This window comes from Carassius auratus, chromosome 36 (genome assembly GCF_003368295.1).
Source record: "Carassius auratus strain Wakin chromosome 36, ASM336829v1, whole genome shotgun sequence".
In the NCBI taxonomy this organism is placed as follows: Eukaryota; Metazoa; Chordata; class Actinopteri; order Cypriniformes; family Cyprinidae; genus Carassius; species Carassius auratus.
The window spans coordinates 4,163,354-4,281,278 of record NC_039278.1 but is presented as its reverse complement, the minus strand read 5'-3'; the positions used below and the strand labels follow the sequence as shown (position 1 = coordinate 4,281,278).

General features: G+C 37.1%; 8 protein-coding genes and 1 pseudogene across 16 annotated transcripts; 7 read left to right on the top strand and 2 right to left on the bottom strand.

Moving 5' to 3' along the window:
- Positions 1–3,963: 3,963 nt before the first annotated feature.
- LOC113055004 (mucin-2-like) lies at positions 3,964–5,921 on the bottom strand. Its single transcript, XM_026220914.1, has 6 exons — positions 5,604–5,921; positions 5,403–5,522; positions 5,217–5,335; positions 4,969–5,116; positions 4,779–4,900; positions 3,964–4,692 (listed from the first exon to the last, which is right to left on the bottom strand). Exons 1-6 carry the CDS (start codon positions 5,839–5,841, stop codon positions 4,063–4,065), a joined length of 1,377 nt encoding a protein of 458 aa, XP_026076699.1. The 5' UTR covers positions 5,842–5,921; the 3' UTR covers positions 3,964–4,062.
- A 12,037-nt stretch (positions 5,922–17,958) lies between these two features.
- LOC113055002 (glutamine-rich protein 1-like) lies at positions 17,959–26,040 on the top strand. 2 transcript variants are annotated; one of them, XM_026220912.1, is made up of 12 exons: positions 17,959–18,151; positions 19,676–19,952; positions 20,042–20,122; positions 20,842–20,979; positions 21,060–21,761; positions 22,429–22,588; positions 23,899–24,053; positions 24,150–24,264; positions 24,341–24,449; positions 24,528–24,679; positions 24,955–25,045; positions 25,145–26,040. In XM_026220912.1, exons 2-12 carry the CDS (start codon positions 19,704–19,706, stop codon positions 25,332–25,334), a joined length of 2,142 nt encoding a protein of 713 aa, XP_026076697.1. In that variant the 5' UTR covers positions 17,959–18,151; positions 19,676–19,703; the 3' UTR covers positions 25,335–26,040. The 2 variants fall into 2 exon arrangements, with proteins under 2 accessions (XP_026076697.1, XP_026076698.1); XM_026220913.1 differs by lacking the exon at positions 17,959–18,151 and adding an exon at positions 18,189–18,541.
- Positions 26,041–30,832: 4,792 nt separating this feature from the next.
- Positions 30,833–36,165, top strand: LOC113055623 (twinfilin-2-like). Its single transcript, XM_026222041.1, has 11 exons — positions 30,833–30,857; positions 31,718–31,786; positions 32,768–32,946; positions 33,101–33,196; positions 34,057–34,161; positions 34,277–34,291; positions 34,375–34,416; positions 34,529–34,648; positions 34,777–34,927; positions 35,032–35,153; positions 35,855–36,165. The coding sequence occupies exons 1-11, from the start codon at positions 30,833–30,835 to the stop codon at positions 36,020–36,022; spliced, it is 1,092 nt and encodes a 363-aa protein (XP_026077826.1). The 3' UTR covers positions 36,023–36,165.
- A 1,730-nt stretch (positions 36,166–37,895) lies between these two features.
- Positions 37,896–44,281, top strand: LOC113055001 (NEDD8-activating enzyme E1 catalytic subunit-like). 2 transcript variants are annotated; one of them, XM_026220910.1, is made up of 18 exons: positions 37,896–37,950; positions 38,084–38,122; positions 38,541–38,652; positions 39,526–39,606; positions 39,741–39,823; positions 39,904–39,984; positions 40,585–40,628; positions 40,802–40,866; positions 40,981–41,136; positions 41,222–41,324; positions 41,648–41,761; positions 42,139–42,192; positions 42,302–42,338; positions 42,420–42,501; positions 42,587–42,687; positions 43,316–43,379; positions 43,508–43,562; positions 43,675–44,281. In XM_026220910.1, exons 1-18 carry the CDS (start codon positions 37,931–37,933, stop codon positions 43,761–43,763), a joined length of 1,380 nt encoding a protein of 459 aa, XP_026076695.1. In that variant the 5' UTR covers positions 37,896–37,930; the 3' UTR covers positions 43,764–44,281. The 2 variants fall into 2 exon arrangements, with proteins under 2 accessions (XP_026076695.1, XP_026076696.1); XM_026220911.1 differs by lacking the exon at positions 38,084–38,122 and having other exon boundaries at positions 37,906–37,950.
- Positions 44,282–45,080: 799 nt separating this feature from the next.
- LOC113055000 (TATA element modulatory factor-like) lies at positions 45,081–54,665 on the top strand. 5 transcript variants are annotated; one of them, XM_026220906.1, is made up of 18 exons: positions 45,086–45,177; positions 45,420–45,598; positions 47,000–48,318; positions 48,474–48,577; positions 49,003–49,129; positions 49,219–49,324; positions 49,475–49,617; positions 50,318–50,484; positions 50,604–50,760; positions 51,024–51,116; positions 51,816–51,972; positions 52,094–52,286; positions 52,364–52,433; positions 52,515–52,607; positions 52,781–52,903; positions 53,005–53,160; positions 53,312–53,437; positions 53,818–54,665. In XM_026220906.1, exons 2-18 carry the CDS (start codon positions 45,463–45,465, stop codon positions 53,959–53,961), a joined length of 3,414 nt encoding a protein of 1,137 aa, XP_026076691.1. In that variant the 5' UTR covers positions 45,086–45,177; positions 45,420–45,462; the 3' UTR covers positions 53,962–54,665. The 5 variants fall into 5 exon arrangements, with proteins under 5 accessions (XP_026076692.1, XP_026076690.1, XP_026076691.1 ...); XM_026220908.1 differs by lacking the exon at positions 45,086–45,177 and adding an exon at positions 46,593–46,662 and having other exon boundaries at positions 45,466–45,598; XM_026220909.1 differs by lacking the exon at positions 45,086–45,177 and adding an exon at positions 46,598–46,662 and having other exon boundaries at positions 45,477–45,598.
- Positions 54,666–55,248: 583 nt separating this feature from the next.
- On the top strand, positions 55,249–66,139 carry LOC113054999 (EGF domain-specific O-linked N-acetylglucosamine transferase-like). 2 transcript variants are annotated; one of them, XM_026220902.1, is made up of 16 exons: positions 55,249–55,405; positions 57,092–57,333; positions 57,548–57,648; positions 58,336–58,444; positions 58,629–58,723; positions 58,848–58,952; positions 59,909–60,015; positions 60,127–60,230; positions 61,616–61,708; positions 61,781–61,852; positions 62,144–62,230; positions 63,158–63,226; positions 63,518–63,579; positions 63,678–63,797; positions 64,968–65,070; positions 65,222–66,139. In XM_026220902.1, the coding sequence occupies exons 2-16, from the start codon at positions 57,136–57,138 to the stop codon at positions 65,366–65,368; spliced, it is 1,572 nt and encodes a 523-aa protein (XP_026076687.1). In that variant the 5' UTR covers positions 55,249–55,405; positions 57,092–57,135; the 3' UTR covers positions 65,369–66,139. The 2 variants fall into 2 exon arrangements, with proteins under 2 accessions (XP_026076687.1, XP_026076688.1); XM_026220903.1 differs by lacking the exon at positions 61,781–61,852.
- A 3,021-nt stretch (positions 66,140–69,160) lies between these two features.
- Positions 69,161–71,028, top strand: LOC113054998 (uncharacterized). 2 transcript variants are annotated; one of them, XM_026220900.1, is made up of 8 exons: positions 69,161–69,542; positions 69,718–69,788; positions 69,859–70,038; positions 70,213–70,271; positions 70,356–70,430; positions 70,504–70,566; positions 70,649–70,801; positions 70,974–71,028. In XM_026220900.1, the coding sequence occupies exons 1-8, from the start codon at positions 69,325–69,327 to the stop codon at positions 70,986–70,988; spliced, it is 834 nt and encodes a 277-aa protein (XP_026076685.1). In that variant the 5' UTR covers positions 69,161–69,324; the 3' UTR covers positions 70,989–71,028. The 2 variants fall into 2 exon arrangements, with proteins under 2 accessions (XP_026076685.1, XP_026076686.1); XM_026220901.1 differs by lacking the exon at positions 70,649–70,801 and having other exon boundaries at positions 70,974–71,017.
- On the bottom strand, positions 71,017–73,858 carry LOC113055622 (putative nuclease HARBI1 pseudogene; annotated as a pseudogene).
- A 3,095-nt stretch (positions 73,859–76,953) lies between these two features.
- On the top strand, positions 76,954–113,681 carry LOC113055685 (protein FAM19A4-like). The gene is made up of 6 exons (XM_026222080.1): positions 76,954–77,397; positions 90,396–90,500; positions 90,612–90,726; positions 99,716–99,871; positions 109,443–109,567; positions 112,420–113,681. Exons 3-6 carry the CDS (start codon positions 90,612–90,614, stop codon positions 112,429–112,431), a joined length of 408 nt encoding a protein of 135 aa, XP_026077865.1. The 5' UTR covers positions 76,954–77,397; positions 90,396–90,500; the 3' UTR covers positions 112,432–113,681.
- The last annotated feature ends 4,244 nt before the right edge of the window (positions 113,682–117,925 follow it).

The following is a 117,925-nucleotide window of genomic DNA, read 5'->3' as shown; positions in this document are numbered from 1 at the left end:
GAATTAAGTCTGGGCCTACTGCCCTGTTGGACTCTCTCATTTGGATGGATCCTGTGGTTTACTCTGCTTATTGGGTTGCTAGTATTTGTTTCCTGAGATTGCTCTAGTGCAGGGGTTCCCAAACTTTTCAGACCGCGACCCCCAATATTAGATTGCTGACGACCCGCGGTTACATACTGACAGAGCTAAAACAAAAAAGAACACAATCTTTAAGCCAGGCTATTTTATTAACAAATTATGGACAAAAACAAATACATCCATAACTGTGAAATGCTTACAGACAGAATAGGAACAAGCTGCCTATAACAAGCATACAACAATAACTTACTTTGTATTCAGAAAAAACGCCTTACATACATGTATGGATTTCCCAATGAGGACCAAGATTTGGTCAATGGGTGGAGCAGATAATTTTATATTTTTATAATTTTAATTTCATTTTTAAGATTACAAGTAAACAGCATTCAATACTGCAAGAGTTCCAATCTATATGGGCCTTAGTACTCTTTTTGATGTTTTTTTTTTTGTTTGTTTGTTTGTTTTTGTGTGTGTGTGAGATTGCATTGTTTGTGTAATATGTGCTAAATTGTGAATAATAATAAAAAAAAAAAACGCCTAATTTGATGGATGGGCGCTGTGAGCGGAGCAAAGCAGGGCCGTTCTAGGTTTAACTTTGGAGATCGCCACCCGCAGATCATCTTCCACTTTAAGCCGTGACCTGTGTTTATTCTTAATGTAAGTCAGCGCGGAGACTGTCTTTTCACATAAATACGTTGAGCCAAATTGCATGAGGACAACCAACGCGGCTTTCGACAACTGTGGATATTCCAGCGCGACAGAAACCCAGAACTCAAACAGCATCTTGCCGTCAAATGCAGTCCTCAGGGTTCGATCGGTTGAAAGTTCTATCAGCGCATCTTCCATATCTGACGCCAGATGATTTGCCGTGGTTACATTAAATGGTGACCTTGTCCAGTAATATTGGTCGGGAGCGTCTCCTTCAGGGAAATACTTATGAAAGTGATCTGGATAAATCCAGATTAAAAATTATTTTTTCATTGTGCTCACATATTAGATGGGGAAAATTACAGAGGGATTTATGGATATCTACTTTTGTTATCCTGTAAATCAGAATATACTATCAATAGCCTTAAAAAATGATTTTCGCCATGTTTTTTGTAATAAAATGTTATATAAATCAGGCTAGGAATAATATATTTACAAATCCCTCTGTAAATGTCTCCATTATAACTACAAGACTGGACAGTTTGGTGTATATAGGTGCTACTAAAGTGGAGATTTCGTACTAGGAGTATGAGAGAAAGGTCATTTTGAGAAAACGGGCTTTAAAGATTTATCATCAGCCAATGAGATTGCGCATTCCGCCCTTTTACTTTGGCGATTTGTTGCTGATAAAAAGGAAATGACCATATTTGGATCTGACAGCATTGTACAGTGAAGAGAGAGCTTTCCAGCCGTGCCTGTGATGAAAGAGAGCAGACAGAGATCGCTGATCGGCAGGATGATTTACAACGCTAACTTTTGTTGAATTTATGCGAAATCTATAGACGCAAACAGACAAAGTGTAATAGAATAAAGACCTAAATGTGTATTTCGGACTTTTTTTTCACCATCTCGCATTAACATAAAAAAAAAAAAAAAAAAAAAAAGTTTCTGTAAATCATCTCGCGACCCCCCGCTCCCCACTCCCCCCACTTTGGGAACTACTGCTCTAGTGTATGGGGGGGGGGGGGGGGGGGGCAATTAGGCTACTACCTTTCTTTTCCATTTCAATTTCATTTCTGGACATCTTTTGCCTCTTTGTGCTTCTCACAACCTCCATAAGCTGCACTATGATTGCCACCACAATTACAACATTTGAATACAGCATCTTGTTCACATTTACCATATAAATGTTCTCCTCCACATTTTGCACATCTAGTTTTTCCTCGACATTGGCTAGCAGCGTGACCATACCGTTGACAATTAAAACATCTTAATGGCGGTGGGATATATTCTCTGGATATTGGTTTGTTTGAACTCAGAGGAAGTATCAGCCAAATTTAAAAAGTTAACAGCTTAAGTCATTTTTGGATTAATGCGTATTGGAGACGCAAACCATTTAAAACAATTCAGTTTGATTTGGTGAACTGGTTCAAAAAAATCTGGTTACATCGAATGATTCATTTGCGAACCGGATATCACAAACTGCTTTGTTTTGAATTCTCTCACAACAGACACGGAAGAGAAGACAATGCTGAATAAAGTTTTAGTTTTTGCTATTTTTGGACCAAAATGTATTTTCGATGCTTCAAAGAATTCGAACAGACCCTCTGATGTCACATGGACTACTTTGATTATGATTATTTCAATGGAGGGACTGAGAGCTCTCGGACTAAATCTAAAATATCTTAAACTGTGTTCCGAAGATAAACGGAGGTCTCACGGGTTTGGAACGACATGAGGGTGAGTTATTAATGACATAATTTATATTTTTGGGTGAACTATCCCTTTAAGATCTTTGAAGGTGATGTACGCAAAGTCTTCAGGAAACAGAAGATAAGGAAAGTCAAGGTCCCAGATGGTGTCTTTCCAGCCTGCCTCAAAACCTGTGCTGTCCAGCTGTCATCCATCTTCACATTGATTTTAAACAGATCACTGGAGCTGTGTGAAGTTCCTCAAATGCTCCACATTCATTCCTGTAAACAAGAAACCAAAAATAACAAGGATAAATTAGTAAAGACGTTTTGCTTAAACATATGTGGTCATGAAATCATTTGAGCGACTGGTGTTGGCCTACTTGAAGGACATGGCAAACAGTTCTGTGGATGATAGCATCAACATGGGTCTTCACTACATCTGATCCAATCTGTGGAGATGATAGTAGACTTCAGGAGAACCCCCCCCCCCCGACCGACCATGGAAAGCCCTGTGGATGCAGTGAAGTCATTCAGGTTCATGTGCATGTCATATTGATATACTGGTGCATCTCAATAAATTAGAATATTGGGGAAAAGTCCAACTGTACAGCAGATCATGTGCACCATTCTAGATTGTTAAGGTGTTAAATGTGAGCCAAAATTATCACAATTAAAAGAACCAAAGACTTAACCTATTTCAGTCTTTGTGCACATAATTGAATACAGAGTTTCACAATTTGAGTCGATTTACTGAAATTTTTCCACGTCATTCTAATTTGAGATGCACCTGTATAGCCTAGCACCAGTTCTGGCAGGAAGTGACCATTTTGTTCTTTGACTCATTGGATGGAAACTGTGCTCTTTTGCAAATGTTTGTGACTTCAAATTTGCACACAAGTTAAATTATCAACTTTGGATGGAAACCTGGCTAATGTATAGGTTAATCTGAAATTACTTGGGAAATTAAGTTATAGGAGAATCCTTTTTAAGCTAAGCAAATTGACCTCATACTGAAGGGGCCATACAATGGCAAATTAAAACACTGGCTCTGAAAGAGGTCAACTCACAAATCTATCTTTCTCAGGAAAGATGACGGTTCCCTTTAAGACTGTGCTAAGCAATTGTTGCTTTGAATGCCAAGTTACACATCTAATCTTGAAGTCACTACACCAGACATTGAGGGTTTCTTAAACACTGCCACAAAATGAGGGCAGCGCTTTTTAGTAATATTCCAATATACCGTTCTCCTTCAATTCCTCTATAGTCCTTCCCAGCATCATCAGTAGAGCCAAGACACAGAAGAGAGAATGCATTGAGTATAATGAAGCACACTACTGCTACAAAACACCACAGAAAATTGCTCAGGGGCTCACATCATTTCATGGCTTTGTTTGGAAGTATATTTAGTGGTGAATTAGACCTTTCCACAGTTGCAGGTTTAAGCAGAACTCAATGTTGAGTAAACTACTTCAGCAGCAATTAGGGAAAGTATTTTTGCTTTCCAGTTGCACAAACAGCAAAAAGTCCACACAGAAACATTAAAGAAGTCACAGCTTTATTAGCCATCTACCAAACTGACACCATTTGTTCTGGTGTCAAAAGCAATACAGCCTCAAGTCCACTCATCTGCTCAGTCAAGTGGTCATCTACGAGACCTGTATACGGAGGATAACAGTGCAGGGGAAGACAGTGCTCTAGGGCTGCGGGGACCAGAGATTGGACCCTTAGGATACTGGAGCATGTAAGGGTATTTTACAGTTGGAGCCACAAAAGGCTTAACAGGTTGACCATAGTACGGTGGGTACATTGGATAACCTGGATACTGGTGCTCAGGCTGGTATGGGGCAGGGGTGGGTACAGTCGTTGCAGGAGTGGTCACTTCAACTGGGCTGTGGAAGCCATTTTTATAAGGAGGGAACTTCGGGTACCAGGGATATGGTGGTTGCAGTGCTGGGGGAGCAACTGGGTCACCTTTAGAGTAAAAGGGATCAAATATTGGCATGGGATACTTGGGAGGGTACATGGGTGGCTGGAAAGGATATTGAAAATGTGGCATAGTGGCAGTCGTAGGTGGCACAGTGGGAGGCAGGGTAGCAGGTGCCACAGGATACCACCATGGCTTTCCAAAACGGTCAAACATCTGTTGCATGTCAGTTGGGTCACGGGCAGGTGTGGTTGGGTCCATGGTTGGGGCTACAGTTGGCTGTGTCAGAGGACAGGAAAGAGTCACTTCCCGGCCACCGTACAACAGAGGGAGTTGTTTTGCTGTATCCTGAGGAAGACAACAACAAAAAAAACCCATGAATAAGGAACTTCAAACATCCGGTAGACAAGTCAAGTGCATCCAGTTATGCTTACAGTGGTTTCCCAACAGCTCCCGGTGAATGGGGCTGTGACAACCAGTGAACCAGCAGCAGTAGTCTCAAATGCGAACGAGCATTGGGAGCATGTTAGGAGCAGAGGCTGCCATGATCCATCAACTAAAAAACAAAGGGTCAAGCTCATGGTTTTCAACTTATTGAAAAGAGTGAGGCATTAAGAAACTTGCCTTTAATTTTAATATAATCTGCTCTGATGCCAAGTGTCACAATCATGCCGAAGGAGAAGCAGGACACGGTAGGGAGAAGAGGACCCACAGGGCAAGACATTTGCACTGGAGCGCCCATTATAATGAGCGGCAGAACATAACTTCCTCCCTGTTAGATTGAGAAGTTAAGTTAAAGCCTTCAAAAACTCATGAGGCATCATACAGCCAGAACGAAGACAGCACTTGCTACCTTTATCATGCACACCAACCTGTTGTCTGACATGACAGCCCCGGTATGGAGCAACAAGAGAGACATCCCTGCGTGCACGCTTCAGTGAGAAGCCACAGCTAGCTGGCATCTCAGACAGAGGCACTGGTGACTCCTCTCCTGATGGATGAGGTGAAACTTGTGAGAAGAAAAAAAAAAAAACCCACAACCAAAAAGAGAAACCCACCTCGGTCAATCAGGAAGTGTGGCATTCTCTGTCCTCGAATGTGCAAAATCATGGAATCATTGCTACATTGCACAGAAGAACCCAGATGGCGCAGTTTAGTGCTGACAGAAGGAAGCCACACTTTAAAAAAAAAAAAAAAAAAAAAAAAGTTAAGTTTGAGATGCCACTCAAAAAAAAAAAACCCTTAGAATGTCAGATTACCTTCCTCATTTGACTGGTGCCCATCAGGTATCGGAGACCTCAACGCAGAGGTCTTCAAATTATTATAAGGTACTGTACCTTGGCCACCAATTAGAAGTCTACCAAAATTGACGGTGTTTTTAGAGTTTGCACTATAAGCAACACCTACTTCAGAAAGGACCTCAGGATCTGTCCTTAAAGAAGAACTCAGTGACACCACAGCCATTGTGAAAAATAAGACACCCTTTGCCCAAGACATGATAATTTCTCAAGCAAGAGCTAGAAACTTCAGAGTTATCAAAAACTAAATAAAATAATCCTACAGCTTGACAAGCTCACTTGGCCATACTGTGCTTTTTGTACTCACATTTCAATTACTCAGTGATATTGGATGACCAATCAAATCTGTTCATCAATCAGCTTGTTGTTTTCACCTGTGCCTCATTATGCTGAGAGTTACGCTGCCTTCGTGTGCTATCGGAAATATCCTATTTTCCACTTATGAATGCCTTGTCCAAATGCCTACACTTGTGGTCTTTGCACTTGACCCCTTGACTACTTAAATTATGCATTTCCTGCATTTGGCCCAAGTGTTCAAGTAAGCATTAAGACCACAAGTGCGTGTACAACTTTTCATTACCTGACCCCTTTACCATGAAGCTGGATTAGCTGGCTAGCCTATGTTCTGGGTTAGAGAGCTCAAACTGAACTTGGACCAATCAGTTGCGAGAAAAATGACACATGTCTGACACAAAGTCACTCCCCCAGTTTATCTTGCTCAAAAGTAAAGGTCACTAATGCTAAAAAGGAAAAAGTATTTTTATGATTTATATTATTATTATGATTCATATTATTATTATTATTATTTAGCTATTACACACCAGCAATTTTAGTTTAACAGTTATTATAAATTGTTTATTTTAAATAAATATTAATGTATACAGATCATGTAATATAAATAAGCTGTGGTAGCAATAGATCGCACTATTTAAAAAATAAAAAATCTGACCTTACATGTTCGAGTCTCTATCTCTATATATTTTCAAATGAATGAACTAACTTAACAAGTTTTACTTGTCACTGCACTGCGCTGATAGAGCAAGGCTTGTGAATGGCTGTTTGCCAGTGATGTCACACATTCATGTGCACGCGCTCCACAAAGGATCAAAGCCTGAGTTGACAAAGATAGTTGATGATCAGCATCATGGTACCAACAAAGCCGGATTGGAGAGGTTTTGTTTTGTCAACTCAAAACTAATCCTGTAACTTTGAATTTGTTCAGCTACCATCATGGTACGGCCCCCTGATGGAACACACTTGAAGTGTTTAAAAACGCAATTGCTTACAGGGTTTTCATTTTTATTTTCAATACTTTACATTTTAAAATAAACAGTTAAATGTCTGTTCAGTAGTCCCTATAACAGACTCTTGGCAAAAAGTCTTGCAATTTATTAAAACAACATGATGCATGATGGGATACACTAAGCCCTAAATACCATGCCGGAGCGGTATTCGAGATTGTGTGGATTTAGTGTGTGTTAAAGGCCATGCACTTTTTAAGATCTGGACAGTCTTGTGCACTTACTTCCTGTCGCATGCACATGCTCTCAAGTGGACAAGGCATAAGTGTACAACTTTTCATTACCTAATGGGACACACTTGTGCAAGTGTTTACATAGCTTTATTTTAAGTTTACTTTTTAAATACTTTGCATTTTAAAATCAACTTCTAAATGTATTTTCTTTATTTTTATTTGTGGTTCTTCTAATTAAAGGGGTCATATGATGCGATTTCAGATTTTCCTTTCTCTTTGGAGTATTACAAGCTCTTGGTGCATGAAGAAGATCTATAAAGTTGCAAAGACTATTCTTTATCAAAGTTAAGACTCTGCCATGCCCCCCTAAAATGGTTCATTCAAACAGGCCCACACATGACTATGTCACTATGTGGAAACATTTGCATATTTGCATAAGAAGGTGTGGTTTCAGGAACCGCAGTTAGTGTTGAAGCAGCCATGTCAGGGAGATGCTGTGTGTATCTAGGTGAAAGCAAAAGCACTTTATTTGGCCTTCCGAAAGTAGATGCATTTAGAAATCTTTAAGATTACAGGTGCATCTCAGTAAATTTGAATGTCAAAAGATCAAAAGTTCATTTATTTCAGTAATTCAACTCAAATTGTGAAACTCTTGCATTAAATAAATTATGCACACAGACTGAACTAGTCTTTGGTTCTTTTAATTGTGATGATTTTGGCTCACATTTAACAAAAACCCACCAATTCACTATAAATTAGAATACTTCATTAGACCAATAAAAATATATATTTTTAGTGAATTGTTGGCCTTCTGGAAAGTATGTTAATTTACTGCTTGGTAGGGGCTCCTTTTGCTTTAATTACTGCCTCAATTCAGCGTGGCATGGAGGTGATCAGTGTGTGGCACTGCTGAGGCGGTATGGAAGCCCAGATTTCTTTGACAGTGGCATTCAGCTCATCTGCATTGTTTGGTCTCTTTTTTCTCATTTTTCTTTTAACATTACACATTAGATTCTGGTGTGGTGAGTTTGTTGGCCAGTCAAGCACACCAGCACCATGGTCCTTTTACTCATTTTTGGTGCTTTTTGCAGTGTGGGCAGGTGCCAAATCCTGTTGTAAAAGCATTTTCAAAAGCCTGGTCAGCAGAAGGAAGCATAAAGTGATCGAAGACTTCTTGGAAAACGGGTGCAGTGACTTTGGTTTCAAAAAACACATGGACCAACACCAGAAAATGACATTGCACCCCAAATCATCACAGGCTGTGGAAACTTAACACTGGACTTCAAGCAACTTGGTCTATGAGCTTCTTCAGCCTTCCTCCAGACTCTAGGACCTTGGTTTCCAACTTAAAATACATACCTTGCTGTAGTGTATCAGACCCGAACCAGTCAAATTAAAGATTCGATCAGGACCATGGTTGAAACATGAGGAGCCGAATTCCTCTGAAAGGCAACAGCATGTTGTAAATCAATTCCTTGTGCAACAAGTTAGAAGCAAGTCCACTTACCAACCAACTCTTTCACAGAACAGCTTTCAACATTAACACCATTAGAACAATTATTGACAATTTAAATTCGGAAAAGAGATTGTAAAATTTAGGGCAAGTAATCAAGATTGATGGTCAAAGAGACCAGCCTGACCATCAAATGTAAACACATGAGAGTAAACAAGATCATTGGATTGACTTCCCACCACCTAGCAGAACCAGACTGAAATTCCTAAGGGACATTTTAACCTCTAGTCTCCACAGAACATCCTTGTCAAGGCATGGCAGATAGTATTTTACAAATGTAGATGCACCAAAATTAACTCAAAAGGACTTCTAAAGTAATAATAGTCCATTGCATACCTCCATATCATTTATGAAACCCACACATTTGACTATCATGTTTCTAATCAATTATTGAGTATGCCTTCTTAATAACTATTGAATAGTTTAAGGATTTATATTAATGCTTAGTATGTATGTGTTTCAATCTGCTTGCTTGAAATGTTTTTGACCATCAGTTATTTGTCAAATGTATCATATTCTTGTTATAAAAATCATGTCCAAAAGTGGGAAGAGTGGGAAAATTCGGACCACGTGCTTGATAAGATAACATATGATTTATGATACCCCGAGCAAAGACAATATCTTATTGGTCAAGACAACATTTGAGGTGTGGCCAAATGGCCAGTTTAAATACTCAGGACACCATCAAATTTGGCTTTTTAGCGTTTGCTTCTCAGCTTTTGCTACCAGTCATGACGGCTGTTAGCTTGCTTGTAGTTTTTGCTTTTAGCTTTTGCTCCTAGCCATGCCTTTAGTCATCAATTTTAGCATTCTTTGAGCGCTGTTCCAGCATGCTTCAACCTGCACGCCTGCTGCTACTTAGCCACGATGAGAAACAACACCACCTAGTCTTGTCAAACTTTACTTCTGTTCTTTTACTTTAGTTTCTTTTCTTTTCCGTTTGAGAGTTTCATGTCCTGAGTTAAGTTTTGTAATGTCATGTCTCCGAGTCTGACCTCGAGTGCCCGTTCATTGTCAGATGACGCCCAACCACGGGCTTCCCAAGACGTTACTTCAACGACTACTGAACATCCAGCCAATCAGCAACCTCTGGAAACCCCCTTTTCAATGACAACAAAGGGAACCCCTTTACACAGGCAACGCAAATAACTTACCTCCAGACTCTGATCTGTACTTGTGTATCTAATATGATTTTAACCTCATTGAGGAACTAAATGCGAGGGTTAATAAAGTGATTGATGGTTGTTCATGTCTATGCAGTTTCACGTATTGCTTTAACTTGGGATTTCACATTTTCATTCTCTTAAACTCATTCTTTCCTAACTTTCTATCTTCCTGCAACTTGTGTGAATGTGGGAGTGCGTGTGCTTGTGTTAGATTAGTTTATATGTCTTAGATTTATCTAATTAAGCCTTATTCATATTGAAAAGAGAAGTATCTTGTGTTTTCTGCTTACAAGTTAAGGTCTTCAACTGCCGATTTCACAAAGCCTTTATGTGCTAAAATTAGCTCCTAAATCTGTGGAATGTTAGTAGTGAAGAGGACTCTTTTCACTAAGATCAAATCTAAAATATCCTAAAATGGCTGTTGCCAGCAATCTACCTTGGAATATAAACATTTAAGATACATTTGACAATGATTTGATAATGAGCTTCTAAAAAGGTATCAGCTTTGGTTTGAAGGTTATCCAAACTCAAAATTTTTTATTATATCCTTAAAGGTTAAGTTTTTCGTGTTTTTTTTAAGCTTTGATTGTGCAAAACACAGTTTTTTTTCACACAATTCACTTATCTGTATTATCTGTTTTCACTGTCATAAAAACGGGCTGATGACTTCCCTGTTCTATGAAGTCCCTCCTTCAGAAATACGTAACAAGTTCTGATTGTGCCAGTGATTCCTGGGTTGTGGTTCGACACCAGCTTAGCGCACGCTGCCCTCCTGGAAATGTGATTGGGCTAGTTTTGGACTAGTTTTGAGAAGCAAGTGGGCAGGATTTGTTTTGAAAACCTGGCAATCCTGATCTGAACGCACGTGCTGGTGGAGATGTACTTCTAATCACAGAACGCCTTTACTGAAGAGATGCGCATGAAAATTGCATTCGATTTTTTTGCACAGCCCTACCATCTAGTTCACAAAGCTAAACAGCATTGTCCTTTGTGCAACAAGTTACAGAAACTGTTAAACGCACCAACTTAAATAATAAAATACACTTACCGGTTGTGATCCATAAACAATGCCTTCTCCAGACAAAGAGGGAACTGCTCCATCTTTCAAGAATAATCTTTGTGTGAATCCGGCATTAAACCGATTGAGATTGAGGAAGCTGTCCTCAGCAAAATGTGCTGCACATAGTTTTACATGTTGATTATAATTTTCAGGAACCGAGTTAAACATAAATTGTAACCATTAATCTCCAAGTACAGCATCCCTGGGAAGCCCAAACAAAGGTGATTGGACTCTGAGATTAAAATAACAGCGTTGTTGACGACATGGCGACAAACCCAAACGCAACTCTCCCTGTTCTCCGTCGGAGCGCAACAAGACCACGCCCCCCTTTTTTGTGTACTCCTGTGGGCGGAGGTCAGTAAAAAAACGGTTCTAGTTATGTCATTACTGCAGGAAGTGGAGGGATGTAGTCCAAACTGGTCGTTCGATGTAGGCGAATTCTGTTAAATAAAATATCTCGCTTGGTATTGAACTTTGAGCTTTACAGATATTATTTATACTCTAACAACAACATTACACACTAACTAAAGTTTAAAACATGGGATCACGAAGAACTGGACCTTTAATATATAGCTGTTCTCATGTCCAGTTTCTTTTATGTGCTCACAACAGACACGGAAGAGAAGACAATGCTGAATAAAGTCTTAGTTTTTGTTATTTTTGCACCAAAATCTATTTCCGATGCTTCAAGAAATTCTAACTGATCCTCTGATGTCACTACTTTGATGATGTTTTTATTACCTTTCTGGACATGGACAGTATACCGTACATACACTTTCAATGGAGGGACATAAAGCTCTCAGACTAAGTCTAAAATATCTTAAGCTGTGTTCCGAAGATAAACGGAGGTCATATGGTTTTGGAACGACATGAGGGTAAGTCATTAATGACATAATTTTCATTTTTGGGTGAACTAGCCCTTTAAGATTTCTGTCTATGCCTTAGTAAAAGTTTGTCTCAGCAACTTTGTGAATTGGTTTTAAGAGAAATCTCTTAGCTAAAACTTTAACTGCTATTTAGGAGAACTCTTTGTGGTAAGATAAAATGTTTTGTAAATACAGGCCCTGAGCAGTATTCTCGTATGTTGTTTGAAATTCATGAAAGATATAGAACATTCAGAATATCTGGATCTTTTATTAAAATAAGTAGGTAACAATAATTAATTAATTTATTTTTATGTAGTTTGTAAAAACAAGATTCAGAGGATTCAAATGTATACGTGCAGGGAGAGAGCTTTTAAAACTACTTAATTACTCATCTTTAATGTACTGTATTTATTACACTCCAGTCTATAAGAATGTACGAGTCAAATTATATGAATAGCAAGATTGTGTCCATGGTCTATTTAAAGCCTTTAAATCTTAAACATAGTAGAAAGTGCCAAAGTGCTTAACTTCTTATTAGTTCAAAGACTAGTGATGCCATCTCCGCTTGCTATGCTGGTGCAATCATCATACACAGTGACTCTTGGGATGGCCACATCTCTCTCCCACACTTTTCTAATGGTCTCTGGAGTTAATGAAGACAGAGGCTCAATCACAGACACTGACACTTGAGTTTGCTGTACTGCAGTCCCAAGATGCTGAGGGGAGTTAGGACTCAAGCTATTATCTAAAGCCCACCTATAGGCTTTGTTAGTTGGGGTGGCGGGTGATACAACATTATCGCAGAGTGGTCCAAGGGATCCTTCAGTTTGAGTCCAGGAGGGTGTTGAAGGGGTGAAAAGGGAACCTACACCAAGCAAGTTGGCATGATGGAGGGCATTGTCAATGCTGTGATGGAGGTTGACGGGTGAAGGGGGGTGAAAGTCAAACTCAATAAGTGAGAGAAAGCACTCATTTTCTTGCCATTCCACACCACTAGTCCACAGAGGAGAGGCATAGTGGTCATAACTGCTGCTGTATAGGTCACCTCCAACAATAACTCCAGCATTGTCATGCACAGTCATTATAGAGGTTGCTGGAGTTGCTTGGTTTCGGATGACTGACTGGCTGACATTTGTACAGGACTGCTTGTGATCTTTCCAGTTGTTGGGCAACAGTTTAGCCCAGTTCTTATCCGTTCTCCTCCAAGCCCCCACTGGTAACCTGTCAAACAGCTTGCTCCAATGTGACACTGTTTTTGTCTTCCCTGTCTGCTTCCTTCCTTGTGGTCTCCAGAACACCTGAGATCCCAGTAGTAGAAGAGAGAAAATCCAGGCCAGCTCTAGCAGTCGTGCAGAGAGCTGCACCAGCCACCAGCCCCACCCAAATCTGCGCCAGTCACCAAGTAACCCATACAGCCAGAGAAAACTATAGATTTGCAAAGCACAGGCGAGCACTCCAAGGAGGGCGCACATCAACAGCACACGCCTGACACTGTTTTCTAACCGCTTGGGGGCACTCCACCTTGGTAGTGGGGTCCTGTGGGAGGAGTTGAGTTGCTTTAGAGACTGGAAAAAGATTCCTAAACAAAGCGGTAACCCCCAACAAATAGTAAGTGTCTGTAGCATTAATGGCAGTGCTGGTGACAAGGTTTTGGTAAGCAGGTCGGCCAACATGAGAGAGGTACAGTGCAGTGCTGCCAGCACCCCGGTCAACGAGAGCCGCTGAGCTGATGTTTCTTCTCTCAGAGCAAAAACTGCCAATGTGGCTTGGGCCCAGAGCATTAAGGGAACAGGTAAGTTATACAGAGCAGTGAGGGCAGGGCGAGGAAGAATGTTTCTGGTACCATATGGGTCAGTTATGAGTTGTACAAATCGAAGAAGACCTGCTAGCAGAAGCAGGATGTTAGAAAGGACAAAGGCGTTGCAAAATGGTTGAATCAAATTAGCCCCACCAATCACTCCGAATGTTGCAGCTACTACCACCAATAGAAATAGTACAGCTGAGCTGTACACATGTAGCTCCCAAGCAAAGGTTAGTGTCCGTTTTAAGTCCTCCCACTGTAGCTGGGTCACATTGCCACCGGTGGAGATTATACATGGGCCTAGTATGCATGGACCTATGACATCAGATAGGTTCCTTTCAGTTAATAGTCCAAAAAAACTTGCAAACCATTTCGGCTTTTCGTCATCTATAGTGGAAATGGAGAACATGTTAGTTCAAACACTTAAGTTGTTTTCTTTTTGATAACAGATTGTAAAAGTCCACATTTTTTAATAAAAATTTAATTATTCATGATTACCTTTGTTCTTTGAGTAATCTCTATCTGTGACTTTGTTTTTTGCCTGCAAAACAGATGGATTTGTGGATGATGACCCCACAGGTAAATCAGATGTAGCCTTTTCACGTTTATCCTTACCTGAAATTCATAAGAAAAATCAGTGTTTATTTCCTTGATTTGCTATGATATTGCTACTTTCTTGCTCTGATCTTTTTTTTTCTGAACTAACATTGCAGTGGTTATTCAGAAAACATCACCACTGTTTAACAGAATAAATCTCTCAGATAAATACTAACCAGTCTGTAATGGAGGTGTGGCTGCAGGCGGGTGGTTGGTGACATAATGCTCTTCTCCCACCGTGAGATCAAAGAGCCCTTGAGTGGAGCCAGACTGCGTCACAAGAGTGCCATTGTGTCCCAACATTTCAGACTTTGTGATGGAGCTTAAATTCTGTGTGGATGCAACATACTTCATATCTTGAGATGCCTTCATGTAGTCTTTACTGTTCACATTTATATTTGTATTAAATGTCTCTAAATGCATATTAACTAGAGACTTTCCTGTAGTGTTTGTCTCTGTTATTGGTTCGACAGTTGTCAACAAAGGTTGGTCTTTGTTTACTCTCTCATTGTTGTTTATGTGGACAAGCTGAATAGCCATTGTGGAAGTAGCTTGATCAGAAGCACTGTTATTGTTTGCTAAAATTATAGCTTGATCATCTTCATCAAAATTCTGAGTTAGTTTTTTTGGAACTGGAGGGGCAGGGTGAGCATATATCTCTTGCATGTCAAAATCTTGTTTCTCTGCTCTGTCTGGAATTAACATGTCCATCTGCAGTGGACCAGTAGAGGGCATCATAACCTCAAGGCTCTGCTGAAGTCCACTTCCTTCCCTAGACCCTTCATTTATGCTAAAGTTAGGCAGGAGGGGTAAAAGCAAGTCTTTGGTAAATCTATTATCAACTCTTTCCTCAATCGAGCTTGCATTATGCGATACAGGGAGAGATTTTTTAAATCCATCAGTTGCCTGGATGCTCCGGTTGTTGTGGCTTGAGGGCTGTGATGAGTTGGAGTCAAGGGAAGTGACAGGTTGCTGGAGAAGAGGCAGTCCTAAAATCAGAGTGAGAAGCCAAACCATTCTGTCCCGTTTATTTCCAAAGGCTGTTGAGTAAAAATAGTGCCAGGAGCTAAATGGTGACAAAACAGGATATGCATGGATTATAAAGACTTTTAGAAAATACAGTTGTGAAAGTAAATAACATTTCCAAAATCAAAACCTGGATGAATGAACTGGATATATATGCATGATATGAAAATAGTGACAAGTATCGGAAAAGTTAAGAGGTACAAATTTCAGGTGACTAAAGTAGTTACACATTATCACTTTTTTCCTTTTTAATTTTTTTACATTTTCAACATGGGCTTCTTACAGATTCTACACTGTACAGTCTGTCAGTTTATCCAGTTTTACAATGTAATTAACTGAACTTTTGATTGTTATTTAAAAAATATATATATATTTTTATTGCTTGCTAAGAAGAGGTGATGAACCAGTCATTTAAACAATTTACATAGATTAAATAGGCTTAGGTGTGAAGGCTGTTATTGAATTTCACCTACAAAATATCTGTGAAAATTCTGATCACACAGGCATATTGCCTTTATAGTTCCGGTTACAGAAGTAAGTGTGTGTGTGTGTGTGTGTGTGTGTGTGTGTGTGTGTATAATATGTATGTATATTTATATATACTTATTTATATACTATACACACGTACACACACACACACACACACACAGGCCTATATATATATATATAGTTTTCAACTAGTTACATGCATTTATCTTTCGTTTCGTTTTCATTCACAAAATATTACATGTAAATGTCTACCTCACAACTTAATGTGAGTGAACTACCTTGTCTATTGACCTAACTGACTAACTGATTTGTTAGATTTGAAACAAACCCAAATACTCCTCATCCAAGCCTTTGAACACTTACCTGAAGTTCCTGAGTTCAGAAAATGATTGACTTAAACATCTGTTTTTCTGATTTGATATAGTAATTCTGTCTTTTTCAAAACCATGTAGGCTATAGGCCTACCACTTCCTTGGTTATTGGTACAAACCTGCCATGTGGGGCTTAACATAGTGACTCACAGCAAAGACAACATGATGGATTTGGATCTTATTTTAATGTATGTCAAACTCTCCCACACACAAAAACACACGAAAAGGGGGACATTACCTATTTCAGACATTAAAAAACATTATGTACAATTAAGTAATGATAGTTTTTTTAGTACATCATTTGTGTATATTATTTGATGTAATATTGTATTGAAAAAACATTCAGAAGAAAAATAATGCTGAGTATATTATTGTTTTATAGGTCTTCAAAGAGGTTCTTTGTAAATTATATTCATATATTTGGCCAGCTCTGTTGTTGGAGTAATGCTTTCAAAGATATTTATTAATCCTCATTGTTAGTCTGAAATTTCCCAAGCAGATTTTGGTTTAGTTTCGTTTATGTACTGTACTGTATGTTCGGGAGTTCTAAAAGGCTGATCTTAATTAAAATAAAAATGGTTTCTACAAAAAAATAAAATAAAAATAATACTAATAATTGCCATGTGTTTGAGAGAACATTAAATGTTAATTTAAAACATTTAGTTGGATGCTGTCATTAATAGTTTAATGTGCTGCTCTTTGCAATAAAGAGGACAGGAAATTGGATAGCTAGGCCTGCTTACAGTTCCACAAACTGATTTTCTGATATTTACAAATGTTCTCTGCTGAGATGATTGGACTCCTATATGTCAGTTATTAAATGGATTGTGAAGAGCTATATGTTTATCAAAATTATAGGGCAGGGTCATTTTGGGGTTAAGAGGGAGACCGTGGGAGTTAACTCTTTCTGAACTCATAACAGTCATAAGATTAAGCGATATACAGCATATCTCACTTGGTCCACCTTAAGAGCTCAGTCAGGCAGTCTTTTGCAGGGCGAACAGGGGGAGGCCCTCACAGACACATGCTTAGCGCTTTAAGGCGGACTGGAGTAAATAAAGCTCCGCTTAAAGGCACAAGCACGCTGAAATTACATTTATAGAATGGCTTCATCTAGCTCTGTTACGTACATAAAATCTAAAATACATTAAATGCGTTCAATGTATTTTGCTGTCATTCTTTTCTATATACTTTTTTAATAACTAACTCGTTAAAATGTTTTATAAAGAAATCACAAGCGGTTGTTTCACAGACAGCGTGGGAAATAAACACATGGGCAAATGTGTAAGTTATACCAACAACATATCAATGGACAGCGCAGTAGGTCTGTACTTTGTTACCGATAAACCATTTATTATAAAGTGCCATTAACAGCAAGTGCGCGCGCCCGTGCAAGCTGTTGACTGGCTACGCCAGTGTTGCCATGTCCGCTAATTATAAGCGGGGTTTGATAATAGTTCAGTACATGTGGCTGATTTTTACATTTATTTATTTATTATTATTATTATTATTGTTGTTGTTGTTGTTGTTGTTGTTGTTGTTGTATGATAAAGTGACCAACCAAATAAATGCCACAACTACAATAATAATAAATGAAATAAAAAGATAGAAATATATTTAGTGGAAAAATGGGCAAATCAATTAAGAACTGAGTTATGATGCTGTCGATAGATATTTAGCTATTTGATAATCTTAAGGTAATTTTTTTATTATTCAGTTCGGTATGAAATCAACATATGAAAAAATCCTTGTATTTACAATTTTCGAATCTTCATTTTTTTATTACAGTCTGATTATTATAATAATTATTATTTTATTGTTCCCTTTATCCTCGTTTTAATCATTAATAAGCAAACAACCAATGTTTTACGACATAAATTTTAAGGATTTTTTTCTTCGCAATATTGCGAAATCTGGCAACCCTACGCTCCGTGTTCATGGCACAGTGGATGTGCGCGCGGCAGCAGTGGAGCCGGCAGGGGGAGCTGCGAGTCCGTCCCCGCCTTCACGAGCAGGACAGTCCGGGGTCTAGCGCTGTCACAACAGGCCTACTTCCGTCAGCTCCATCGCAAACACTATTATTAAAAAATAACATTTACAGCCATCCAAGCCGTCCAAGCAGCGCGTTTGTGTATTTTTTAATACGGTAGGACATATTTGTACCCGGCCGCAGCGGGGTTTAAACCGTTTCATATATGTGTGTAGCAGAATAAGCACACGTCACGACATAAATCGCTCTTAAATATCGTCAGATGTGCTTGAGTGCAAAAATAACGGGATATAGCAAAGCAAACTGACTTTACATGTGCACGGCCAGCTTTAGTTTAGCTTTAGTGTGGTTTTTGTTTTTTGAACGGCGTGTTTTGGCGGAAATTGCTTTGGGTTTTATTTAAGGTAGCATGGGAAGATTAGCACGCGAGCTCACTTTAGCTAGACGGCTGCGCGCGCGTTGCCACATTTAACGTTACTGCGGGAATGATGGCTAATACCACATCGCGGCATACCATAGTGGCATGTGTTTAGCATCGTAATTCAGGTCATTGCACCTTTTTGTGTGGGTTTTGGAAGTTTCATTTGACAAATGTTGACGAGTTAGCATTGTTGCTAACGTGTTTTCGAGGCAAAAGCGTTGAGTGGTCTTGTGTGTTATTGACCAGAGCTAGTTTACAATCACATAAGGTCATAATTATTGTTTATGTCTGTTAATTAAAAGAAAAGAGCTGTGTTTGATTTTGAATGAGGTTGGCTTTGAGAACAAACTCAGTGCAACTCATTGATTTTGCTCGAGGGGTCCAAAGTACAGCAGTGGTTTGAGGCTGTTTCTGTCTGAAAAAGCGTGATACAGAGAGTTCTTCGTCATTTCTAAACCATGACACACCTTTTGCCTCCAGTTTATACAATGCTATCTAAACTGCACATAAATGCAAGAAGAATTTACATATTTATGGGTGGATTGGCTGCTGCTGTACTCTTCTAAAATGAAATCAGATCTCCATTGTGCAGAGATTGTATTGAATGCCTCATATGCCAATGTAGAGCTAGCAGTGATGCAAAATATCTTATTACTCTTGAGTGCACATAAGCTTACGTTTGTTCATGTAAATGGTTGTCAAGTGTTAGTCTAGATGAGTGTAATGTGATTTACATTGTGCATAAATAATTTATGTAAACAAATTACTTTTCAAAATGTTTTCATTATGACTAATAATCCATAGAATAATAGTGAAATATTTTGTTTATAAGGACCCTTTTCACAAACTGATGTTACATTTCCACAGTTATTAACATTGTAAATCTAGCCTTTTTCTTACTTTTAATAAAAAACAAAAAACTATGCCTTTAGTTATATTACTTCGGCATTACAGAAAACTAGTTAGTGAGCGATGAAGTGACATCAAATTTGTCATCTTTTCTCTTCTGACCGTAAAAATCAATCTCTCAATGTTTTTTTCTTTTGTAAAATCATAGAAATGCTATTGTAAACGGGAATGCAAAAAAATTATATTTGTTGTAGTTACTCTTCATCAGTTATGATGACTTTTGAGAGCTCCAGAAATGTGAAAAAGGTCCATAAGACAAATTTTAAGGATATTTCTTTAGTTTAAAGAGAAACAAATTCAGTTTGTGTCAAATTTTGACTGGTGGTGTGTTCATTTCATTTGTGATCCAGGCTCCTGTGCAGGGTGGATTGACCTGTCATGAATGAGTCCATTGAAGGCGGTGCGATCTCGTTCGACGAGTATGTGCGGCAGAAGGCACGCACTGTACCTCAGCACCGCATGAAAGAGTTCCTGGAGTCGCTGGCCTCTAAAGGCCCGGAGGTGCTGCAGGAGTTCAGTCAGCAGACCAGCGGCACCACCACCACTATGGTGTACCAGCAAGGTGCCAACTGCATCTACACGGACAGCACAGAGGTGGCAGGATCATTGTTGGAGCTGGCATGTCCGGTAGGAAAATAATCACTTTTCATTGTTGTTTTAGGTGTGATTTAAAAAGCAAAATTTAGTTGTCACATTTCTGCTTCAACTCTGCGCAGGTGCAGGTGACGTCTACACAGATCTCCCCCCAGCTGGCTGCAGCTGTGCATCAAGCATCTGAACAGCAGATCCAAGTACAGGTTTGACTCTGTCTTTTGATACTATTCTTGTGTGTCTTATCTACAGGGCAATTAAATACTGGGAATAATGGTAAAGCTCCACTCTGCCAGGGGCATTTCTTTTCCTCTGGAAGGAGTGTAAATGTAATCTTTCATATTTTGTTACTGTGTAGATATGAGTTTTAGACATGATGGGTGGTACTGCCAGTCATGTAGATTTTCTAGCCTGTTGGTAGAATGTCTGCTTTGTCTTTGTTTTGTCGTTTTAATATCTGTTCATCACAGAAAAAATGAGTCACTTGAAGATATTTCAAAATGTATCTGTCCTGGAACTAGTTTGACATATGATTTCTATGGAGCTGCTTACATTATAGAAATAATATTAGAATTTGTAGGAATTTGTAGAATTTGTAATCTCGAATGCAGTGTGAATACAGCCCTTTTGCTAGGAAGATGCTGGTTACGTTTTGCCATGTCTCATTTTAGAAGGAAACAAATAACATTTAGAAGTGTCTTTTCTCTTAAAAAAAAGTAAGATGTTTTTTTTTTTTTTCATCAAGGATGCGTTAAATTAACCAATCGTGTCAGCGATATGCACCAACCTGCAATTTTTACATATTCATGAAAACACTTTTGCTGGAATATGCTGGCATACATGGTAAAACATGATTGGGAATTTACCCCAGGCTAGCAGGACATCTTTTTGCTCTAAATATCTCTCTCAATCCCCTCATTGGCAGGTTCAGATCCAGGCGGAGCAGGGTCAGACAGTTGGCCAGGTACTTCAGGTGGCCTCTCCCACCCAACAGCAGCTACAGGGAGTTACCACTACACAGCTGGTACAACAGGGAGAACTCACAGAGGAACAACAACAACAGGTAATGCACGCCGATACATGAGCAGCTTTCCAGCTTATGCATGATAGATTTATAATGGAACTTGTGGGTATGTCTCTCAGATCCAAGCCCAGCTGGTTGCAGCAGTTGCCGGAGGTCAGCAGATTCAAATCCAGACTGTGGAGGCTCTGTCCCCTCCTCAGCAGCAGGGCTCCCCCAGGGAAGTGGAGAGACGACCAGGAGCCTCACCCACTGTCCTCCAACCTGCAAAGAAACGAAAGGTGGATGTCCCGACAGTTGTGTCCTACTCGCTTCCCCAAGGGCAGCAGCTGGCTACTGTATTGGCCATCCCACAGGGCCAACAGCAGGGCTACTTGTCACTTCGACCAGACCTGCTGACCGTTGATAGCACGCATCTCTACAGCACCACTGGTACCATCACAGGCCCAGCCGGTGAGACCTGGACCATACCGGTTTACTCTGCCCCACAGCAGCAAGGTGTGGCCCACATCGCCATCCCTCAGGAGGCCTACAGCACCGTGCAGGTACAGGCCTCGCCTAACGATAAAGACAAAGACAAGATGATAATCGGTGCATCTCAGGCTGTTCCGGTGTCTGGCTCAGGAGTGGCCACTCAGGAGGAAGTTGTACATTCACTGTTCCCAGCTCAGTTTATGAATGGAAACATTCACATCCCTGTAGCAGTGCAGACTGTTGGGGGTGCTTACTCTGGGACAACGCAGGCCCTGCACATATGGGATCCGCAGCAACAGCATCAACACATACAGGATGGAGAGGCTCAGGAACAACAGCTCCACCTGCAGGTGAACACATAATAGAAGAAATCCTGCATGCTTAAAGCGCTGGTTGATCAGCTTTTTTCTTGATTTTGTTTATGGGGTACAGTGTATGTGTTCATGCTTTGTTTAAAAAAAAAAAGCATTATGTTCACCTATTGTACCTTTATTCTACACCGCTCTTTCCATTCTTGTCAAACGGGTTCTATGAAACCCATCCCACAAAATTATGCAATCGGGCTCAGATTGGTTCGCTGACCGACTGTGTTGTGATTCTTGAACCCCCTAGTGCATGTTGTCAGGAAACATCACACCCCTTCCCATCACTGGTAATTGCTTGTTCCCGGGGACATGGTTTATGTAAACATCAGGGTTAGTGATGTCAAACACGGGAAGAAGCTTCTTGTAGTCTCTACAAGACTTTTTTTGTAGTCCTTAAACAGCGATTTCTTTCAAAGAAAATATCTCCCTTTGGGTTGAACTTTGAGTGACTTTGCAGACGTTGTTTATGCTCTAACAGCAACATTGCATACTAACTAAAGTAAAAAAAAAAAAAAAGTGAAATCCTAATTAAGCACCCCTTTAAGTATTTATCGCTCACAGGTTGTCTCAGGTAGTTTTGCATTTCTTCAGTAGGTGATGTACATTTAATTGTAATAAAAAACTGCACATCACTGGTGTTCTGTATTTTCAGGCACAGACTGAGGGGGAACCACAGTTGGATCCTCCTCCAGAGCTGGTCCTCCCCAACACACTGAAGCCTGAGGAAGGGTTGGAGGTGTGGAGGCTCTGGGTTCAGCGCAAAAATGCTGAGCTGGACAAGAATGAACAAAATAAGCTGGCACCTATTGGACGTGAGTTAAATTTTTCATCTTTACCTCTGTCTTTTAGTAGGCCATGGGAATATGAGTGAAGTGTTATGATTCTTACTTATGAACTAATAAAGTAAATAAGAAAGGGGAAAAACTAATAGCTTTGGTACACATTAAGTAATTGAATGTGTTAAATATTGATATAAACAAAGTACCGGTAATAGGCTTCATGCATTTCTCAATCATGTGTGCACTTGCACATGTAATTAATCAAAAGCAGGTACTCATCAGCACTTTGGTATGGAATTGAGTCAGTAGCTGGTACTGCTATATTGTTTTCTCGGCCCTAGTATCAAAGTGATACTCAGGTATTTCTATTAATAGTTCAATCATTCACAGGGCCTAAAACTAACTTTTTGCCACAACTGCCAGTGATGTGATAAAATCTACTGGCCAAAACAAATTTTTTTTTACTTGGCATGAAACATGCAGTTATTACTACTGTAATGAGTAAATATATTTACAAAAACAAAAAAACAACAATGTTGTCATCTGTCAATCAATTAAAATAAATCACATTTTTCTGTAGTTATTCATGACTAGTTGAATATTTATATTGCCATAATTTCACATTGAACCTCCAAATTAATGTTTTTAATGGTATCTTTTTACTAAGTAACCTATTATTAATGAAGTAGCAATTGATACAAATACTGCTACTGGTGTCTCTGTTAAATGCAATTTTCCTAAAATTTCCCTATTCTATTAATTATAGCCATGCAATATTACAGTATAATAGAAAGACATTATTTTTAACATTTAAAAGGTTACTCCACCCCAAAATGAAAATGTTGCAATTAATCAATTACCACCATTTCCACCAATTGACAACTTACACTGTTACATTTGGCGCTTGGTGAGTGTTAAATTTAAGCCCTGTTTTTTTTTTAAATACGCTGAATATTGTAAAACATGTTGTTCGCTTCACATAATAATGAATGATGCAGTTCTTTTCATGAATTCATTCAACTTAAAATCAAGTAGAAAACATTTCTTCATGTTTGTGTTCAGTTATTTTTTTTAAATGAAATAAGCAATCAAGAATAAATCACATTAAAACAAATTAAAGGATATTCAAAAATGTAATTATATTTCTCAATATTGTGGTTTTTACTGTATTTCTTTGATATTTGATTAAATAAAAATGTTTACCTTTTTTAAATTGCTTACATTTATTTTTTAATTGAGTTTTAAAAGGTCTTAAATTAAATTTCTTTAACCATGTAGAATCCATGATCAAAACTATGAACTGTGGTAATTATTGGCAGCAAAATGAATGTCCGTCTCTGCAGGTCGACAGCCGCTGCGCTTCCAGGATGATCTTGTGTCAAGTTCAGTGGGCGAGCTGAACTTGGCTCTGTCTCTGATGACCCAAGAGGCTCGTGGCCTGGAGGGGGAGCCATTTGAACCCGATTCACTATACTATGTATTTTTATGTGTACAAAAAGTATGTCCTATTTCTTAATGTTTTTGTTTCTGCTGATTATGCTGAATCATTAGCATGCATAAGCTGATTTCCTTCTCTTTTATTTATTTTGTGTAGTACATGTTTGAGAACGGCAGAGTAGACGACATCTTCTCTGATCAGTACTACAGCCGGTTCTGTCAGTGTTTACACAAAATTCTTGAAGAGTGGAGGCCCAGTGTTCACCATCTTGGTAAGTTTGTGTGTGTTTTTAAATGATCTGCCTTTGAGTTTTGTGAAGTTTATGTTGATTGTCTTTGTATTTCCAGGCTACATCATCCCAAGTCATGTGACAGAGGAGATGCTGTGGGAGTGTAAGCAGCTGGGAGCTCATTCTCCATCCACTCTTCTTACAACACTGATGTACTTCAACACCAAGTGAGTCTCCATCTCTTCTCGGTTCTTTAAGGATGATGGCAAAGAGTGCTCAGGGGTTATAATGTTGTTTATGCACAGGTACTTCCACTTGACCACAGTGGAGCAACATATGAAAGTGGCCTTTTCCAAAGTGCTCAGACACACCAAGAAGAACCCCACCAACCCTAAAGACAAGAGCACCAGCATCCGCTACCTGAAAGGAGTTGGGCCACACCATGTTGGACAGAAAGGTTAACAGTCAGCCACAAAATAATGTTGCAAGACAAATATAAACTTTATCCTTATTCATTGTGTACACTACCTTTCAAAAGTTTAAGCTCAGTAAGATTTTGGGTTTTAGTTTTGACAATTGTCTTTAAAAGAAATCCCTTGCACACCGATTCACTCCAATTGTGATTTTAACGTAAACAAATGAATGGGAGAGTTCTAGAAAGACACGTAAAAGTCATTAGTTCATTGGTCAAAAACTGTGGGAAGTCATAAATGACATCTTTTATTGTTGTAGTGACAGATGACATGTACGCAGAGCAGGCTGAGGACCCAGAGAACCCGCTGCGTTGTCCTATCAAGCTCTATGACTTTTACCTCTTCAAATGGTAAGCCACTGATTTGATCCATTGAGTTTTTAACAATTGTATTATACTTTTAAATGATTCCTTGTGTCTTTTCCTCATTTTTCTTTTGTCTGTCCTTAGCCCTCAGACTGCCAAGGGTCGTAACGACACGTATTACCTGACACCAGAGCCCGTTGTGGCACCGAACAGCCCTATTTGGTACTCCACTCAGCCAATCACGAGCGAGCAACTGGAGCACATGCTAACACGCATCATGATGGTGCGGGAAATCCAGGAGATTATCTCAATCACGCAGGCCAATGTACACTGAGAGGAGACGAGGGCAAGCGAAAGAAAGCACGATGGAATAAGAGAGAGTGGCTTTCTCCAGTGCTTCGTCATGCCATCATCCTCTCCTATCTCAAAGAGACTGAAATAAATAGCCTCTGCAGAGTCTTGCTCTATTTCATCCATGATTAAAAGGAGAGTGAAGAGGTTCAAGAGGTGTTTTCAGTGAACTGGACGCATATAAAAGCCTTGTTTTGTTTTAGAATCAGGAACTTTTTCTGTTTCTTTCTCTAATGACCATTGAGACGTATTTGCCCGGATCTCTTGATGTGTGCATTTTCTCTTTCTGCCATGTATGTTGTGCTCCATCTTTCTTCACTTTGTCCCAGCTGTATTTTCTTTAAGTAAGTGTTGAACTGAAAGGATCCTATGGTTTTTAAGACTGCATACTGAGCTTAAGTGATTATTGGCAGAGGACTGATCACCGTGCGATGGTTAGGTGTAAACACATTTGAAAACATGGATTCATCCATCTGTAACCCCTAACACACCCCCTCTCATCCCCAGGAGCTTGCATTAGCAGAGTTCACATACCTGAGGGAGTGTATTATACATGAAGACTTTTTGGTTCCATTTTTATTTTTATATATATATATATACATGCATCTATGATAACCCGATATGTATTGATATTATAGTGATGCTGGAGAATTGAAGCCCGATTTCAAACATGCCTTTTGTACAGTGAATTACCTGTGTGTGTCGTCTTTGACCCTTTTAGCAGTCTCTGGGCAGTTTTGTCACACAAACACACACACCACGGGCCTTATTGCATTATTGAATTGAGAATTTCAACAATGAGAATTTTCATCTTCATTTAAATACTACTAATGATATGTGTCTGTGTGTTTGTATATATATATATATACAGTATTGTTCAAAATAATAGCAGTACAATGTGACTAACCAGAATAATCAAGGTTTTTAGTATATTTTTTATTGCTACGTGGCAAACAAGTTACCAGTAGGTTCAGTAGATTGTCAGAAAACAAACAAGACCCAGCATTCATGATATGCACGCTCTTAAGGCTGTGCAATTGGGCAATTAGTTGAAAGGGGTGTGTTCAAAAAAATAGCAGTGTCTACCTTTGACTGTACAAACTCAAAACTATTTTGTACAAACATTTTTTTTTTCTGGGATTTAGCAATCCTGTGAATCACTAAACTAATATTTAGTTGTATGACCACAGTTTTTAAAACTGCTTGACATCTGTGTGGCATGGAGTCAACCAACTTGTGGCACCTCTCAGCTGTTATTCCACTCCATGATTCTTTAACAACATTCCACAATTCATTCACATTTCTTGGTTTTGCTTCAGAAACAGCATTTTTGATATCACCCCACAAGTTCTCAATTGGATTAAGGTCTGGAGATTGGGCTGGCCACTCCATAACATTAATTTTGTTGGTTTGGAACCAAGACTTTGCCCGTTTACTAGTGTGTTTTGGGTCATTGTCTTGTTGAAACAACCATTTCAAGGGCATGTCCTCTTCAGCATATGAGGGCAACATGACCTCTTCAAGTATTTTAACATATGCAAACTGATCCATGATCCCTGGTATGCGATAAATAGGCCCAACACCATAGTAGGAGAAACATGCCCATATCATGATGCTTGCACCTCCATGCTTCACTGTCTTCACTGTGTACTGTGGCTTGAATTCAGAGTTTGGGGGTCGTCTCACAAACTGCCTGTGGCCCTTGGACCCAAAAAGAACAATTTTACTCTCATCAGTCCACAAAATGTTCCTCCATTTCTCTTTAGGCCAGTTGATGTGTTCTTTGGCAAATTGTAACCTCTTCTGCACATGCCTTTTTTTTAACAGAGGGACTTTGCGGGGGATTCTTGAAAATAGATTAGCTTCACACAGACGTCTTCTAACTGTCACAGTACTTACAGGTAACTCCAGACTGTCTTTGATCATCCTGGAGGTGATCATTGGCTGAGCCTTTGCCATTCTGGTTATTCTTCTATCCATTTTGATGGTTGTCTTCCGTTTTCTTCCACGTCTCTCTGGTTTTGCTCTCCATTTTAAGGCATTGGAGATCATTTTAGCTGAACAGCCTATCATTTTTTGCACCTCTTTATAGGTTTTCCCCTCTCTAATCAACTTTTTAATCAAAGTACGCTGTTCTTCTGAACAATGTCTTGAACGACCCATTTTCCTCAGCTTTCAAATGCATGTTCAACAAGTGTTGGCTTCATCCTTAAATAGGGGCCACCTGATTCACACCTGTTTCTTCACAAAATTGATGACCTCAGTGATTGAATGCCACACTGCTATTTTTTTGAACACACCCCTTTCAACTAATTCAACTAATTGCCCAATTGCACAGCCTTAAGAGCGTGCATATCATGAATGCTGGGTCTCATTTGTTTTCTGAGAATCTACTGAACCTACTGGTAACTTGTTTGCCACGTAGCAATAAAAAAATATACGAAAAACCTTGATTATTCTGGTTAGTCACATTGTACTGCTATTATTTTGATCAATACTGTATATATATATATATATATATATATATATATATATATATATATATATATATATGCTATTACTAGACCTTAAAAAGTCAACTTAATAAAATATTACTCCATGGACTTTTTATTAATTACAACTCACATTTCATGTGAGTTTACCACACTAAATGTTGGTCAAAGATGTACTTTTCTCTGAAAATGTTTCAAAGACCATTTATTACAAAATCTGGAAACAAAACCCTACAGAACAGTGAAATGTCTGGTATGTACATCAGGTTTTCCCCACAGTCAAGTTAATGTCCAGTCCTTGTCGTCCTCTGAATAGACATGTAATACTTTCTCAAAAGGAGTTGCTAGCTGTAATCAATTTCATTCCTTTCCTTGTAGTGGGAATTGTAGTCTCTTCAAGGTGTTGAAGTATTAAGGAAGGGGACAAGACACTGTAATGTCACTGTGACCTTTGACTCCTGGCATGATTGTCCTTCGGGAGTGCAGGTGAAGAGGGAGGTTTTACTCTGCACCAGGCCCAGCGGACGCAGTGTGCCCTCTGGCAGTTTCTATAATCTGAAATGTGAGACCCACACGTGGTCAGTCTTCAAACGTTACAGAGTAATGTCTCAAGAAAACACTACACCACCTCTTGATTATTCATTATTAACACAACACTTACTATGTTCATAGACTAAATAAATATTCTATTAAATCAGGATTAAAAATCTAAATCTGTGGAAAAACAAGTGTTCATCAAAATATGTTTAGATTGTAAATAATATTATTGTTTTAATGTTTGGTGCTAGCAAGATTTTGTATTTGTTTGAAAAAATGCATTCAATTATCAACCCCCCCCCAAAAAGTACAGATTTTTATGTATAGATACATGCATGCATACAAATAATATATATAAATATATTTTTTTAAAGGTTTCTATTTTAAATAATTTCTGTTCTTTTGAACGTTCTATTCATCTAAGACTCAGAAACTCTAATGTTTTCAGCATTGCAAATACTAACAAATGTTTCTTGAGCAGCAAATGAGCATGTTAGAATGATTTCTGAAGGGTCATGTGACACTTAAGACTGGAGTAATCACAGGAATAAATTACATTTAAAAATACATTAAAACAGAGAAACGTTATTTTAAATTATAGTAATATTTCACAATATTCATATCATTAATGTATTTTTAAAGAAAATAACGAAGCCTCGGTAAGCAAAAGAGAGCTTTCTTTCAAAGCCATAAATCTTACCGAACAGTAATGTAGGTCCATATGTATCATACCTGTGGCGCTAATTTGTTCCACTGAGCACTTTTTATGGTCTCCAAGAATAGTGCATAATATATAGAGAGCAGTTGTTTTGGGATACAATCTAAACCGGCCGTAGTGAAGATAAGTCTTTGATAATGTCTCAATATACATTCAAATGTAAAACACATTAAAAGTAAGTAGTTACATTTGAAATCAATCTGAAATAATTTACTGTATAAATGTAAAAAACATTTTTTGCCTTTTCAGATGCCCCTGAAAACAGCTTTTGCGAGCACACTGGTATGAACCATAGACTCTATAAATGTATGACATTAGTGCAATTGAAAATAAAAGGCATAGTGATATGAAATATATTACATAAAAGCAAAACAAACAAAAACATGGTTATTTTACATATTTTATTCACAAAATGTTTTGACTCACCAAAATCAACTCAAAGGAGTAATTTGTTAAAAAATCGGACTATGGGGCGCGGTGTTCTGATTCACAAAAAATAACCATCTCATGATAGTCATAAAAACATTGAACCGGTTCTAAATAAGCTTTCATCTCTAGTAAAGACTTTAGATACAGCCTACTATGAATCAACAGGATATCGCCTATACAGTAACAACATGTCTCGTTTGTCATTATTCATGCTTTTTATAGTGGTTTGAGGTGAAAAACAAGGTGTATTTCTCCAAAATATAGTCTAGCAATGCATACGGACAAGTTTATAGTGCTATATGTTAAAATATGCTAAAATTGTGGTTCCAAGGAGTAAGAGAATCTTTGTGAGCAGATCATGTGTGTATCTTTGAAGGGAGGGCTGCGTGTGAATAATGAATAATGGCTGGGTTTGTGCTCACAGCTGAGTGAATAAATCATGAAGCCAGCACTAGAAATCTCACAGGTATGTTTTCTCTTTCTGTCTTCATACAAATGCATAATATCAGATTTTATACTTTTTGTCTGCTATATGCTCTGGTGAAAAAAGAAAGAAAAAAAAATCCTGAATGCTTTTTAGAAACACAATAAAATCCTTTTTCCCTTCAATCAAATCTCATAAACCTCATGCAGGATCTCAAAGAGTGGTCAAGAGAAAAATGTACAATCTGAACTGGCTTTTCGATAGCTGGTAAAGTTGTCTAAATGAACCAAGCGCCTGTCCTGCTGGTTGGGGGTCAGCAGCCACCTGCATGGTATCTCATGACAGCCTGGTGGAATCTGAGCTCCCACAGGCCTCCGGTTTATATGCTATCAGGTCATTGATGTTTGTGAGTGATAATGTGCCATTTCTTTTCACAAATGGACCGTGGCATAAGTGTTTGTAGAAGAGCGGAGACACACAGATAATGTCCAGAGTCCAGACTCTCAGTTTCAGTAGTGCACTTCGTTTTATTTTACACCAGAGGATCATCATGAAGCTCATCACAGTGATCAGATGTTGTCATCCACTTTATACCACATAAGGGCCACCAGTGATGGGTGAATAATACTAGATAGGTGGTGTGCTGGAACCCATCCCTTGACAGGTGTAATATTAGGCTACACATCTTCCTCGGTTCCGCGGATCGGGTTTCAAACAGGATTCCCCAGGTAAGATGCTCAGGGGGCGTTGATGTCATTGTACGGAAGTGAGTTGGACCACACTGCTGGGTACAGATAGCAGTGCCACCGAAGACAATAGGAGGACAACGTGGGAGTTTCGACAGGAATTCGGACTGAGCTGGAGCATCAACGGGACTTGGGATGTCGCACCAGACGGGTATCCATGGTAAGCAAACGGAGACATTTATTTCAGTACACTGCAGCCCATATAGATTTCACATTTAGAGTAAAATATTTTACATTTGTTATTTTTATCTTCTCCTTTTAGTGAAATGCATTTTGAGTTAGAAGAGTAATGTAAGCTATGAATATATGCTATAAAGTTAAAACAAGGGAAATTTGGAATAATCTTTAATTATTATTATTATTATTATTTTTTTTTTTACCAAAGTCTTGCAACTAAACTTTTTCAGATTTCCATGGAGTCTATGTGCAAATGTGTACATCTAAAGGCAAAGGAAGTTATCAGTAAATTAACATGTTTTGAGTACTTACTAACTAACACTACAGATTTACAGTGTATATATATATATATATATATATATATATATATATATATATATATATATATATATATATATATATATATATATATATATATATATATATATATATATATATAGTTATATAGTTATATAGGTTTAAAGCCGAGAGATAATATTAGGCTGTGTTTTATATGAATGGGAATGGGAGGTAATTTAAGCTTACGTACGGAAGCGCTGCTGCTTATCATCTCACCTGCACCTACATCATTTATGAGTCCTGGTGCCCTGTTACCATGGTGAGGCCAAGAATGAGGCACAGGCCACACAGTGTGGAAGCAGTGTAAAATTTCTATCAATTTTGTTGGTCTTTTTAAAAACTAAGTGATCTAATTTAATGATTTATAATGTTAAATACTACGCAATGGGATGGTATTTTCTTAGGGTGATTAAAATGTTTGTGGCATAAAATAATTTTGGGGTTTACTGTCTTTGTTGTATCGTCATCTGTTGTATACTTCACTGCTGAAACCAGCAACTCCAGACTTAAGAGAGTTCCTGGTGAAGGCGAGGAGGGGAGCTGTCAGACTGGTGAAGGTTGTTATAAGGAGCGGTGAGTACGAGCATTTGTTTGTGAGGCCATCTGTGTATGTAGTTTTATGTTAGTATTTCAATACCCACAAGACGGTTTTGTTTGAGCAAAAAGATTGATGGTGCTTTTGATTAGTTTACTGCTATTTACACTTTCTGATTCATGAATCAGGCCTCATATCAATGTGCAAAAAAATCCAAATTAAACATAGAGTAATGCAAGTTCTACAATTATACTTAGATCACAGGTGGCCATATAATTAAGAAAAATATTACGAGTCATTTTTGTTATTTATTTTACAGTCATTTTAGTGGATGTTGGAAGAACCATTTATCTTGCTTTAAATATGTACCCTTATTTTGAAGTGTTTTAATAATTAAAGTGAATATAATTTAAATGCACTAAATTGCACCTTCATCAAAAGTTCAGCTAATTGCATTTAATATAAATGTAAATTATCATATATTTTTATAAATGCAAGTGTCTGGAAACAATACATTCAGATCACACTGAAGAGTATTATTTTCTGTACGTAATCATTTTTTAAGTGTATTTAAGTTTACTTCTTTTTCACAGGTACCACTTGAGTTTACACTGGTGTTCTGTTCATAGATTTGTCATTAAAACCTTACGAACATTTATTTTTGGTAGATGTTTTGCTTGAAAAGTGTGCTTATGTTATCTTTCAGGTAAACTAAATTGCACTTGGTTTAATGTTTTGCTATATACTGCAAAGACTGCATTCATTTTTAAGTGTAAAAACTTATGCCTTAACAAATACATTTTAGCCACTTTTTAGTCACCCTAAAGAATGTTAAGTAAATGTGAAGATAAATTGGACTGTGGAATGTTATACATGCAGTGTATGATGACAGCTTCATGGCACCATGCTGTTTTTGGACTCTGAGTGATAGTCAGTGCATTTATCTGGGGCTACTGCAAGTAGTCAGGGAGTGTGTTATAAGGTGTGTATGTGTGTCTATCTGTCTGTGTGTGTTTCAGAGCAGCTGGTGTTGGGAGCTTACAAAGAGGTGTCTCAGAGCTGGGATCAGGACTATGATGTATATGTCCTGCCCATGCTGGACGGTCTAGAACCCTGTTATATCCTTTACCGCCTCGACACACAGAACCAACTGGGATATGAGTGGCTGTTTATCTCCTGGTCACCAGACCACTCACCAGTGAGTAGGAAACACATGATAAAGTGAAATGTGTAAACTCAGTACAAACTTTCACCCTCATACTCTATAAATAATGTTGCCTTTAGCCCCTTGGGTTAAAATACTAAGAATTACCCTTCTGAGTGACAATACCCATTCATTCTGCACTTCATAGGTGAGGTTAAAGATGGTGTACGCTGCTACCCGAGCCACACTGAAGAAAGAGTTTGGTGGAAGTCACCTCAGAGATGAACTGTTTGGAACAGTCCAAGTGTGTAGACGGGTTTATTCGAACATGAGATTTGAGTTGAAATTATTTTATAATTTTACCTGTATATATATATGTATATATATATATATATATATATATATATATATATATATATATATATATATATATTAAACTTCAATTATTAGTATTGAAAATTAAGAACATTTTTTGTATAAAAATGTTTTTGTTAAATGTGTGATGTGTATTCATAACATTATATTATCTGTTTTCTTGGCATTACTTATAAAATCCTAGTTAACTGCTGCAAGGGCGTTTCTAATATACCCAGTTGTCTTGCAAACTTTATATCATGGATTTTTTTCTTTTTCTTTTGGAGCAAATAGGAACACACACACAAACACAAAAAAAAATCATATACAGTATTTTTAGAATCTGATTGTAGAAATTCAATGACTGAGCAATCAGAATGAAATATTGTAATGTATTTGTATTGTAAAAAGCGCTATTACAAATAAACTTGAAATAAACCAGATAGCTCGTTATTCATAAATATATGATGCCTGACCAGTCAGAACAGGACAGAATAGAATGGTTTTAAAAAAAAAACAAACAAAAAAAACATTTAATAACCATGGAAGCTTTCTGTTGGACAAAAGGTTCTTTACAGGGGAGAAAGCTTCCTCAGAATTTTAAAATATTCTTTACATTAACAAAAAAAGAAAAAGAATGTGACTTTATATAGTGAAAACTATTTTTCACTTCTATGAATTTTTCATTTTATTTTTATAACTGGGTTTACAATAGTAAACCTACTGTTTGTTTCCTGTTCTTGTGTTCCTTGCACTCAGCTTTGCTTCTGGACATATGTTTAGAGGTATATTTTCTATTATGTCCTGCAGGAAGACATCTGTTTCCAAGGTTATCTGCGACACCTGTCTTCCTCTTCCACCCCGGCCCCTCTCACTACTGCTGAGCAACAGCTCCATCAGATTAAAATAACAGAGGTGAGGAAAGTCAAACATTTGTAAATACCTTCATATCAAAATTGAGTATCTGACAGCTTGTCTGCCATCATATTAATATCTGAACAAATGTATTTCTTAATAATGCACCTGACAGGACAAAGTGGCACGGGTGAGTGTCCTGTGATTGATTTTGTTTTCAAGTACATAAATATAAAATGGATTTTCACAAAACTCTTGTACTTTTCTATTCAGGATGAGCGAAGATGGATTCCCACTGTGAGCGGACAAGCAAAGGTAGCATCTGCTCTCTATTCACTAAATTATAAGAATTATTCATTTTAGAAATTTACATTATATGTAATATATAAATATCCTTTTGTGGGTATGTTATATATTTCTGATATAGACAGAGATCAGCGTGGAGAGTAAAAATCCAACTTTGCAGGGTTTGGCATTTCCATTGCAAGAAGAGGCTAAACATGCTTTACAGCAGCTTAAACACAAACGCATCAACTACATCCAACTAGTAAGTTCCACACACATACATATGCATATAAAAAAATAAATAAATAGAATATTACACCTGCACTTCTGCACTCCATATCATCTCCATTAGCCCAATAACAAAGCACTTTTTACTTTCCCATCTTTAAGAGGCTGGACACCGAGCGAGAGACAATTGAGCTGGTCCACACTAGTCCTACAGAGACCAAAGAGCTGCCAAGCAGAATCCCAACTGATGCCCCACGATACCACTTTTTCCTTTACAAACACACCCATCAAGGACAGGCACTGGAAGCTGTAGGTTAGTGTCACGATATGAACGATTTTCTACCAATGTCACAATATTCCAACTTGGCCTCTTAAGATTGATAATGGTGTTTTGTTTGCGTTTGAATATTGGACCAGTTTTCATCTACTCCATGCCTGGGTATAGTTGTAGCATCAAAGAAAGGATGCTTTACTCCAGCTGTAAGAATCGACTGCTGGATGAGGTAGAGAGAGACTATCACATAGAGATCGCCAAAAAGGTACACTAACAGCAACAGTTGGTCTTAATAAAGTTTGTTTTTCAAGATAGCTGTTGAACATCTAAGCTTTAACCCGAGTAAAAGAGTACAAGGATGTCAAGTACTTGAGTACATTAAAATAGATTATTTTAAATACTTTCTTTTTTTTGTGGAAAAATTATATTTTACACCTATTACAAATTAATTTAGACCTCCAAAATGCCATTAGCGTTTATTAAGAAATTGTAATTGACCCCAAAGCTGTGGTTATTAATTCTTGTCTCAGGAGTGAACATGGATAATATATCTTTAAACACATATATTAAGTCCACATCAACTAACAATAAAATGAGCCTTTGGCTACTTGAATATATATTTTAAAATATAATTTATTTTTGTGATGGCAAAGCTGAATGCATGTCACGTGTCACATGATCCTTCAGAAATGATCTGGTGCTCAAGAAACGTTTTCCAGACATTTTCAAAGGACAGCATTTATCTTTTGTAACATTACAATGTCACTTTTGATCAATTTAAAGCATCACTGCTTAAAAAAAATGTGATTTCGAAAATTTTGAAGTAGAAAAAAAAATTTCTTACTGAATCCAAAGTTTTGAACGGTATGTTAACTTTTTAGAGCATAACATTTTGACCTATGCTTCTAGCCAAATACTCATATTTACTCACTTTTGAGTTAATCTATTTATGTGTCATGTGTGTAGATGGAGATTGATAGTGGAGAGTGCCTGACAGAGGATTTCCTGTATGAAGAAGTTTACCCGAGGCAGCATGCTCTTAAACAAGCCTTCACCAAGCCAAAGGGCCCAACAGGGAAACGAGGGAACAAGCGTCTAATCCGAGGAGCTGGAGAGAATGGAGATGAGAGCTAGAATCATACAGTCAAAACATGTCAAATGGCATCTGATACAACGGTTTAATTTCTCCCCTCAATGGCCTGTAGCCTATTTCTTGCCTGAGCTATCCTTTTCATAGTTATGATTTTTTATGTTAGATTTTAACTAGTCTTTTTTCACTCTGAAACACATTCTCACAAGGTTTTCGAGGCCACATAAATATGTTGTTTAGGTGATGATTTTTATGTTATAGTTAAAATAAAATCCATTAATCTGTCTTGTCAAATCTCCTTTTTGTCTGTGGAGCAGCATTACGTTTAGGTGACACTTTAACAAACCTCTCTGCTTTTTGGTTGAGTACATATTGATGGTTTGCTGAGAAATCTATTAAGCAAGAAAGTATTGGTGAATTACTGACTAACTGAATAGATGAGTTGGAATCAATTCAAATAATAAATACATTAGTATAAATTAGTGAAAAATGGGTTCACTCTTGACATAAGTTAATGCAACCCGTTGAGAACTGCAGCGCTTATAGCCTGTATCATCCTTGTATGATTGATTGTAATTCACTTACGATTCCTGCTGCTGATATTTCGAAATTAAACATTTTTCTCAATTTTTCTGATCAAGTCAGGCTACTACTGCTAGCAAATATGAAAACTTAATATACATTGCCATAGTTTTAACATCAAAAGCATGCGTATTTCGCGCGACGTGTAGCTGTTGAGCACAGGCCCAGAATTCAGGCGTAATTGTAAATTTTATTTAATTTCAGTTTAAATAGCTACCGGCAATTGTGTTTCAGCATTTTTTTTATTCTCATTTTTTATTTTTATTTAATAGACTTAATAAGTTAATATTAGTAGTATTAGTAGTATTTGTATGTTATTAATAGACTTAATAACATGCCTGTGAGTAGGCTATAGCCTACTTTACAATTTGTGTGAATATCATTTGAATAAAATGTTTAAAAATGAAACCCAGTATGTAGTGTCTATAAAAGAAAGCAATTCAATATTTTGTGCAATATCAGTCATCAAAAGCTGCAGCTATCCCAATCCCAAAAGCTCAGTTTGTAAAGTCTTTTTTTTCCTCATTTAGAGTAAAAACCACATTAAACACACTTTCAAAATTTCACCTTTACTCATTTCAGAGTGAATACATATACCGACCATTGTGTTATGATATTTATGTTTCATAATTAGAGAAAAAACTTAAAGATTCTGACTTTTTGAGGCAGATGTTGAGACATTAATAAGTAGTGAGACTGATTCTCAGGCACGACAGCAGGATATTTCTCAGTGGTAAGTGTCAAGTGTTAACAAGTTTGTGGTAATTATGAGATGTGATCAAACTAATTTTCTCTCACAGCGTCTTCTCGACATTATGTTAACAGCATAGCAATTTTACTTTCAAATTTTATAAAAAATTAATAATAATAATATAAATAAATAAATAAAATAATAAAGTTTGTGTTTGGAACTGTAGGGCAATTTTTACTAGCAATAGTACACATAATATGACAATAAGCTAAAGAAAATAAAAATAAAAATAAATAAAAAAATAATAATAATAATTTGCACCACACTATCTTGTGTCCTTGTCTTCAGTCTGTATGTAGCCTATATAATTTTAAAAGTTATCTGGGGATGAATTGGGATATGATTTAACGGAACAAAACTCTGATCCTTTATTACACTGACAGTTGGTAATCCTTACACGGATATCACTAAAATAATAAAAACATGTAGTTCGGAGTGCAGTGCTGTGTATTTGGGCTGTAATTTTGTAATTTTTTTTTATATTTTTTTTTTTACCGAAATATGAAGAATTCGAAACTATTTCAGAACTTTTATTTTGAAAATGACGTTGTGCGTCAGGTGGTTGTCGCTTTTGTCTAATCATAAGGTTGCGCATTTCACTTTGAATGTTTATAACAATATGGCGGAAGGAGAGGAGCCGTAAGTGGATTTTTATAGAAAACTGAACATAAATCCCTCGTAACAGTGCTTGTAGTTCAATCAACAGGACGCAAGAACATTAACTTGCGGGTAGCAGACAATGAATGAACCTTCTTTTATTCTCTCTTTTTAGGGAGAAGAAAAGAAGGCGAATAGAGGAGCTGAATGAGAAGTTAGTGAAATGAAAGATAAGAATTTAGATGTGGCAGCCAGCAGGTTTGCTTTGGGAGGTGTTGATTATTGTAATTAGCTTAATCTGTATTATGCACATATTGTTTAGACATTATTTTGAACAGCTCTTCGCTTATACTGTACATACAATATTTTACAGTCTATCTTGCGAAACCTCCAAACACTGCTGATTGCACACAGGCCATAATGCTCTTTCATAACATTTAAATTTAATATAAAACACTTTCATTGTATTAATTATGAAATTTACATAAAATCCAGTGCCATTCAAGCCATAGCATAATTGTTTTTGTACATAAAGAAAAGTCTATTGTGTTATAAGTGAATGTGTTTTATAATAACTAAATAAGCTGAGTAGTGAGTGTGCCGTATATATAAATATCTATATTTCTTCACAGTATGGTTGTGGATGGAGATGGCAGTGACTGGCAGGGACAGTGGGACCATGTCAAAAAGTTCTTAGAGAGAGCAGGACCCTTCACTCATCCCGATTTTGAACCTAGCACTGAGGTATGAACCTACATTAATTTTAATGCACCAAATATAATATAATATACAATATAATGTAATAAACATTCCACACCCTATTTAAAAATGTTTATATTAGTCCTACTTTTATGGAGATAATCAGTCAATCATAAACTTCAGCTGTGGCATTTTATTTAAACAATTCATTCAAATCTTTAAATTGGCCTAGATTTCATAATGGCTGCTTTTTAATAACAAGACAGGCTGCTAATTTTATGGTGCATAATTACGACACAGATTGTGCTCTAGTTCTTACAAAAAAAAAAGCTAGATAATTTTTCCTATTAATATCCTTGACTGAGTTTATAATGGAGTTATTACATTATATTTTGTAATGGATAAAGATTTTTTTTTACTTCTGTTTGCCTCTTATATAAATAAATAAATATATATAATTATATATAATTATTATTTTTTCTTTTCTAGTTGTGTCAAGCTCTAAAATATTGTAAAAGGTAGAAATTTTGAATACAAATTTTTAAAACAACAACATGAAAAAAACCTTATCCTTCCAATAATTAATCAGCCAAAAATTAAGATTTGCTGACAATTTAATCACACTCAGGCCGTTTAAGCTCAGGCCAAAAATTTTGAGATATGTATCTTCACGTCACTGGCTCACCAGTAGATCAAAACATCACAATAATCTGCACGACTCCAGTCCATCATTTTAAGTCTTGTGAAGCAAAAAGCTGTGTTTGTAAGAAATAAATCCATCCAGCGGAGTCAAAAACTATAGTATCAGTGCTATTTTGGCTTTTTGAGCAATTTATCCAAGATCAGAGGGTTTGTTGTGAAACTGGAATGTTACTTTACTCTGTTCTCTCTTTATAAACTTTGCACATCTTCTTCCAGTCTCTCCAGTTTTTACTGGACACATGCAAAATTCTGGTAATTGGAGCTGGTGGACTTGGTTGTGAGCTGCTCAAAGATCTGGTACAGTCCTTGTTGTGACTCCTGTTTGCTTCTTTTTTTTTTCTTTCTACTCTATACCTTGTAATTACAAAGACATTAATTGTTAATGTGTTTGGGCCTATCATGCTCATATATGGTGCAATTTTATCACCCAGGCCTTGTCAGGTTTTCGGCATATTCATGTGGTGGACATGGACACCATTGATATCTCTAACCTCAACAGACAGTTCCTCTTCAGGTTAGTCTTTATCAGATGATTTTGAGCTAGTTATTATTCTTTTTTATATAAATGCAAACTATTCGAGGTTGTATCTACAGACCAAAAGATGTGGGCCGACCAAAGGCGGAGGTTGCAGCAGACTTTGTAAATGACAGAGTCCTAGGCTGCAATGTTGTCCCGTATCCTTCAAAGAGTTTTATTAAACAGCCTGGATGTTCAAATCATTCTCTTAGGACATTTTTATTTGTGGGCATGTCGAAATGCTGCTTCATGCAGTACCGTTCAAAAGTTTGGGGTCAGTAAGATTATAGTTATTTTTGAAGTAAATGAATACTTTTTTTTCAGAATGAATACATTTAATTGATCAAACGTGACATAACATTAAAGACTTTTATAATATTACCAAATATTTCCTGCTTTTTTTTTTTTACTTGAACTTTTTGAAACCTGAAAAAAAAATGTATCATGGTTTCCCCAAAATTATTAAGCAGCACAACTATTTTTAACATTGATAATAATAATAAGAAAAGAAAATTAAGCTTTGACATCAAAGGAATATATTGCATTTTAATATAGACAAATAAACAACAGGTCTTTTAAACTGTAAAAATGTTTCACAATATTATAATTTTTACTATAGTTTTCAACAAATAAATGCAGCATTGGTGACTATTTGAAATGTCTTTCAAATAAATCTTACCAACCCCAAACTTTTAAACAGTGGTATGTCATATTCATGTGCATCAAAATATTTGTATTTCCCTTTATAAAAAATGCAGACATTACAAGAAGATCCAGGACTTGGATGAGACATTTTACAGGCGTAAATACCATATAACTCTTTTTCTTTTGTCTAAAATGTTTAATGTTTAAGTTATTTTAACACAGTATTACATGGGACACTTCTGCAGTGAGAGACAGATTAATATGATACTTTTTAGGCAGTTTCTACTTGGAAATCGGAGTAAAAGTCTGTTTTTTTTTTTTACTGCATAGAATTTCACATAGTGGTCTGTGGTCTGGACTCTGTTGTTGCCAGAAGATGGATGAACGGCATGCTGGTATGTGTTTATTGTCTTAAACATCCAACATCTCTATATCATTTCAATAAAGTGTTTCCGTTCTGTGAGAAGTGCTTATATTCTAGTTTATGCATTTTGTTTTGTGTTCCTCAGTTATCCCTGCTGATTTATGAAGATGGTGTCCTAGATCCCAGTTCCATTGTTCCTTTAATAGACGGAGGCACAGAGGGCTTCAAGGGCAATGCCCGAGTGATTCTTCCAGGCATGACAGCTTGCATCGATTGCACCCTGGAGCTCTACCCTCCACAGGTGCACACTGGGATTTTGGGTTATGTTGAATTAGGTTGTATTTCAAAAACCTTTTTTGTCACACTCATTTTTGTCCCTTACACAGATTAACTTTCCGATGTGCACTATAGCATCTATGCCGCGGTTACCAGAACATTGTGTTGAATATGTCCGCATGCTGCTTTGGCCCAAAGAGAAGCCTTTTGGAGGTACATGAATTCACAATATGTGACCCTGGAGCACAAAATCAGTCTGAAGTCGCTGGGGTATATTTTTAGAAATAGAACACAAAACACAAAACATGGCCAAATATTGTCCAATCCTAATAAACCATACATCAATGGAAAGCTTATTTATTCAACTTCCGGATGATATATAAATCTTAATTAAAAAAAATGTACACTTAAGACCGGTTTTGTGGTCCAGGGTCACATATTTCCATAAGAACTGGATTTGAAACAACCAATTGATATTTGGTTACACTGCTGTGAATAATCTGCTATTACGTCCTGTTTGAATGTGCTTTCCTCAGATAGTGTAGCCCTAGATGGAGACGACCCAAAGCATGTCCAGTGGGTGTACCAGAAATCTCGGGATAGAGCAGCAGAGTTCAGCATCACTGGGGTGACTTACAGACTCACCCACGGTGAGTGACAGGTGCCTGTCATGGGACTTTTTTGGGGCATTTTGTAAATTCCTCTCATATGCAGACAGAGTTTTGATGGAGACAATCTCCAGAGACACTCTAATGTTCTTTCAAATTGTAGTAATATTTCGCAATATTCCAGTTTTTAGTATTTGTCAGTATATATTTATTTATATTTGCAACAAACTCAAAACATTCTGTATGCAACAGCATACTGTGCCAGTGCCCTGCAACCACCCATAACACACTTGCATCATGGTGCATGATTTTGCACAGGCAAGCACTACTGAAATGTACTTATAATCCTACGTTTTGCTGATGGTAAGCTCCTATTGTTATACAGTAGGTGTTGATGTTCTACCTTACCTGTGTTTCAGGGGTCGTGAAGAGAATAATTCCTGCTGTGGCTTCTACAAATGCTGTTATTGCTGGTATGCTGACATTGCAAATGTTCTCTGGTTTAAGGACGCTTGAAAGCCTGATCGTTTTTAATAAGTTGAGTTGGAAATACAAAGTTTCTTTCTTTCTTGCAAATTTCAGCTGCTTGTGCCACCGAAGTTTTTAAAATTGCCACAAGGTGAGTTATAACCACAGGAGAGAGCGTTGAATTCATTGTTCATTCACCCGTCTGATTTGTTCTTTTACTTTTGCCAAACAGCGCATACGTTCCCTTGAACAACTACCTGGTGTTCAATGATGTGGATGGGCTGTACACGTACACCTTTGAGGCTGAGAGAAAGGTTAATGACTTGAGCATCATTTAAAGGACATCACATAACTAAAAAAAGACGACATTAATGCTAAACGCTTCTGTTTCATGTGTAGGAGAACTGTTCCGCCTGCAGTCAGGTGCCACAGGACCTACAGTTCCTGCCTTCAGCTACACTCCAGGAGGTTCTGGACTACTTGACTGAGAGCGCCTCTCTGTGAGTCACAGTGTTCCTCACATCTTACCATTCACATTATGTTATCTGCCCTTTTATCATATATATATATATATATATATATATATATATATATATATATATATATATATATATATATATATATATTTATTTTTTTTAAATAATTTAAATGTTACTATAAGAAAACAAACATCAACAAAATATATTCATTATACACACACACACACACATGAGTAATCCACACACATGCTGTGCAGTCATATACATACATTCTTAGAATATTTACTGTATAAAAGTAATTTTTTATATATTCCAAAAATGTATGTTAATTAATACATACATTTAATACAGCTTTTTTCTGATTACTCAAAATTATATTAATTGAATAGTTAGATATACTTGCCATTAAATTATAATTCTATTGTATTAGACCAACACATAATAACGAAATGGCAATACCAAAATAAATGCGTAATGTCTTCTGTTTTAAACAAAGCCTACAGAAAGAATCTGATTAATTTTCCCTCTTACATTTTATCATATTCCTTCTTGTTAAAAAACATTGAATGTGTCAATGATAAGTATGATGAAATCTGGTTTAAAGCATGCAGAAAAATTTTATGGTAACACTGAATCTTTTGTCTTCTAGCCAAATGAAGTCTCCTGCCATCACCACAACTCTGGATGGAAAAAACAAAACTCTTTATTTACAGGTTAAAAGTTTTCTAACGTGTACCAGACTTGTCATATTTAATTCAGTTAAATTAGAATTTTCTGAACATAGATGCTATGCATTAGCTGTTTATTTAATACATTTGAATCTTTTTGGTTTTATTTTCAGACTGTAGCATCTATTAAAGAGAGAACGCGACCAAATCTAAGCAGAACACTGAAAGGTGATTGAAAGTGTTCTGTGATATCATGTAGTAAAAGTTACCCATTTAGTAAGTGTATTTCAAAACTGTATTGATGTTGTTTAATGTATTAAATGCTTCGTTGTGCGTACAGAGCTTGGACTAGAGGATGGACAGGAGCTGGCTGTGGCTGACATCACGACTCCTCAGACCTTACTCTTCAAGCTCAACTTCATCTCATAGGATTAGTGCTTCATTCTAATGCACAGTTACACGTGGTTATTGCAATCATCATCAAAAAGAAGCAGTCTTGGAGTTGCACATACATATTTATATCAGCAGAGGCATCACATGCACTTACTGCGCTGGAATATCTGCAGTTTATGTTTAGCTTTTTGGTCAGCTCCGTCCATCAAAGACACTTACAGGAGACTTTTTTTTGTCTTGCACTGCTATAGTCACAGGAGTCATTTTGGTGGATCTCTTTTTTATGAACATTGTTTATCTATTTATTAAGTTGTTGTGCATTCAAACACAGCATCTTGTTCAATGTCTTGTAGAATTTTTTTTTCATGTTTTGAATTAAATTTGAAAATCTTATTTTAAACAAATACTGAAGTCCTAGTCCAGTAATGTTTTCCTAACTATAAATTTACTTTTATTCAATTTGTGAATTAAAATATTTGGTTAAATATTTAAAGGCACTCTATATTAAAATGTTGTAAGTTCTCTAGAATTAAAATGAATATTTTGTAAGTAAATACATAATGTTGTGTTGTCAATGTTAAGCTAAGAAAGAGGTGTTCGGTATATTGTACTGTTTTGCAGAAACTCAATAGACACACTTAGAGTGTCTGTTGGTTTTTGTGACTTTATTTTAAAGGCATTTTTAAAGTCACAGCCAAAGCACCACATCCTACACTGGATCAAACTACAAACTACTGCTATAGTTAGTGTCCCATTACATTTTTTTTAAATACTATAATAATAATAAAAAATATATTTAATCTCATGTTCATAGTAATTTCAGTATAATATAAATGCAATAATTTTGATTCATATTCATTTTAGTAAAACAATTATTAATGCAAGAATTTTAATTCATATTCACTTCATTTTACTATAACATTTTATTAACTTGAAGTTTATTTTCAAAAGTGGTTATTTACTCATTGTTAATTAAAAATGTGTATTTGTTAAAAGTTATTAAAACCCCACATTTGTGCACTGGATCGTGAGACCGCATGGTGTCCCCCTTTCAAAAGCAATAAACACCTGACCAAATTCGGACAAAAGATTTAGGACGGAATGCCTTTGAGTTTACGTTTATTCAGTCAATTGACTTTTTGGTTTTTAATATTTTAGTGATATGAGAATGTCTCAGATGTTTCAACAGAAAAGAGATACTTTGATCGTTTACTTTTTTTATTCGATAGCAATAAACACAAACCACAGACATCAATAGTACGCAACTTCACATGACTTATAATGTAATTAATATAATAAACAATACTTGTCCTGTAGACATTGGTGACGTGTTCTGACGTCACGTCGACGCGCCTCTGTTGGTGCTACGTGGACGGGAAGTAGTTCTCGAGCCACCAGAGGAAACCCAAACAAAACAATGCGTGAAAGTCCAGTTTAAAGTCAAGTAATGGTATAGCAAATCAAAATGTCGCGCAGTCCATCGTGTATTTATTTAAATTATCGAATTTCATTTTAGCATTGGGTTATGTCAACTGTCAGCGAATTGTCAGATGTTTTGCGAGAAGAATTAGCCGCCAAGCTAACTTGGACAGCGGCCTAACAGATAAACACACAAAAACTCGCGCCGGCTCTTAGCGTGGAATAAACCTGCTCTTATTTGGAATGCTTTTAATAATGCTGTGTTTTATGTAGATGTTCACTGAGCTGTCACGCAACCAGGTTGAAGTCAGGCAATATGAGTTGGTTCAACGCGTCACAGCTGTCGAGTTTTGCTAAACAAGCTCTAACAAGCGCTCAGAAATCTATCGACAGAGTCCTGGACATCAAAGAAGAGGAGCAGTGGGGTGACTCGATCGAGCCGACCCGTACTGGTAAGTGTAACTTGACGTGGAAAGAGGACAGACAGCTGATTAACAGTGCAGAGTGACATCATCAGTCATAACATAAACATTCGTGATATAATGATGCAAGCATACTTTCACACACTTGCAAACTTTCAGCTGACTAACTTGCATTAATTTTTCATGATTCATATCCCATCAGATAGCTCAGAAAACTCTTAAACTCACGTAGAAACCCTACCACATAAAAAATAAGGTCATTACAGCCTAATCCTTCAGACAGAATCACGAATCAAAACTAGCATGAAATTTCTTCAAAGAAAATATTTCCCTTGCAAATCTTGGATCAATGTACAAACTGTCAAATATTATCTTAATATTGTAATCATTACAGTCACAAGCTGTAATCATTGCCTAGCATGTTAATTGTGTTCGCCTAACAGAATACACACACATACCAAATAAACTGTGTTATAGTTATATATTACTGCCATATGTACATAATAATTACAGAATACTTCCTGATTTTAACAGGTGCATTTCATGTGATGCTACTTTGAAACAGTATGTAGTGTGAAAAGCACTATATAAATGAACTTAAATGAACTGAATTTCCAAGAAGAAACCTGATACCACCAAAAGCCACTGATGAATACAAAAGAGTTTGTAATTTTGATGTATTGTATTTCCAAAGGCTGGACATGTTTTCATCTTTAAGCTTATGCTTCTAGTTATAAAATAGAGATGATTGGTTCAGTAGCTTTATGCTTGATCTATTTGTTTGGTTATGGAGCTGCTTTTAAAGGGATAGGTCACCCAAAAATGAAAATGTTCATCATTTGTTCACCGACATGTCCTTTAAAAACCGACAAGACTCTTCAAAACACAGATATATAACTATATTTTCAGAATTTTTGAATATACATTGAAATGAGCGGTTTTTAACCAAGTCTTCTGATATGATGAACAGATTTAATGTATGCTTTTATTCATAAATGTATATAAACATTGATCAACGTACAAGCACAGAGCTCATCAACTGTGGTACTAAATGGAAGATCAGCTGTACACACTTCATGCTGAAGAATCGAGAGGTTTGTTTTCACACTTCAAACAAGTATGGTTGAGCTACTTTATGAGTGTTTTTTTTAGTTTGTAACATCAAACACTGTCGTTAAAATGAACTGAATCAACACTGAATTAAGCATATAATGACATTGTTGCCTTCTGTAGAGCCTCTTTTTCAGCTGAAATCGAATTAGTTTACTAATTGATGAATTATGCAATATTAACGGTGTAATTTTGGTGTTTATTACTATGAATGTGCTTTGACAAAATCTTTATTGTTTTAAATGCAGCATAATTAAATTTGACTAGATTTTTGGGTGAACTATCTAAAAAAATCTAAAATCTAACATTTCCCCCCCCCAGATCCTACAGGCAAGCTGGTATCAACAGGATGGGGTATGAACCAGTGGAACTTGCCCTCTGAGGAACGTACCAAAACTCTCCCTCCATCATCCGAGGCCATTACTAAGCCCGTCACTCGGTCCGTGGTTGACGAATCTGAGGATTTCTTCAGTGCCTTTCTGCCTCATGGGGATACACAAGCTCTGAGCAACACTAAAGTGGTGTCTGTGCCACCTGCCAAGTCGAACCGCAGGCTACAGGAAAAAACAGACCAGGAGAAGGAGCTGGACGTCTGTGATGCACAAGGTCAGACAGAACTCATTAAAAGCAGCAGCCAGGAAACTATTGAGACGAAGTCAACTGGGACAGAGCTTTTGGAGCAAAATTCATTCTCGGCAGATGAGCAGTCACAACCAGAACTGGTTGTTTCTGCTGTGGCTGTTGCACCAGAGCACGTTGCCGAACAAGAGTCTAGAAAGGGTCAGACAGAGACAGATGGCTTGGTTTTAACTTCAGATGTCGCGCTCACAAATGTACCTCTACCCTCCACGGAGGCTGAATCTGTTGGCGTGTTTGAACCAGCTTTGATTATCGATACCAAAAATTCAGTGAAAAACTTGCCTGTCCCTCCTAAAGAAGTCCTGTTAGAATCCAAAGACACTAAATCGGAGGACAGACAAAGTGACACCCCATCTCCCCCTGTTAGTGCCTTCTCTTCTGGTACTTCTACTACCAGTGACATAGAGGTTTTGGACCATGAGAGCGTGCAAAGCGAGAGCTCGGCCAGCTCCAGACAGGAGACCGCGGAGGCTAAAGCTGGTCTGCACTTAATGCAGGGCTCTTTCCAACTCCTTTCCGCTTCAACATGTGCTGATTTCCCTCGTCTAGATGAATACCCCAAACTCACTGAAAGCTGCGGCTCCTCGTCTGACGCCTTTGAGCGCATTGACTCATTTAGCATGCAGTCGTTGGACAGCCGGAGTGTCAGTGAAGTAAATTCTGACGACGAGATCCCGGGTAACCGCACGTTAGCTTCCATCACGGCCGGACATTTGCCCGCTCCTGCTCGGTCAGTGCCACAGACCAAACAAGAGGAAGAGGAGGTTATGACTGAGTCAGCCATTGACCAATCGCTGGATGATAATGAGATGGAGGAGAGCGGCCGCAGTGCAACGCCGGTAAACTGTGAGCAGACGGATGAGCTGCTGGAAAGTGACCAGGAGCCTGAAACCAACCTCACACTGACCAGCCAGAGAACTGATGTGAACGAGACCGTAATATCACAGAGTACTGAGGAGAAACAAGGAGATTCACCCTGTCAGAGTTATGAGCTCAAAAAGGTTGGCGTAATTCATAAATGTTTATATAAATAATTGTGAAAATAAATATAATGATTAGATGTGCACTACTGTTCAAAAGTAGTGGTTGGTAAGATTGTTTTCTCTTTTAATGCTCACCGCATCTATTTTTTTTTACTTTGTCCTAATCTCCACAGATAATCGAGGAGCTGTCTAGCCGACTGGAGAAGAGAGAATCACAGTTGCTTGTAGTCAGTAAAGACAAGGCCAGACTTGAGGAGGAGTGTGACAACCTCAAAGAGTGAGTTGAGGAACCTGTGCTCCAGAAAACCATCTGCTGTTGTGCTTTTGTGAATGACAAATGGTGGCCATAGCTAACTAGGGCAGAGAAACGGGTGGAGGCAGCAATAATATTTACACATCTTGAGGAAAACTAGACACTGTGTTCACATACTGTTGGCAGATAAAAACATTAGCTAATAAAATCCTTCCTCACCTTTCAGGATGTAAGAAGCATTAGAAAATGGAATAATTTCTTAATGTACATATTGTTCTCTTATATTCTGTGTAGTCTGGCATGTTTATGGTGTTCATTTCTTTCTATTAAAGACATTTCACTATGCTGGATATTCACACCTTCACACTAAAGTGCTATAAAGTCTTATTTTTTATTTAAACTTTGTACATGCCAGTTGAATTAGAGTTAACAATACCAGTGTTTCACAGTGAGATGATCCGCTTGAAGGAAGAAAGCTCGTCTGTACTTTCTTTAAAAGATGAGTTCACTCAGCGTATAGCTGAAGCTGAGAGGAAAGCTCAACTCGCCTTCAAGGAAAGAGACATTGCTAAAAAGGTATCCAGTTTTAATTATGTATTTAAGTAATTCTGAAAACCCCAGTCTTATTATTTTACATTGAACTGCATAATTTGTGTTGGTCTCAGGAAATTAAGGGCCTTAGAGAAGAACTGGCAAGCAGGTTAAATTCAAATGAGACTTTGGAACTAATAAAAGAGAAAGAGGAACAGATCCGAGAGCTTCTTGAAGAAGGTGAGTCTTCTGTGATGTTTAACATGTTCAATGGGACCTGAAAATATCCATATTGATTAGGGTGATCATATCAAAATGATAACGTTTTACTGCTTCGTTCTTGAAGAAACTGGGCCAGTGTTAAGGTTATGTCTTGTTTCCTCTTGAAAGGTGAGAAACTGTCCAAGCAGCAGTTGCAGCACACCAACATAATAAAAAAACTTCGTGTGAAAGAGAGAGAGAGTGATTCACAGATCACCAAACAGACCAAAAAACTGAAGGAACAGGAAGAAGAATTGAAGCACTTGCAACAGGTCAGGGACTCAACCTTCAGTTCAAAGCTTTCTTGTTTAAGCGTAGAGTAAAGTGCATTCAGTCTCGAGACGACTGAAAAAAAATACCATTTGCTAAAGATTTACTCAATCCAACATATAGATGTTTGTTTCTTCATCAGAACAAATGTGGAAAAATGTATAATTACATCACTTGCTCACCATTGGATCCTCTGCAGTGAATGGGTTCAAACAGCTGATGAAAACATCCCAGTTGTCCACAATTAATCCACATAACTCCAGTCCAACAGTCAATGTCTTGTAAAATACCTCAACTTCAAACCTCTAAATATCCAAGTCCTAGTCCTAAAATTCATACTTTGGCCAGAAGCTATGGTTTAAAGTGAAAATACTTCAATGATGGATTTGTTTTTTTGTAAACACGCAGCTTTTCACTTCTCAAGATGTTAATTGGCTGTAATTGGACCAGAGTCATGTGGATTATTGTGATGTTTTTATCAGTTGTTTGGACTCTGATAATGACGGCACCCATTCACTGCTGAGGATCCTCTGTTGAGCAAGTGATGTAATGCTGAATTTCTCCAAATCTGTTTGAATAAAAAAACTACATCTTGGATGGCCTGAGTGGGTACATTTTCAACAAATCTTCAGTTTTTGGTAAACCATTCATTTTATATCAAATGTGAAATGAATGCTGAGGTTTGTAAATTGCTAATTGCAGGTTTTGGACAGTAAAGAGGAAGTAGAAAAACAGCACAGAGAGAACATCAAGAAGCTGAATGCTGTGGTGGAGCGTCAGGAGAAAGAATTCAGTAAACTGCAGACCAGCAGCGAGGAGCTTCAGGAAAATAACCGCAGTTTGCAAGCAGCCCTCGACAGCTCCTACAAGTAAACAAACACCACACACTTGACTTCATGCTGATACACACTCATTCACTATTCCTGCCGTAATCACTGCCATTTGGTGGTCTCTCCCAACTTTTTTTGATTAATTTTTGATTGTTTAGAGAGCTGGCAGAGATGCACAAGGCCAGCGCCACCAAGGATAGTGAAGCCCAGGAACTAGCACTGAACAGAGAGGTACTGGTGAAGGAAGAGTTGAGCCTGGCTTTGGAGAAAGCCCAAGAAGAGTCCCGCTTACAACAAGAGGCACTGGCCAATCAGGTAAATCCATTTGAGTTTTTCTTTGTTAAAATACCTTTTTTTAGTTGCACTGCATGTTATTATGATATCATATTACTTTATTGCTATTTCTACTACTACTACTACTTTTTTATGTGCTTCAGCACGTTTGTTTAAACATTTTGAGAAACTTTGTCTAATGTATTCCGGGGTTATTCTCTACCTGTATTTGCACATGCCTTATTTTGATGGCCAATTAATCTCCAAATGCTAGCTTTTGTGACTTGTCTGTTTTTAATGTTGAGGTGGCAGATCTGAGGCTGGCACTACAGAGAGCTGAGCAGCAGCAGGCCAAGAAGGAAGATTACCTGAGGGAGGAGATCAGTGAGTTACAGCAGGTAACCAGAGCACCTCGTCCTTCTTACGGGAATTATTGGGCTATTCATTTCATGTCAGCCGTTGTATAGAAACCTAAACTTTTAAAAGCAAACTACTATCCTCATAACTGTGGAATTTTTGTTGAAAGAAGTGTTGTTCTGATTTGGAGGGGAAAAGACTTGTTCTTACATTTAAAAAAACCCCAGAGGTATAAAAAAAATTCAAATAGTTACAATTTATTTTTCTTCTCATTAAATATGTACACTAATGTTTATGTTTAAAAAAAATAATAAAATATTTAAATGGATCTAAGACACATTGAATTAATCAAAAGATGACAAAAATTTAATGTTCTTAATGATTTCTATTTCAAATAATAATAATAAAAAACTTAATATTCATCAGAGGAAAAAAAAATTATCACGTTTCTACAAACATATTGATTAGCACAACTGTTATCAACGTTGATAATAAGAAGAAATAATTTTTCTTGTGCACCAAATTAGTATATTTGTATGGTTTTTGGAAGAACATGTGACACTGAAGACTAAAGTAATGGCCGCTGTTATATAGAAAAAAATTGCTATTTTTAAATGTACGAAAAATTCACAATAGTACTATAGTATTTTTGATTAAATGCAGCTTTGCTGACCAAAATAGTTATTTAAAAAAAAAAAAAGTGTCAGTGAAGGTTTTGCTGTATTTTTGCTCTTCAACAGAGGTTACAAGAAGCAGAGACCAGAAACCAGGAGCTAAGTCAAAGTGTTACATCAGCAACACGGCCCCTCCTTCGACAAATAGAGAACCTGCAGGCCACACTTGGGGCCCAGACAGCATCATGGGAAAAACTAGAGAAGAACATTTCTGACCGTTTAGGTGAGACTTGTTAGTTTTGACTGAATATCGGCGGCTTGTTATTTGCTTCAATCTGAGGTTTTTTAAACAATAACCTAAGTGTGAGTTGTCCAAATGGTTTCACTTGTCATTCTCTTCTCAGCTGATGCCCAAGCCCAGCTTGCTGTTTCTGTAGAGAAAGAGCGTTCAGCTACAGAGGAGCTGCTAGCCATCCGAGCACATATAGCTTCTCTAGAGTCTCAGGCTTCCCTGTTAAGGCAGGAGAAAGGGCGTCTGCAGGGGCAGCTGGATGCAGAAAGAATGCGGCGGGAAAAACTAGAGGATGACTTCAGCAGGTATGAGGCTTGTGTAAAATAGAAAAAGATGCTGCAATTGTAAGTGCCACTACTCAAACTGATTTCTGTATGTATAGGGAGTGTGTAGAGCTGGAGAATCTTAAAGGAGAACATGCTCGAGTATTGGAGGAGGCCAAAAAGGAGAAGGTACTGTTTGTCCCTTGATCACTCTAAGAAAACATACACACATATTTATTCTAAATTTCTGTATTATTTGATCCTATCCAGTTGCTTCTCACCAACCAACTGGAAATGGAGAAGATGAAGGTGGAGCAGGAGAAGAAGAAATGTTACCTTGCACAAGAGGCCCTCAAAGAAAAGGTTTTGCCTGAAAACACCAGAATCTGCTCTTCTGTTCTGAAACTGCTTAATTAATGTTCCCCACAGAAATTATTTAAAAGTTCTTAACCATTTTAAACGGGGTCCAAGATGAAACTTTTTACCACACCAGGCAGTTGTGAGTGGAGTAAGATCAACTGTTCTTGTTTCATCAGGAAAGGAAGACTCTTAGTCTGTCTGTGACTGATGCTCCAGCATCCTCCACTCCTACAGTGTCCCGCTCCAGTTCTGTTAGCGGGGTTGAGCATGCCGGCTTACCTTCCTCCCTTTTCTCACAAGTATATTCGTCTCACCCCTACACACTTATTCAGATGCATCTAATCTTTTCTCCTCCTGATTATCTCACAGTCTGTTGTCACCTCACCTGTTTTTTTCTCAGCAGGAGGATTCTCTTGACCATTCATTCAGCACCATGACCATGTCCATCAGTGGGACTAACCTGTATGAAGCGGCTCGACTGGGCGGTGGATCCAGTATCATTGAGAGCCTGCAGTCTCAGCTCAAACTCAGAGAGGGTGAGATTGCCCACTTGCAGGTATGCCTTGGTCTTTCACTGCAATTAATGCTGTGTAAAATTACACCCTCCTTGCTTATAACTCATTGTGGAAGATAATGAATTCTTGAATGAATGATGTATTTTGTGTTTGAAAACTAAATGTTTTTCGATTCTTTTGGTGATCCTCAAGATGGAGATCGCTAGCCTAGAGAGGAGCCGCACTGTAATGGCAGAAGAGCTGGTGCGTCTGACCAATCAGAACGATGAGATGGTGCAGGAAGTGCAGGAAATCCCTAAACTGAAAGTTCAACTGAAGGTGAACACAAGCAAATGCTAATTTAAAGCAGGGAGGCAACTGTAGGTAGTTTGTAACAGAGTGCAAAAAGTCTACCTGCCATTTTCTGGTGTGTGTGTGTGCGCGCGTGTGTATATATATATATATATTATACTGTATATATATATACTGTATATATATATATATATATATATATATATACTGTATATATATATATATATATATATATATATATATATATATATATATATATATATATATACTGTATATATATATATATATATATATATATATACTGTATATATTATTTCATAGAGCCTACTAGATGATCAGTTTGCCTACTAAGCACAGTACTTTTATTCAGTTAGTTAAACGCTTACCAAATGTTTGTTTCATCACAGGATCTAGAACAAAGGCACAACACAATTCTGCAGATGTATGGAGAGAAGGCAGAGGAGGCAGAAGAGCTGCGTCTGGACCTGGACGATGTGAAGAACATGTACAAAACGCAAATAGATGAACTATTGAAAAATCAAAAACAATAGAATTTGCAAATGGACTGACACACACTGACTGTCACAACAGCTTCACATCTCGAAAGAGTGTTGGTAATAAAAGACCAAGGAATTTAAATGTATTTTTTCTGAGAAAAGAGTTTGTTTGTGTCGTTGATATAGTTATTTAAGATGAGATTCCTCTTACGGTTGGGGGGTTTTATTTAAATTCATTTTGTTCTCAGTTAATAAACTTGTTTGGTTTAAGAAGTTACAGGATCTATCAGTCAGTTAATAGGTGTTAAGGTTTGGTGGTTTCTTAACTCTTGAATTTTGCACAATGAAGTGAGAGCTCAGACTTTATGTGTTTGGATTATAATCAGAAAGAATTAATTGCTATATTTTTGTCTGATCTTCATCCTCTGGACTGCACATCATTCTCATAACCAGTTCATCTACTGTTGATTGTCTCTTCACATTGTAAACAAGTAACTATGCTTACCAGATTACTCCAGAGCACCTCCCATCCTTCAATACTCAACGTAAGTAGAGTCCGACTCATTTTGTCTCATTTCACACTGATTGAGCTTTAGTAATGAAGGGATCCAGGAAAATCTTTAACTGTAATATTCTATGAGATATGATCTCTGTAAATCATAAATTACAGACAGGACTGATGTCACTGTAAGATATCTTCCCAGTGTATCAGTTTTATGCACACATGTAAATAAAGTAAGAGATATTTGTTTGGCAGACTCCATTTGATTTCTTGCTTTTTTAAAAATTATTAATCTCTACTTTAATTTGTTTTCCACCTTTAAGAATTACTAAGATATTATTTTTAATTACATAGTAATAAATATATTGTTGTTAATTCCTCCTTTGCCTTCAGGCTTTATTCATGTTTTTAATGTTTAACAATGAATAGATCTGATTTTAGCTGTAATTATATGATAATGCAATATCTTTATGAATAATCTGCCTTGGTTTATTTTCAAGCTTTGTTAATGTTTTAATATTATGGTGATGATTGTTATTATGAATTATCTGCTTTAAATTGTTTTCTAGCTTTATTCATGCTTTTAATGTTCAATAATATCTTTAAAATATATTGTTTCTAATTCTATGAAATGAATGTATTATTATTTTTATTACATTTTATATAATAACGAATATAATTATTATTCATCTCTGCTGTAATTTCTTTTAAATATATTTTTCATTATATAGGAACTATATTATGATTGTGTTTTTAATCTTTAATTACTGAGTATTTTTAGTTGCAATGATTCATTTTAATTAATCAAATAGCTGTTTTGGTCGTCCCCTTACCTGTGGTGGATGTGATTTTACCTCCTCAACAGTGTAAGTTTAGGCTCCACTCCTGCGCCCTCTTGTGGTTCCTAACAGTAACACACGCCGGCTGTAGTTTCCGGTAGTATGGCGTCTGTATCCCTAAATGCACCCATTGCCTCTCCTTAGTTTCTCCAAGGAGGTAAGCATGCAATTACTTTTTGTTGTTAGCACTCTGGTTGTTCTCACTTTAACATTCTTCGAATCGCTAAAAGTCGGAAAAAAAGTTAATTTGCTTTTTTGTGCATATATGTCTGTTTTTTGTATGCGCTAGTAAAAGCAGTTGATATAATTGATGGTGTTAAAGCCTATGACCCTGGCAACGTGTCAAGTCTTTGTAGTTGCTGCGGTCCCAAATTAGTTTGCACTATTATGCACTAATATTTTTGTGTTATTATGGCATTGTTTGTTGGTGCATTTTGGGCATCGCAGCTCTGAAGTTTCCTTTAACCAATAATAATAATAAAAAACTTTTATCGTGTTTGACCAGAAATTCAGAGGTTTAAAATCCAGTCTATGGTATAGTTACCCTTCTGAAGAATCTTCAATTGAGCTGCTCCATGAAGAACATGGGACTGTCTGTTAATCTAACGCTAACGGATCTGCCCTGTCTAGACAGATCGCATTTAGACACCGAATTAACATAGTTCAACGTCCTCTGCTATAATGTGAGAAACTCCAGCTGTTGTAACTACTGTAAATCATACGTTATTAATAAGGCATCTCTTTTAATTAATGCCAGAAACTTGTCAGAATCTTTCTGAGATTGTGTTAACTGTCTTTTTTGCTCCAGTTTTACTATGAACTTTGATTGTCGTGGTGATTTGTGCTCCGTTAATAGGTTCATTTGGAGTTCTAGGGTCACATTCACACACTGTGGTTGTGTTTTTGTTTTGTTGTTTTTTCCCCATGGGTTTTTAATTATTTAATAACCTGTAATTACGTTGTCATAATTACAAGACAATGCACCAAAGAATTTAGTGATTTTCTCTTGCAAAAAATCACAATAGCTTCTGCCTAAATATCAGTTATAAAGAGAATGTATTAATTTTTATTTATACACTAACACTGTATTAATTTATAAATATTGTCAAATCATTTTAGTAAATGACAGGCTGAGTTATAATTTAATTTTGGCTCTATTTCATTTTAATTAATTAATTTATTTATTATTTTTTAACATTTATTTGGTATTTAATGTTAGTGGCTAGACAGTTACATGTTTTTAATAAAGATAATAAAAATTGGAATTGAAACCAATATAAGGCTTGAAAAATGAGGCAGTGAATACATTTTGGCTGATTCCATTCAGGTGCATTGTGATAATGCTAGTGAAAAAAATCATTATATATTCAGGCATTATGGATGGGTAAAAATAGTTAATGATCTTACAGAGCATTTTTATATATCCATGTCACAAAATAACTTTTTATAATGATTTTATATTAAAATCCTCGCTCCAATGGTTAAAAATGATTCATCACTGCAGATCAGAGAACATATTACATGCATGCATCATTTCCGTCATAACTTATACATGTGTGTAATTCCCACGGTCCTTGTGCATCAGCTATGAGTAGAATGGGTATTTGTTTTTCTATTAATTTCCCTCAATCCTGGCCTTCTTCCTTAAACAATTGCAGGAAAAAGGTCACTAATATTTCCTGTGGTAGGAGTTCCACATGGAGTAAGATCCGTTCATGTGCAGGTTCCCACACTAGGGTTACTTCCAGATCTTTGGATCGTTTGTCCTTCCCATTTGTCTTCTTCCTCTAAACATTCTTGTGCTCTCTCTCTCTCTCTCTCTCTCACTCATAAATGATTGTAGGTGCTGAGAGCCAGTGTGGTTCCTTCCATGTGGCTTGAGGGACTATGCTGCTGCTGGTAGCTCTGTGCCTGGTCTGCACTTATAAAACCATCTCCGCCACAGACAGCGGACAGGACAGCAGCCGCACACCACAGCTGGACTACAGCAGCCTGGCACTGCCTCAGCAGCATATTCCTTTCTTTCTTCACAGCAACAAACGACTGGCCAAACTATGCAAGGAGGACCCGCTTTGCCCTTTTAAAGTAAGCTATTTCTCTTGTTTCTGATGGAAAGTCTGCTGAAGTTGATTTAAAAGTGAGTGGGACATTGTCATACGTCAGCTGTAATGGGTTTCAAACTGGGCAATAGAGGCTGCTCTTTTTTTGCCTGTATTACTTTAACTTTATCATTAACATTTAATGCTGGAGATGATTATAAAGTAGATGTTCTCTTTTGTGTGTCTCTGTTGGCTGGCAGGATGCTCTGCTGCTCCAGAAAGCTTGCTGGGGGTATGAAAAGAGCTGCTCCCCTGAGCACAGGTTCAGCTATCCTGTGTGCACCAGTTTTGACTCGGGATGGTACGCCTTTCTTCGCTCACCTATTTAAAGAAGTTAAATATGTACATTTTACATTTTTATATTTTCTAACTATCTACTTAACTGTCTAATTTTCCATGTTCTTTCCTTTTATAGGTGTGTGTGTGTGTGTATGTGTATATATGCAGGATGGTTTGCAATTTACTTACCCTAAAAACTACTGAATAGCTTTCAGCGACTGAAATTTTTATGGGCCATTTTTTTGGGGGGGATATGGTAGCCAATGATCACGGTGAATTTTTATTGTATGGAAAAGTGCAGCATTGACATTTTACTAAATATCTCCTTTTGTGGACCACAAGCAGTAGGAATCACATGAGGTGAATAAACGATGGCAGAAATGATATTTTGGCATGAAAATCAAGCAGATCAAGCTAAATATTTGCAGATGTACACTATTTCTAATTTCTGTTGGCATGCACATCAAGGCTGCATTTATTTGATCAGAAATAGAGTAAAAACAATAATATTGTGAAATATATTTATGATTTAAAATAACTGTTTTTCTACTCTAATATATATGAAAATGTAATTTATGACTGAGATGGCAAAGCTGAATTTTCTGCAGCCATTACACTAGATTTCAGTGTCACATGATCCTGGTGCTCAACATTTCTTCTAATTACTACATTACTACAAACAACGTTTGACTGTTTGTCTTTCCTTTAGGGCAGACTCTATTCAGGCTGCCCAGGAACTGTTCTGGAAGCAGGCAGATTTTGGCTATGTGAGGGAGCGTCTCAGTGAGATGAAGACTTTGTGCAAGCCTTTGAGTCCTGTGAGTTTGCTTCTTCTATATCATCTTCCTCTGTGCTGTTTGCTGTGTCTTTACCATGGTAAAGCTGAAGTTCTTGGCCCACCTCCAGAGCTCTGAGTCAATGAGCACCGAGCTTAAGACACAAGGGCTGTTTTAAATATTACTGCTTCAACATGCAAATACAAATTTAAAACCTTTTTTAAAGGGTGATTCCTCTCTGAAGTGCACCAGTCATATGCGGTTCTGTAGGGCCATAAACCTGTATCTGTACCTGAGGAGTCCCCGCAGAGGTCATGAGAGGTCAGTGTTGTTGGAGGTCAAGGAAAATGCTAAACTCTGTGAAACTGTTTTCTGCTTGGCACAGCTGTGAGAACTTCCTGTCTAAATGAGTTGTCTGTCCATCTCTGTTCCTCTGTCACTGCAGGTATAAAGAGGATTTCCTGGAACAGGGGGAGATCGGTGGTCACTGCAGCCTTAATAGTAAAGCACTAGCTGCAGAAGGGACGCACAAGAGTCCTCTTCAGTCTTGGTAAATAACTCATGTCCAAATGAATAATAATGGGGTAACATTTTTGTTACCAGTGTTGCAAAACATTTAGCAACTAAGTAGAAGTTTTTTTTTCTTTAAAGAAATTAATAGTGTAATTCTGTAAGATGCGTTAAATTGCTCAAAAGTGACAGCAAAAAGATTTATAATGTTGTATATTTATAAATAAAAAATTGAATAGCTGAGGTCAGTTTATACAGTTTTAACACAGCATTTGATAAATAAATTTTGAGATGTAAATCAGCATATAAGAATGAAGACTATAGAGTATTTGGCTGCAGAAAATTCAGCTTTGCTATCAATTCAGTTCAGTTCAATTTTATTTGTATATCGCTTTTCACCGTACAAATCGTTGCAATATATTTCTACAATATATTTAGAATATAGAAATATATTTATATATTATTCCATCACCGCAATAATATAAGTTATATAAGTTACAAATATAAGTTACAGTTATTTTGAAATGTAATAATAATAAAAAATAAAAAAGTGCATGTTTCTTTTTTTAGATCAAATACATGCAGCCTTGGTGAGCAAGATACTTTTTTTTTCAAAAACAATAAAAACACCATCCTCAAACATTTATATGTGCTAATACTTTTATATTCACCACAAAAACAAATATATTTTTTGTCATTGTTTACTCACCTCAAGCCATTTGCTGTTTGAGTTTGAAAAATGTTCCTGCTACTCTTTTCCATATAATAAAAATAGACCATAATCAATGGCCGTCACTTGCAAAAAGTGCCATAAAAGTATATAACCATGTTTTAAATCAATTTGATAGCTTTGAAGGTGAGTAAATGATAACAGAGCTGTCATTTTAAGATGAACTATCCTGCCTATCAAGGCTTCAAACATCAGATTGCAGGCATATATTTAAGTTAAATGAACAGAATTTTATGCCAAGAAAGCGTCTTGTTTTTCCCTCTCAGGTTTGCTGAACTGCAGATGTACTCAGAGCTTGACTTCCATCCCATGGATGACGGCCATTGTGATGTTATAATCGACAGACCAACCATCTTCATGAAGCTGGACGCAGGTGATAATTTTGTGGAGGCTTGTTTAGTTTAGTTTAGTCTTTTAGTTTAGTCTTCACAAAAGCTAAGGTTTAAAAAAAAAAAAAAGTGCATGCTTCATTTGTCTTTTGCAGGAGTGAACATGTACCATCATTTCTGTGACTTTGTCAACCTCTACATCTCTCAACACCTCAACAATTCCTTCAGCCGTGACATAAACATTGTCATGTGGGACACAGTAAGTGTTCATTCCTCTTAAAACACACAAACTTTGTCTGCTTCTGACATGCCCTCCGGTAAATCAACCATGAGTGCTTCGAGAACATTTCTTGCAAACAGATGTTTCTCACTTGTCAGGATTAGAAAGCACTGCAACAGAAGGTTTGTTGTTTAAACCGACTGCCACAGTTTCAGGTGGTCTGCAATTCCTAAAACAGAAAGATCAAAAGGGAACAGTGGGCTGAAAATAAAGTGACTTATGAGAAAACCTTATCCTGCCTATTGTTCACGCACCGTTATTTCAAGGGTGAGGAAGAGAAGGAAGAATGAAGGGGTGTGGAGAAAGAGGGAGACTTGTTTTGTATGAAACAATGTAAATGAGATTGGCAAATAAAATCTGCTGTAGGATATCATTATATTTATAGACTTACTTGAGAATTAACTACGCAACTCTGCGTCCAGGATTTGAGTGGTCATGTTGGATTGTAGCTTTAATTGGAGATCAAGAGAGATTAAATAAGGATTAGGATTTGTAATCCAGACCAGTTAAGGAGAGAAGTTTAGGTAAGGTAACGACTTTTAGTACGATTGTCTGGCCTGTTTGAATAAATTAATTGGTTCTTGCATGTCTAATTGCCGATCATAATGCATATTTTGAAAATGGAGAATTGTGAATGAGATGAATGAGATTTGGTTTCATAAAGCTGTCATGCAATACTGTAAAAAAAAAAAAAAAAGAGTAAAATTAAGAAAAGTCACAGTAAATACATTTATAATATTTAAAAAGATTAATATTTTATTTTAAAACAATTTCTGTTCTTTTGAACTTTCTTTTCATACAATTTGGAGGGAAAAATACGTATTACGGTCTGCCCCAAAAATAGGAATCGTTAAGCCAAAAATAAAAATATGCTGAAAATGCCATCCAAGATCCAAGCTTCACCTGAAAAGATTTGGAGAAAGAATCCGAGACCGAACAGCTGATAAAAACATTACAATAATCCACACCACTCCAATCCATCAATCAAAGTCTTGTGAAGTAAAACACAGTGGGTTTGTAATAAATCCATCAAGATAAACTTTTTAACTTCAAACCTTTGCTTTATAAAATTAGAATCCTCTTCTGAATCAGGAGAGAAATGTGAAATAAGCACCGTTTGCAAGTGGAAACCGTTCCAAACGGCTCTAAACAAACGTGGGTAGATTTTGATGTGCGAGGACAACAGGGGATGTGCTTTTTTCTGGCGTTATTATGGATTATGGACAGATGTGAACTCCTAAATAATGAATTTGTTTCTTACAATCACACAGCTTTTTACTTCAGAAGACATAAATTGATGGACCGGAGTCATGTGGATTACTTGTGGATTGTTCTCATTTATTTAGTAGTTTTTTTTCTTTTAGAGTTTGTATGGATATGGAGACCTGTTCAGTGAAACATGGCGGGCTTTTACCGATGATGACATCATTCACCTCAAAACCTTTGACTCCAAAAGGGTAAAACACATTTACTCTGTATCCTCGGCATCGGATTGGTTTTGTGCTTATTTAAAAGGGTTTTGTTCACAGGTGTGTTTCAGAGATGTGGTTTTCTCACTCCTTCCAAGAATGCGATACGGCCTTTTCTACAACACCCCTCTTGTACATATCCCACATGCCTCTGTTGCTCTCAAGTGTTTCTTGTTTCCCCATTTAGCATTTGTTCATCTCATCATGTTCATCTGCTGTCGTCTGTCTATGATAATGCCTCTCTGCATGACATCGGCGGATGCTGTGTGTGTGATATAGAATATTTGCCTTGTGTGAGACTGAACTCATCTGGTGCTGTCGCTCAAATCATCCTCATATTAATGACTGTGTGCCTCTGCCTTCTGTGTGCAAATGACATAGAGAAGATATAACTGACAGATGTGTGTGTGTGTAATTTGATAGATCTCTGATTGCCAGAGCGAAGGGCTGTTCAAGGCATTTTCCCAGCATGTCCTGTATCGACTTGGTGTCCCACAAGAAGGGCCGAAGGTAAGCATGCTTGAATCCACACACACAGATCAGGAGTTGATTCCTGTATTCTTATAGTACAGTAGCATAGAGAAACAGTCATACCTGAATTAAATACTAAAATATATTGCTGTAAAATATATAACACAATTTGGACTTTATTTATACTGTTTCAAGCCTTTATTTAGAAATTGTTATGCTCATAAACATTTTTACAAACCATTTTTAAATTGCATAATTTTAATCAAAATGTATTATTATTATTATTTATAAAAAAATTATATTATTTTATTAAAAAAATACTGATTTATTTTATATTAGATTCATTTAGTTTGATCAATTTAAATAAATAATTACTAAATTATAATTTCATGTTATTTATTTAGTTTTTTTAATAAATAGATACTTTTAAATAAATTATGATGAAATTATAATTGTGCATTAATTCTATTAGATTAATTGTATTAGTAATAAAAATCTATAATTATTCCATTATATATTGTATTATTTATTATTCCGTTTTAAATATTTATTTTAATTATTACACTTTTAAATACTTTATTATTATATTATTATCATTTTATAGGCATAGATTCAGAAGTCATTGCCACCGACTTTTAGTAGGTGGATTACCAATAATATTTAGATTACTGTCATGTGTATATTATAGTTTAGTTATATAGTATGTATTTTTTAGTTATTGACATGATTAATCATGTGCCACTAGAAGGCGCTGTTGGACAATTTCTGCCATGGTCTTTGTTCGCATCAGGAAGGCCCAGACCCAGATGTCCATTTACTTTCCCTTTTTCCAAAATACATTATAATATCTGAATACTTTTTAAACTGGAATATAGATGTTACAAAACATATATATAGTCGATATATTAAGATACAAATGTGTTTTGAAATATGTATGACATCTGTGATGTCCTTCTGTTCTGTCAGGAGGGCCGAGTCCGTGTCACACTTTTGGCAAGAAGCACTGAGTTCCGTAGGATAATGAACCAGCAGGAGGTGAATGCTCTCTCTCTCTCCCTCTCCCTCTCCCTCTCTCTCTCTCTCTCTCTCTCTCTCTCTCTCTCTCTCTCTCTCTCTCTCTCTCTCTCTCTCTCTCTCTCTCTCTCTTTGCTCATCACTGATTTATCACTCTGCTTCCTTAACTGCGCATTTAAACTCTTATTTGCTGGAGACCCCTGCTTGGTAAAAAGCCTTGATTTACTTGGCCTCTGTCCACATGAGTGTGAGGTCTCGTTAATCACCCTCTGAATCCCCGCTGTGTGTGTGTGTGTGTGTGTGTGTGTGCAGCTTATCAATGCCCTGAAGACTGTGCTTTTATTCGAGGTCAAGCTGGTGGATTACAAATACAAGTGAGTGATTCAGTCTATATTGGTTTTAAATGTATGGACTTCTTTGGAGACGGTTGAGTTTGGTGCTTGCATGATTGAAAGCTGATGTGTGTTCATAGAGAGATGCCGTTTCTGGAGCAGATCCGTGTCACACACAACTCTGATATCTTCATTGGGATGCATGGAGCCGGACTGACCCACCTCCTCTTTCTCCCCGACTGGGCCGTCATATTTGAATTGTACGTGGCTTTTGTTTCTCTCTGCTTTCTGTATGATCTGTGTGACCGGCCTTAATGTGTGCTAGAGCTGTCAGTCAGAGGAAAGTAAATACTTTTTACTTTAAAAAACTCCAAGTTCATATAAACAGTTATCTGTGACAGTTTACAGTGTTTAAATAATGTTTATACCACGTCACAGTCACAATGTTTTCATGTTTTTGGAAGAAGTCTCTTTTTCTCAGCAAGGCTGCGTTTCTTTCATTTTAAAAAAGTAATATTGTGAAATATTATTACCATTTAAAAATAACTCAATTCTATTTTAATATATTTTAAACTCATTTTTTTGTGAGTTTTCAGCAGTCATTGCTCCACTCTTCAGTGTTGCACAATCCTTCAGGAATCATTTTAATTGGCTAACTGGGTGCTCAAGACACATTTCTTAATATTATCAATGTTGAACAGGTGTGCTGCTTTATATTTTTGTGGAGACAATTACATTTTTTTTTCCGGTTGATAAAAATAGGTCAAAAGAACAGCATTTATTTAAAATCGAAATATTTTATAACATTATATATGCCTTTCTGTCACTTTTAATCAATTTAATGTGTGCTTGCTGAATATACTGTTCCTTCCTGAAACCAAACAGTACTTTTATTCTCAATGACTCTTCAAAGAACTTAAAACAAGGGTCGACTCGTCACAACCTGACATAGAAACAAAAAAGTGGGCGATTAGTTTAGGTTCTCAAGTGACTCATTTTTACAATTTCACATTTAGACTCCCGTCAACCACCATCAGTTGTGTATTTGGTTGCATCCTTTCTTAAAAAAACAACAACCTTACTTTCTGTATCTCTACTAATAAATGAACACATCTTGATTCACGTTGTTTTTGTTTTTGCAACACCTATCCGCATGCGTTAGGATGTATTCCCAAGTGTGCATTTGACACTCATGTCATGTTATACATCTACCCAATACTCCTGTGGTTACATTCTAGCTTCTGTGCTTTACAATGTACTTTTCAGTGTGTGTTACGGAGGAGGGAAGCATCTGGCTGTGTCTGTATGTGTGTGACAGTGAAATACAGCCTAATTAAACAGTTATCCATCAAACTGAGTCTGTGGAGGCATTGTGGGCCACTGCCTGCTAAGTTGGGGGCATAAAACATCCCTCCTTCTTTATTCCACAGGTACAACTGTCAAGATGAGAGCTGCTACCGTGATCTGGCCCGACTGAGGGGAGTCCATTACATGACTTGGCAGAAAAGGGACAAAGTGTTCCCCCAGGATAAGGTGAAGAGAGCACACACACCGCTTCCTGGATTCACTCCAGTGTACTATATTTGATCCCAGTATTCCTATATACACTCACTTTCACAGTCAGTATATATATGTGTGTGTGTGTGTCATGATGACATTGTTATAATATTTTGTTCTGTCTCAGGGTCACCACCCTACTCTTGGGGAACATCCTAAGTTTACAAACTACACGTTTGATGTTGAGGAGTTCATGCGGTTAGTCCTTCTAGCGGCTGAATATGTGACCCGGCATCCGGCGTGGCGCGCAAAACAGGCTCGAGATGAACTGTAGCCTGTAAGACACGGTGGAGATAGATGAACACACTCCTATGAACTCTCTGCACTCTATAAATGTAGCGGAGTTAACGTATGGTTAATATGTGCTGTTACCGATCCTCTAGCTGTCTCGTTTTGCACATGGAGGTGTTGTGTACTTTAACAAACAACTTCGACATATTGTTGATGTATTTTGTGGGTCTTAATATACCTCTCCTCAAGTATATGTGGGCTTTTTAAAGAGACTTTTGAACCTGATTTGTGTGCTGCTTTGTAATGGCAAAGGTTCTAGGTCAGTAGATTATTAGAAGGTAGTAAGATGTCTTTAAACAGCTAAGGAGGCTACATCTAAGGATAATACATCAGCTTCATATTTATTACAGTGTTTGTTACTTTTTGATTTGTGTTCAGGGTAAATATTGATCTTGAAAATGTTAAACAATGTAAAGGGATTCATGGTTCCAGTCCTGTTGCACAAGATGAGATGCTGGTTCAGTATTACTCCATTTTATAAAGTGTTTTTAATCAGTGTTAAGATCCTCAGACCCGTCAAAAACTGGCGAAACAGTAACAAATGTTGCTGAATTTTTAGTGCACGATTGAGTTGAAAGAGGTTTTGAAAATATCTGTTTTGTATTGAATGGAATTTTAAACTGAAATTAAGTTCTGTATGACTTCATCATCGTTGTCATACATTGAAAAAAAAAAAAAAAAAAAAAAAAATGTATTTATTAATCACTTAATGTAGGCTTTATCATAATGGTAAAGAATAAAGAATGGCTTTCAGTGACTTTGTACTTGAATTATTTCTGTCGTTCTCTCGGTTTCATATTGTAAGGCTTCTTATGAGAGTAAAAGTGGTTAGAATGAGCCGTCACTTCCATTATCCTCTGTGACCTCAAACCGGGATTTGAGGTCAAGAAAAACATAGTTTAAACTATTTTACCAGTTAAACCAGCATTCCCAAGGTGTTTGAAACATTTTTATTAGGAGAAAAATTAAGAAATGCCTGAAATATTTCTCAATAAATGAATAGTTTTTTATTTTATTTTACATCTATAGAACTCATAGACATAGGCAGAAAAAATGATAACATCTCAAGCCAGTTTATTTTTTAAGAACCCATAATTGCTACTTATGATAAAATGTAATAATTTACATTATATACAGTATTGTTCAAAATAATAGCAGTACAATGTGACTAACCAGAATAATCAAGGTTTTTCGTATATTTTTTTATTGCTACGTGGCAAACAAGTTACCAGTGGGTTCAGTAGATTCTCAGAAAACAAATGAGACCCAGCATTCATGATATGCACGCTCTTAAGGCTGTGCAATTGGGCAATTAGTTGAATTAGTTGAAAGGGGTGTGTTCAAAAAAATAGCAGTGTGGCATTCAATCACTGAGGTCATCAATTTTGTGAAGAAACAGGTGTGAATCAGGTGGCCCCTATTTAAGGATGAAGCCAACACTTGTTGAACATGCATTTGAAAGCTGAGGAAAATGGGTCGTTCAAGACATTGTTCAGAAGAACAGCGTACTTTGATTAAAAAGTTGATTAGAGAGGGGAAAACCTATAAAGAGGTGCAAAAAATGATAGGCTGTTCAGCTAAAATGATCTCCAATGCCTTAAAATGGAGAGCAAAACCAGAGAGACGTGGAAGAAAACGGAAGACAACCATCAAAATGGATAGAAGAATAACCAGAATGGCAAAGGCTCAGCCAATGATCACCTCCAGGATGATCAAAGACAGTCTGGAGTTACCTGTAAGTACTGTGACAGTTAGAAGACGTCTGTGTGAAGCTAATCTATTTTCAAGAATCCCCCGCAAAGTCCCTCTGTTAAAAAAAAGGCATGTGCAGAAGAGGTTACAATTTGCCAAAGAACACATCAACTGGCCTAAAGAGAAATGGAGGAACATTTTGTGGACTGATGAGAGTAAAATTGTTCTTTTTGGGTCCAAGGGCCACAGGCAGTTTGTGAGACGACCCCCAAACTCTGAATTCAAGCCACAGTACACAGTGAAGACAGTGAAGCATGGAGGTGCAAGCATCATGATATGGGCATGTTTCTCCTACTATGGTGTTGGGCCTATTTATCGCATACCAGGGATCATGGATCAGTTTGTATATGTTAAAATACTTGAAGAGGTCATGTTGCCCTATGCTGAAGAGGACATGCCCTTGAAATGGTTGTTTCAACAAGACAATGACCCAAAACACACTAGTAAACGGGCAAAGTCTTGGTTCCAAACCAACAAAATTAATGTTATTGAGTGGCCAGCCCAATCTCCAGACCTTAATCCAATTGAGAACTTGTGGGGTGATATCAAAAATGCTGTTTCTGAAGCAAAACCAAGAAATGTGAATGAATTGTGGAATGTTGTTAAAGAATCATGGAGTGGAATAACAGCTGAGAGGTGCCACAAGTTGGTTGACTCCATGCCACACAGATGTCAAGCAGTTTTAAAAAACTGTGGTCATACAACTAAATATTAGTTTAGTGATTCACAGGATTGCTAAATCCCAGAAAAAAAAATGTTTGTACAAAATAGTTTTGAGTTTGTACAGTCAAAGGTAGACACTGCTATTTTTTTGAACACACCCCTTTCAACTAATTGCCCAATTGCACAGCCTTAAGAGCGTGCATATCATGAATGCTGGGTCTTGTTTGTTTTCTGACAATCTACTGAACCTACTGGTAACTTGTTTGCCACGTAGCAATAAAAAATATACTAAAAACCTTGATTATTCTGGTTAGTCACATTGTACTGCTATTATTTTGAACAAGACTGTATATATATATAAGATCATTAATTTACATTAATAAATAATTTACTTAATATAAATATAAAGAATTGAATATTGTAGCCTAGCCACTAGTTCATGATGGCCGCATGTTAACGTACGGTGTAACTGCAGAATGACCCTCGTGCACTTGCAGTTGGCGGCCGCTAGGTGGCCATATAACACTATCAATGATTTCGCATCTGAATTGAATGTCCGTCTCATTCTCACTCACGCTGCGTTTATCCTTACTGTGTAACTATGCTGAAGTTTGCGAAAATACATCCAAGGCGTTATATATATATTTTAGGTCAATAGTATCGATAGGTTTAACACTTCAGATATGCTCTTCTTTCTCTCTCACTGAGTTTCCTCACAATCGTACACCTGGTACGCACTTGTCAGAGGTAAATGATGAAGTAACTTTGCTTGCATCGCCTCTCGGTTGTTATAGAGAGGTTAAATGAGTATGTGCTTGAACACAGACAGTTTATTACAAACGGCGGGCTGCACTAGTGCTGTAATTACTGCTAGAAACAGGAGAGTTATAGTCGCTCCGTCTCGCTGCTTTCTAATGATGAACCGCACTCATCTAATAACGGCAGCCTTTTCCCTTCATGTCTTATTTATTCAGTGAATCCTTTCTCCGCGCGCGGGTGGCCTTATTTTGTCCTGTTTAAAGTAATGGGATGTCACTGGTGGAATTGTTTGGGAGTGAGCAATTATAACCGCCCTCCTTCCCCTCTCACTTCTGCTGAAGAAAGGTGTTCTCTAAACCCTATATCCTCACAACACACTGTCTCATGTAAATAAACACCGCTGCTGTTTGTTACATGTGCAGGTATGGAGCTGAAACATGATGAGCAGATTAAAAGGGTCATTCCTCCAAATCTAAGCCTTTTCTGTTTCTAAAATCTGATTTTTACAAGTTAATTAGAAGTATTTTAAATTATGATGATTATTATTATTTATATTCCTTTTTTTTTTTTTTGTAAATAGCTTTTTGTCATCTCGGGGGGGTATTCCAGAAAGCTTGGTTAACTTACCATTTGATAAACTATAACCTCTGGGTTGATTTACCCCAAACAGGCATACCATGAGTATGTCGGTTCCAAAACACCTGAGAAGAGTTAGCTTAATCAACCTCTGACTGGTTACCCAGAGTTAATGCGCGTGCACGGTGCATGTATAAAGACATTTTCAATGGATCGCCGATTTCACGAGTCACCATGGAAACTCAAAGCGAAAAAAAGAGAGCCGCGTATTTCACAGAGGCGGAGTTGGAAGTTTTAATGCATGCTTATGAGGAGTTTAAGCCAATAATATTAAAAAGAAGCAATCCAGCTGCATCGGCTAAAGCAAGAGAGTTGGCTTGGCAAAAAATAACGGACAGAGTAAATGCGTGAGTGTATTAAATTACAAATTTGGTATTGGCTCCCGTTTTATTGAAATGCAAAATAATGAAGTATGACTTATACATACTTTTGAATATGTTAAATCACTATGAAAGCATTTACTTTTCCTGCCATTTTATTTCTTTAGCTTGAAATAATAATGTATATTTCTTATTTAATAAGGTGTAATCCTTCTGGAGCCACAAGAACTTTAAGCCAAGTCAAAATGAAACACAAAAACATTCTGCAAAAAGGTAATATTTGATTACACAATTACTGAACTATTATTATAACAGGATTTAGTATATTCATTCTGTCATGCAGCTAACAGAAAGAAGACTGAAGCCCGTCTAACTGGCGGGGGGCCACCACCACCTCCCCTCACCCCATCTGAGGAGCTGGCTCTGTCCCTTAATAAAGGGCGACCAGTGGTTGCTGGCATTCCAGGGGGCAGTTCATCACACATACTATGCACCACAAGTGATGGTGAAAAAAGGGTGAAATGTAAGTTTACCTCTATGATTTGTTTTCATTTTTTATCCTGATAAATTACTATCTCTGTCACTTAAAGGCTTTTTGAACAAGATTAATTTATGTAGGCTTATTTTATTTAACTGCATATGATGTATTATTTTCTTTGATAATATTGAGAATTTAACGGGTTGTGTGTTCTTATAGATACTGATGGACGGATTGTATTATTGGACTCTCCAGAAAGAACACAGTCTGTCACAGTTGTAAGTGATTTGTTGTCAGGTACTTTTAGGGTTTTTTTTTTTTTTTTTTGCCAAATAATGTATACTTGAATATTTGTCTTGTAGGATGAAGATGATGATGACGATGAAGAGACCACATCTGCTGTGACAGAAGTGGACAATGCTGGTAGATCCACTGAGGTATGATGCATACCATTATGATGTATGGCCCCTTTTTGCATTAGAGTAACAAACTGTCATTGTCCTTTCATAGTACATACCTAGGGATTTGCCCACAGATGAGGGTCCTTCAGCCTCAGCACACAATCTAAGCAGGGTAAGAATTTGTGTCCATGTGTCCATATTTTAATTTTATTGTCTGACCAAACAATCTCATTTATTACATTTTTCCACCTTAGTTGCCAGCAAAGGAGCTGTATAAGGTCCATCTTCAAAAACAAATAAGAAAAAGTGACATGGAGATGGACCTTATACAGCTTCAAATGGAAGAGAAAAGGCTCCTCATTAAAAAAGCAGCACTTGAAATAGAATTACTTGAGAATCGCCTTAAGGTGAGAACTTGTCTGAATATTAATCTGTTGCATGTTAAAAGTGGTCTGTCTGTCTCTATCTATCTATCTAGCTATCTTTCTATCTGTATGTATGTATGTATGTATGTATGTATGTGTAAAGCAATATAAAAAAAAAAACATTTTAATGAATTTTACTTTTATTGTTTTTCAGGAAATGAAGAAATAAACTGCCTGGCAGACCAGTGCAAAAAAAACTAATAAAAGTAATTTTGACAAATCATGTCTCTCAAAAGTCTTCCGTCTCTGTTGGCCTCTAAAATCTGTCGGTGTTCCTCTGGGCCATCTTCCTCAATACAAGGAGGGTGGCTCTCTCCTCTTATAGTGGCAATATTGTGAAGCACAACACAAGCCACAATAATGTCGCATGCCCTCTCTGGACTAACCCGGAGCCCACGCAGACACTGAAACCGAGATTTGAGGATCCCTATAGTCATCTCCACCTTGGCCCGTGTTCGGCTGTGAGCCAGGTTAAACCGTGTCTGTGGTCCAGGCTCAGGTTCAGGGTAGGGTGTCATTAAATAGGGCAGACAAGGGTATCCTCTGTCCCCCAGCAAGTAACCATTGTACTGTCCTGTAATGATTGAAGTGTACAACACAAATACAGTATTGTTCAAAATAATAGCAGTACAATGTGACTAACCAGAATAATCAAGGTTTTTCGTATATTTTTTTATTGCTACGTGGCAAACAAGTTACCAGTAGGTTCAGTAGATTCTCAGAAAACAAATGAGACCCAGCATTCATGATATGCACGCTCTTAAGGCTGTGCAATTGGGCAATTAGTTGAATTAGTTGAAAGGGGTGTGTTCAAAAAAATAGCAGTGTGGCATTCAATCACTGAGGTCATCAATTTTGTGAAGAAACAGGTGTGAATCAGGTGGCCCCTATTTAAGGATGAAGCCAACACTTGTTGAACATGCATTTGAAAGCTGAGGAAAATGGGCCGTTCAAGACATTGTTCAGAAGAACAGCGTACTTTGATTAAAAAGTTGATTAGAGAGGGGAAAACCTATAAAGAGGTGCAAAAAATGATAGGCTGTTCAGCTAAAATGATCTCCAATGCCTTAAAATGGAGAGCAAAACCAGAGAGACGTGGAAGAAAACGGAAGACAACCATCAAAATGGATAGAAGAATAACCAGAATGGCAAAGGCTCAGCCAATGATCACCTCCAGGATGATCAAAGACAGTCTGGAGTTACCTGTAAGTACTGTGACAGTTAGAAGACGTCTGTGTGAAGCTAATCTATTTTCAAGAATCCCCCGCAAAGTCCCTCTGTTAAAAAAAAGGCATGTGCAGAAGAGGTTACAATTTGCCAAAGAACACATCAACTGGCCTAAAGAGAAATGGAGGAACATTTTGTGGACTGATGAGAGTAAAATTGTTCTTTTTGGGTCCAAGGGCCACAGGCAGTTTGTGAGACAACCCCCAAACTCTGAATTCAAGCCACAGTACACAGTGAAGACAGTGAAGCATGGAGGTGCAAGCATCATGATATGGGCATGTTTCTCCTACTATGGTGTTGGGCCTGTTTATCGCATACCAGGGATCATGGATCAGTTTGCATATGTTAAAATACTTGAAGAGGTCATGTTGCCCTATGCTGAAGAGGACATGCCCTTGAAATGGTTGTTTCAACAAGACAATGACCCAAAACACACTAGTAAACGGGCAAAGTCTTGGTTCCAAACCAACAAAATTAATGTTATGGAGTGGCCAGCCCAATCTCCAGACCTTAATCCAATTGAGAACTTGTGGGGTGATATCAAAAATGCTGTTTCTGAAGCAAAACCAAGAAATATGAATGAATTGTGGAATGTTGTTAAAGAATCATGGAGTGGAATAACAGCTGAGAGGTGCCACAAGTTGGTTGACTCCATGCCACACAGATGTCAAGCAGTTTTATAAAACTGTGGTCATACAACTAAATATTAGTTTAGTGATTCACAGGGTTGCTAAATCCCAGAAAAAAAAAATGTTTGTACAAAATAGTTTTGAGTTTGTACAGTCAAAGGTAGACACTGCTATTTTTTTGAACACACCCCTTTCAACTAATTGCCCAATTGCACAGCCTTAAGAGCGTGCATATCATGAATGCTGGGTCTTGTTTGTTTTCTGACAATCTACTGAACCTACTAGTAACTTGTTTGCCACGTAGCAATAAAAAATATACTAAAAACCTTGATTATTCTGGTTAGTCACATTGTACTGCTATTATTTTGAACAATACTGTATAGTAAAAACGAAAAAACAAAAATTGTATAAAGCAAATCATACCCTGCTGAAATGTCTGGCATAATGATGACTCGCGGAAAATTCTGGCATCATGCACAGATCCTGGCCATTTTGCCTCGACATTGGTGATGATTTGGGTTGCCTCACATATTACCTATAGTTAGTGGAAAAAGTAATGACTTTGATGATTTTAAGAAGGGGAAAAAATTAAGTTGTTACCTGCACATTGATACTATGAATAGATTTCCTATTAACATAGTCTCCCTCATTTATTGATGGAGCTTTAATAGGAATGTGAGTGCCATCAATGCACCCAATTACATTTGGAAACCCTGAAACAGAAAGTTTTGGAAGTATGAAGTGTGTGCATAAGGAATACATGTATAGATATTAATAATATGACTAAATATTAAATATGCGTCATATATTTTACTACAAAGGACAAACCTGCCACTCTGTGGAATTCGTCTTTAATAACAAGCAGAGGTTTATGGCCAGGGAACTGTACAAACGTGGGTAACAACTGTTTAAGTGCCAGACACACTGTACGAACGGCTCTACACACAGTTGCCTTTCCCACATGCTCTGAATCGCCCACACTGTACAAAAAATGGCCAGACGCAAAAAACCTAAGTGCTATGCACAGAATGTTTTCTGTGCTAAGCGCAGAGCCGCGGTTTGTCACATTTGCGATATGCGGTTTTAAAAGACGTGTTAAATAAACTAATGAATCTTTTGAAAAACGATAACGCTCTTTTAAATATTCATTAGGGTAAGCAAACACATCAATACACGGTCTTATAACCCTCTCCCGACGAAAAAAACCTTGTATAATTTGTGCTTCAACGTCCACAGGATCCTCGTCAAAAGGGCACGCCATGCTCACCAACCTTCTGAAACGAAGTTACACTGAAACATAACCTGCTCTCGAGCAGGTTATCTTCAGAGAGTCAGTTGCTATGGTTACATACATACCCAGAAAGTTACCTCTGTTTTTGGAACCGAACGTTGAGGTTATCCACGAACTTACCCTTAAACATACCCAGGTATGTCACATAACCTGCTTTTTGGAATACCCCCCAGGATAAACTTAAATGTTTTTAAATGCTGATATATCGCCTTAAAAAGAGACAAGGTAGACATTTTTCTTACTTTTGTAGTCATGCTAGAACTTTTCCTCAAGGTCATGACACTATAAGGTATAGGTATTAGAAAGTTTTTTATATATATACATAAAATATATAAATAATTTGTATATTATTACAAATATCTATTTTTGATTGGAAAGTATACTGTTTACTGTGCTAACATCCTGGACAAACCTGACTAAACATATAATTAATATACTAAAGTGACAAAAAAAAAAGTTATTAATGTGTATTATTATAATTATTTTATTTTTTTGTAAAATATGTGCCATAAAATCTAAAATTAGCTGTACATAGAGACAAATTGCAAATGTCTTACTATTTTATATTTTAATATATTTAAGATATTTTATTTGATAATACCAAAAAATACTAATTACTAGATTAAATGGCCATATTTTAACTAAAATGTAATAGAAAATTATATTGAAGCAAATTACATAAATTCTATAAAAATAATGTTCTTTTATACATCATTATAGCCACTATTTGCACATTTGTTCCCAAGAGAGACAAAATTAACCCCTTTTGTGGAATGACCCACAAACCACAGTAGCTACATGATTTAATGACAATTTAATATTTGTTGCCAAAATCTGTCTGGCTGTTTGTGAGCCTAACTTTTCTGTTCTTTTCACTCTCTTTTATCCTTGTCAATATTTCAGGAAATGAATTTTCGCTCTGACACTCGACAGAGTGCTACGCAATGATCCTTCGGCACTGTTCGGCTATGATTCTTCCATTCTTTCCTGCTTTGGAACCCAGATTAGATTTGTTTGTCATCATCCATCACCCATTTCCACTGTCTTTATGCATAATATCCATTATCCTGCGTGTATAAACGTGGCTTAATCTAATTCATCTCACGAAGAAAAAAAAATTCTCACCACTGAACAGAAATAAATCAATTACCAACGACTCATCTTACATACCCACTTCTACAGGCGTCCCACAAAGCAAGAAAACATTCTCTTTCAGGGGATAAATGTGGAAATATTGATTGTGTTGGAAGAAATATTCCTCAAGTTATGATCAGACATTTCCATAATGCTCAGTCCTTCGAGAGAACAATCTCAGAAGGAAGAAGTCTCAGCGGGGATCCTATAACACAAGCTCTCTGATGAAATACATTTATACCATTTCCTCCAATTCTCCTCTATCAGCATTATGATAACTTGTATTCTCACATATGACAGTTGTACATTAAATGCTGTAAACCATATGAAAAACACTCATTCTTTGGGCAGTAGCCAGAAGTAGCCAACTGTCTTGACCGACGAAAGGAAGTCCACTTGTGAAATCAAGATGCGCTGTCCGTAAACCTTAAACAAACTCTGTTATGTCCAGTTGTAGTTGCGGTGTTCTTGCTTTGTAGATTAATCTACATTTTATTCAAAATACAGGATATACTTAATTGACAAAATGCTATAAAATGCACACACACACACTTAAAAATAAAGGCTCTTTTTTTTGCACCTCTGGTTCCATAAAGAACCTTCAACATCCATGGAACCTTTTCAATGCATACCAGGTTCTTGAGATCATAAAATGTTCCTCACACCAAGAAAAAAATGGTTCTTCTAAGAACTGTTCACTAGATGTTTTTGGGGGGAACCCAAAATTGTTCTTCCACGGCTTCACTGCAAAAAAATCTCCTTCATTTTTAAGAGTGTAAAGTTATAAGTCAGTCCTTGCTACATATTTGCCACGTTCACTCGTTTTTTTAAACTGATAAAAGTATAATATTAGTGCTTATTGATATACTTTTGAACACATGTATTGGATTGGCAGTGATGCAGTGATTAGCAGAAGCTTCTCACTTCATACACTAGCCAGAATCTAAATATTCTTCACACAAAGCCACCACATACTCAATGCATTCTTGCAAAAGTGCAGCTGGAAAGCAGTTTTCCTTGAGATCCATGAAAACAAGTAGCAAACATCCAGAGAGCTTCGCAAGGATGTTTGTGGTTAATATTTTATTAGGTAAATGTCCGGGCCAGAGGATGTTCAGTGGTGAAAATAAATAGCATGGAATATTGAGTGCAATGGCAGTACTTTTAAAATGAGGATTCAGAGGGGTTATATTTCTTATTGTACCGAATACCCCTTTTATCTCTTTTTTTTATACCTGGAGGAGACAAAGATTCCAATTTCCTAGTCGAGACAACCGGGATTGGAGACGCATATCAAAGGGTAGCTTGTGTATAGGCCTTTTTATCCTTCCTTAAATCAGATGCAGTGTGATGATGAGAAAATACACACTTTCAGTATAGTGTCAGATGTGAAACCTCTAAACTACATATGACCTTTTGGTGTAGGATGGGGAGGGCCATCCAGGATTTGTGGTGGAAAACCTTGCAGTTCAAAAGGAGATTTAAAGTCATCTGTCAAGCTCAACCTTGAGGGGTGTCAGGCTGTGATTGGCTATTGATACTATCATTTGCCAGATGATGTGGGCTACCCGATTACGAGACTGAACGAATAGACAAAATCGATCCCCATAGGGTTAGCCTTTGCTGTTCGAGCGCCTGTCTCGAAGCACGGTCGTGTTAGAGCGAGGTGTAAAAAAATTAAATCCTTATCATTCACTTTTTGCCAGGCTTGTCGCTATAGTACAGCCCCTTACTTCAACACTTGTAAGCGATGACATCAGTTAGCGTGTCTACTTGAAAGATCGCGCGCGGGGCGGGGCGGGGGTACAGCCGGCGCACGTGCGCGGAATAAGCAAGGCAAGTTCGCAATTCTCTTGTCAAATCGATCGCAGCTCGGGAGGAGTGTGCGAGGCGCAGTTATCATCGCAGACTTCCCCATCACTCACAGTCCCAGCGGTTCCGCAGGAAGGCAGCTGTTAATAACCTAACAAGCATGCCTGGAGCATTATAAGGTCATTAGTCTACTGACCCCCATATGGATTTACGCACTTCTTCTCTGAGATTCAAACGCTGACGGTGCTTTCCCCTTTTTCTTTTTCGTCCGCTCTCATTCATCCCGGCGGTGATGTGTGGCGAAGGGATTGGTAAAATAATGGGCAAATTCGGTTTATGAACTCTCCGTGTGATGGACAGGCGACTATTGAGCTCGAGCTCGGCTGGAGCGAGTAGAAAGTGAGCTCATTTGAAACAAACATCTGTCTTCAGGACTCCTGCCACCTTTTTAAGCAAAAAGAATGCTCTCGCTTTCGTAAACGGAGGTAATCTGCTTCTCATCCTTTCCCTTTTGGTTCGCTCTTCAGTTTAATCGGTGGCATTGATTAGTTGTTGACTGCAAATTGATATTGGCTGGATTTCCAGAAGCGCTAAGTAGAGCATTAGTCGCACGTAGTTATACGCCTTCCCAAAAGCATCGTTATCTGTAGGCTACTCAAATAAGTTTTTCAATTAAGAACGTTAAACATATATCTTTTTATATTTATAAGTGATATTTAATAAATGTTATGAATGCTTTTTTATCATTGCAGTGCTGCCGTACATTAAAACAATGACAAATTATTGATAAAAATTGCATTTAAAGTGATACTCCGCAGTCTTCGCATGTCACGTGACAATCTACATGACAGGCGTCAAGGCATAACTTTATGTGGGCCTACTTTGATACACACAAGTAATTGCAAAATCCATTCGTTCTTGGTAACATTTATTTTCAATAGGAAATATGAAAATGTAATAGTTTTAAAAAATAAATAATCATAACAAATGGTTTGATTGACAGTGTTCTAAATGAGCACCTCCCACTCTTTCTTCCTCCGCCTCATCATCCTCTTCTTCTTCCAGTGGCAGGTTCACATATTGCATGTTGCATGGAGGCTGTGCATAGACCTCAAACTGAATGATCTGGAAATACACAACATATATAAGCTACCTGTTAATTGTAATGCTGTTGGGTTTTCTTCTTAAGGAACACAACACTATGAGGGAGACAGAGACCCATTGTAGCCTATCAGGGGCGCTGCCATCTATTCTGAAATGTTTAATAGGTTAAGATGAAGTTTAGTTTCCATTTTGGCAGTTCTTTCACACTAATTGAGAAAACAGGCTCATGGATATTGGAAATAAGTTTCAGCATTTGTGCAGCATCTTCGGACCTACGATCTACGTGTCAAAGCCGTGAAAGTAGATTTTTTTTTTCATGCAAGTGCATAGAATATAAATTAGAATATAGATAACATAGCCTAGATAAAAGTTTAATCATAAATTAGCCGGAGTGCGTAGCCAATTTTCACCCTTCATCAAACAGGCACTAACAACCAGAAGAGGAGGTCACCATAACAACAGGACTGTGTTCACGCCCTTCCCACCCAGTTTTCTGGACTGTAAATAAAACATTAGACTTTATGCATGACTTGTTTTGATTTGCATCACGAATAAACTTTTAAAAAGTCTTTTAATAATTTGCTTTTAGTTAACCGCACATGTGGAGCCAGATTACAATTTTCGCAGCGCTAGACGAACCTCGACAAGTTGCCGCCGATAAAGTACCTTAACATTAATTAATAATTTAACCGATTTTTCTCACACTGAACCCTATTGCTGGCTATTTGCACACCGGATGTACCGCTTTATTGCGTATGGAGACTAAGAGATCAGTTTCTGAGCTGCTTCACGCATATAAAACTGTAACCATGAGAGATTCGCTGATCTGGCGCTTTTAAGGAATAGAGCTGTGCGTCTGAAGCGCGATCCTCTGACAGCGCGTGCTGCCTGGACTAAACCCGCCAGCCTCCTCACATCATGATGCTAGTAATTGGCCTTCATCTTCATCTCCGCCCTTTCCCCTGCATTTTGACTATGTTTTGTCCAATAAGTTTTGCGAGCGTGTAATTATTTCCCTCTGTTTCTCGTCCTCCGCTGCGCGCCGCAGACAGTCGTGTCAGTAGTTCACCGAGGCTGGGCGAGATTGTGAAGCGACTTCATTGTCATCGACACTCACATTAAGAGCCAAGCAGCACAGCTGAGCCCAGCGGAGGTTGCTCAGTGAAACCCGTGCGTAAGAAGAGCTACACATCTATTTTTCCAACTCTGTCACACACAGCTATCTCTTTCATTTGGACAGTGATCACGGTGTTTCCTTTGAGAGAGATGTAGGCGAGAAAGATGGAGAGAGAGAGAGAGAGCATGTGAATTGTGCAAGAGCACATCTGGGCGGCTGCCTGCAGGCGAATGATTTCTCTCTATCTCAGTAGTGTGTTTCTCTGTTAACTCGTAACCGGCAATAGATGTATAATATTATATACAGTACAGACCAAAAGTTTGGAAACATTACTGTTTTTAATGTTTTTGAAAGAAGTTTCTTCTGCTCATCAAGCCTGCATTTCTTTGATCAAAAATACAGAAAAAAACTGTAATATTGTGAAATATTATTACAACTTAAAATTATAGTTTTCTATTTGAATAATACTTTAAAAAATAATTTATTCCTGTGATGCAAAGCTGAATTTTCAGCATAATTACTCCAGCCTTCAGTGTCACATGTGTAGCATGTATAAAATAACTGCATTTATTGAAAAAAAAAAAAAAAAATCTAATAATATATTTTCTTTACTATCACTTTTTTTTATCAATTTAACACATCCTTGCTGAATAAAAGTATTGATTTTATTTAAAAAGAAGAAAGAGAAAAAATGACTGACCCCAAATTACTGACCAGTAGTGTATATTGTTATTACAAAATATGTATATTTTAAAAACATAGATTCTTTTTTTGTCTTTTTTTTTATTCATCAAAGTATCCTAAAAAAGTATCACATGTTCTGAAAAAATATTAAGCAGCAGAACTGTTTCCAACTTTGATAATGAATCATCATATTAGAATAATTTCTAAATGATCATGTGATAATGATCCTAAAAATTCAGCCTTGCATTACAGAAATAAATGATAATTTAAAGTATAATACATTTTAAAACAATTATCTTAAATTGTAATAATATATAACAATATTACATTTCTTTCTGTATTTTTGATCAAATAAATGCAGGCTTTCAAAACATTAAAAATAGTTTCCAAACTTTTGGTCTGTACTGTATATATATTACATTTCATTTTTTTTTCACCACAATATTTTTCTGCTAGGTTTTATATATATATACTTATACTCAGGTGCGACTTATAGTCCGAAAAATACGGTGTGTGTGTATATATATACATATATATATATATATATATATATATATATATATATATATATATATATATATATATATATATATGTTCATATACAAGTAAGGGAGGGAAGTGGTGGGATAGAGAGGGGGAACGAGGGATGCTCGGAGGGATCTCTGCTAGATAAGGCACGGATTGTGAGCAGCTCAGCTGGTCAGATCTGCTCTCTGAGCTCTGAGCTGGCATTAGCCGATGTGCTGCTGTGATGGATGGATGCTCTTAGAATGGACAAGGACAGGGGAGAGAGAGGTAGAGTGAGAGAGCATCGCAAAAAGAGAGATGGTGGGAGGGTTATTAAAGAGAAGAAGGGGGTGATATAAATCGAAAGGGGTGAGAAAGAAATTAATGATGGAGGGAGAGACATAGTAAGAGATTCACGAGGAACAGAAGGCAGTGATGGGAAAGTCTCTCATCTGTAAATGAGATTGTCCCTGATGGCCATTTTCTCCCCTAGTTCGCTCATTCTTTCCCTCAGAAACCTCAATGCTCCGTTGAACGCAGGTCTCAGTACCGGACTCCGCGAGTGCTGACAGTGAAAAACAGAGACACTGGAGGGAGTCAGGCCTCGGGAGGCTCTTTCCTGTTTTCCCATTTTTCACACAGTCACTTCACACCACTTGGCCCTGAAACCTTAAAAACAAGGGAGGTCTAACAGGGCACATTATTCAACAGAAAAGTTAAAGAGAAATAGAGTTAAAAGCTCACAGTGTGGGGGAAAAATACAATCAAAGTATAAAACGCTAAAGTAAGTTTTCTGATACCAAGTTAAACCGCGTCATTCAGTGGGCCGATATTTCCAAACATTCGCTGTCGTCAGTATCAATGCTCTATATTAGACCATTCATCTGGGAAACTGAATCTGTGTGTGTGTGTGTAAAGACCTCCAACACTAGCTTGCTCTATTTTTGTTTTCTTTTTTATTTATTATATTATGTAAAAGCCCATGATATGTGTATTGTGTTAACCTAACTGAGACTTGTTATAGCATTTATACATCATTGCTCTTTTTTGTTGTTTTTGTTTGCTACCACTGTCCTCATTTGTAAGTCGCTTTTGGATAAAAGCATCTGCTAAACGAATAAATGTAAATGTAAATGTAAGTACAGGATATACAGATATACAGTGTCTACAGTATGTTACAAATTTACAATAAATATACAGATAAGGCTATGGACATAATTTAATAACATACATAATTACACAAAACTACCCAAAAGCACCATGGTACAGTATGACCATGCTTTTAAGATATGCTTCATGTTGGTGCCATTTATAATACCTTGTAGTACCACACACATATTATGGTATGAATATGATAATCATTCAATAACATAGCATCAAATATCAAAGCACCATCTGATACCTGTATCTGATACTCTTTTATATAAGTGAACTGGCTCATAGTCCTATTCATCATTTCATTTTTTATTTTTCAAAGCTTTACAATTTTACTGTCTGCTCTGATGGTATTAAAAAGTGTCAGGGCCACCTCCATTCTGCTCTAAGTGAGGGCTTGGATTGGTTTATTCCACTTAGAATGGATGACACCCAATGCAATGGGATTTGCTTTAAAGAACAGGCTAAAGGAAAAGCTCTTCGGCTTTAGCATGGGATACGTCGAATAGACACACACTTCTGTGTGATCTGAGCAGTGTCAGTGAGAGCTGTCAGATTGAAATTAAAATATGTTGAGGTGTTACCACACCAGAACAGAAGCCTTCTGCAGTATAGTCTTAAAAAACACACACGCACATACACAACACACACAATAACTCCAAAGAACATTATAGCCCCAAACCATAGGTTACCTTTTTTTTAGTGGATTGGGTTGCTTTGACATAAGGTGAAGCAGTACTTTCAGTATTCAGGTTACAACTCTGAATGAAAAACATAAGCCTATTAAATGTGCATCAGTTTTGTGGCCAGCCTTAAGTGCTTTTGTAGCCAAAGCAAATGGAACCGAAATGTTGCTTTCAATTGTAGAGATTCTCAGCCAACTCAACAACAGTCTCTATCGATAAAACCTCTTTTGTCTTTTCAGTGACCCATATGAGATTTCATACCTATTGTGAGATTTGAAAGCACAAGAGGTTGAGAGTCTATATATATATATATATATATATATGTGTACTGTTAATAAATTACATTTAAATTTATATAGCATATTATATTTCCTATAAATAAACAGGTGGAGAGTCTATAAACTGCTTGTGTGTGTGAGTGCAGTTGTGTGTTAAGTTTACCCTTCTCTCTGTGTTTGATGTGCATCTTTGTAATGGTTATGGTTAATCTGAATGATTGATAGCATTATGGTCTGTGCAATTAACTGAGCTCACGTGCATTGGTTTGCTCACTGCGGTGAAGTGAGTGCATCTCTGCACGGTGCAAGGTGTTTAAGGCATTAAGCCTGATTTATCAAAGCAATAAGCCACTCAAGGCAATGCGTTACAGTGATTATACTACAGCGAAGGGACATTCTTAGCCTAGAAGTGAAGCAGACTGCTTAAAACACCTCTTAAACATGGTAAAATCACTGTTACACACAACCTCGGGTGTCTTATTGTGTCGCTAGGGTTTGTGGTTTTATTCTAGTCTGTGTATGATGGATGTAAATCCAAAGATTTTTTTACTGCGCTGAGTAAGAGTTTGGTTTGAGTGTGTGTGACTTAATGTGTATAAAAGCCAGTGTGTGTAAAAGAGAGAAGAAGTGTGAGAGGTTAGACGGCCGTGCTCCTGAGGGAACATGGCAATATGGTGTTACACTCCAGAGCCCCACAGACAAATTAATTCACTTATTGACCCCGCTGACACATCTCAGTGACTTTGTAAAATTAACAATTGATCACCCTCACTCACTCTTTCTCTTCTTTTTTTTTATTCCCATCTCTGTTCTCTGTTTCTCCTTCAGCCGCTCTCTTTGCACCCCTTGCACGTTTAGTCATTATTATAATTACGCGGCAGCCTGCAGGAGTCTGGTCATTAGTGATAGAGGGGTGTGAGATAATCGGGACAGTGGTCGGCCTCAGCATGCCTTTGCAGGGATGAGGGCAAGGAGAAAGACCTCGGCTCCGACAGTGGCGGACCACTTTCAGTGATTGTCCAAATCCACATCCAAATACAACATAGTGGCAGGGGCAATAGAAAAAGAGAGAAAGAGGACACAAGCCGGATTTGGTGTTAGGCAGTTTGGTTTTACTTCATCATAATTTGCTGCACACTTTGTGGCATTTGTTTCCTCCATGAGATCTTTTCGTTGGCTGTATGAGACTGATTCTAGATCAGAACTGGCTGAAAGTTCTGCTAATGTTTTAGGTATGCTTTTGGTGGACTGATCCACAGATCCATGAATGGTTTTGTGTTACTACAGATCTTTGGTTGGTGGTGTTTTCCCCTGTCAAGTCTTTATCCTGCTATGGCGATCCCCAGCGTTGCTTGCTTTCCATATCTGATTCATTCAAGCACTTACTCTGTCTCAGATGTTTCTCCTAAAATGTCTTTAAAAAAGGAACAAAATTTGAGCATTTTGACATATAATAAAAGTTTCGAGCTTTTTAAAATTTAATTAAAATGTTAATTTTGGAGAATAAAGACATCACCCTTATAATTTCCAACACTGTGTACTAAAACTTTTCAAAGATTTTTTTTTTTATGTTTTTGTGTTCTGAACTTATGGGAAGACTTTTTTTAAGAGTCGCACAGATGGCTGAGGGATGTTGGTGTACTTTGTTGTCAGGTGGTAAATGGTGTGATTGTGTGTGTGTGTGTGTGACACGTTTGAGATGAGAAATGTAATAATGTAGCAGATTGTACTGCTTTGGGGCAGGACGATTATAGTCTGTTAGTGCTATAGTTACACCTTCATAAAACGCAGAGACATACACTGAAATCTAATTGATAAATTAATTATATTGTTCATAATTAATTATTTTATAATTAGCAATTATATTCATTTTTATAATGCAACTCTTATGAAAGGCATTTTTAGAAATGAATGAATAGTCTTTAGTCTTTTATGAATCATTAAGGAGCTCTGCAGAATGGTATGGTTAATTTTATCACCGAAAGTAAGCAAAAATACACAAACAGAGTCTCATTTAAAAATGAACACTTGGACTGGATGCAATAGACACAGCTAGTGAATGAGCAAACGAATCAGTGAAGCATCTTATTGTGTTAAAATGAGGTCATCATGGTGAACTTCATGGAGCTTGTACATCAGAGCAAAGCTAATTGAGCGGTTACAGCATCTGCGCTCTCAAGACGATGCCGTGAGAAGCAGCACCTCTGCAAATGAGCAGCAAGCTCAGAACTTCAGCTTACCTCTAACTCCACGTCTAATTCAGAGAGCTTAAATGTGATGTGTTGAAATCTTATGAGAAAGACACACAGGTGCTTTTTAAAATTGTTAGGCAATCATGCGCGCACACACACACACGCACACACATACAGACCCTGAAAGGAAAGACTCCTGTTACAGATATTTCTTTTTACTGGATCTGTGAGGAAATGGAAGAGAGGGGAAAAAAGGTCTGGTGGAGTCATTGGATCTATGGGACTGTGACTCCAGTCTGAGCAACAGGCTGTGGATGGGACTTAAGTGCAATAAAGATCAATTCTTCTGTAACTTTAACTCAGTACCCTTTTCATCATTTCACCCTAGGGCTTTATACAAAAAAAACTGTAGTAAGCTCAGGGATGTTACAGCTGACAGAGCAAAAATTTGCATACGTAGATTTTTATACCTGAAGCCCACCTGCTTACAAATAATGTTTTAGTGAAAATACATGGAGAATATCTTGTGTCTGAGTATACACACCTTAAGACATTCAAGTTGTATTAATGTTTTTCTATACATAACAAATCCGCAGTCTTACTTAATAATCTAGCAATGGAATAATTTCATTAAGCATTCAAGCAGACCCAAATTCAAATTCTGAACTGTCATTTACATTTCAATGCTACATAATTTAATTAAAAATATAGTTTGTTTAATTATTTAAATATACACAATTTTAAAAGATTTATGTACACACAATATTACTAAAATTAACTAAATGCTAGAGCAGCTTTAACATTTTGTTAAATTATTTTGTGAAAGTCATATAAGATTGGTGCAACATGAGCGTGGCTAGATGAGCAAATAATTAAGTTGGAATTTCTGCCACAACATTTTAGACAAACACATATTTGTTAACCTACAATAGTTAACTAACCTACTTAATTATCAAAAAAAAAAAAAATATATATATATTTAAAAAAAAAATATCTGAATGGGCAGTTTGCATGGGCATGATGTCCCTTCCACAAGTGTTTGTGTGTGTGTGTGTGCATACACGCTTTTGTGTCTGAAAAGGTAAATGGGTTTATATAGCCTTGTGTCATTTTGTAGATTAAACTAAATCTCACTGCTCCAATATTTTTTAAAATAATCTCACATGCAGACACACAAGCTAATAAATACATATTGAAATGATATGTATAGTGTATAGAGTTGAAATTGCCTGCTTATCTCCAGTAATATCGGCTGAGCGAGAGCTGATGTACTCATCTGCAAACACACAGATACAGCAGAGCCAGCAGTGCGGAAACTCCCCGTGTCCGTTCGGATTGGCTGTCGGAGCTTTACTGCGAGCTTCCCCGCAGATGCTTGTGCACATAAACGTATGCGTGCAATATTGCCTGGAGATGTGGGAATGCAGCAGGCTGGAAATATTTCAATGAAAAGCCAGATAAATGCACCGGAAGACTTGGCCTCCCACCGCATTTCAATATTGTGCATTTTTCTAGAAAACCGAGATGCTTTTAAGAACTTCTATTGGCCCTCACACTGCTTGGACTCATTTTCAGCAGGGCCTCTCGTCGGAGAGATAGAGTTGTTTTGCAGGGACTCATTTTTCTGCTCTGTTTGAGCCCCCGAGCATGAAATAGTGTATTTAGGATCAAGTATGGTGTTTCAAATGGCTTGTGTTTGTGTGTGTGTGTTAGTAAAAGAGAGGGAGAAAAATGAGTGACAGTGACAGGTTGACAGAACCACAGGAAGTTGTTGACTTTTGTTGAAACATTTGTTCATTTGTTCTGAGAATGTTTTCATGTTAGCTGGATACAACTTAAACCTGTGGCATAAAGTTAAATAATATAAGGGAAAGACTAACATTATGTTTATCTGCTTACTTATGTATTGTACATTGTTCCTTTTGATACTAGAAAATGTTACACCTGGTTGTAGGTTAAAATTCCAAACAACATCTAGATGATAATATTATCTGGTTAGAGTCCGACAAAGGTCAATTAATTCTAACCAAAATGTGTAATACATTATCCTATACTCATTAAAAGGACAGTTCACTCAAAAATGAAAATGCTGTCTTGATTTGCTCATTCTCATGGCTTTCTGAAGCTGTATGATATAATTTTTTCTGCGCACAAAAGGAGGTCATTTTTTGTTTTGAAACAATGTACGCTTCATACTCCATTCCAGTAGCTGGCAAAAATTAAAGAAATGTTCAATTGCATCCTCTAGCATTTTAGCTGTAGTTAGCACACTAAAGTAAAAAGTATATATTTGCCACCTATTGTACTGTACATACTGAACTGTGAAGCAGGAGAGTGATGGTGGCTGCCATGAGTTTACTGCACAATTGCTTAAATATCACATTGTTTTTTCACCAAGAATTATTGGAACAGTTTGAAAATTATCAGTCAGCCACATACAAATTTTACCCCCAAATTTTTTTACGATGTACTGCCATTGCATAGAGTTTGCAAAGAAGAAATAAAGTCATAAATGTTTTTTGAACGACATGATGTTTAGTTTGTAGTAAGCCCTTAGTAGGTTGATTTCCCCCTGCTGCTCTGTGGTACTTTCAAAACTTGTTGTTGCTAGTTTGAGAATCCTGACCGACCCATGACTATATAATCGACCAACGGTGTGAATTTTAAATTTCCAATCCTGTTATAATTAGGAATATGTAGTCTGTTCAGTGGGTCATACTGTTGTGCATTTTGATATAAACCATATGGCATGGTTACATTTACCATTTTATAGCATGGTAATTTTGCATGAGGGGGAAATATTTCCTTACAAAGATTTTGCAATTCCAACAGAAGTTAACCGACAGAAAGCTGCTTGGTTTAAAAGTGGCTTCTGTGTGAGCTGTGCTTATTTTGCTACACTATTGACAGTAGACAATGGGCCCTCTTTACCCATGAGGTGTCGCTAAAATGTTGCTATTGTGACTGCACCTTTAGTGCAATGAAAACAAGACGAGTGAGGGATGCAAGTATGGTGTGTTCTGTGGATTGTACTCTTGTTAAATAATATGCCAGTTGTTCAGCTTTTTACAGCCTAGATTTCATATGCATAAAATTAAATATTCTGTCTAGCATGACTAAAGTCAGTGAAAATGAAAAATTCTATATGAAATACCGTCTTAAACTGCCTGATTTCACCTTAATGTCAACTTTTTCCTTCCATTTTTTTTGTCACATTAGTAATAAGTAAACAAGCAGTTATCATCAAACCAATAGTTCTTTCTTCAAAAAATTTTTCATGTTATTGTCATGAAAGTCAAAAAGGGTTTTATTATCATCGGCAAAGCAGGCATGTGATACTGAAGTTTCATTTTAGTGCACCCCATTTTTTAGAGACTCGGAAATTCAATTCACAATTCACTGGTCAATTTAAATAACTCGGTCTAGGTAATGTACAGTTTGGGCTGTGCTTTATTTTCAACTGGAAAATGGGCCAAGTATTTCACCTCGGGATGAGTGCCGCCTCACCTGCATTCACATTTATATTTAATGTTTCTGTTTTGAGATCCGTGCAGGAGATCTTGGCATTAAATGCAGGGTACAGTTCTTCATCTTAGTCAGAGGTGGCTTAGAGCTGGTGCATGTCAATGAAGCGCGGTTGTGCACGTGGCTGTGTGTTTGTGATTAAGGTTTAGCCAAATGCAAATCAAAGCCATCTCCTGACAGACCTTTCTACTTCATTCCACTTAATGATCAACTTGTTCTGTTCTGCTGAAGAGTCCTTCAGTTAACACACTGATAAATACCACACACACACTTAGACACATTCACCAGTGAGCTTTTGTGTGTATCCATTTTCACTCCAGCATGGGTTTATCTAATCTAATGAATGTGTCAGAATACAATGCTGTTGTGTGTATGTCTGTGTAAAGAATATGGACAAAGTGCTGCCTTCTGTGACTCGGCATTTCTAATCATCAGTCTCTCTCACACACACACACACACACACACACACACACACACGCGCGCGCGCGCACACACACACACACACACACATGCTAATGCTGGATGTGTAAGGAGTGTTTTATTAAAGTGCTAATGCAAACGCACACTTTATGAGCTCCTCATGCACTCCTATAATCAAAATACCATTGTAATTGTAAGTACCCAAGTGTGGGATATGAAACATTCACACACTCTTTTGTATATATCACAACATTTCGATTGATCTATTCACTGTTTTTGTTTTTGAGCAATAAATCAATAAAAAAATGGTAATTCATAATATTTAAAAATGTAAAAAATTAAAAGAAGAATAATACATATTTTTTAAATGTACATTAAAACACCTCATAGCTTTATTATTATTTTTCATTCAAAGCAATTCTCAGTGTATCCACAAGGGGACACAGTGACACTTCAATGTACACAATCACCTATTCAGACCTGTGGGGAAACCTCTAGAAACAAGTGATGTCACCTCAGAAGTAAATAATAATAATAATAATAATAATAATAATAATAATAATAATAATAATAACAATAATAATAATATATGTATATATAAATGTATATTTATATATATATATATATATATATATATATATATATATATATATATATATATATATATATATATATATATAATATTTAAAAATCAATATGCTACATAATTATTCATGCAAACACAATAATTAAAGTGCATACATTAACTCTTCTTGTAATGGTTGCACACAATGATGGCACATGTTGTCGTCTGTGTACTATGGGCTCAGGTTCCTGTAGTATTGAAGGAAAAAGTGTCCAGCAGGAATTTGACCTGGTCGTTTTGAGTCTTTTTGCCCATGACAACTTTTATTTATGGGCATGTTCACTGTGCGCTTGAGCAACTGTGTACTGGCATGTCTATATGAAAGAAGCAGAGAAAAAGAAATCATGAATGTGTGTGTATGTGATTGAACTTGCAAGATTGGTGGCGTCTGTGAGTGTGTGATGTGGTTGTGAGATCACTTCGAGCCTGGGGGTAGGTGAACTACAGTAAACAATATATCGGTCCCATCTCTGTGGCCCCAGCGCCTGTGTGCGTGTGCGGGGTTGCCTTTGAAGAACAGGGGTTGCATCGGGCCCTGAGAGTGGATATCCCTCTCTAAAGCTGCCCTTCTTTTGCTCACCCCATCTCTGTTTCTCTCACGCCCCGCTCCATCAGGACTTTCATTCCTCTCTCCCTCTCTGTCCTCAGACCTTCAGATCTCATCTCAGCTCTTTTTATTTCTTTCCTTCCAATCTCACTTTCATGGGTGCTGTTCTATTTTCATATTCTTGTTTTTATATTATTTTATTTATTTTTTAAATATTTTTTTTAACTTTATGTGTCAAGGGTTACTTTTAATTAAAACTAGCAAATATATATTTTCCTTTTGTTATATGAAGGACTCATAACAGTTTTGTAAACATTTGATCATGCCTTGATAATTTATACATATATCTGTGATATTTTCAAGTGATTTTTATTTTATTGTGTAACATCGTGGATCCAGGTTTTCAGTCTTTGAATATAAAAATCCATCATAAAAAGATGAATTATTACAATTTCCAATAGTATAAAAAAGGAAGAAATGACATTATTACATAAATTCCAGCTTTCTCTCAGTTGTGGTGTTATGTGTCCCATCTGAATGCACAGAAGACCAAAAGTGCCCATAATTTAAGAAAGACACATGCACTGCTTTTTACCTCTCCTGACCTCATTCATCCCTCTCCTCCTTCCATCTGCTATCTCAGGATCTGAACAGTGATTGAGGACGTGAGGGAAGACAGAAGAGGACAAAGTAGAAGACATGGCCGGCTCACAGGGAGGAGAGTGAACGGAGAGCACTGGACAGAGAGGTAACACAGCTGACTTCTCTCACAACCCTGAGGCAGACTGTGACTTATGTTTACACTTCTCAATGCTCTCCCTTGGCTTCTTTCTCGCTCTTTGTCCTGGTCTTTCTCTAGATGAAGCTGTGGGGGCAGTCAGTCTGGCCGTTGCAGGTTGTTCTCCTGGTCACCTTGGTAATGTGCTCGTGCCAGTTGGTTTCTGCAGGAACACGGAGTCTGCGGGGACACACAGGTATGTCAAAGCCCCGTTGGCTTAATTACAGGAGAGTATATATTTATGAACTCAAAGCAGATCGTCTGGTTTACTCCAAAAGCAGATCACCGAGGCTCAGAAGACTGCCACTCATAAGTTCATCTCCTGCCTCTTGTGTGTTTGTTAAAGTCATAGTTCACCCAAAAAGAAATTTTGATGTTTATCTGCTTACCCCCAGGCCATCCAAGATGTAGGTAACTTTGTTTCATCAGTAGAACACAAATTGAGATTTTTAATTGAAACCGCAGTCTGTCGGTCTTATAATGGAAGTGGATGGGAATCACATCTAAAACATACAAAAAAAAAAAAATGATCATGTAAAGAGACACTGAAACAAGTCGCTGTGAACAGAGCTGTTTAAGACAAGGTAAAAAGGGTGTTGTTTTACACCCTAAAGAATCATACTAGCTTGTGGAAATTGGTTCTGCTGTACGATAAACATAATTTGCGGCAACTTGTTGATAATCACAAAAATGTTTTTCTACTCGACCCTCTTTTTCTTTAAAAGTGCAGAAGTGTTTTATTTATTATTCTCTCTCTTGATTGCTGAAATTCATGTTTTATGATTCCTGTGGCTTTGGTTTTCTGTTGACTTTTCTATCCATTATGTACCCCATTATAAAAAGGCCATGGGATTAGGTTGCAACAATGAGAGTAAAGGATTTTTCACATTGTCTTTTTAATGAATATGAAAAATTGCCTTCAGGAAGGTGCTATACAGAAATGCAAAAAAATTTTTAAGAGGTCTTTTGTCCTATTGTCAATCGGTATGTTGAATAATTGTTGACATTAGTGTTATTTTCCCATTCTTTTTCTCTGTAATAGACATATTGTGTTTCATGAATAAGCTGCATTGTGAATTTAGTAGCAAAAATCTGGGTTACAGTGAGGTACTTACAATGAAAGTGAATAGGGCCATTCTGTAAATATTAATCTAGTTTAGTCAGAATATGTAATCAGTATGAATTTTAACACTATTTTAGTGTGAAAAAAAGGGCACAAAAATGACATTAACAAATTTACGCCCCAAATAATACATACGTTTTTATAAGCATATGAATAATTGTGCTTTTTAGAAAACTATAACCTTCACATTTCTGCTTGCAAATCTTCTAAAATGTGCCCCAATCAGTCTCAAATTTTTGTTGGTATTATTATTAAATTATTATTATTATTATTTGTGGTAATTATGTCTCTAATGTTGGAGATTAAGTTTAACCTTTATTTAACCTCAAATATTTCTTTAAATATTTTGGCTAAATCAATGATGCTTTCAGATACCAGTAAGAGATAACCATGTTTAAATCCATTCCACAAATTTTTATTCAAAATTAGTGTAGAAAAAACCCCCCACCTCAGATTCCAGTCACCCAGCGGGTGTAAACCACAGAGGATGTTGGCAAACCTTTCAATATCAGTCTATTTTTTTCAGCCCATAAAGGAAATTTAACATCGCTTGACCTCTAATATAAACACACAATTACCATTTTTGTCAGTGCTGTCCTGTTAAGGAGATTAAATGCAGGTTGTTTGTATCCGTATCATATTTATGTGAAAGTGCTCCTGCCCTACAGTAATATTGTAATGTACAGCAGCAAAGTCACACTTTTTTTATTAGAGTTCATGCCTTTACAGTAAAGAGTTTTAAGCAAAGGGACAATTCAGTAATGACTGTATTAATATGTTTGATCTTAAACGGTCAGGTAATAAACTCGCCACACCTCTGAGTGCCTCTGTACACACACACACACACGCACACACACACACACACACACACATATGGATACAGACCTAACGGTCTTTGTAAAAAAGAGGGAGGGTAACATGTCCACTTTCCCACGCTAATTGACACCCACAAGCTTATTCTGATTCTAAACTAGCTAAACTAATTCTGATTTGCATAATTCATGAAAGCTTCCCTCATGGCGATGAAGTGACCAGCAGTACATAAATATTTTAGCATGCCAAAAGGTCAAACTCGGGCTCTTTTGCTGAATCATTCATATCATGCAAAGTCCTTCCCCAATGTCAGCGTTGCTCCAGCTAATTATCACACTTTCTTAATTATGACTTCTCTTTGTTTAGTTGTTGCTACTGCAAGGTGACCTTTTTGCTGGCACGGAAATGCCACCAGCATCTCGAGTCGGTCTGACTGATGATATTACTTTTCATTTTGATGGGGAGAAGAGGTTACTTTTCTAACGGAGGTGTTTTTAATCAGCTCTCTGCTAATTACAGCAGCAGTGTGTTGTGAAGGTCACCAAAGTTTTCACATTTCATATTCCACCAAAGTGGATGTCTTTGCCGGTTTTAGCCTTATCCTTTCATGGGTGATTATTGCTAATTGGGTAAAAACTGTTTGTTGTGAAATTGCATATTTTTAAGGAGAACAAAAGAAAGTGGTTAACTGTTGGCACACAAAATTCAATGTCATTGCTCCTTTATTTGCCATGCAATGTTGGGGAAAGTTTGGCAGCACAAAGGAGCTATTTGTACCTCAATAGTCTGGAACTCTGAAAATCACAATTTAGCTGTTGCAAAAGTGGCCTGGAGAATAAAGCATGTTTTAATATTTTTTGCACAGGTGACCAGACTACTAATGAAATTTTTAAAAAAGTTACTATTATGATAGTATTATGCTATATATAATTATATTCAATATAAGCATAGTATATGTGTTACTTTCAATATTTATATATTGTATAAAATTATATAATATTTCAATCTAAATGTTTATATCATACACTACCTTTCAAGTCAGTATGATTTTTAAAGAAATAAATGCTTTTATTCAGCAAATTTGCATATGGTAACGTTTTATTTTGCAGTCCTGTTCTGCATGTATATACTATGTACTTGTAATAGTAATTACAATATGAACCCACCTCTAAACCTCATCCAAATCCACGTATCCTAACCCTGACCTTATATTTTACTGTAGTTTTTAAGTAAGTACTCTTAAAGTGCATATACTGTAAAATAAAGAGCAACCCATAAAATTGATTAAAAAATGGCAGTTAATACATTTATAATGTTACCAATGTCTATTTCAAATAGATTCAGTTTTTTAACCTTTTTAATAAGTTTTTTTAAATTTTTATTTTAGCAGTTTTCAACTACAAAAATAATAATAAATAGGAAATGTTTCTTGAGCATCAGATCATCATGTGACACGGAAGACAGCAGTAATAATTGCTAAAAGATTTGAATATTTGTTTAAAATATTATATATAAAATGGAAAAAACATATTATATATAAAATAATTTTTATTCTGTAATTTTTTATATTTTCTACAATGATTTAAATTAATTTAAGTGTATGTCTTAATTATGTAATTATATCGTCATTATTATCTATCTTATTATACTATCTTATTATCTCGCACACAATTACAATATATGTTAATACCAGTTTCCAATTAGGCTTTGTCACATCTTACATGTACCTGGAGAAAAGCAAGTTCTCCACTGCAGTGTCACTTGTGACCACATGGGGGCTCTGCAGCTCTATATATCTCTGCACAGGACTAACCCTTCATGTGTCTGAATGAGAAGCAGTAATGGATCATTTGTGAAGTTCTCCTATGGAAACATGGACACTAATGGGAACGGATGGTCTGAATCTCACCCGTACGAGACAAGGGCCATTGACTGATGGTTGACACTGAAACCAGACACTATAACTAACAACCACTTTTACTTGTCTTGTGTGTCCTGTCATGCTTGTCCATGCTTGCAGGTAAATAGAAACAATAGCGTGTGAGTGGCTGCCTTTGTTCCTGCCTGCTGTAATAGGCCCTTATATAGCCAACATCGAAGGACAGCAAAGTCCCAATGTGCATTGCATTTAATGAGTATACTCACATTCACCATCATTCCTCCATGCCTACACGAACCATTCATGGCCATTGCTTCAGCCGCCATATACTGTACTACAATGTATCAAAGTGAGTCGCCTGCAGCCAAAGGCCACCCAGTCTGAGACCTCATTTGTGATATGTGAGCTACGCTTTGGTCTGTTTCAGTCTTGACCGTTCTTACACTCATGACATAAAGATTAAATACACAAGTTCAAACGTCCTTGCAACATTGTTCAAGCTTGTGATGACGTTTGACACATCCAATTAAAAACAACAGCTAACCTGGAGCTATTACCTGGTCTGAGTTATGAAGGTGTGTGGAACATGTCGGCTGGGCTCGGGTAGTACGTTACGGGGGTTCTTGTTAGAAAGCTTGTTAGTTGTCACGTTGCACATTTTCTTCTGTCATGGACGTTGACATTCATCTCTAACTGCATGTTCTTTCTTGAACACTGAACCAATCATCCCATGAGGTGTTATTTTATTAATTCACATCTCGAATGCCTTTTTTTATTATTAGTAAAAGGTATTGATGGGCAGATGGAAAACAATGCAGTGCAATCTCAAAAAGGATTGATAATCAAATTATCAGTATTATTATAGTACTGTGGTATCCCATTTCAGCAAGATAGACAGATGTAGTTAATTAAAATTAAATTCATATCAGTATTAGCTGGGGGGATAAAACCTCATTGTGGCTGCCAAATGCATGGTTAAAAAATGTTGTGGTTTCAATAAAAGTAAAAAAAAAAATGATTCCATACTCATTATGTGCTGTTGATTTCTGTAAAAACTCCTGTAAAGATTTTACATATTGGTCAGAGGGCTGGATTAGAATGATGTTCACTTTAGAACATTTTTTAAATAAAATTAATCTCACTTAATTAACGGGTTAAATTGACAGTCCTACTCCTAATGCATATTTTTTTTGCAGCCATTGTCATCACAATCAACTGAGTTCCCTCAACCTGAGTCACAGAATGTCTGCCCTTTTGGTGCTGACACGCCAGTCAGCTATTGACAGCAGAAAGACATGCTTCTTGATAAATCGCACAGAGGCTCACCCGCCTCGCACTGTCAGAATATATCAGTCGCCTGGCTGCCCCATCAGCTCTAGGTAATGGCGTTTAGCTTGACACCCAGATGCGTCCGCCACAGTGATAGAGACAGTTAGCCATGCTTGAAATCTTATTTGATTTCAGGCTGATCTGAGATTTATTTCCCTGAGACCATCATACCAGCGCTGTAAAATGCAGAACAAGATGGCTATGGTGGAACGCTGAGCAGTTAATTCCAGCGTCGCAGTCCTGGAGGAGAAGCCACGCAAAAACGAGCGATTATCCCCGGAGTCTGCTCACTGTGCTTAATGGTGCGGTGGAGAATTTTACAAATGACTTCTGCTGCCAAGTGTGTAGGAAGAGGCAGATAGAGATAAAGCTTATTCAGATGCTTTTGAGCCGTTCATACAGCGCAGATTTTCCATGCCTGTTCACTCATTAGCGTAATGCCATGTCTACAAGCACTCTAAACTGTTTTTATGCTCTGAAAACTCGTTTTTGTGATTTGTCAGTTGCTGTAGTCCTAAGGAGATCTGGAGCATCCAAGATGTGATGCCTGCCTGTCTGTGAGCAAGGTGTAAGACATGAGTGATAGTGTGAAGTGTGAGACCTTCATCCTCTGGTTCACTGCACAGTATGTTGTTAAATCCAGGGAATTGCTCATCAGATTAATTGTAAATGACTGTCAATGGTATATAAAGGGTTGTTATGCGCATGAGTGTATCACTGAAAGCAAGCAAGCTCCTTAGGTAGGAAGTGGGATGTGTATATGCTTGATGCTTATGGCTTTCCAATGACCCCATTATGCCAGTAGGAGGCAGTATGGCCTTTGTTCTTGGGGTCTAGGGGTGACGGGGTCTTCCCCTGAGCACTCACTGAGACTCGACTTCTTGCTTCTCTGCAGTCTGCACACTAACAAGGCGAACAAAACCCACACTTGCATGCTCATGTGCAAACTGGAACACACAGTGCTCTTCCAGGAAAGTAACACTCTTAAAAAAAGAAGTTCCAATTAAAATCTGAAATATTTAGTGATTTGAAATGCAGGTTCTTTGAAGCAGCCCATTTGGTGCATTGTGAAAATGCTTTTGAAGAATAGAATAGCATACTATATTAACATTACTATACTACCACTGGAAAGTTTGGTGTCGGAGTCTCTTATGGGTGCATTTATTTGATTAAAATTATAGTAAAAGCAAAATACTGTGAAATATTATAACAATTTGCAAAACTGTTGACTATTTTAAAATATTTTAAAATTAAATATATTCCTATGATGGCAAAGCTGTATTTTCATCAGCCATTATTCCTGCATTTAATGTCCCATGATATTTCTGAAATCATACTAATATGCTGCTTTAATTCTTAAGAAACATTTCTTATTGTCAATTTTGAAAACAGTTGACCTGCTTAATATTTTTGTGGAAACTGAAACATTTTCTGATTATTTGATGAATAGAATGAAACACACAGCATTTCTTTGATATATATATATATATTCATACATTCATTCATACATTTGATCAGTTTATACAGTCTCAGGGTATTAAACCCATGGCTTTGCTATAACTCCATATGCTACTAATTTAACTAATTATTTTTTAAGAGTTTAAATAATGACTAAGTTCTGCCATCTTTTAAAGCATCATTGTTATTTTAGTGCATAATTATATGCCATTATAGTATTTATTAATTTTTTGCTTCAACTTATTTATTTCATTTAGTTTGCAAGGCAACATTTCAAATGCAAATATAAAACTTTTGTTTTAGAAAATGATTTGTAATAGATTTAGTTAACGATAACAACGCAGGAAAGCTTCAGATACAAAATCACACAACACAGACACTTTTTTCAGATAAAATCCCCTACCACCTCGTCTTCAGAATACAGAAGCACACATTCCATCATTCATTATGTCTCCGATACCCATGCAGGATCTGACATGAGGCCCCGTGGTGTCAGTCCTAGTCACAGTTAGAGATCTGCCCTTATCTGTTGTTTATCCAGCAATGTCGGAGCTTACAGAGGCAGAGCACGTTGAGCTCTTGAGAGGCATGCACACGTACAGCCAGCCTGTGAGCATTCACCCCCTGGACTCCACTAACTTCCTCTAATTAAAGCCCAGTCGGCGGGGTCCATGTTGGGTAAAGAGGACAGGGCGATGGGGTAATGTGGCTACACATGGAGCTTCAGGGGAAGAAGACAGAGGGGTGAGTACAGGAGGAAATGAAGAGAGAAAGAAGAAAGAATGAGACCTCTCTGAGCTGAGGAGCAACACCTTTCCCAGGAGGAAGCAGTAAAGCAAGTTCATGGCCTGATGAAATGGAAACCATCATGTTGCTTTGTATGTGTGTGCAGACCAACTGTGTCTATCATATATCCAAAAAAAGAGTGCACATTTAAAAGAATAAGTCAATTTTATATTAGTTAAGATACTTTATTGCATTACTTTTCACCTAAAAACATTAAAAGATGACAGTTGTTATTACATTTTTTATTCATTCATTCATTATTTGTTTATTTTTCCTGATTTAATACAATTACTACAATGAAAAGTTATCATATTTACAAATCAATTATAGAATCATAGCAGAATTGCTGATCATAAAAATCTGTAATTTGCATTCTGACTAAAGTGTTGCATTTTATGGTTTAATGATCAGTAAAGATTTTATTTAAGTATAGGAAAGCCAGTTTTTGACTACTTCTCATAACTACACTTCCCAGAATTCTCTGTTGCAACATGTGAACTATAAAATACTTTGGAAAAATTGTTGCATTCCTCATATTTCATTCATCCTAAAGCTTATATCAGTAAGTTGCCAAGGCATCAACTCTAGTTTTCTTTAAGTTTTTTACGTTTATGTTTGCCACATTCATTCATTTATTCATTCAGCCATTTATGTTGCTTTTTGTCCAAAAATATATGTGTTGCTTGGTCCAAAAATCGCTGCATACTTTATTTTGCATTAAAAGTCCTACAAAAAAAATGACAACTTTTTAAAACTAAAATAAATGTTTTTATTCCATTGCACTGCGTCTTGGACTTTTAAACACAAAAACGCTTTCTCTGTGAATGGCTCCTTCCGTCCTGTAATGAAAGTTGGCTACCAATGTCCCAAGAGAAGAAAGAGACTCATGTTCTCCTTAAATCCATGTCGCCTGACGCCTGCTTACTCTCTCTCATGACAGCAGGGCAGATGGTTATGCCACATAAATTTATCAGTAAACACAGACAGACAAGCTATTTTTGTATCTGAGGAATGCTAATAGTGTTTGATGACGTCATCCACACTGTGATTTAAATCATTTGGATATGTTATTTTCCACAGCCACCTGTTGTAACAGCTCTAAATATGTCATAATGCATTTTCGTATTACCACATTCATTCATGTACGCCTCTCAGTCCAAAAATCACATATTATGACATATTCGTATTACCACATTGCATGTAGAATGAGGCATTGACCAGTACTCACGCTGCATAGAGGAATCCGAGTTTCTTGGAGACAAATCTTGGCTGTAATTGAGCACTCATGTTAGACTGGCTGTAAAAGAAAAAAATCCATTGCTCAAGCAATTTATTTACACTCCGAACAGAAGAATAGAGCTCTGTGTTTATTATGCTAGGGGAAGTGGGAAAGAAAAAGAGCGAAGATTTGGACCTGGCAGCCTTCAAGCTGCTTGTTAGATGCTGCCACTCTCATTAAATATAGATGCTGTTTCTTATATTGGGTGGGATGTTATTATTAAATGTTAGGGTTAAATCCATAAGCAAACCTTTAAATAGCTTTGTTTATTTACATCCATACACAAATTAAGTTGGCATTTCCTCTCTTGATCTTTTGCTGTCTTGCTCTGCTAACTGTTAGAACAGACTCTATATAATGTTGCATTTTCTCTAACTGGGAAACAGAGGAGCAGCATGCTTGATATTTGCTTTGAGCAAAACATTTGCTTTTTGTGCATATTTTCAGAACAAGCTTTACTAAGATAGAGTAGAGAAAGTGTCTTTATTCTTTTGATTTTTTCTGTCCCTTTTCTGCAGCTTCGTACCAGGTGAAGCAGGGAACCTGTGAGGTGGTGGCTGTCCATCGGTGCTGCAATAAGAACAAGATAGAGGAACGCTCACAGACCGTCAAGTGCTCCTGTTTCCCTGGTCAGGTGGCTGGTACGACACGAGCACAGCCTTCTTGTGTGGAGGGTAAGTGATTTTCATGTGTTGGTGTTTACCCTTCACTGTCAAAATTTTTTTTTTTTTGCATTACATTTAAATAATAAATATTTAAATGATAAGAAATATAGAAAAGCAATATGAATAAAGTACAAGGAGCTGACATATTCAACCCAGGTTAATTGGAAATACGTGACTCTGCCTACGTTTCTGCAAACCTACAAAAACCTATGAAATGAACACTAGGCAGTAAAACAAATTCAGATTATCGATGAATGAAAGCACATTTTTGAGCAGTTCCTTGCAAAATACTATGTTATGACCTCAAAACATGTTTACTATAGTGCATACATTGTTAACTATTACATTTTAACCTCTGAATCACATAATCCACTCCATATGTATTGCTTTTCTAAGTTTGCTCAGTGGCTCACCTGGTGCAGGATTGTGATGCTAATTGATCCAAGTCCCGTGAAACATGAGTTGCGACTTGTGACATTCCACAAAAGTGCTCAAAGCCTTGAATAAGGAAGCTAAAATGACACAATTGCTTCAGCAAATGTGTTTTTTATCTTGTTTACCCATGTTATTTCTTTAATTTGTACATTTAGCAGACACTTTTATCCAAAGCGACTTACAGTGCATTCAGCCTATACATTTTTTTTACCAGTATGTGTGCTCCTGGGAATTGAACCCACAACCTTTTGCACTGCTAACACAATGCTCTACAACTGAGCCATGGGAACATCTGGTAGGACTACGTTAGGGTTTAGTGTAGGTGGTATGTTAATTTCAAATGCGATAGATGTGCTAAATAAATACAATAATAACAAAAAAAATTAAACACAGGCACAGTCACGTTTATATGTTTAGGAGAAAATTAAACATGCTATTTAGTGCCAGACATTTCACTTTAAATCTTGCAATGCAATAAAATTTTGCAACCATTTTGTATTCACAGGCACGAATGTCATAACACTGTGTTGTTTAACAAACCCGCCTCTGCAATGGAGAAAAAAAAAATATTGCTTATAGCACCTTTTGTGGACATGACCTCTGAAAAGTACAGTGAAATTTACTCGGTGCAATGCATTTCAGGTCTTGCAGAAATGTAGACAAAGTCATATATTTCTAATGAGCCTGGGTTGGAAATATTATGAGGATGTGCAAAATAAAAAGTGCATCAACAGTAGTCTAGTACAGTTTGAGGTGCATTTAAATCTGTGATCTGCACAGACAAATGACCATTTATACCTGACGTTAACATGTCTCTTGTGGCCAATTGTGAATGGGTTTCATTGGGAAAGGTCTCTGATTTTAAAAACATTCGGTGTATTTTGATATCAAAGCCATTATCCATGTGACAAATGTGACTACAAAGTCCTGCGCTCCATCTCTTCTCTGTTACCTAAATGTTTAGGACAAGAGAGTGTAGTTTTGGTGATGAAGGAGGTTTAAATGTGTCCCCTCGGTCATACTGTACGCTCAAGAGGGCGAATGCTGGCAGCCATTTTTCTTCTTTGTCTTCTTTGACACCCGAGACAAAAGACCCCAATAGAAAGTAGGGAGGGCTGCACCAGGGGAGGTATTCCATGTTATGACTTTCATGGCTCTCTTTGACAATAGTTCATGTAATAACAAAAATGGGTCCTATGCACATTTTGTATTTTCCACAGATGTGGACTACAGGGCTGTATTATGGAGGCACAAGGAATCTGATGTAACCAAGAGAAAGACAACCAAAAACTACAAAAAGATAGCATGCACAAGCATAGGGATAAATACATCTATTCATTGTGTTTCTATTTATGAACTTAATACCTTCATTATTTTATAAAATATATAAATAATTATTTGTTGTATATATAATATGTTAATTATATATATATATATATATATATATATATATATATATATATATATATATATATATATATATATATATATATATATATATATATATATATATATATATATATATATATATATATATATATATATATATATATATATACATAATTACAGTTTGAAATGTTTTCTATTTTAATATATTTTAAAATGTAATTTATTCTTAATGAAAAACTTAATTTTCAGCAGTCATTACTCCAGACTTCAATGTCTCATGATCTTTCACAAATCACTGAAATGTGTTTCCCATTATTATCAATGTTGAAAACAGTTGCTTAATATTTTTGTGAAAACCGTGATAACGTTTGTTTCAGGATTTTATTTATTTATTTATTTATTTTCTGATGAATTATAAGTTCAAAAGAATAGCATTTAATTGAAATAGAAATGTTGTGTAACAATATGAAAGTCTTTTAGATCAGTTTAATGCAAACACAGTTGAATGGTAGTATTCATACTAATCTTACCATTAGAATATTATGTGAATATTATGTACATGTACATAAGTTTGTCTTTGTCTTTTTTATGCATGTGTGTGCGATTGTCTTTGTCTTTTTTTATATGCATGTATGTGCATGTGAGTCTTTGTCTTTTGAAACTATTGGTATAAACAGAGCAGCAGAAAGAGAGATGGAAAGGCTGTGTATGAACTCACATCAGAGGGTTGTGTTGGCTTTGTGCTGATGTAAGAGAGAGTCAGTATGATTGACCTATGTTTTTGTGCAATGAAGGAGAGAGTGGTGAGGGTCATTTTCCTCTATCAACATTGCTGGATCTCTAGATCCCTCAGGCCATCAGTCTCACTTTCTCCCTCAGGACCACACAGGCCTCTGGAGGGGGGTCACGGAGGAACATATTCTCAGCTTCTGAAGCTTCATAAATATCTAATACTCAGCACAGAGTTGGAGAGTAGCTAACAAGAAGTAGTGACATGACTAACTACACTTTTCAGTAGCTTAGAAACTGTGTAGGTTTTCCAGAAAGAAGCTATTTTTGTAGTGGTGTAGTATGATAGAAAGCTTTATGTCATATTATATGGCATCAGTCGTGGCCTAATGGTTAGAGGGTTGGACTCCCAATCGAAGGGTTGTGAGTTCTAGTCTCGGGCCGGACGGAATTGTGGGTGGGGGTAGTGCATGAACAGCTCTCTCTCCACCTTCAATACCACGACTTAGCAAGGCATCTCTTGAGCAAGGCATCGAACCCACAACTGCTCCCCGGGCGCCGCAGCATAAATGGCTGCCCACTGCTCCGGGTGTGTGCTCACAGTGTGTGTGTGTTCACTGCTCTGTGTGTGTGCATTTCGGATGGGTTAAATGCAGAGCACAAATTCTGAGTATGGGTCACCATACTTGGCTGAATGTCACTTCACTTTCACTTCACTTTCACTTTCATCAGTTCTGTGTCAAAGTTCCCATGTGTGTAAAGCAAAAATCATTTCGACAAAAATAACAGGCAGCACAACTGTTTTAAACATTGATAATAACGATAAATGTTTCTTGTGCATCAAATCAGCATATTAGAATGATTTCTGAAGGATCATGTGACACTAAAGTCATGTGACACGATGCTGAAAATTTTGTTTTGCATCACAGGAATATATAAATGACATTTTAAATATATTTAAAAAATTTTTTTTTACATTTTAAATTTACATGTTATTATTGTTATAAATAAATGTAACTGGTGAGCAAAAGAGACTTCTTAAAAAAAAAAAAAAAAAAAAAAAAAATTATATATATATATAATATATATATATATATATACTGTATATAAAACCAAAACCAACTTTATTATAACAGTATTTTAATAATGTGTATTGTTAGCAGTTTGTGCTTTATGGCTCATGGTTTGTCTGCAGTTTAACTAGAATCTAGTTTAGCAAGTGCAAGCAACATTTTTACCTTTTTTTTATATTCTCAAGCAAACATAAAAATCTGTGTTTTTGTCCTGCAAATGTGCACTTTGTATACCACACAGTTCTGCTTTAAACAGCAGATACTGAGAAATATATTTAAACTTTTAAAAATAAAATAAGTTTTAAGAAAAGAAATGGTAGATGGGAGTAATTGTGATTTTCCTGTGATTTATTACAAAGTAACTTGAAGATCCTATTTCTTTTACTGTATTCAATATTTGTATTGTGTTGTTCTTCTGTTTGGCCATTAGAGGGCACATTTCCCATTCACATATCATTAAAACATTAGTGAGTGCAAGAGAGGAGTCTGAGAAAGAGCTGAAAGAAACTTAATTGAAACCTTCAGTAGAGCAGTCTTAGATACCTTCTTAAGGCTAATCAGTTAGTTTCAGAATCAATGAGAATGTAATAAATAAGGGATTAAATATCTCTGTCATCTGATGCAGAGGTCCTTTGGTACTCTGTGGCCGTATCTGTAGTCACTCCTCTGTGAGCTCTCGAGTATCTGCAGGCCCCTGCCGACCTGACCATTAAAATCTCATTAGAAGGAGTGAAGGGAAGGTGATTCCCTTTGGTGCTCTGTGGGGAGAGCTGCTTTACTCTGCATGTGGGCCTCTCTTTCTGCCCCGTGTGCCCGGGATTTCTGCTCTGCTTTGGGGCTTGAGGCGAGCCCCCTTTGAGTCTCTCCCATCTGTGATTTGGGAATCATTGCTCAGCCACACATTCAGGACCATCAAGGCCCTGTCTAATAAGTCCAGCACCTAGTTCATCTAGACATCTGTCCACAGGAAGCGCCATGATTCAAATGCAATGACTTTGCGATCATGCCAGACATGCAGTACATTATTCTGCTTTTTTTAACTAACTAAATAAATGAATAAATTACATATTACTTTTTAAATTACTAGAGTGATATAAGCGACATGAAATTAGACCTATTAAAGAAACCTATTTAATAGAAACTATTAAAAAGTAAGTTGCCAAAGATGGTCATGGATGGGGTGTCAAAATAAGTACATTGTAAATGAATGAATGAATGAATGAATGATGACGTTTTAGATGTTTAAGTTTTTATTCATATTAATGTTAGAAATCATTCCGTTTTCCAGTGTCAGACTTTTTCCAAACACCTTCATTTTGCGTGCATTGGCTATAAGACTGAATCAAGAATCAAGTGTTATGTTCTCCTTTATTATTTTAATTTCTTAAAACAATGCAACTTAATATTAAATAAACAAAATAAAGATACTGTTCCTACATGCACACAAACATAAATGGTTTAGATTGCAGGTATTCCATTATAATTGGTATTTCGTTTACCATTAGAAAATCTTATAATTTCCCAATGTTGCATTTGTTAAAGCCTGTCAATCACCTTATCGTCGAATTGTTTTTAATAAACGCTAATTTCTGTGCATTAGGTATTGGGCAGACAAATGACTAATCAGAAATGCGTGTTGTTGTTGTGTTCTCCTTGTGTAATATCCTTTTTTAAAATGAATAATTATAATTAAATAATAGATAATTTATCATTACATATAAATTAAAAATCAGTTATTTATTTATTATTAAATGAATAAAAGAATGAATTAATGTTGTAGATTGCAGGTATTTGCAGGTAACCTTATGAATTCAGCCAATAAAATCTGCTCTAACATAATTACTTTCAGTTTTTTGGGTACTCTTGCTTAATTTTCTTCATTGATTCAATCTGTTGTTGCTGGGTCCTTGAATAAACACTTGATTAAACAGTGATTAGTCCCACCAGTGTTGAATTCAATTAGAAACATGCACTGTGAATGACTTATCATTCGTGGTGTTTACAACCAGCATGTACCTTTCTCCATATCTTGTGCCAATATAAGGCTGAAGTTATATTTAAGTAAGTTATATTTATGCAGTGGCAGATGTGGAGAAAACCCACAGTGACTTTACTGATGCACAGCGAGTTATGTGTCGGATTCGTGAGCTGGAATGCCTGCTGTTTAATAAATAGGTCGTTGGGGTCAGGTGTGTTTTCTGCGCTGCTCTTCGGGAATATCCTTAAGGAGACAAATGTGCTTTTAGCCTGCGGAGAGTGATACTGAATTAATACACTGCATTAATGTGTGTCAAGGCAGAATCTGTAGCTAAGCTGATAGTGTTGTAAATTAGGTCATTTCAAGCTTTGTGCTGCTGAGACGGAGTTCTGGCTAATCTAATAGACGGGTATAAATGGATTTGGATTGATACTGAGGAGTTTTGAGTCTCTGCCAGATAAACCACAATGTGAGGTGTGCTAGTTGGGATGCGCACACATATGCATATACTTGTACAGATATACATCATTGTTTACCAATCCCATTAGTCTCAAATACTACAAAATGTGCAGGTTTGTGTTTTTGTAGCTTTGTTGTGTACTCACATTCGGTGTAGTACATTTATTATCATTTACTGTATGAGCTAGATTCATTCACCAAAGCGTGCTGAATTCTGGATGCCGGAAAACATAATTAAATTTGTACTGTGTAATTTCTGTGCTGCAAGTGTCAATACATGGAATTGAAACAACAGAGTGCTGCAGGGATTGTTAGCATTTTTAGTATGAATTAGCATATTAGCTCTTCTTTTTCCTTTGCTAGTCATTTAGTTTTTTTCATGGGATTTTGGTTAAATGTCTGAAATAAGGAATGGGGTTACCACAAGCTCAAGATATTTTCATGTTTTATTCTACAACATGCAAAATACATCAGTAATAACCCCTTTGGTTATTTGACAAATGCAGTTGCTAACAAATGGTTAAAAGGCACTACAAGAGTCATCTAGGAAAACTCATTTACTCAATAGCCCACTTTTTCAGATTCTTGTCATTTTTGCATTTCTGCAAACGATTTGAACTCAAACTTTCAAAAAATGTTTTTGTTTTGTTTTGTTTTTAAGACTGAAAGAGTTGGTGAAAGCTTAGTGATGGTGACATTGAAGACTTTATTTAAGCTCTATAAAATTCACAAACGTTGTGTTCATATGGAAGATTATCATGATGGTTTTCAAACAGGTTTCTCAAATACGCCCTCCTCTGCCATTGGTTGGATAACTGGATAGTTTGAAGAGCCCAAATGCACACCATTGCTTGAGTTAGTGCTGCTGTGTCGAGATGCTAAAATAAACAGATCAATGTTCGCTGTTCAAGTCAATTTACAATGGCTTGACTAATATGAAACTCCTTAAATATGCAAATATTAAGTTTGCAAGCACACAAGTTGAAATGCTGATTGTTTTTCCTTTCATCTCTCATTGTGACATATGCATCATTTTGACAACAGTGGCAAGGGGTGTGTGTTTGAGAGAAAATCTCATGATTACCACATGCTGGGTTTCCCTTACCAGGCCCTACAACATGCCACAAACCCCAGTGCCAACAATTACAAACACAAACAAGAAAAGACAGACAGTAAGGCACTTTCTCAAGATGTCTGACATGCTGTTCCCATTTCATCTTGCTCTCTGCTTTTCCCTCTTGTCAGTTTTTTTTTTTTTCCAATCTGTCTCCCTCTCTCTCCTTTTCCCTACAAAGTTGCTTGCCGGCATCTTATCCTGCAGTTTCCACAGCCGCCACATGATGTCAGACACATTTCAAACACAGAACAGAAACGGGGTAGCACAAATATTTCTGTACCCTGGATAGTTTCTCACATCTGTTGCAAAGACACTGTCTAAATACTACAAGTTGCCATACAGGAAATCAAAGCTTAAATGAGTGCCTTCATATCCTCAGATAGGGCTTTTCATTACTGGAAATAGAAGGACCATCAATGTCTTGCAGTTGCTCTTGCCACTCCATCACTAAAGCAAGAAAAATCCTTCCCAAGTATTTGGGCTTTGGCCAAACTCTATCCAGTTAAATGCTTAAATGTTGGAGTGGGAGATTTGGTGAGGAAAAGCTGAAAAGAGGTTCAGATAAAGGTGTCCACAATTGCAAACCTAAAGCCATTTAACTCCTGAAAAGCTTTAGCAGCTCAACTGGCCTTTTTCTTTGGGGAAGTTTCAAATCCTCAGTTTAAAACACCTGCTCTATCATGTGCTATAAAATATAACATTCTGTGTTATTTGTCAACCTGTGATATATTATAAACTGTAACATATTCCTTTAAGCTAAATTTTCATTAGCCATGTCAGTGTCAAACTTGGCAGTTTGGGACCAAATGTTGACTTATTGTTCTGCTAAATTCAAGAAAAGTATTTCTTTGATAATTTTGTCTGATAATAACTTGGGTAACAGAGTTGAAGAATAGGTGTTTAATACGAATTTGAATCACGACTTTGGTCATATTCATCTGCTTTTTGTGGATAGCTCAATGTGTATCTTGCAGTTGCTTTTGGATGGTAACTAAAATAATGCACTCATTTTGTTGTGGGTGTGATTGTTTAGTTTCACAACACACTCACGCAAGCCAAATTATGGAGAGCTTTCGACGGTAATGAAAACATCCTTTCCTAAGCCTGCCATTATAGCTAATAATGCCCACATTAATGCTAATTACGCACCCACTGATTCTCTGAACAACTGCATTCAGACATTACACAGACGGAAAGACGCTCACACGGTAGTTACTGTATCCCACTGCCTTTGCAACTGCTAATTTTGTTGATTTACAACAGAATCATTTGGATATAGAGATCCTCTCCAAATCAGCAAATACAGATGCTGTATGAAGCTCTGCTTTCACTCCCGACTCAGTGTAAGATGTTCACTCACAATGCTTGAGAGGATTTGCGTGCGTTCCTTTGCATAATTCCATGTAAAGCTCATTTTGGCTTCTCCTCCTGTTATTGGGAACAATGGGCTTGTGAGCGGCTCTTTAATGGACACACTCATCTCAATAAGCATCATTTGAACAGGCTATTGATTGACTTCTCAGACCTGGATTTGACATGAACTGAAACCTAACATATAAAAAGAAGATGTGATTCTTTATTTGAGAAGACATTATGCGGTTTATCATGTACGTAGTTACATCGGAGAAGCTGTTTCCAATATATCACTATTCAAAGTGATTAATGAAGCATGACTTCCTGTGCTATAACACATCAAGGTGGCAGCAAAAAGGAAGTTTTTTTTTAATCTTCTCGTGAGGTGTTAACAACTGATTATCCAACCTGTGCTGCAGCAGGTGTCTGTTTGTGAGAAAATGTCGTTATTTTTCATGTATTTTCCTCTGTTTCTCAGCTGGGAGGTGATGAGATCTGTATTAGTCATCTTAGTTTCACTTGCCATCGCAGGTCAAACCTACACCTGAAATTTTCCATTGTTACCGGTTGTTCACTCCAAGGATGATAAAACTATTCTTAGAAAGTTTTAATAATAATTTATGAGAAAGTCAAGGCCACAGTTATAAAAATAATGACTAAAATCACTTCCAGATTTATTTCCAGCTGATGAACAATAAAAAATTGACATTTAAAGAGCTTGAGCATTTAAAGCGGTAGACGACAACTGCAACATTTAAGATAAACAGAATTAATCGTATGTTTGTGTGGATGCTAAAGTTAATGTTATAGTCATCTTTATAGTTATCTGTTCTTCGACCAAGCCTTTATTTGAAATAAATTACAATATAATTGTATTATTTTTAACACAGAATATTCTTTGTTCATTTAGTAGATCGACTCCATTTAAATTGGACACTTTTGATGGAAATTCAAAGAAATGTTCAGTGATGCATACAGTAATAGATAATCTGAATATAATAATGTTGATAGTAATTCAGTATTTCAATTTCCCCGTCTCTTTTTCAGCTTCCATCGTGCTGCAGAAGTGGTGGTGTCAAATGCACCCATGTTTGGATGGCGAGGAGTGTAAAGCTCTTCCAGACCTGACTGGTTGGTCCTGCAGCACCGGTAACAAAGTCAAAACCACCAAGGTAAGTGGGCTAAGTAAATGCAAGTTGCATTTTGCTGATGTGGTTTAGTTGGTTCTTGAGGAAATGTAGGGCCACACTAATTAAATCCTGGCTGCAATCTGACACATGCTACATTTAAGTCCAAGAGAGCCAGGTTGGCACTAATATTATCCTCTGCCCATGGTGAGCAGAGAATCTAAGAACCTTTTGAATTGCCATAAAAGTAGCTTTTCTAGACATTTCTAAGAGCTACTATATATGCCATTAAAACCCTCCCCAGCAGTATTCTCAGAAGGCATTTCTTTGAAGGCCCATTCTCCCAATGCCTTTTTCTCAGGCAAACCATTCTTCAAAGCAACATTTTGTTGAGGCCTTGCTTTTATAAGAGTGTTCTCTGAAGCCCCTGAGAGAACAAGAAGGAGATAAAATGGTCACACATAGGGTTTTCTACAACAATTAAACACAGATGTTCTCATGTTTTATGGGCAGATTATTGCAGGGACGGCACTTTTTTTCTGTTTTACAGTACATCTCTACAGTAAGTTATAGACAGACACACCACTCAAACTTTTTAAAAGAGACTTATTAAAGAATGAGCAAAGCTTGAAGATATATAACATTTCAATGACTCCACAGAGTTTGTGGCTCAGCGAATAAATCCCCAAGGAATTCAGTCGTACAGAGAAAGCTTACAAAGTTCGAAGGAGAATTTTCAAAAGCCAAGCCTAGACAAACATGCAGAGACAACATTTGTTGGTCCATGCTAGTTTTGACTTGAAAAAGGCATTTTGCAATTTGCAATTAAATTTGTGCACCAGATCATATCTGAACTAGTGGTTCAACGGCTCAAAATATAAGAATTCAAGCTAAAAATCGATTGATCGGTGAGATTAGGTTTGCGAACAGAAAGAACGTTTTGAAAACAATAATGCCTACCTCATAAATTGAAATAATGATTAGATATGAGAACTGGAGATGTGCAGATGTGCTTCTGTTTGTGCGGTGAACACCAGGGTATCTGCTGTTTCGTGCAGGTGTGACACACAGTACACATAAGTATTAAAGAAATAAAGGTGTCTGAGAACACACAAGTGCCACAAGAATAATTGCTCAGAGTTATAAAGTAACTGCAGAACATCTGTTGTGTTCATTAAAATGCATTATGGCTATGAGTTCCACTGAGACTTTCAAATTAAGAGTCCTAATTAAATTGGTAAGAGGGAGAGACGAGAAATGAATGATGGCTCTGGATTAATTACTCTGTTTATTGAGTCTATTATTGGCTGAGTTGACTGGCAGTGGGCTAAGCCCCGCCTTCTGCCACCACAGTAGCCAATGGGCTGCGGCGAGTCACAGATGGGATGCGGGAGGGTGTGCCTTGCTCCAGTGAGCATTCATTCTGTATTTAATAGCAGTGGAAATGGAACAGTGACCAGCAGGCTTCACCACATGCTTCATACACATTGTGTCTCTTTCCATCTGCCTTCTTATATCTTTACATTCTCCTCCTGAACCATTCACTGAATATCTGTCCTTTATTTATTTTTATTATCCTTCTCCACTGTCTGTATTTCTTATGTTGTCCCATACTCGGAATTTGTGCTCTACATTAATCCCATCTGAGTGGGCACACACACACACACACACCTGGAGCAGTGGGCAGCTATTTTTGCTGCGGCACCTGTAGTGGCAGCCAGTAACCGCTAAGAGACTGAGTAGAGGGAGTAAATGATGATGCGTTTCCACAGCAAATCCTGGTGATTTATTGTTGCATTGAATAATAGTAAAGTAAACAAAACAATTAAATAACATTAAATGAAATGAAATTAAATGAAAACGGTCAACAGAAAGTGAGCATCCCAGCTACTCACTCTCTTCCTAACCTCCTAACCACACGCAAACTAACAGATAATATGCACCTGTGTCAAGTGACATCACAGATTGAAAGTGAATTTTTAAATAAAAGACATCAATCCAAACCTGGCACCTACAGCACCCATGAAGCAGCTGAGGGTTTGGTGCCTTGCTCCAGGTCAACTCAGTCGTGGTATTGAAGGTAGAAGAAAGCACTGGTCATTTACTCCCCCCACCGATAATTCCTGCCGGTATCAAAACTCGAACCCCGCAACCTTTGGGTTACAAGTCTGATTCTAGTCATTAGGATATGACTGCCTATTTATTTAAATGATTTAAAATTTTAAAATAAATTTTATTTACATTACATTACATTTACATTTATTCATTTAGCAGACGCTTTTATCCAAAGCGACTTACAGATGAAGACAGTGGAGAAAAATTGCATTTTTTTAAAATTTTTTCATACTTCATTGGCAGTTTTTTTAAGCATACAATTATTTTACGCATAAATGTAAAACAAGTAATATAATAATGTAAATGAAAATATAAATGTAATATAATATTCATGTTTAAAACAAGAAAAACTTTTCTGACACCAGTGTATCTCTGCCTGAGATTTACACACTGCAAAAATATTTGATATATAATTAATATAAAATAGAAATGTAATAATTTAGAAGAAATATATATTTCTAATATTTAATTGTATATAAAATATTTTTTTTGTTTTAAACCATATTTAATAATTGATAATAATTTATCAATTGTATAAATGAATCAATTGTTTTTGTGTATAATTTTACTATATAGTATATGTATTACTATAACATAAATCTAACAAGATATAAGGACAATCCTCTTAAAACTTTTTTTTTTAAATTAGATATTACTTTGTTTTTAAAAAGTACAGATACATTACTGAAAATGACAAAAATATTAATTCAATCAAAGCAGATGGTGCCATTCCAGTGACTGTGTTACATGTTCTTTAATCCTACCTCTCTTTTCATTCATAGGTCACACGATAGCAAGAACATGGCTGTGCTACCAAGAGGTCCACGGCTCCTTACCAACCCCTAATGGAAAAGAAGACCCTCTTGTTTAAGACACTGACATTACAGAGGATTCTGTACATGTGAAAGATGGACAAACTCAGTATAGACTATAGATGGCTGCCTTGCTTTGACAGTAGATATGAGGATGGAGAAGGATCTTTGTATAAACCTGAAGTTCGACTGAAGATGCTGGACACACAGGTGCTCATATGACAGACCGCATCTGTCAGCTGAAAGTGACTTTTCGGATTTATGGCACTGGCCCTCTTGAGTGTATGTGTGTGCGTTTGTGAGACAGATTCTAGTATGTGGGACTTGTAGGACAAACTGTGGACAGTTCAGACCTGTCTGGGAGCTTATGTGTTTGTGTAAGTGTGTGTTAGTCAGGTTGATGATGATGAGACAGTAGTTCAACACTGTTTATCTGCTTTCAGCACACAGCAAAGTCATTTTGCACTTCTAATTAGGGTTGCTGAATAGGATCATAACAACAAATTCAAGGGTGATTTTTTGGGCCTAGATAAGATCACATGGAGATGTTTTCCATGTTCTGGTCTTTTACTGTCAGTGTAAGATGGAATTAAAGAGAGAACCATTTATTAAGCTTTCTTCCACAAATGCCAAATAGAAATGCAAGTGATGTAGTCAACAGTAAAATAAAAAAAGGCAAACTGCAGTAAAATACAGCTCCTCACTGCTGTAAAATGTTATGTAATGTGAGCTTTACAGATGCTATCCCCTTCAGAAAACATTTAAACTGACAGCTGGCTAAAAATTCCTACTGTATGTTACTCTGCAAAATTATCCACAAACCACTTAAAGGTGCACTAAGTATTTTTTACTGGATTTAACACCTAAATAAATTAATAATATGGTTAAAATTGTGATTACTTAAAAGAAGCTGTTCTATTCTACAAAGGGCTATTCAGACCCTCATGGGGACCACCATGTTGAGATCACATGACTTGCTGAATAAAACTCGCTGTCAGCCCCCATTACCAGACACTGCAGGTTTCAGACTAAATTAAAGGAGTAGTTCACAAAAAACAACCTTCTATATAATACCACAGTACATCTATGCCACTAGGTGCAGTATACGATTCCAGAAAGTTACTTAGAGCACTTTTAAACAAGGAACCTCCTCGCTTTTAACTTTGTTTTCTGTCTTCACCGTGAACCTCTCAAAATTACTCTGTGAAGTTCTGAAAACATGCTAGCAATGTGCTGACTGAGATAATGAACATGTTTAAAGATAAGCTCAGATGTGAAGAGGCATAACTCGTGCCCAATACTGCATCGTAATAAAGTTTGAAATAGAATCAGCTCCACCATTCATCATTGGTTTTCTAATCTCAGCGAGTTCCTTCACAGACTCTAACCTATAACCTAAACTTGAATTCTGAACTCTAATTGGTACTTTTGTTCGCCCTTGCTGAGTGTTACCTTTTCCAGGGGTTGGATCGAACTTTCAGAAAGGACGCTGTTCATTGTGCCTTTATCTCTGTATGTCTTTCTCAGGGCTCTGGTGGCTTGTGAAGTGTCGAATGAGGTTTTCTCTCTACGAGACAGCCCTGTATGCCATGCTCGCCCTGGGCCTGCCCAGACGTCTTCCGGGCTTCAAAGCCCCTTCAGACTCCAACCGTCTGCTTTGTGAGCTATGATGAATGTATCAGACCCACTGTGATTCCAGTGTTGAGCCTTGGGAGACAGGGTCGAGTGCCATCTCAAATTCTCATTACTGAAGCCCAGGATACTGCCAGCCCTCTCCAGGGATGGTCCGGGATATTTTTAGGTCTGTTTCTATTGGGAAAAGCTCATCCTATTCTCGTTTCAATTGGTCAACTGAAAGTCCAGGACTGTGAACAATTTCTATGTTATTTATTTTCCTGCACAGGTGTGTGTTTGTGTCTGTCTGCATATGGTTATCTACAGGTCCATCTAAAAAAAGCTTTTTTGCGTCTGGACATTCTCCCGGAAAGCCGCTAAATCCTGATGCAGACATCGAATGTCTGCTTGCCATCCCGAGAGGCCGCCGTGCTCTGAGGATGAACCTGATACACGGTCTGACCCAACATCACTTTTGGTTTAAAAATCAATATTTGAAGACAATTTCTGTACCACTCCCAAGTGGCTGTGGCCTGCTATTGCAGATCCGGCCGGTCACCGAGAGAAGAAAAATGAGATGAGAATCACCAATAGGTCAGTAATATTTCAAACAACAGCTGCACCGCATTTGTAGACGTATTCGAGTGGTATTGGCAGAACAAACGCACATGCGAGTCTGTAATCCGTGAATACTGTATATGTACACCCACTGTTTTCTATACCTCTAAGTGCTTTAAACAGCCTGGGAGGAGATGTGCCATGCACAACCCACATCTTCGATTGGTGGATCAATGTTCTGCTCTGCCGGGTGACTTAACCCTCAGGACGAGCCTCTCATGAAAATAAAGCAAAAGAGTACGCCAATGAGTGTAAGATTGCAGGCAGATTTCATAAGAGCGTTTACTGTTTGTGCTCAAATCTCTTCCATGTCCCAGGAGCCCACTTAAACACTGGCTCGCTCCGTGGGGTGGCACGTACCCAGCATTCTCCTCAGCAATGAAAAGAAACAAAACCTAAAGCAAAGATAAACATAAGCAGTTCTATTTCTATTCTGACTCTCATCTGTTGTCGAGTTCAGTTTATATTGGCTCAGAGTGAAAATTTCTTACGGCTGGGGTAGAAAGTGAATTGAAGCCTTGATATAAACAATTGATTATCATATGTTTTGAGGGAGACGTTGTAAACACCTGGGCTGGGGAATGTTTGTTACACAACTGAGCACACAAGCTGAATCGTCCCCCGAACTCCGAATGAATTTGAATGACATTCCACTTCATATCCAGTTCTCAAGAATTCTCTGTTGGCACCGCTGTCACAATACAATTTGTCAAAGTGCTACAAAGCATAAATAATCTATGATGTAAAATGCTTAGATTGAATAATTTATGGACACTAGACTATGAAGTAATGAAAAGTAAGTATGAAAAGCAAATGACATCTCATCTAGTCTTTGAATTAGAGTGATGTGCCGCTTGGTTTGACAGCTGAAATTAATTGCAGCATATGACTGCCAGCTACAAAGAATTATTGCTGTTCCGGGCATTTGAAAGGAGATACAAAACCTGGATTTTGAGGACATGTGGGAAGGCTTTTTCAGAGTCAAATGACATCGCAGTTCTGAAGACAATGTTTCTTTAAGTAATAAAGCTTATATATTTAAAGAAAATGATCCTGGGTTAACTAAGGCTAAGCACTGCAAGAAAATAACTGCAAAATCTTAAGTCTATTTTCTAGCATTTAAATTTAGGTGTTAACAAGAAATGAATCATGTTATGGGTGAAAATGGGTAAAAATGTAGGGCACAGGGCACATTACACATTTCATCATGTGGGAAGTTGTGGCCTAATGGTTAGAGAGTTGGACTGGCAATCGAAAGGTTGTGAGTTCGAGTCTTGGACTGGCAGGAATTGTGGGTGGGGGGAGTACATGTACAGTTCTCTCTCCACCTTCAATACAACGACTTAGGTGCCCTTGAGCAAGGCATCAAACCCCCAACTGCTCCCCGGGCGCTGCAGCATAAATGGCTGCCCACTGCTCCAGGTGTGTGCTCACAGTGTGTGTGTGTGTGTGTGTTCACTGCTCTGTGTGTGTGCACTTCGGATGGGTTAAAAGCAGAGCACAAATTCTGAGTATGGGTCACCATGGCTGAATGTCACGTCACTTTCATGTATTTTATGTATGTTAATGCACTTATTCACAGTAATGGATTTATACATGTATAATCAACTCAAGCAAGTTTGATTTAATACATACTTATTTGTATAGAACTTTTTATTATACACATTGCTTCAAAGCATCCTTAGAAAGAACTGAGCAGTTTTACAGTATATGTTTATTCAGAGTTGGCATTATCAAAAATCGTCTCAAGGGATTGTGAAATCCTACTTACAGGTGTTGGGTCATCTGAGGTCTTCATACATGTGACGTAATCATATTTAGGAATTTGCACTTTTCACAAAGACAAAGAACAGGGAAAGACTTGCAAAATGCTCTCTCGCGAGGACAGTTTTTAAGAGCGCGTAGCTGTTGAGACAAACTGTGACCCTGAAACTATTAGCTTTGTTTGTCTCTTCGTGCTACAATAATCCAAATCTGTTATCTCCCGAAACCAATTAACCACACTAGCATTCTATGTTGACCCCAGCGTTTGCTCTGGATATGGGGTTCAGTAACATCCCAGATTCATTATCCTCAGATACCACCCTGCTTTTCACTAATACGTGCCAAGGGAGGTGCCAATGTGACCGAGCCTGATAACATAGACGCCTGTGGGCACTCACTTTAACTCATGGCCAGGGTTCCGGTGCTGGAGGCACATTGTCATGGCACAGCAAGTGTGTCAAACGGGATTGAAGCTGCAGATATTGCGACAGTTGTTACATCTGTATGCTGTAAGAGGATGAGCCACTGTAATGGAGGAACCCTGAGAGAGAAACAGAGCCTGGCACGTGGCATGAGTGTTTATATGCCACATATAGCCGTGCACAATGTTTTGCTTGAGTTTCTTCTATATATGCATGACGATACAGGATATTGACACATATACTGTGTGTAAATGGATCAAAATGTGCTTGTCAGTCATAAAACTCATGCATGTGTGATTACGCCATTCAGTTGTGTGTCTTGGTATACGTACATCCACGCAAACGTGTAAGTGATATCACCTCTGAGGCTTGTAACCAAGCTGCTCTTTCAGTCGCTCTTCCTTCCGTTGGTTTTGTGACAAGATGGACAGATTTCTCATTGTCACATACTGCATAGAAACAGACTGCCAAATCACACTTCATAAATCACAAACACACTCAATATACGCAGAGACTCCATTAAACGTCTTATAAAACCTTTGGAAAATGATGTAATACGATATGATTGGCTAGGAAAATCACGTTGCCCAACAAAGCCTGGGAGTCTGTCTTTTTAAAAAGTTATTTAAAGAACTTTGCCCCCAAAGATTTTGGAAATATGATTTACTGTCGTTCTTAATTAATGTCAAGGAGGCAGCGTGCAGGATAAGGTTTAGAAACCGCAGTTAGCAAACGACCCATGGCAACGTTTGGGTATAGTGCTAAACAACTGCTTGGTTTTCTCTGGCACAGAACAAGTGTTGACATATTTGTTGTTAGTGGTGTTTTTTCCCCCTTAAATATCTATCATACATAATTCATCATTCATGCCCGGAATACAGGATTTGTAACCGTTTAAAGATTAATAGTTTGTTTACTTGACAAATTGTGTCTGATTTCATGGGTGGAAGAGGGGAAAGGCATAGACATTTTATGGAGTTTGGAGCATAAAATGAACATATTTCTGTCCAAAATGAAACAATTAATTTCGCCTTTAAATTACTTACAAGCATCTTGAG

What these genes read in the sequence shown, in the direction of transcription:
- LOC113055004 (XM_026220914.1), bottom strand. Translation starts at nt 5,841, where the DNA reads ATGTCTTGGGCAAAGGGTGTCTTATTTTTCACAATGGCTGTGGTGTCA. An exon ending in ACACTTCCTGATTGACCGAG is followed by an intron (nt 5,336 to 5,402) that starts GTGGGTTTCTCT and finishes CTCATCCATCAG; the next exon opens with GAGAGGAGTCACCAGTGCCT. An exon ending in GCTGTCATGTCAGACAACAG is followed by an intron (nt 5,117 to 5,216) that starts GTTGGTGTGCAT and finishes TCAATCTAACAG; the next exon opens with GGAGGAAGTTATGTTCTGCC.
- LOC113055002 (XM_026220912.1), top strand. Translation starts at nt 19,704, where the DNA reads ATGAATGAGTCCATTGAAGGCGGTGCGATCTCGTTCGACGAGTATGTG. An exon ending in CAGAGGAACAACAACAACAG is followed by an intron (nt 20,980 to 21,059) that starts GTAATGCACGCC and finishes TATGTCTCTCAG; the next exon opens with ATCCAAGCCCAGCTGGTTGC. An exon ending in AACAACAGCTCCACCTGCAG is followed by an intron (nt 21,762 to 22,428) that starts GTGAACACATAA and finishes CTGTATTTTCAG; the next exon opens with GCACAGACTGAGGGGGAACC.
- LOC113055623 (XM_026222041.1), top strand. Translation starts at nt 30,833, where the DNA reads ATGTCGCACCAGACGGGTATCCATG. An exon ending in CTGTGAGCGGACAAGCAAAG is followed by an intron (nt 34,417 to 34,528) that starts GTAGCATCTGCT and finishes TTTCTGATATAG; the next exon opens with ACAGAGATCAGCGTGGAGAG. An exon ending in GCATCAACTACATCCAACTA is followed by an intron (nt 34,649 to 34,776) that starts GTAAGTTCCACA and finishes CCCATCTTTAAG; the next exon opens with AGGCTGGACACCGAGCGAGA.
- LOC113055001 (XM_026220910.1), top strand. Translation starts at nt 37,931, where the DNA reads ATGGCGGAAGGAGAGGAGCC. An exon ending in ATGGCGGAAGGAGAGGAGCC is followed by an intron (nt 37,951 to 38,083) that starts GTAAGTGGATTT and finishes CTCTCTTTTTAG; the next exon opens with GGAGAAGAAAAGAAGGCGAA. An exon ending in CAAAGAGAAGCCTTTTGGAG is followed by an intron (nt 41,325 to 41,647) that starts GTACATGAATTC and finishes TGCTTTCCTCAG; the next exon opens with ATAGTGTAGCCCTAGATGGA.
- LOC113055000 (XM_026220905.1), top strand. Translation starts at nt 45,463, where the DNA reads ATGAGTTGGTTCAACGCGTCACAGCTGTCGAGTTTTGCTAAACAAGCT. An exon ending in GAGTGTGACAACCTCAAAGA is followed by an intron (nt 48,578 to 49,002) that starts GTGAGTTGAGGA and finishes AGTGTTTCACAG; the next exon opens with TGAGATGATCCGCTTGAAGG. An exon ending in CTTCCTCCCTTTTCTCACAA is followed by an intron (nt 52,904 to 53,004) that starts GTATATTCGTCT and finishes TTTTTTTCTCAG; the next exon opens with CAGGAGGATTCTCTTGACCA.
- LOC113054999 (XM_026220902.1), top strand. Translation starts at nt 57,136, where the DNA reads ATGCTGCTGCTGGTAGCTCTGTGCCTGGTCTGCACTTATAAAACCATC. An exon ending in GGATAATGAACCAGCAGGAG is followed by an intron (nt 63,227 to 63,517) that starts GTGAATGCTCTC and finishes GTGTGTGTGCAG; the next exon opens with CTTATCAATGCCCTGAAGAC. An exon ending in TGGGCCGTCATATTTGAATT is followed by an intron (nt 63,798 to 64,967) that starts GTACGTGGCTTT and finishes TTTATTCCACAG; the next exon opens with GTACAACTGTCAAGATGAGA.
- LOC113054998 (XM_026220900.1), top strand. Translation starts at nt 69,325, where the DNA reads ATGTATAAAGACATTTTCAATGGATCGCCGATTTCACGAGTCACCATG. An exon ending in CAAAAACATTCTGCAAAAAG is followed by an intron (nt 69,789 to 69,858) that starts GTAATATTTGAT and finishes TCTGTCATGCAG; the next exon opens with CTAACAGAAAGAAGACTGAA. An exon ending in TGGTGAAAAAAGGGTGAAAT is followed by an intron (nt 70,039 to 70,212) that starts GTAAGTTTACCT and finishes GTGTTCTTATAG; the next exon opens with ATACTGATGGACGGATTGTA.
- LOC113055685 (XM_026222080.1), top strand. Translation starts at nt 90,612, where the DNA reads ATGAAGCTGTGGGGGCAGTCAGTCTGGCCGTTGCAGGTTGTTCTCCTG. An exon ending in GAGTCTGCGGGGACACACAG is followed by an intron (nt 90,727 to 99,715) that starts GTATGTCAAAGC and finishes CCTTTTCTGCAG; the next exon opens with CTTCGTACCAGGTGAAGCAG. An exon ending in ACAGCCTTCTTGTGTGGAGG is followed by an intron (nt 99,872 to 109,442) that starts GTAAGTGATTTT and finishes TCTCTTTTTCAG; the next exon opens with CTTCCATCGTGCTGCAGAAG.